This window comes from Euprymna scolopes, chromosome 21 (assembly GCF_053919585.1).
Source record: "Euprymna scolopes isolate OS-2025 chromosome 21, ASM5391958v1, whole genome shotgun sequence".
In the NCBI taxonomy this organism is placed as follows: domain Eukaryota; kingdom Metazoa; phylum Mollusca; class Cephalopoda; order Sepiida; family Sepiolidae; genus Euprymna; species Euprymna scolopes.
Window position 1 is genome coordinate 95,395,158 of NC_136502.1, and position 121,896 is coordinate 95,517,053.

A 121,896-nucleotide genomic window follows, 5' to 3' on the forward strand; every position below is an offset into this window, starting at 1 on the left:
AGTTCTTCCCGTCCCCCACCCACCCCACTGGCGACGTCCTTTCTCATGCATTTGCATCCACGCATCCGTACTATGTGACAAGTGGATGAGGTTGGTTGGGACGAGAGAGTGAGGCTGGCTCTATGCAAACTCACTTCACCTTAAAAACAACTCCCAGCGTGTGTCATCTATCATCTCTAAGATCATACAATGTTCTTTGTCGTTCCAACAGAACAAACTAATTTTACAACTAGACGAGCTTTAATTTTCCGACCCACCTCCTTACATGAATATTTATATGAAGATGAACTGCATTTTCTCTTTCAAATCCTCATAAAGAGTTAGAAACCTCGAAAACTGTATCCAATCACTCTGATTCTAAAAAGCAGGAATTTTCTGCCACATACTTCCTCCCATAACTTCCAATACACGTCAGCCTAATGTCCGACTTCATTTTTAATGGAAAATTCCATTTGGAAATTTTATTTATATCCCACCTCCAGGAATTCTCTTGCTTTTCTGCCACATACTTCCTCCCTTGACATAACTTCCGGCAAATGTGTAGTTTAATGGTGTAAATTATTTGGCAGACAAAAATTTATAAAAATTATTTATTTTTATATAAAACACATTATTAGACCCCAAGGCTGAAATAAAACTTGAAAAAATTTCATTTTTATTATTTTTTCAATATTTTTTATTAGATTAAATGTACGACAATCGAGGCTGTCATATGCCATATTGTTTTTAAAATTTGGCCTTTTTAAGGCCAAATTCGGTCCTTTTAAGGCCAAATTTGGCCTTTTTACGCTCTTTCATGAACTATGTTTTTGGCCACCATATATTTTTGTAATGAAAGGGTGTAACAAAAGGTCAAATTTGTCCTTAAAAAGGCCAATCTGTCAAACCTTAGAAAGGCCAAATTTTAAAAACAATACAGCAGCTTTAAACGTCGTACATTTAGTCTAATAAAAAAATGATGAAAAAAATAATAAAAATGATTTTCTTTTTCTGATTTTATTTCAGCCTTTGGATCTAATAATGTGTTTTATATAAAAATAAATAGTTTTTATAAATTTTTGTTTGTCAAATAATTTACGTCGCTAAACTACACACCTACCTAACTTCCAATACACGTCAGCCTAATGTCCGACTTCATTATTAATGGAAAATTTCATTTTGAAATGTTATTTATACCCCCCTCCCCCACATCTAATCTTGCTACACTGTAATGATAGCATTTACATTTCCTCGCAGTGTCCTGAGACTTTTCCACTATTTTTACTTCTCCTTCAGCTAGCTTCTGTTTGATGCTCATATCTTTTCTTCTTTTTATCAACCGTATTTATGGACACCTATGAAGTGGATACTAGGATCGACCAATTTCGAATCTTGTTGATTCCATAGTATCACTTTCATTGTGGATGTTAATAGCCTTCACGAGTACTCGATTCTCAAAAGAATGGGGGAAACTGTTGCTAGCAACAGAATCAAATGTGTCAAAAGCCGTACCATCATGGGGATTCGTAAGGATTTAAGTTTTACAGATGCCCGTCTCGGCATTAAATGTATATTTTAATTTCAAAGTTTTTAAAATTGTGATGACATCTCTAGAATTTTATGGCTAATGTTTGAGAGAGATGGAGACAAAAAAGTTTGATTTTTATAAATAAATGCTTGTTTGAAGGGAAATGTAATTATGTTTTTGTTGAAATAAGAATTATATCTTCCTCGCTTTTTTTCTTACTCCCCCCTCTCTTTGTCTTATTCTTTTTCTCTCTTTTTTACCCCCTCTCTCTGTTTTATTTGCTTTCTTTCTCTCTTTCTTATCCCCCCTCTCTTTCTTCTCTCTCTTATTTCCTTTCGCTTACTCTCCCTTTCTCTCTCTCTTTCTTATTCCCTTCTTCCCTCCCTCTTACTCCTCCTCTTGCTTTCTTATTCTTTCTCTTTCTTACTCTCCCTATTACTCACTCCCCCCTCTCTTTCTCTCTCTTTCATACTCCCCTTCTCTCTCTATGCCTTAATCTTCTCTTTCTTACTCTCTTTCTCTCTCTTACCCCCTCTCTAGCTGTTTTATTCTCTTTCTTACTTATCTTCTCTCTTTCTGTCTTATTCCCTCTCTTTCTCTTCTATTTTTTTCCTTTTCTCTCTCTTTTATATATTTTTTTGTTTCATTTTTGTAAATGTTTCTATAATACTTACCAATGCAAAATCCTCAAAACGCCAAAATGCAATACAACAGTTTTTTCTGTGTCATTTTTTTCTTTAGGCAATCAAAAAGACACAAAAATATTCCAAATAAAAAATCAAAAAAATTTTTATGGAATAAATGCTTTGGCATTAATCGATTTAAATAAAAAAAAAGGTGTCCATTTATTTAAAATTTAAAGAATTCACATCCCTTCTCTTATGAAGGTGGGGCAGAGGGCATGATTGTTGCTGAATACCTGAATAGACTATGGAATTGGATTTTTCTAATTTTAATACACAAACATTTCATAATTTTGCCCTAATGCTGTTGCAAAAGGTATGAACCCTTAGTTTCCCTATTGTTTTGCATGTTCATTTCATGACACGTCAACCTTTTTGGGGTGATACTTATTCTGCAAACGATTCATTGTATACAATTAGCCGAATGCAAGTTGTAATTTTACTCAAATATGGATCAAGGAAATTATGGGCTTATATTTTTCTTGCTTGGTAAAAGAGTGTTTACAAATGAGCCAAGGAACCGGAGTTCAATCCTCAGTGAAATCATCCCAAAGATCAAAAAATGACATTTGATACCTCTTTTTTAAAAACTCATCATTATCAGGTGGAGATCAAGGGTAAGCTACCTCCCTTACATCTTGGTGTTTTAGCCAATGAAAAGGAAGCCCTTGGATTATTGCCTTTAAGTACGGTGAATCCATTTATTTTTAAAATTTCATCTGGTGTTATTGTTGTATCGAACGCGAAACTTTAACTAAAATACATTTTCTTAACTTGTGTAGTAGCTATTCTGTTGAAATATTGTACAATAATATTGTGGCGTACGCGTTTGCATTGTAGACTGCTCATAGAATTGGCATATAGACAAGGTATTGGAGATAGACCTCCATAAACAGGTATATTCTGAAACTGCATAGTATTTAGACAAGTGTGTTTCAGTTTGTATAAAAGTGGTGCAACTTTAAGAAGCCAAACACAAAATGTGCATAAAATTGCAAGCAAATGTCTGCACTCATGTGTTATGATTGGCATATGCATTTGGGACATCCAGGTGCTGTATGTGCTCTCTGCTTATCTCTGCATTGTTTCCAGTCGTCCTGAACTTCTCCTTGCCACTGGGCTCAAGCAGTGCTGATTCAGGAGAGGTGTGGTTGGTAATTGCACAACCCTTGCCTCACAATTACATGCACAGCTTCCCCCTACAGGAGATGTCATTTGTCTTTCGAAACTGAATGGAGACAGCAGTATAGATACATTAATACTTTTCAGAAAGGTTAAGCCTACGATTTCTCCGATTTAGCTATGGGTTAACTAGCAACTTCCGTTCGGCTAATTGTATATAATGAATCGTTTGCAATAGGTTTTGTGTCTCTGTCTTAAATAACCCCCAAAGAGTTAATATGCCATAAACTGGACAAACTAAAAACACACAAAAAAAAAAAATGGCCAAAATGGAAATATTAACGTCAAAGAGACAATGTTCAAATTGATGATCCGCTCATCTGAAATTGACTTTTTACTTAAATTTTTTTTTCTTCTAATTTTTGTTATTTTAACAAAAATAATATTAAAATCACTGTGTTCAGTGCTCAGGTGCAACTACAATGCATCTAAAAAAATGCATGTGTAGTGCATCGGATAATGCATAATTGTCAAGAAAATAAACCATGCATGAGTGCATGGGTATAGAGATTGCAGGGGGGGGGGGCTCAGATGCAGTTTTGACAAATTTGAGGAAGCATAAAGATTTTAAAGGATGTAGTGTCTCGGCAGATAACAATTGATGCAGAAAGTTTGGGGGGGGGGATTCTTTGCGTGAAAAAAATATTTCCAAAATTTGTAAGAGCTGTGCGTTTTTTGGATTTTGTAGGCAGGTCAATGTGTGTTTGATACAAGGACATCAAAAAAGGGTTCAGGATGGTTGGTGAGATGATTGCAGAAAAGTTGAAATATTAAAAAATATGTTTTTTTTTTTTTCATTTCTGTTATAAACCTCAAAACATTAAAGTAGCATCATCATCATTATCATCATCATCATCATCCTGTATGAATATGGAGATTCTATTGTTGGCATTGGTTTCCCCGATTTTTTTCTAGTCAGAATGGTTTCTAGAAAGACATCTAGTATTTACAGGAGGGGGCCATGAGAAGGTTGCCAACATCCTAAGTGAAAGTGAGTTTTTGTGGAATGAACTGGATTCGAACTTGAGATGCTCAGGTTGTCAATTTATGTCATTAACCACTGAACCAATGTCATCTCCCAGCGTAAACATTGAAGTAACCCTTCCCTGTTTTTTTTATCTGCCCAGATCTTCAATCCACAGAATTAGCCACTTCCCTTCTACCACCTCTTATGTACCCATTTATTTTTTTTTTAAATATTTTCAAATTTTTAAAAACTTCTTTCAAAAATGTTTTAAGTTCGTAATGCAAGTTTCTGTTTTTAGCGAAACAATTCTTAAAAAATAATTTTTTGCTGATACATAAATTTCGCTGCCAGCACTCTGTCCTCCACACCCAGATGAAAGTCTCATTGGCATTAACTTTGGCTATACAGATTAATAAAGAGGTTTTTTTTTTAACGATAGCTTAAAAGAACAGACAGATTTTTATTAATGATAGCAAAAGTATAAAATATTTCTGTGGTTATCTACCTCCTCTCTAGGGGAGGTTTGACACAAGGATCAGTTTAAGTAATGTTTTTAAAATCCAGCACACTAGAAATGTATTCTGGCCAACAAAAATGCCTTGACAGCCTCATTAGCATTCTCTGAAGGGGTGTTTCAGGTGATTAGCAATAAAATAACCCCTTCTCGAGGAGAGAAAGTAAACCCCAGGATTTAATAGAATCATACCTTAGCCTGGGATTGATTATCAAAGACACAGCCTCGATTTGTATAAACAACATAAATTGCTGTGAAGTTTGATCATTGCAATGAAGGAACATCTCTAAAAGGGATGGATACTAAGCGAGATTAGGATGAATATATATATATATATATAAGATTTTTGTGGGTACAAAATTTTATAAAGGATTTTAATAGCACTGGGGGAAATGCCATTATTGAAATTGAGGACTTTTTTTTTTCTTTTTTTTTTTTTGACGTTTAATCGATAAGAAATACTACAAAGTCTGAAAATCTAATCTCCAAAACCAGTATGTAGTTTAAATTATTTGAACTGAATGAAGGGGGGAAAAACGTATGAAAAAGGGGGATAAAAAGAATCAAATTAACAAAGATATCTTTCGGTCGATTCTTTTCAACTGTAACATCGGCGGATTTAAGAGAAAAAAAAAAAAAATATCGAGGTCTAAAGACCAAAATTAACGAATGAGGGGGTGGAATTTATATATTTAGCCAGTAGAGTTTAGTTTCCTAGAAGTACATCCAATGAAACAACATGTGTCTACCAAAGAGTGCTCAATGAGTGAACAGAGCAGGTATATTAAATTTATTTACACAAACATTGATGGCTACATATGTGCATACATGTTTCTGTAATCACCCGCGTTGGGGGATTACGTCTTCAGGCCAAGAATTCTTATATAAATTTAATATATATATATATATATATATATATATTAAAGTTGGCCTGAAGACGTAATCCCCCAACGCGGGTGATTACAGAAACATGTATGCACATATGTAGCCATCAATGTTTGTATAAATAAATTTTATATATATATATATATATATATATATAAGCGATATTAATCCTTGTTTATTTCGCAGTGAATGGAAGATAAAACAGAAAAACCGAAGCGCATAAAAGTAAAATTAAAATATTTTATTTTTCATTTTCTTTCTTGGAAGATTGTAATGCTGGGTATGGGGCAGCCAAAACAGCTGCAAGCATTCCCCTGCTTTTTATTGAAACAAACCGAGAGCTCTTTTTAGTATCCTCGTTGTTCCCTTAAGTGCAATTGTCTGGATCTCTTTTGCACTTGGTTCACCAGAAATATGTTAGGTAGGACTTCAGGTTCTTCTTCATAAGCCCTGTGGCACCTATAATAACTGGTATGGTTGATATCTCCCTAAGGTTCCTATTAAAATATTGAAATGAATGAGGGAATGATCGACGATTTAAATTTCATAATCTCGTGGAGACTACTTTAAAGAAATATTTAAAAAAAAAAAAAAAAAAAAAAAAAAAAAAGACCTCCCCCCTCCCATTTATGAAAACCTGCAAATTTCATGTTCCTGTGTTTAATAACGCAAAAGTAGTTATTAATGGACAGGCAGACAATTTCCATCTTTTGTAGCTACGACTGATATCTTACAAGGTGACCCCCCCCCACACACACATATATACAAAAATGTCACACATGAAATCATTAATACAATTTGGAATCCTTCCATACAAATAAACTTCAGTCTATGCCTGGCTTGTCCACCAACTTTCAGTCATGAATGCCCAACAGTTTTTGTTTTCTTACCGTTCAATAATGAGTATGCCTGGATACGATTCTGACACATCTCTTTCTTGGCACTGATTTTTGCTGCGATGGCTCTCGGAAATAGTTTGGGGATCTTTTTGATAGACATTACCTTTTGAGATAATTTTGCAGATAAAAATTCTGGATGGTTATGGCTTGATAAGTGTGAAACCTATCAAGGATTACTGATGAGACGATCGCCAAAGTGACCCCCCTCACTCCCATATAATTGAAAAGACTAAAACAAGACTATTGGACGATCATGATTTCATCTTGGTGACAAGACAAGCAGAAACTGGAGTTTATTTGCACCAAATATGGTTGGATTGCAAAAAAGATTACGAATTTTATCAACCATTTCAAAGACAGCATTTTATTGTGGAAGAGAGGAGGGGTCACCTTGTAATTATGGGTTCCCCAAATAACATATAGTTTTTATTCACTTCCCTTGTAGACTAGTCTACTAATGCTAAATCAACAGTGACAATAGGTGTATATACCTAGAATATAGCTGTACATATGAGCTGGTAAAACGTTAAATAAAAAAAAAGTAAGAGTTGAGATGAAACCAACAGCAGAATGAACTAAGAAGAAATAAGATTTGATGTTTATTTGTCTGTGTGTGCTGCTACTTTTTTGACCTCAACTCTTGCAAATATAAATATAATCACAAAATGGTGACGTCCTGTTTATTCCAAAAACCTTTTTTTTTTTTGACGAGAAATGCAATGGACACTTGGCTAACTTTTGTTTTTCTCTGGCATTTTTTATTTGTGACATTTTTTTTTTGTGACTTTTTTGTAACAATTTTTTTTTTTTATTCTGACATTTTTGTCACATTATTTTTTTCGGTGACCTTTTTGTAACATTTTTTTTGTCACCTTTTTATTTTATCTGTAACAATTTTTTTATTCCTGACTGTTTCGTCACATTTTTTTTTGTCACAATTTTATCTATAATAATTTTTGTCACATTTTTTATTTTATTTGTAATATTTTTTCGTGACATTTTTTTTAGCGCAGAATTAGTTGATTATTGCTAAGTAGACAACAATAAAAATATAAAAATGTTTGTGCATAATAATAATGAAAGTCACAAAAAAATAAGATAATTTCAAAAAACAAAACGAACGGGACCATTCGTAAGATGCGTCCATTGAATCTGCACTTTTTATAATGAATCAGATTTAATTGTGACGGATGGACGGATAGCATCTTATAAAGATGCGTGTGAATACATCAAGAAAAACAAATTTCCATTGGTAATTTTATCATTGATAATTTATGACTGATAACTTTACCGTTGGTTATTTTATTAGTGGTAATTTTACTGTTGGTAACTTTACCATCTGTAATTTTACCGTTGGTAACTTTACCATCGATAATTTTATCATTGGTAACTTTACCATTGGTAATTTTACCCTTGGTTATTTTATCATTGATAATTTTACCGTTGGTAATTTTATGCTTTGTGATTTTGCCAGTGGTAATTTTACTGTTGTTTTTTTTTTATCATTGGTAATTTTATCATTCATAATTTGACCATTGGTAATTTTATCAGTGGTAAATTTACCATTGATACTTTCATCATTGGTAATTTTACCATTTGTAATTTTATCATTTTTAATTTGGCCATTGGTAACTTTACAAGTGGTAATTTTCCCATTGGTAATTTAGCAGTGTCGTCAAATGTTGACAATTTGTAAACCCTCTTGGGGTTCTCACACTTTCTAATAAAACCATCTTTCTAATATAAACATTTCTAATTTCTCAGCCGGTGTAAAAAGATTTTTTTGAAAGAATAAAGTACAAAAATTTAATCGATGCTAACAATTTATCTTTTGTCTTTTTTTGTTTGCTTGTTTTGTAAAGCAACATTGAGCATGGTCGGTACCAGATGGGTGATCATTTGGGAATACCAGGCGCTGTATGTAGGAGGACGTTGACACCTCCCCGCAAGAACTACAAAAACAGAATGTTGTTATTTCCTCTAACTGAGATATACATGCGATTGGGGACCTAGAAATTTCCTCCTTTGGAGAAAACCTGTTCAACCCTTCTAGGGTAAATGCTGCTGGCATATCATGTATTGATTTCACGCACGCGCAACAACACTTTTTTTGATTACGAGTTACCCTAAAGAGATTCAAAGCAACTGAGAGACGGAACTACGGTAACAGTCGAGGTACTTCAAGTCTGGTAGAGAGTTCATTCCATCTGATGGAAATCACAAATGGTGTGCTGTAGAGTCTTAAGTGACAACAAATTTCTCTAGATTTTCAGCACTCCAGCTCTCTGGATGATTATTACCAGTTACTTTGTATTGTAATGTTATGACCCTTTAGGCTGTGATCATAGCGTAGTATCTGTTAACTGTGGCAAGCGGGGTCAAGGGTCAAAACATTATTATTATTGTTATTGTATTCTTATTAATTGATTTGAGCGACGGATGGTCGCTGGATCAGTTATTATGATTAGAAGAATAAACAATTAAACTGGGCAAGAAATGATTGACGTGTGAATCGCAAAAAGAATGCGAAAATAGATGTAAACATTCTTTTGGATTTGGATAAACAAATAACTAGATGGAAACATTAGGTTGGTCTGAGACACGTAATTAGGTGACATAAGAGAACACATGATGTAGTTAGTTTTTGGAGAGATTCCGAGAGTTGAGGATTGACCACCAGAGCGGACAGACGTCTAGACAGGGGTGGACAGACAGCTAGGGAGTGAGCTGTAAGAATAGAAATTTAGACTAACTGCAGATCCTGTGAAAACCATTTGAGACAACTGTAATAAGTTTATATTATAAAAATATAAAGAGTTATTTTATGGTTTTCACAAAGAAGAACAGATGTCTCAATTGGCTTCATGGTTCGTCACGGGGCAGCGGAAAGATACAGAAGAACTCTTCAAGAAAAAAAGGTATGAAGCATATATTATTCTTCTTATATATGAACTGTAAAAATATCCCGTGTGATAAGTCTGATACATCATGACTTGTTTTACACGTCAATATCATGTCCCCTGACTAAATAACATACATACGATTTATACGTTTATTATCTGTCTGTTAAAAGAACAATATCTTACATCCACTAGATAACACATGACATGTTTTAATATATCATCTCCTCCAATATAAACCAATATACAACAATATTATCGAAACAGCCGTTTCCCACTGATAATGACTATTAGGATTTTTCAGAATATGAGTGTCAATAAGTCTACCCAAGATTCCAATATGCTCTCCACTCCTACTATGATTGTTCCAAGAGTAAGGCCTAGTATTTTTTTAACTTAAAAACTAAAACATTGAAGAGCTACGAAGACGGGAGTTGTAGCATTTAAATGAGCAATCTTTTGTGCTCCAGAATTTATTTTTCTACATAGTCTCCATCATTCTCAATCCACTTCTGCCAGCCTCTTTTGATGCCTTGGTCATAAAAGTCTGGAACACGCTTTGTCACACCTACCTCTGTTGCTACTCTGAAATCGACAAACCCATCTCCTAACAGTGCTGACATCAACTGCATCAGCTTCATAAACGGTGAATGTGGATTGACTCAATTTTCTCTGTATGGAGGAATTCAATGACGATCTGCTCCTGACACACGTCCATGATGTTGGTCTTAGAGGCTCACACTGTCAATATCTGCAACAGAGAGATGAAATTTTCATTTGAGCAGAATAAAAAATAGGAGGAATTACATTTGGAGCATCCCTCATAGATAGTGCTCTCTCTTCACGACTATTTTGTATCATATTAGTGGAGGTTGATGCCATCAATTTTTTTTTTTTTTTAGATGAATGATGCGTTTAAGACAAAGTTATTTAATCACAACATGATTTTATTGAGAAAAAACTTCTGTGTAGGCAATAAAAAAAATTTTCTTTTTGTTGAATATTATTATATAAGGAATCTTTTGGAGTTAAAATCTGTTGAGCACTACACATTTTGTATTGAGTAATACACACTTTAAATATATAAACGTTAGGTAAAGAATAACAAGTTATCCAAAATGGCCATCACATTACCTAATGCTTACATATTAAAAATGTGTATTTCTCATTACAAAATGTGCATTCCTCAATAGATTTTATCACGAAAAGATTCTTCATCTATTATATAAATCTCAAATATGAGTAATCAGGTTTGTATTACTGTACACATAGATTCGAAAAAGTTGTCAAAAAACAAATATATGACAAATAAATGTTATCAAAGGCAAGATAAGTTACTTTTCTACCAAACTGGATATATTTTTCGTGTTTTTATTCAATGTAACATGTTTATTCAGCTCGAAAAGCATACAGTGTTTACCGATGTATTGGAACATTCAAGATGGCGTCTTATTCTCTCTTTAACACGGTAAGTGTGGGAAAAGATGTTATAAATAAAAAACCGGATAAAATACTGTTAAAAACTCGCTCAATATATGCTACCGTGACATAGGTTGACATATATTCGGCGGGTTTTTAATAGTATTTTGTATAGTTTTTTATTTATAACACCTTTTTCCATACTTACGGTGTTAAAGAGGGTGTGAGACGCCATCTTGAATTTTCGGATACATCGGTAAACACTGTATGTTTTTCGAGCTGAATAAATATGTTACATTGAATAAAAACACAAAAAATATATCCAGTTTGGCAGAAAAGTAACTTATCTTGCCTTTGATAACATTTATTTGTTATATATTTGTTCTTTGACAACTTTTTTGAATCTATGTGTACAGTAATACAAACCCTAGGATTATTTTATGCAATCATCAATCACTCGATTTTTATTTTAACTTATTCTAGATATACTACCATAATTGTTTAACTTTTTTTTATTTTCACGTTATTTTCTTTAGAACTAGAAAAGACTATACTTTTACAACTTTATAGCAAGAGATTGGAACACAGCGAGATGGTATGATGTTTTTATAGGTACATGAGCAGAAAGGCTAATTTAACTTTTTTTTTTTTTTTTTTTTTTGTTATTCAGTTGACTGTGCAAACACGCTTGTCCCAGATTCAAACAATTAAGCTGTTTATTCTCTCCCAACCTTCCAACGCACGTCTTCTGTACACAATCCTTACAAATAAAAAGACTTGCACCCGACCTCCTTTCTGCAAACTAAGCTGGGGGAAACTTTCTATTTTTTGGTAGCTTTACAACTACAACCACAGATCATCGCTTTGGTCTTGTTAACATTCACTCTTAAACCTTTAGTTTTCCACAGCATTCCACAACGTCTTTAACTTAACAAGTAGGTCTTCCACTTATTTATTTATGGACTATTATCCTCACCTTCATGCAACACTATGGGCTGGTCAATGGCATGACTGAGCAGCGTGGTCCGTAAATGTACTGGAAACGGTACCCAACTGTGACACAATGGCCCGGTCAATTGGATCTGTCGTTTAGACGTCTTTTTGTCAGAGTTGAGAATAAAGGCATACCTTAGGATTCTGGGAGTGGCTGGTTCCTTCCTTCTCTCAGGATGACATCTCTGGCTGGAATATTCTTCAGGTTGCTGGCACCATCTCGACATTTAAGGCAGACATAACAACGCACAGCACAGGTTGTAATATATATATGAAAGAATCTTATCTACTTTATTTTTTATGAAAATATTACAATATATTACAACAAAAACAATATACAAATCGTAACGATTAGCTCTCTAAAAGCTAACTATCTCGCTACTCTTTAACTAAAATGTTGGGCCCCCATCCTCTTTTACAAAGAGCCAAAAAAGATGTGTCTTTACCCCATGGCTGTCAGATTTAAAAGAGAGAGAGTTATGGTAACAATGCATTATGGTCCACTTGTTATGTATCGTTCCGCGCGGGACTAAATCACCTCCTGCTATGACGGGGAGGGGGAACAACTACAACAACCAGGGGTACTAGCAAATAGTACTATTTTCATAGTTGTTGTTTTACGACACCTCAGGCAATGATTTCTCTGGCCTTCGTCACGTGGTTTATCGCGACAGGAAAGGAATGCCAAGTCTCTTAACTGTATCCTCAGCAATTACTGTGTACAGTAATACAAACCCTAGGATTCTTTTATGCAATCATCAATCACTCGATTTTTATTTTAACTTATTCTAGATATACTACCATAATTGTTTTAACTTATTTTATTTTCACGTTATTTTATTTAGAACTAGAAAAGACTATACTTTTACAACTTTATAGCAAGAGATCGGAACACAGCGAGATGGTATGATGTATTACTGCCTTCCATAGTTGTTGTCTCACCACGTTTTTGGCCAACTAATGTTCTGGATGGCTTTGAGTAGGATTGAAACTGCTATTTTCAGACAATGCTCACCTTGAACTGTAGAGATTCAACACCTTTATTCACTGCACCACAGACCACATGGAAAGCAGTAATTACTGACGATACAGTTTAGAGATTCAGCATTCCTATCCCGTCGCAGTTAACTACCTCAAGAAGGCCAGAGGAATAGTTGGCTGAAATGTCGTGAAACAACAATTATGATGATGAGGATAACAGTCCGCAAATAAATAAACATACAAATTATTAAATAATAAAATAATATAGGTCTTCCATGGTTTCACGAACACTAAATCATTGTATATTTTGTGAATACTTTCAAGAGATTAGATAGGCCTACAAAACTTAATACACTTGGTTTTTATCTGTTCAGGTACTCCCTTATACTAGAAGGATGATTAAAGTTGATCAGATTCTTTCTTCAAGTTCACAAGGATCAGGAAAGGACCTTAACATGTTTCGGCACTTATGCAGAACACGAACCGCGCTGGAACAATGGCATTATGTAGAAATCTATTCTTTACTGTTCTGTATCTTCATCATTAATAAACTAACGCACCGCAAAAATTGGATCCAACTTGAAAAATTAAATTAAAAAAATATGTAGGCTATAACGGGCCAACTTACCAGAGCATAGCTGCCCGGGGGGGGGGGGGGAGGTGCTCTACTAATTTCCAAAACGAACGATTGCTTTCTAGCTATGCTAACAGATGGCAGTTCTTATATTTCTTTTTTTTTATGGCGACTTCAAATAGCCAAAAGTTTTAGACCAATCATAAAAAAAGTTAATTATTCTATTTTTTTTTTTTTTAATTCTTTAAAGTTTATTATCATTTATATATAGATACATTTTTATTTTTAGTTTATATTTAATAAAAAATATCAAAAATACGACACCACATCATCAACATAAATCATCTCTTCAGTATAAAACTCCTTGGACAACGCTTCTAAAATGACAACTCACTACAGAAGTTAATTTAACTTTCTTTTTTTTTTTTTTTGTTTATTCAGCTGACTGTGTAAACACGCTTGTCCCAGATTCAAACAATTAAACTGGTTATTCTCTTTCAACCTTCCAACACATGTCTTCTGTACACAATGCTTACAAATACGACAAAAGTCTAAATTGTATCCGACTCCCTCTGCACAAACTAAGCCGGGAAAACTTTCCATTTTTTGGTAGCTTTACAACTACAACCACAAATCATCTTTTTGGTCTTGTTAACATTCACTCTTAAACCTTCACTTTTCCACAGCATTCAACAAAGTCTTTTACTTAACAAGTAGGTCTTCCATTGTTTCACAAGCACTAAACCATCAACAAAAATCATCTCTCCAATACAAAACTCCCTGCACAACGCTTCTAAGATAACAAATAACTCACTACAGAACTTTAATGTATTCCTACTTTAACATTAAATCTGTCACTAAACGTGCTGTTAACATTAACATGATTTTTGAAATGAAAACATAAACCTCACCAACGTTATTCATTACGATCTGGTCTAAGTCCATAAGCATATCAAAACTTTAAAATTAACGTTGTTAAACGTATAAATGTATATTTGTACATGCATAGAAGATACATGTTTAGTCGACTTACACCTGCCAAGTTCTAATTTTTCAATTTTCACCCCTTAGCAGGTAATGAAAAGCAACTCACCCAGTACAGAACCCTAGTGTACTACTTTAACGTTAAAACTGTCACTGTTAATTCTAACACAACTTTGAACATTATAGTGAAAGGGTGGGATTTTGCTGCTTGTCACATTAGTCAGGGATATTTATGTCCAGGGGGCACAAGTACTAGGAGTTCGTCAGAGCATACTCTATTAAAGTACTTGCACAGGGATGCAACGATGGAACAGAGGTTGTAGTTTGGTTGATAATGCGGGATTTTTTATGTCCATAGATAAGGCTAGCTGTTATCTTGGGTAGTCGAATGGGGATAGGCTGACTAGCTGAGATGTGGGGGGGGGGGAGACATTTGGAAATTCCGGTCAAAAGTATTTAAAATGAAGCTAACAAAGAATATATCTTTAACAAAACAAATTTATCTAGATAAAGAAAGCTTAACACTGTTAAAAGGAGCAATTAAGTTTATCTGTATTTTATTATATTTATATTTTGCATAACGCTGGCCTTGCTCTTCTGATGAGAAGCATTTAGCCTTGAAATGCCATGGTCTAAAGAGGTTTTCTCTCTTATTCTTTCCTTATTGATCTGATATAATAAAGTTATATGTAACTTTTATTCCTCATCAAAAGTATTTCTATTTCAACCCATGAACAAAGAGTTCAGTTCAACGTGCCCCCCCCCCTTGGTGTGACACAGGTAGTTTGGTTTTCTGTTGGTTGTTCTTAAACTGGAATTATGGTTTTGTTTGGAAGAACTCTTTTGCTGTTGCACTGAGAGCAATCACCCAATTGATACTGTAACCAATGTCGGAATCGGACAACTTTCGACCTACACAACAAGCTACTGATCGTGACTTGTGCAGTGGATCTCTTATCCTGTTCATCTGTTGCTAACACTCCGTCATTTTTCTCTTCAATAATATCAATAATATTCCTTTACCAAATTAAGAAAAAAAATTGGAAAAAAATTTATAGTTTCTTTCTCTATGTGCTAAATAGTATTAATACTAGTGGTGATATTCCCTTACATTGTTTATAATGGATTATTGCAATATTACTTTATATCTAGTTATATTACCTGTAATAAACATAAACAGCGATAGACAATTTAATTAAATGAGATCATGGGGGGGGGAAGGGAGGTATGAAATCACATATTTTCCCTCACAGAAGAGAGTTCCACAAGTTTGAAGTTCTTGAAAAGAAGATACCGGAATAAGCAGGTGTATTACAATGAGGTATCAAAAACAGTGAACTGATGGAGACATCTAGATCGACGAGTCAAACAAGCTGGAACAAAAGAAGCAAGGAATAGATAAGACAATTCGGAAGAGCACATGCCCTAATAGCACTTACAGAAAAGACTGAGACTAGCAACATCACGTTTCAGATAAGAAGGGTGGAGTCAATTCAATTACAGATACGTTTCTGCACCTTATTTATCGGGTCAGTTACCCCTCTGATTTTTATAATAGACATTGCATATCATTTTAAATTTTGACTTTAATGATTAACAAAAAACAAAAAAAAAAAAAAGTACTACTTTATAATATAGGAATATGAATTCAAAGTCGCTTTGGACACATATTTTAACAGTCATCTCTGAACGCATTTACCATGTACTGGATAAGGTGTACGAATATATATCCAAGGCCTTTGATAAAGTCTGGCATAAAGGGCTGCTAATGAAAGTTAAATCGTACGGTATAACTGGACGTATACTAAATATAATTAGATCCTTCTTAGACAATAGAAGCATACAGGTTGTTATTGACGGACGTACATCCAAGCAGCATAACATTAATGTGGGACTGCCTCAGGGGTCGATCCTTGGGCCATTATTATTCCTGCTATTTATAAAAGATCTCCCTGATAATATTGTGTCCGAGATGGGTATATTTGCTGATGATACAACGCTCTATAATATGCATGAGGGAAGAACAGATGTACATAAATCAAAGAAAATGGCAGAATCGTTAGAAAATTACCTCCAGGCCATAGTGGAATGGGGCCGCAAATGGATGATAATGTTTAATGCTAGTAAAACTAAGCTGCTCTCTTTTAACAATTACAAGACGCCTCTCCAACCGCCTATATCCATGACAAATAGCACCCTATATGAGAATTCTACCTTCAAACTCCTCGGTCTAACATTTGTGAGCAATATGAACTGGAATAAATACATAGAAGATATTGCAAAGGCTGCTGCAAAAGGTGGGTTCCCTAAGCTTGAAGACTACTCACACCTGAGAGTATTCTGTACCACTACAAAACCACCATTCGCCCATGCATGGAGTATTGTTGCCACATCTGGGCTGGTGCATCTACCATTAGTCTCTCCCTCTTAGATAAAGTCCAAAAAAGAGTTGTCAATCCAATCAGTCCCACTTTATCAACTAAGCTCCAGCCCCTGTCCCATCGCCGCAATGTTGCATTACTGTGCCTGTTTTACAAATATTTTAATGGAATGTGTTCTGATGAACTCGTTTCACTTGTACCCCCCTCGACATACATACCCCCGAAAAATCCGCTTAGCAATAAGATCTCATCCCTTCACTGTTGTTGTCCCAAATGTCAGAAAGCTTTCTATTCTAATAGTTTCTTCCCTTGAACAGCTAGACTTTGGAATTCCCTTCCTGCTGCCTCCTTCCCTGGCTGTACTGGTATGCAGAAGTTTAAATGTAACATAAACAAATATCTTGTTAATCCTTCCTAGGTATGGTCCCAAATAGTAGCCCTTTACGTCCAAGTGGCGATATGCTTTGTAAGGGGTGACCATGAGTAAAAAAACAAACATTTCTTCAAAATAAAATAAAAATTTATTCAAAAGTTAGAAGCATTCACCTTCTTTCCACAGCAAGAAGATGTGACACAAGGTCAAAAGGTCAAGAGACTATCCCTTGAGAAAGCATTCTGGCCTTTTTAAAACCATCAAATGAGACAGATTCACCGGTGCCAAATATGACGACAGTACTCTATACATGATCTAATATTAAATGTGTAGAGATAAGAGAATCGTCTCAAACGTGAAAAAATATTTAGAGTGAAAGAGAGAATATTCTCCAGATAATGAATAAGTAGAAAAAAAAAAAAAAATCTTATAAATTGGCCTTCCTACCAAAAAACCCTTAGTATCTCCCCCCCCCCTCAAATGTGGCTTGTTAAATGTGACACAACACAGACGGACCTCAAAGGCGATTCTTTAAAAATGATAAGCACGAAAGTCTTTTTGATAATTTTATTGTTATTCTTTTTTATGTTTCAAAATTTTTGATAATTCCCACAATGCTTTTGAAATTAAGCCTGTCCATTGAGAAACACCACATTGTATCAAGAATTACTCAAAATGGACAATTAAATTGATTTTTCTTTAGAGCAAGAGAGGGTGAGAGTAATAGATAGAACTTTAATAAGAAATGGGTGAATAAATTGACAATTACGGCTAATTAAAACAATTGATTTTTTTTTTTTTAACACAAAATATTCCTTGGTTTTTGGATTAAGTTAACATTTTTTTTCATGTGATTTAAATGTACATAGGAAAACGTCCTTTATGGAAAACAAATGTCGTCTGCTTTGACTTTAGAACAAGAGATTAATTCATAAAAAATATACAAATTCAAAAAAAAAAAAAAAAAAAAAAAAAAAATTTTTTTAAATTTATCCAAACAAGAGAAAAAAGAAGTTTTAGACATTTTTATTAACAAATACAAAAGAAATAAAAACGGATTTTAAAAAAAGTACAATTTTTTAATTTTATCAAAATGTCGGTTGTAATACTAAAAATGCGATTTTCATAAAATGTTTGCAGGAATTCTGTGATAAGAATCTGAATTGGAAAGCGACAGTGATGAAGTGGAAAACGAAACGCACTGATGACATGGGTGTGCCAAGTTAAAGTCGGTTCAGTTCCTCCTTAATTTTTATAATAAACATTGCATATCATTTTAAATTTTGACTGTAATGATTAGCAAAACAAAATGCTACTTTATTATACAGGAATATGAATTCAAAGTCGCTTTGGACACTTTTCTTCAAAATAAAATAAAAATTTATTCAAAAATTAGCAGCATTCACTTTCTTTCCACAGTAAGATGATGTGATACAAGACAAAACAGCGTCCCTTAAGAAAACATTCTGGTCTTTTAAAAATTGCTTGAACAGTCCCTTCAGCATTCCCCAGTCAGGGCGCCTCAAACAGTAATTAATAAACTAACTCCACCCCAAAGAAAGGAGGCAGGTCCTAGTTGGAGGAGGCTTCCTAGGACTACCCAGGATGAATACCTAAGCTCAATAGATAAAAGGCCACCAAAAATGGTTCAGTTTCTGTCGGACTGATTTTTTAGAGATCAGATCCTTGACTGATAAACTTATGTGATCACAACTGTAATTGGACGGCAAATATATATAATTAATTGACGCAATGTAGAGATATATTGATTCTAAATATTTCTCATGTTATATCTCTCCTCTTTGATTTTCATACATAAAGTAAATTTCAGTGTATAAGGATTATTTGATACTGGAGATATTCATAATCGTATCCTATTTCCAAAAGAGGGGAGATATAATATATGAGAAATATTTGGAATCAAGTCTCCTCTTGCTGTTATTTCAGATTATTTGAAACCATAGCAGTAAGTTTTAGTCTCCTCTCCATCAAAGCCGGAGATTTTGGGGAAATTATATATATATATATATATATATATATATATATATATATATATATATATATATAAAATAAATGAAATTATGTTTCTTATAGAGAACTATAAAACAGCAAATGGAGTTCACAATATAAAAGTGAATTATCTAAAAAATACCATTAAAAAATACCATTAAAATACCATTAAAAATAATTATCAAAATGTTTCAAATGCTTTTTAAACACGTTCTTCAACAAAAAAAAATATTTGTTTAATTTTATTTTATGAAACAGAAAATTTATTTGAAAAATTTAAAAAAAAAACTTTGTTTTTTTATGCTTAAATATATTTAAGCAATTATTTCATGAACCAAACTAATAACTGTTCCTAGTGACCCCAAAATGAAATCTAAGGAAAAGTTTAAATGGTATCTTTAGATTCCTTGAAAAATTTTTTAAACAAATTTAACTTATGACTAGGGTTATGATAACAGAATATTCTTTTTATTGTTTTAACTCTCGAGTGTATACCCGATACAGTTAATCAACCGAGAACCACATCATTCAATATAAAAGCATATAAGATATCAAAGAATACACACTCGAGAGTTAAAACAATGAAAAGAATATACTGTTGTCCTAGTTCTACTTATGTCTGTTCAAACTGTTACTGTATCGATTTCTATAACAGACAAACAAACATTAACTTTTACAGATATAGAAGAAAAATTTTTTAAAGTACTTTTCAAACTTAAACATGAAATAAAATATAGAAATTAACTTTTAATTCATTTCTAGTTATATATTTTTTTTCCTGTTTTGGGAGCACAAATGAACCGGTATACTAGACATCTATAATATAAATCTCACCTGTCTGTTTAAATGTATGTAAGTTTGGAGGTCTATGTCTGCCTAAAACTTTCGACAAAGGCGATGGATTTTCACTACATCAGTATTGTTTTGTAGCTCGACACATCGGACGACAAATATCGAAACATTGGCTAAAAGCATTAGTTCCTTCACCCTCAACTGGGCAGTTTTCTACAAGGAGGGGTCGCTTTTTTTCGCCAATATTTTCGAAAGTCATCCCTTCTTTTCGATTGACTAGCCTTAATTTAAACCTTTGCCACTTCCGGTTTGGCGATGGACACAACGGCAAAGATGTCACGTTTTTTTTTCTTGTTCTTTTCCTCCTTCGCGGTACGGGTTCGAGCCTGCCTGCTTACTACCACTTTTATTTATTTTTTTTTTTTTCTCAACTCACACCTCCGAACACCCGGGCAACGCCAGGCACCTAGGCTAGTTTATCTATAAACTATATTCCATTCTATCCTCCAATTTAACCCTGCGTTAGGCACGTAGGTGTTCCAAACATGGTTAGTCCCATGGAGTATTTATACATAATAAATGATTATAGTGTCATTTTGTAAGATATGATTATCCTGCTGGTTCAGGATATATCTACAATCCCTGCTGAACAGTTTGAATCACTTGTATGCTGTTGATATTAATATAAAATAATATAATAAAATAAATTATAAAACTAAGGAAAAATTAAAACATTACATTAGCTAAGCTCATAGTTACAAGACTGAAAGAGTAATAAATTGTAAATAAAATAATAATCCCATCAAAACTTATGATAAAGAAAATACCAAAACATTAATTCCATATTAAATATTACAGAGTAGCCTAATGATGCATAATATGCGCTTACATCTACAAATTTTCACTCCAACTGAAAAAATACAAAAATATATAAAATCATACCTTTGTTAGTCAGCTGGGGTGGCTGGACACCCCAGAAGGACAAAGTGCGACATCTACCTTCACGGAAAACTGAGATACAACTGCACCATAACACATGCGCTATACACCCTCACTGAGTCAGGAGAGTACTGGGATAGAAGGAAAAAAAAAAATAGGTTGCCAAGTAACAATTATAAACACTTAAGCAAAATTGGGGTGACAAAACACCCAATGGGATTAACACAGGGTTCCTATTTACAATGCCTCCCCACAGGAACAGAGTTAGACACCAGTGTCGTGTTTTAACGTGAAGAGGAACAAAAATAAAAATTGTCTCAGTCGTCAGTCGTGAAGGATTTCTCCTCCACTGAGAGAGAACAAGAAATTAAAGTGCAGCATCTGAAGAACAGATACTACACTTTGAGTTATATATTTTTTTTATTTAATCTGAAAAGTTCAACATGAACAAAAAACTTAGGCACAAGGCCAACTCAAAAGGGAGGAGAGTGGGGGTCGTTGGTCATCCTTGTCACTCCAGAACTAAAAAGTTTCTCTTAACTAGTACCTTCTTCCACCATAATACCACATTCACTCTTTCATACTGGGGGATGTCCTACTAGCACCCAATTGTTTAAAACATTTCTTATTAACGTGCAAAAACAAAAAAGATAACAATGATAATACAATAATTCATTTGTGTCGATAACGGGGGGGGGGGGGGAGAAAAAATACAACAGTTGTCAAGAACATCTGCTCTTATGGTAATCAACACTTTTCTTCTTTATCTCTGATCTCACGTTACAGGATTCACTCCCAAACTAATTAACCAACCATTATATATTTTAGAACACAGCTGATGTGCGTAAGGAGCTCAAATGTGGACTATATTTAATATAATTTAGTTTTATTTATGTAAATGGAATAGAAAAAGGCTGAAAGTTCTTAATTAAATTTTTGCGAAATTTTAACAATAGGTATTAGACATCAATTAACAAATATTCCCCAAATTTGAATCCATTAGAGTATTTCAATGGGTCTTTAGGGAGTATACTATGGGAACAGCTTTGAAAATTTTAAATCCATCAGATTTATATTAAATTTGATTTATAGTGATTAGACACAAATTAAAAAAAATTCTCTAAATTTAATTGTTTTTTAGCTTAAGTCTTAAATTTAAGATATTTTCTAGAATCAAAATCATGTATCAATTCTGATCAAATTTGAAAAGTACCCCTGACTGACCCGACAAGAAGCAAAATCCCACCCTTACACTGTAGAGATCCTTAGATGCTGGAAAACCTTCTACTCAAATAGTTTCTTCCCTCAAACTGCTAGAGTTTGAAATACCCTCCCGGTTCCCTGACTGTACTGACACACAGAAGTTAAAGTGTAATGTGAACAGACAACTCCCTACATAATGTCTCTGTAGATTTGGTCCCAAATACATCCAAATGACACTGTGCCTTGTTTGGGATGAATAAGGGTAAAAACAAAACAAACAAACAAAAAAAAAACATTAGGTTTAGTATCATTATATTTTGATTTTAATTTTTGTAAAAAAGTAGTGCAAAATTGTTCATGGAATTAATTTTACTTGTCCCGAGACAGGTATTCTTCTAGTAACATATAAAATAGCAAATTTTTTTTATGGGAAATTTGAACAAAAGTTTCACACATTGAAAGACATTTCTGGCTTGAACTAAAATTTATAAATAAAAATCGACGGTATTGTAATTTTGGTACTTGTGCATTTAACGAACCAGATGTAACTCAGCATTTGCTCGGCTTTGTCCGGCGCATGACGTCAACAGCCGGATATAACCGAGCATTGCCGATTAAGCAGACGAGAATTTCGCTATCAATTGGAAGAGTGTCACAACTCAAGAAACGCTTATTTGAAGAGAGTTAAAAAAAAATTGTTTTAAAAAGATAAGCGACGAAATAATAATGAATATTACAAACCTTGCGGACCAGCTCCAGACCCCAGAGGCTGCACTAAACTTTTGCCAGCAACGGAAATTGTTGGTAGAAGAGAACAGGTGTTTACATTTTGGCCAGGATTGTGTACTTGCAAAGAGAACAAGCCTTTCCGACGGTTACGCTTGGAGGTGTAGAAGTGTAACATGTCGATGGACCACCATTAGGATTGGAACCTTCTTCTCAAAATCCCGACTAACCATCGCATGTATAAGAAAAATAATATACTTATGGGCGTTCAAGATGGCATCTACAAAAAAATCTCCATCCCGAATGTGGGTTATGTTCTCACCACACAATTGTGGATTGGAAGATTTTCCTGCGTGATATATGCAGGGACTATTTTCTTAGGAATCCCCGGCAGATTGGAGGCCCAGGCCATACGGTAGAAATCGTTTTTAACCGCAGAAAACGCAACGTCGGCAAACTTCTGACACCGGTTTGGGTCTTCGGTGGATATGACCCCGCCGAAAAGGAGGGTTTCTTGGTCACTGTACCAAATAGGAACGCCGAAACCCTCCTTCCACTAATAAATAAATAAAAAAATCCTTGTTTCTGGCAAAAAGGAAAAGTCCTTGTTTCTGGCGAAAAAAAATGTACAAATAATCCTTGTTCCTGCCCCTCCCCCCCAATGCTTTTTATTGCCCTTTTTTAGGCTTTTTCCATTTATTTGACATAAAGAGTTGCAAAAAAAAAAAAAAAAAAAAAAAAAAAAAAAAATTAACTTTTACGTGTTTAAGACATAGACAATATGGTTTTTACGTTAAAAAAATGAAAAAAAACAAACAGTTTAGACAAAAAAAAAGTTTCCTATTACTTAACAAAAAAAACTTGTTTTATATGTATTTATTTTGAAAACGGAAAACAATTTCAAACACTATTAATAAAAAAAACATAAATGAACGGTAGGTTTTTGCTTTTTACTTATTTAATTTTTTTATGTTTCTACATTTTACAATTTCATTGTACAGATATTTTGTTGTAGCGTTGTTTTTATTTTATCGCCAACGCTCGGTTTTATTCGGCCGTTGACGTCATCATGCGCCGGACAAAGTCGAGCAAATGCTGAGTTACGTCTGGTTCGTTAAATGCACAAGAACCGTAATTTTAGATTCAACATCGGTTTCATTGTGTGTTCGTTTTTTTTTGTTATTTTAAAAAAATTTTTTTATTTAGATGATTCGTCAGCATCAGTATCACATGTGTACTTGTAGCAGCTATCACTTGGTCAGTCGGGTTGGCAGACTTCCTTTCAAGCATGTATAGTGTCTCTGACCAACACAGCCCACTTTTGCTGATTCTAAGCTAGGTTACACACCATGACAAGCCAATTCAGATTCTATCTTCAAAAACCAACAACTTATATTTCCAATAGTACTGTTAGGTCGCTTTTGATTGTTGCCGCAAGCATCTTCAGCTGCCCATCTACATGCTTGCATCAATAAGGTAGAGAAGGAAGTTGTGGATGAACTCTCTCTTGAGCAACAAATTGCAGGCCTGAATCCTTTTAAACGACATTGGACATACATAAAAAACGAAGCACGCTAGAATCGTGAATGAAGATTAATAAAGTAGGAGTTAAGGAAAAAAAAAAAAAATGATAAGGATCACAAAACTGATGGACACAAAAGAGCGGTCATTACATGATAAAAGGAAGGTGCAGCAGACAATATCATCGGAACGACATCAGCTCCAGGGATAGGAGTAATAAAGTTCAAAGAGTGCAACATGAAAATTGCTTTGTATGCTGGAAGGAGGGGCATGATTTTGCTTTCCTCAAGAAGAATTCGAATAGACTATGACAGCAAGTTCAATACAACAGGTGAGAGACACCTTTATTAAAATTTAACGAAAATGATTTCAGGTGGGTGGCAGAATGTGAGAATCAAAAGGTTGAGATGTAATGTGTTGAAAGGTATTATTAGGTTCTCATCCAGAATTCCCGCCTATTAAAAAACAAAAATGAAGAAAAAGTCTCTATGATGGATGTATCCGTAACAAAACGAAAATATCATATTCCAAAAACCATGTAAATTGATCAAGTAGTTTTATTTTTATAAAGAGAATCATTTTTATGCGATTTAACAGGAATTTGTAGGTATTACAACATAAATTGAATTATATTGAGTTAGTTCCCTTTGTTTATTTTTAAGATTGCTTTCAAAACGGCAGATAAGAAATCTACTCTTGTGTAACTCATAAAATTTAATTTTCTTATTTATTTTCTTTATTTTTGTTTTTTAATATAGAAGGAGTTCTGGACAAAAACGCATTTTTTGTTTCTTTTATCTAGTTTTTATCGAGAATTATTACATTTTATTGTAATCTAACAGTTTTTGTGAAGGAATCTTTTATTGGGTAAATAAATGAGTTTACATAAACAAAATATTAACAACATGCAACACCGGGGATCATCCCAAGTTGGCTCTACAAGCACATCTCTATTGCTATTATTCGAAGAAATGCTTCGAGCCTGCTCTTGACCTGCCAAACCAGCAGGACATCCGACGAAAGTTTCTGATGTTCTGAAAGTATTCACGCTTTTTTTTTTTTTTTTTTAATTTGTTAGGTGAAAGATTATTTAGAATTGGACGGCAACAAAGTAAATGTTTAATCGTAACTTTTTAATATAAAAAATAAACTTTTAAATTTAAAACGACTAGCAGGCCGCCCGGCATTGCCCGGTCGTAAAAAAATATGCTTGAATATGATATTTTAACTTATGCAGATTTTGTATTTATTGTTATAGAGCAAATCCTCTATTGATTATTATATTGTACCCAATATACATAATTATTTCAAAAGTTAAAAATAAAATGACTTCAGTGCCATCAACTGGAATCAAAATTAAAACATTCACTGCTCCAATCTTAGTCATTACTTAACCCTTCAGCCTACATCATTACTATCTGAGCTATAACCAGATGAATAAAAAAAAAAAAAAAGAGGCTAAAAATTAAGCGACTTCAAGTTAAAAATGTATATGTACGCATGCTCAGAAGTTAGTTTGTTTACTCCTGGCTAGGTCATCTGTTTTTTTAAGTTTTCACACCTTAGCAACTAGTTTTACAGGCTAAAAGCATATATGATACAGATCTAAAAAAGTGATTCCAATAGAGTAGGTGTCAATAAAAAGCCAACAGAAAAAAAAAAAAAAAAAGACACCAAGAGTTAAAATTGCAAGTGAAAAAGAACAGGATATCACATAGAAAATGTGGTCAACAATGTTGTCACTGCGGTTTTGTGTTATTAGTAGGTCTATGACAAGAGAATATTCTTTTCATTATTTTGACTCTCGAGTATATATCAGTTAATATCTTATATGTTTTTAGATAGAGTGATGTGGTTCTCGATTGATTAACTGTGTTGGATATTTACTCGAGAGTCAAAACAACGAAAAGAATATGCTCGTCATAGGCCTAGTTATTAGACTGGGTTAATATTTGAGGGAGATGGAGAAACGTACAGAGTTTTCACGCTGTTAGAGCCTTTAAAAATTAAAAATGTCTAACTTTTACAAATTAAAAATAAAACCAAACATTGTCTTTGCTGCTTACAAGTATTCACAGACCCCCCCTCCCACCCCAAACCGAACAAGAAACTGCAGTATGTATTATAAAAAAATACCAGAATAAATGTTGTTTATTAAGTGTCTACATAAAAAATGGCAAATCTTCTATCTTTTTCTATTATACTAGTGGGGGTGCTCAGCGTTGCCCGGGTGTTTGCAGGCGTGCGTCTTGGGGTGGGAAGTGGGAGTTGGGGTGTGGGGGGGGGTTAGATAAAAAAAGAAGGCTCGAAAACAAATATTAAAAAAAACAAACAAAAAAACAGCGAAAAAAGTTTTGGGAGGGAGGTAGGCTCGAACCCGATGGGGAGGGGGGGTTACCCGGCATTGCCCGGGTGTTTGTAGATATGTGTATTGGGAGGAGGTGGGGTAGATCACAAAAGAAAAAAGTTATAAAAAAAAAAAACTCAAACCCGATGGGGGGGGGACTACTAGGAGGTGTGTGTGTAGATCAAAAAAGAAAGCTCAAATTAAAAAAAAAACAAAAAAGTTTTGGGAAGGAGGTAGGCTCGAACTCGAAGCCTCGGGGTTAATAGTCTGAAGACATACCGCGAGGCCAGAAAGCCAGGGACTTTTGATCATTCGAAAATGAACGTTTAAAAATGAACATCGTTTTTCTAGGTCATAGCAGCAGTAGCAAACGGATTCAAAGCGCAAATTTTTTCATCGTTGTATAAAAGCGGGAGAAATAAAATATTTTTATGACCACGTTTCGTAAGTGCAAGATATTATCATCTATGTAGCATACAAACAGTTATAAGAATGAGCAAGCAAGCCGAGAAGTAGCGAGAAAAAAAGCCTTTGGCAGACCTACAGAAAAAATGCTCACACACACACATTTTCACTTTTATATATATATAGATGTCTGTGTTTGTGTGTTTGTATGTCCAACTTAAAGTCAAAAAATAGAAAATGAACCATCATGAATATGGTATTGTTGGAACCGTCAATCCTTTGGATGTGTAATATCAAAGATTCAGAAAAAAAAAGTAATTTTTTCTATCTTAATGACTGCAAAATTTAATGGAGGGGAGTCATATAAAAGCATCTATTTCTAAACGTTTTTAACATCTGAACATATGAGAACACCATTCATCTCTTGCATGCATTAAATACAAAAATTTGTAACATCATGTCATGATGGTCGCTTTGGCCAAGTGGGTTAGGATGTTGGCTTATAGCTAATAGATTTTAGGTTCAAACCCACCTTACGACGGACGTTTATTTTTCTTTTGCATTTAAACAGGGTTAAGATTTAAAAAATATCATTTTGTTTTGTACTTTGTATTATTTATTTGGCATTTTTTTTTTTTTAATCGATGGTTAATTAAATTAAAACATATTTCGAGGGTTACGTAAATCACACTTTTTTTTTTTTAAACATCATAACTGCTTGAGTTTTTTTTTTCTTTTAATAACACAATAGTCATAAGTAATCATTTTTAAAACATAAAAATGTTTATTTCGGTTAAAAAAAATTCTACTTTGTTATTTTTAAAACTGAATTATTTTCTGTTTGTTTTATTTTTAAGATATTTATAAAAAAAAAATGAAATTGATGGACTGTAATGTAACACACAGCCATTGCAACAGACTAAAGAGAAATCTTTCTAGACTGAGGCAGTATTAAATAAATTCACTTAAATTCGCTGTTTGTTTTATTTTTAATTTTTTTTTATTAAAAAACTGAAATTTACGTACGTAACACAACCGTTGCAAAAAACGTGTACAGAAATCTTTCTAGACTGAGGCAGTATTAAAGAAATTTGCTTAAGCTAGTATATAATCATCAAAAAGTGCTCAATATCTTGAGAATAGCTTCTGTTTGTATCCCTTCTGCCGAAATATCTGGTGGGGAGGTTATCAGGTACTTTTTTTTTTATTTTGCGATTACATTTTCGTGTCTTTATCCGTTTTTAAGTAGGATTGCCGTATCTTTTATTTTTGAAATTGTTGTGGGGGTATCGACGTTGCCCACAATAGAGCCGACATATAATAATGAAAAAGTGCTCATTATCCTTAGTATAGAAGGTGTGTCAAAACGGAACTTCATATGAACCTGGGCAACGTCGAGTATTCCTGTTAGTCTATTATATAAAGGGCAAATGTCTGTCTGTGTTTTGTGTGTTTGTATGTTTGCTAAAAACTTTTGTCATCCGCATCGTACAGGCACGAACATGGCATCATTAGAGAGCACAATCTCTTGGATGAAAATATTTTTAAAAATTGGAAAAAAATTATTGATTATTTTGTGTAGAAATGCAGTTTTGTTTGGGGGGGGGAGGGTCAGATAAAAACCTTGCTTTCGACACAGTTTACAAACCGTGCATATGCTAACCATCGTTATATTCTTTTGTTTTAAATAGCTAAATTTGATACGTTATAACATCTGTGTTCTCGTGGGGCCATCGATAAAAGCGTTCGCTTACTAACTTAAGTTATGCAAGTTCGCCCCCCCCCCCACGCGCCATTTTTTCCTTCTTTTTGCTTACAAAATTTTATCTTTTGGTTTCGGTTTCGCTTTTGGCTGATGGTACCCAAGTTCATTTTTTTTTGTCTCCCACTCCCTCTCAAAAAAATTTTTTTTTTTAACTGGCCAACAACAGGTGCAGCCCCCCACCAGTCTAAAAATAAGTAGCAAACCAAAATAACTTGAAAAAATGGCAACACGCAAAGTGTCCCAGATGATTCAATGAAGCACTTCTGAAGTGACAGAGAAGCATGATGGCCTGGCCAAACAAGCTGTGAATAGTGGCAAAACTCTAGAAAATAGATGTGGCAAGCCTTTTATGATTATCGTTGGAGGAAGACACTCCAACTATTTGGAGACGGATGAGGATCATTGAACGAACCCCAATCCGATTGAAACGCAGTTGAATATGACGTTTATGCACAGAATGTTTTCTACTAATACAAAGCTGAAACTGGTTAAGTGAGCTGAAGCATGCATCAACGTATATGGCAGCATCACGATGATGTACGTGTGTACATTATGGAATGAAGTTCTCATAAGAAAAAAAAAGAAAAGGAAAAAAAAAATCGATAAAGTATTTTTTTTTTCTACAGAGGAAAATCAAATTTTAGTAACAGTAAACATGACGGAACTATGTTGGCAATTCTAGCTACGAAGAGGAGATGGGCGCCAGGGGAGATAACTCCATCTAAATCTTGAAGTTTGTCAAAATTTGACAAGATTATTTTTTAGAGTTTTGAATAAGTTTTAATATTCTTCTTTTCTTTCCGTTTTTATTTAAAAAAAAAAAAAAAGAAAAGATATCGTTTCAAAATTTATTTATAAAATTATTAGAACTTCATGTGTTTTTTGGCAAACTCCAAGAATTAGATGAAGTTGCCAACATTGCTCTGTTGTGATCACTGTCACTAAAAAAAAAACAAAAAAACTATTTGATCAAATCAAGTGATTTTTTTTTTAATGATAACTTCATTCCATAATGGCAATGTACATCATAAAGCTTTTTCTTTACTCTTCGTTTTTTTTTTTAAATGTTTTTGGTAAACTACATAAGCACCAATATTTAAATAAACATTGGCGTTTACAGAGTGTTGGAAGCCCCGTTGGGAAACAGTTTTGGACTTTTTGTACATTGTCTTTGACTAATGTTACAAATATTTTGGCCATTAAAACATTTAACTTGAAGCAAATCTGTCTTTTTTTTTTAACTGGTGTAAAAAAAAAAAATCTGTTTGGAATTGTCAGACATAGCAGAAAAGCTGTTTAATAAAATCATGTTATTTTGTTTTAATGTTTAAAAAAAAAAAAAAAATTTGAAAGAATATTTTTCGACTAATTTTTACGTAATCAATAGCAACACAAGAATTTTTCAATATCTTTTTCTTTCTTTTTTTTTTAAATGAGTGTAATTCTAACTAAGCACCAAAACATGGCAGATTTGTATTTTAGTGCCCCATAGATCGGGGATTTCCAAAAGCGAAAAAAGAACAAATACATCGCCTGACCGGTGTATAGGAAAAATGACTTCTCTAAAAAAGAAAAAAAGAAAAAGAAAACGGTTTTCTCTCAAATTTGTTTCCCCCTAACAGAAACATAAGTCTTTAGATATTTGTTGATCAAAATAATTTAATATATCGTTTTTAGTTCATTGAAAAAATACCTTAAAAAAAAAAAAAAAAAAAGTCATTGAAAAAAAAAAAAGGATTTATTTGTAAAACATGTTTTTTTTAGTTCATTGAAAAAATATATTTATAAAAAAATTTATATTTCTTATTTATTGCTTGTACTTTTATCTTTTGTAAAATAAAAAATTCATTAAAAAAAAGTATACTGTTATATATTGTGTATATCCATTTTTATGATTGCGGACTGTTGTCCGAAACACGGTGAAAACTTTTTATTTTTAGAGAAAACCAATTCAAACAGTGGGCCAAATTTTTGCGCTTTTGGAAATCCCCAATCTATGGGGCACTGAAATACAAATCTGCCCCAAAACATCTAATATGGCCACATAAATCTTTGAAAAAAAAACAAAAAGAAACAAATTTTTTTTTGGTAGCACAGCTAATCATTATTATTATTGTTGAAAGTTTTTTGGAAATTAGAAAATCTTTTTGTCCTGTGTACGATTGATCTGGAAGCAATATTTCACAGTGTGCAGCTAAAAAAAAACTGCACGTTTCAATCAGGAGAAAACTCCATACGTGTATAACATTATCTTGTAAATGAAAATTAATTATAATGGAAGCAATATGTATGAAAGGAAACGAGTTTAAACAATGGATTGCTTAACATCAGAAATATTCTAGAACACTCATTTTTATATACTCCTCAGTAACACAAAAATCGTTCAATATTCTTGTAATATCTCCACCTCTAAAAGCAAAACTCAAGTATTACGGTTCATTTGTGCTTCTAAAACCAAAATCAAAATAAAAAAAAAGAAAAAGGATTTTTTAAATGTGGAAAAATTCTAGAAAAGAACTGATTCCACAATCACTTATAATTACCAACGTGCTAACTAATACACTAAGTTTATATTCTGTAATATGTTGCATTTTATACAGACATTATTGGATGGCTTCCAACTAACGAGTTTCAACATTGTGCTAAATTTACATCACCTCTGAATAAAAAAAAAAATTACAAACATCTATATTCACACGTATCTTTTCGGACAGCTGGTTGTTATTTTCACAACGATTCGAATGATGCAACCTCTGATATTCTCCAGGTGCATTTATCGAACTTTGGAACATATGCAGGATTTTTTTAACTGAACTTTTTATTTAATTCATTAGGGTAGATTATTCTTGTTCTATCATGATTGAGTTAAAAACGGTAGTTAATACGTTACCAGAGTTTTTAGCCCATTAAAAATTGGAAAAAAGTTAGTTTGTTGACTTAGAATGGGTGCTTATGCCAAATGGATGGTTGAATATGATCACATAATTATAAATCCAACATGCTAACTAATGCACTAAATCTGTATTCCATAATATGTTCATTTTGACACAGATATTATTGCATGACTTCCGAGTTTTAAGGCTTAAGCGACTGCAACAAAAGCGTGCTCATTGGAGTGTAATCTTTTAGATTTTTGCATGATGTTGGCTTCAGAAAATTGTTGCGGACAGGCCCGTGCGTTCTCTTGTGGCTATCCAAGTCATCGAGTGTAGTGCAAAATTTGGGACACATGTCACACTGTATTGCTGGCATGGGCTTTGTGTGCGTCGTCTTGTGTATCTCAAGTTCATCTTGCTCTTCAAACTGTAACAAGCAAACGTCACACTTGAAAGGCCGCTCGGTGGAGTTGTGTGCAAATTTTTTGTGTGACTGAAGCTGGACGTTATATAGGAATTGTTCAGGGCATTGGTCGCAGTCGAATGGCTTCTGCCCTGTATGGGTTCGAGTGTGAATTTGAAGCTTGTCTTTCCGAGCGAACAACTTGAGACAAATTTCACATTCAAATGGCTTTTCACCGGTATGAATCCGACGATGGACCTTTAAGTAGCAACGTTGCACGAACTGCTTCGGACAGAGGTCACAACGATAGGGTTTTTCCCCAGTATGGGTTCTCCTGTGAATCTGCAGCCGATCGCTCCGAGCGAATTGCTTGGAACAGACTTCACAGTGGAAGGGTTTCTCTCCAGTGTGAGTCCTTTCATGGATTAGCAACTTGTCTTTCTGCACGAAGCGCTTGGGACAAAACGTGCAGCGGAACGGACGGTCCCCAGTATGGGAGCTCCGGTGGATCTTCAGCTTGTCCTTGCGCGAGAATTGCTTCGGGCAGAACTCACAGTGAAATGGACGCTCCCCTGTATGGATCCGTTCATGGATCTGCAGCTTGTCGCGGTGGACGAACCGTTTCCCACAGAAACCGCAGTGGAACAACTTTTCACCCGTGTGCAGACGCTGGTGCAGTTGCAAAGTGTTCCGACGTGCAAATTGCTTCGGGCACAAGCTGCACTGGAATGGCTTATCAACAACAGTAGGAGACTTTGGTAAACTGGAAATAAATGGTTTGCTCAGGTTGATCACATTGACTTTCTGGTTGTTATCATTATTCTCTGTCGTTTGTTGTTTCTCTGTAGATTGCTCTGGCGTGGGAAAGTACGCCGGAGCAGCAAACTGCTTTCCATATGCGTCTGAAGAGTAGAGTTTGTCATTTGTATGGAGCAGTCCATGTGTCTGGAGGTAATAGTTCTGAGCGTATTGGTTGAGGAACGCTACCTGGCTCTGAAACGGTTTCTCATCGATCGTAGACATTTCATGGGCTGGAAGAGGGCTATCATGTCCGCTACTGTTTGTATTGCAGGATTGCACAGGAAACTGAATTTTTTCAGGGACGGAAGTCGGAGTTTCATTTGAAAATTTATCCATGTCTTTCTTTTTTTTTTTTTAATCTAATTTTATTTATAGGATTAATTTGAGGGATGGGGGAGGGGGACAAAATGAAGCGTTGAATTTTTTTTTCTTTTTGAACAAATCAACCAAGTGATCGTGGAATAACAATTCGAGCACTCATCTCCATACGGTGAAAGATTCCAACTCATTTCAAGACCTGAAAGAAAAAAAAAAAAAGATTCAAATGAAAAAAAAAATGAAACGAAAAGAAAAATGAAAATAAAAATAATTACTAAGGATGAGTCTGGATGATGACATGATGGTTAACAAGACAGACTAAGTAATCACTAGGGCTGGGACAACAGCATATTCATTTATTGTTTTGACTCTCGAATGTGTATCCATTAATATCTTATATGCTTTATATAGAGGTATGTGGTTCTTGGTTAATTAACTGTATTTAACTGTGTCGAATATATACTCAAGAGTCAAAACAATGAAAAGAATATGCTGTTGTCCTAACCCTAGTAATCACTAAGCTATTCTCAAACAAAAATTTTATGTTTATTATATCTTAAAAAAAAATTTTAAAAAAAAAAATCCAGTGTTTTAGAAACAAAAATGCAGACAAATTTTTATGCTGTATGTACCTATCATGGAATGAAGATGTCATATTCCACAAAATCGTATAAATTGATCAAGTAGTTTTATTGTTTAACTAAGAAAACCAAATTTTATGAAAAAGGGAGACAGGATTTTTATTTGCCATGATAAATAAATAAAAGGGAGACAACTCAATTTAAACTATCATAAATCTAATATATAAACGGTTATATGTTTGTCTGTCTGTCTGTCTCTATATTTTCAAACTATCTCTTCCAAAAATAAAAGTCGCAAAGCAGCACTACCTCAAATGACTGGATTTTTTTTATCGATTGTTGTTTTATGAGTCTTTAGCCAGTTAAAATAGGTTTTAAGAGGTAAAAATTTGGTCAAAACTGAAAAAAATCATAATACATTTTGTACATTCACCTTCGTTTATTTTTAGTCAGTTCATATGCAAGTTATATTACTAAAATAGTAACGTCACCAGCTTTGAATGCTAGTTTTGTTTTCAATTTCGATTCTAGCTGATGGCACCCAAATATTTTTTTTTTTTTTTTTTTTTACTTTTGAAATCATGACTATAATAACATATACAAAATCTGGACCAATTAAAATATCATATTTAAACGTATTTTACTACCAGGCAAAGCCAGTGCCCCCCCCCCCCCCACTCACCCACCCGCTAGATAACAGATATATTCTGACACTACATTAACCAGATTACTTCGATAAATACTTTTACAGTTTTAACAAAAGGGCTACAATAATATCGTTGTGTCTCCATTCACACCGAACATCCACAGAATGCCCAGCATGAAAGATGCCATTTTGAAATTTCCACAGGTTCAGCTAGTTTTATTATAAATTTTCTTAGTTAAAAAAAAATATACTTGATCAATTTATATAATTTTTGGAATCTAATATCTTCATTTGATGAGGAGTACGTGAATCAAAGAGTTTTCTGATTTTTTTTTTTTTTTTTTTTTTTCAAATAAGTGTAGCGCCAAGACATCTAAAATGGCCACATAAATCTTTACAAAACAAACAAAGGATACCAAATTTATTTTGGTAGCAAAATTAACCACCAAATTATTACCGTTCAAAGATTGTTGGAGATTAAAAAATTGGTCTAGAAATAAATTCCAGTGTCTAACTAAAAACAAAAACAAAAAAAAAAAAATGCTCGTTTTAAACAAGGGATGATTCCATACGTATATAACACCATCTTGTGGCAGAGAAAATTTATAATGGAAGCAAAAACCTAAACGTAGATTCCATGAACAAAGCTTCTTTCTTAGAACTGCACGCCTGTGGAACTCTCTTCCATTTGCCAGCTTTCCAGCTGACAACAATTGGTTTGTCTTCAAGTCCAATGTAAACAAGTTCTTGATTAACCGTCCCCCTAAGTAATCCAATTTACGAAATTCCCACTACTTATGATTACTATGCTATAATCCCATTGACTAACGTATACCCATTAACCCTTATCCTTGAGTGGCCTCCAGGCCTTGATAAGTGGGGACTCCTTTGTAAAAAACGCAATAAGTATGAAAGGAAATGAGTTTAAACATTGGTTTTCTTTACAGCAAAAATATTCTAGAACACTCATTTTTAGATAATCATCAGTAATAGAGAAATCGTTCGATATCTTTTGTAGTATCGCCACGTCTAAAAACAAAAATAAAAGAATCAAGTATTACGATTCATTTGTGCTTCTAAAGAACAAAATAAAAATTTTAAAAAGAAAGGGATTTTTTTTTTAACTGTGGAAATATTCGAGAAAAAAAACGAACAAAAAACTTAATCCATGATCACATAATTACCAGCCCAATGTGCTAACTAATACGCTAGGTTTGTATTTCGTAATATGTTGTTGTTTGTTTGTTTTTTTATTACAAGAGAGTCACCACTTATCAAGGTCTGAAGGCCACTCGAGAATAAAGGTTAATGAATATAAAGTGGTAGTGTAGTAATTGTTAATGGTGTAAGTTGGGTGGAATTTGATTATTTAAGGGGACGGTTCAACAAGAACTTGTTTACATTGGACTTGAAGACTGCTCAAGATCAGAAGAGAGAGAATCAGAAAGATCTTGGTTATTGGTGACCTTTGAAGTGTTGCCATAGATTGTGGTGTCGTCTGCATAAATGTTCCATTTTATAGAGACATACCATTGCATGGTTTCCGAGTGTCAACCGCAACAAACAAGTTTAAACAGTACGCAAAATTCACATTACCTTTAAATAAAAAAAAAAAAGTTACAACTATATTCGCATGTATCATTCGGACTGTAACGTGGCCGTTACGCTCAAACCTCTCTCGGCACACCCATGCTGTCCAGCACAATCAAAAAGGAACAAACTAAATAAATAACTCCGACTCAGCTTTTCTTTCTGTTTTAGCAAAAGACATTTATTACTAGTGATGGGATGATTCCAATATCCCCCCCCCCGATTCCGATACAATTACCGATTCCGATTCTTTATAAATCTCTAATCATTTAACTATAAGATTCTTATTTCCCCAGATTTTCACAAAAACATATTTTAAATATATAGATATTTTCCTAAACGTCAAAATACACTTATGGCGGATGATCTATCGATTTTAGCTTCACTGGTATTTTAAAATCAATAAACATTTATTATTTTATCATTATTACCAGCAATGCAAGATTTTGGTTTCAACAAAATCAAATAAAAAAGGACAATTAAAAGAATCGTTTTGGCATCGGAAAATAGGTATCAATTTTTCCGATTCCATTACCCCTAAATCATCTGATTTTTCTGATTCTCGATTAATCGTCCCAACACTATTACCATTACTTTCCAAGCAATGCATTCTTGTTTTTCTAACTGTTCACTTCGTCTACCATCTTGACACCAGCTTAAAAGTCTCTTGCTGTTGTTGCAGGGCAACATGTCCCCTCCACCAATGACACGTTGGCCATAGCCAGCCCTTTCTCGACTTCGACTTTATACGCCAATTTTCCTCGGTGCACACTTTTTTCTCTCGCCCGAGCACGTGGAGTCTTTTTTTTTCTTATGCAAGCCCGCTCACACTTCCTAATTTGCATATGTGCTTTTCTGGCTACTGCTGCTAATTTCTTCCAAGCCAGCTATTCTAGAGCCCTTGCTGATATTTTCCCACGCATGATACGCGTTCTGTTACAGGACTACCTGTTATTTTTCATAACAATTTGAATGATGCAACCTCTGACATTGTTCATGGATTTTGGTATACAGCTGCTAGGCATAAGGGTGAGTAATAGGCTATATTTACTTTAATTTAGTTCATGCAAAAAGAGTGAAAAAACACTTTGTAAAAATTCAGATACTTCCGATTTGTGTAAAATTAAAAAAAAAAAAAAAAAAAAAAAAAAAAGAAAAGAAAGAGGTAGTTTTCATAAAATATCCTCCAAATTTCATTTTTAGGGGGTTTTAAGGGCCAAAATATGGACACAACTTCCTGTTTGAAAATGTTTTTAGATTTGCGTTAAATTTGATCCATATTCATTATATTTTGATTTTAATCTTCGTAAAAGACATAAAAATGGTGAAAAACTGTTCTGCCTGGTGAATTAATTATTTTATCTGTTCTGGGATGGGTATATATATATAAATAGTACGTTTATATACTAAGCATTTTTATATAACAGTTTCCAATAATAAGCATAGCAATAGCTTCAATGTGCAAAACATTGGCTGACGTCTGTTATCTTGAACCAAATGATTTAATTTTTTTTTTTAATGCTTATATGTTAACGCTTGTTTAAGGCTCATAAGCTACTTCAGGATAATGGTTGTCATTGTCAGTTGGTGATGAACAACACTACGAGAGGATTTGGAATGATGGGTGAAACGGTCAGAATATTTTTATTTAGGTGGATGGATCGACAATGGACTTTAGAACGACTCTGTTGTAGTCAGTTTAAAAAGCAGCCTTATGGTATTGAATTCCGCAAATGGAAAGTTCTTGAAAGAGACTTTGTTCATGGAAGTTTCGTTTAATTAAGGTAAACAGAAGAAAAGAACATTCTTTACAGTGGTTGTAGCCAGTTACTGTGAACATTTTACATAAATTGGAGCACAGTTAAGCACTTACCATACAGAAAAAAACTGAACTGATCAATATTCACCGGCACCTGTTGAACATTTACAAAGCCGATGCAGTTGATTTCAGCACAGTTGGGAGATGGGTTTGTTGATTTCAGAGTAGCAACAAAGATAGTGACAAAGCGTGCTCCGGACATCCCTACAGAGACACAATCTTATCACTGGCAAAAGTACACTGAGAATGGTGGCGACTGTGTAGAAAAATAGATTCCAGAACACAAACGGTCGCTCGTTTGAATGGTACTACACACGTTTTCATAGCTCTTCAACATTTTTTTTTTTTTTGTTAAAAAATAGGATGCATTATTTTTGGAACGACATTCATAATTTGGTAGACCTAGCAGAGAGAAAGGGTTTGATATTTGCTCTATCGTTATTTTCATGATAGGTGTTCGACTGAGCTTCAATCTATGCCCCACCCCCACCCCCATAAAACATTCGTCCAGTCACAACTGTCAACAATTTAACTCACTATCTGTGCTTAAAACCATAAAAAAATAAAAATAAAAAAATAAAAAATAATTCTATGAGCAAAATTTATTTCCTAGTACTGTCCGTCTGTGGAACACAATACTGTGAGGGTGCTTCTCAGCTGACTATAACATGGTCGTTTTCTAATGTAAATAAGTTCTTATTGAGCCATTCTCTTAAATAATGAAACTACTCAAGTTTCGCCATTACTGATCATCATGTTGTCTCACCGTCTTCTTAACACTCATTAACCCTTATCTTTGAGTGGCCTTTGGGCCTTGATAAACAATGACCTCCAAATAATAATAAAAATCCAATTTTAATGGAATTTAAACCTTATGTATATAAGACACTAATTCAGAGATTTTGTAGCCGCTGTAAAAACATTTTTATCTATAACTTTTTTCTTTTTTCACATGTAAAAATAGTTTTGCTTTAATCTTTCAAACACAATAAAAAAAAAGTAATCTGAAAATTATGATATGTCGGCTTTCATAACCATGGGCCCTATCAGTTGTCACCGATAAATTGCTCATAGAGTAAATAAAAGATGGTAAAAAAATATACACTGTACTGAGAGAGGGGGAGAGGGGGATAGTAAGAGATTTTTCACTTAGTGACTTAAATGCAAATCGTGACTAATTAGACCAATTAAAATAGAAGTTTTTTTAAAATATAACTCAATCCCAGAATTGGGAAGTATTTTAAATATTTTTTGGTGATTAATTATTAGGGAAACAAACGTTCCTTAACTTAGCTTTTGTTTGATGTAATTTAGTGGCAAACCAAAATGGGGGCTGAGGCAGTGTCCGTAGACGTTTCGTTCGAACTCATGTCCAACACCACACTCTTTGCCAAGTGATGATTCTGGCCGTTTCATCAGTGTCCAAAATGGAGAGCAAGGCAGATACTACATGAGAATTTAGAATTACTACCTGTGATGATAATCCCTTTTGTTCATCATGAATCGAAATCGTGAATTTCAAGTAAAGCCGATGGTATCTAGTCACTTGTCATGTCGAATTTAGTAACCTATCCAAAAATTACGGAAAACGATAAGATAGAAAATTAATTATTAATGAAAATAGTTTTTGAAATAACTTTCAATTTTATACATAAGTACCAGATGTATCTGGCATTGTCCGGTATTAAATGTAACATTAAATTCCTTTAAAAAAATGAAGTACAAAAAATGGAAAGAAACTAAGACGTGCATGTGAGTATTACGGTTTTTTTTTCTAAACAGTTCACTTCTTGTAGGTCAATAAAAAAAAATAAAAAAATACTCGAGATCGAAACCAAAACCTAAAGACAGTGAGCCAACTATGATAACGATTAGGCCAGCTTGACACGACTTTAAAAAGCATTTTCAAACCTACTTATTAACATAAGAAAGCTGTCATGTGAACGATTCACTTATGAGCATTTGTGAAGCAGTTGACAAACATATATAAATCCGAGGACACCCTCCCCCCGCCCCCACGAATTTTTCAATTTTGACCTCTTAGCAGTCTTTTTTTTTTTTTTTTCGGATGAAAACTGGTTAAAAAGTTTTCCACGTGTCTGAATACCCTATATACTCAATTTCAAGTCTGTAGATCCAAACTTTGTTGAGTATATAGGTTGAGAAGTCTCCTCAAATGCGCACATATTCTCACTTTTATAGATGCATAGATTAAACAATATCGAGTCAGGGGAAGTAACTCAGTTCGTCTTGTTACAATTAATGGCCGATGTCATGCAATCATCTATTTGTCAAAGTACAGGTTTTATGTAATCATGCAGTAATCATTGCTTTTAGTAGAAATTGACATAAAATATAAGTACATACTATTGGTTTTTAATGAAAACTCAATTTTTCGATTATCGGATTTCGTTATTATAATGAAGAAGAAACCCAATCCTTTTACTATTTCCTTTTGTTATCAGAATTTGGCCGATGTAGGTGGGTTGAGATTCCCAATCAATCTTTTGCCACTCCCCAGTTCAGATTTCTCCAAGAGTAACCAACATTCTGAAGCTACTGTTTTTCTTGACGAGATTGTGATGATAGTAAATATCAAAACAATAAAGACTAGTTAATAATAATACAAAGATATATATTTAAGACTAAATATTAATAAAAAAAATTTACAAAAAAGAAAAAAAAAAGTAAATAATATTGAGTACCAACATATACCCGATATTAATAAATTATCCATATGAAAGAGATAAATTATTTTTCAATTTCTGTGAACCCACCATGCACGTTTGAAAGTCGAACACACGCCTGATGAAGGGAGATATCCTGAAATATAGCATCACAGTCACATAATCTGACCGCCTGATGCAAGTAAGGATATCTTACACGTAAAATCTATAAAAAGACATGTATATGTTAGTGATGGGATGATTCTAATATTTTACTGATTCCGATACAATTACCGATTCCATACTAAATTACGGATTCCGATTCTTTATAAATCTCTGAATATTTAACTATAAAATTGTTATTTTGTCCCGATTACTGTAAAAACACATCTTAAATGTGCATGTATTTTCTCAAACGTAAAAGCACTTGTGAGGGGATGATCTAGAGATTTTAGTTTTACAAGAATTTGAAATCAATAAATATTTATTTTTTTATTATTACTACAAGCAGTGGAAGATTTAAACCAAAATCAAATAAAGATAATTAAAGGAATCGGTTTTGGTATTGGAAAATAAGTGCAAATTTTTCCGATTCCCATATCCCCAAAAGTTCTGATTTTTCTGATTCCCAATACTAGTACACAGTGCTGACAAAAAGAAAGTCCGCACTTGTAATCTTATCAAAAGCTGCAAATTTAAGCTAAATTTAATACAACTGTTTAAACAACCTATACCTCATTTGATTCGCCTTTTATTCTTCTATAATTTTACCTGTCCATATTTGACTTTTAATCAAAATATTAAAAAAAATTTAAATTACAAGTGCGGACTTTCTTTTTGCCGCCTGTGTATGTATGGTTATACATATACACATGCATGTATTAGATCAATAAATGTGAAACATCATAGCCTGTTCCACCTTGATATCTTAAGTTGCTTCAGTGTGAGCCTATCCGTTACATATCTGCATTGTTCTGCTTTCTATAAACCTAAATTTATTTTTATATACGCATTAAACAATGCTTCAAGCAAACTACTTTAACCTATTAATAACTGTTTATTTATTACATTTCCATAATCTATAGCAAACTTTAATTTGCTTGGAAATTGGATAGTTGACTACTTAACTCATCAATTGGATTGAGTTTTTTCTTCTTTCAAACAACCATCACTATTCCAAAGAATTGGGAAACTGTTCTTGTCCCAAATTCACCCATATTAAAAAACAAAAATAAAGAAATTCTGCATGATGTGATGAAACAAAATCATCATATTCCAAAAATTCATGTACCTTGATCAGGGACTTTGCTGTTTGTCGGGGGGGGGGGGGTACAAGTGCTTGACGTTTGTCAGAGCATCTACCATTAAAATACTTGTAAAACAGGTAGAGGGATGCAACATTGCTTGGCACCCTTTTTGTATCATGCTTTTATTGCAGTCCAAGCAGGAACTCGGCAAGGGATGGACTCCAAATCAGCAGCTCCCACATGTGAAGGGAGCTACGTCAATTTCTTCACGTTGTATCACCAAACTGTTGGTGAACAAAGGACCTCATCTCTACAAGCAGAGACAATTTTATATTACTGAAATTATCCTAATTACAGGATGACATTAATGAACATTTCTCCATATTTTATTTACTAAATATTGGATCTTATCTCAATTCAACTCAAATCCCAAGCGACTCGCATTATGCCTAATTATAGGTGCCAACATTCCTGCCGAGTCCAATATGAATATACATGGATCCTTTCGAGGATCCATGTATATTCATATTGGACTACAATATGGTCGTCTTCAAGTCTAACATAAACAAGTTCTTGGTGAGCCGTCCCACTTGTTAACAAATTTACCGAATTTCCATTACTAACGATTACTATATTGTCCAATTTTTACTGTACACTCTTTAACCCTTATCCTCGAGTGGCCTCTTGGCCTTGGTAAGTGGTGATGCCTATGTAAAAAAAAAAAAAGAACCAACACTCTGACAATAGGAGTTCATACTACAGACTCTATGCAACAATACCAGAACCAATAAACTTTCATTGCTGTTACTTTTGAATAAATTTGTGGAGTTTGAAAGGTATGGCTTTTGTATTTGTGGATTCTTTTCCCTCTGCAGGGAGTAAATTGGGATGTGAGAAATAATTTCTTGTCTGCAGGGAGTAAATAGGGATGTGAGAAATAATTTCTTGTCTGCAGGGAGTAAATTGGGATGTGAGAAATAATTTCTTACTGTGAACGTCCTGAAAAATTTGTCCGAAGGAAAAAAAATATTTTTAGAATACAGTGTGGGATCAGTTTCGTATATAAATATAAGGTAAAATGTTTTTCCATTTCTAACTTTTTATGGCAGTTTTTTTTTTTACCACTAACGTTAAGTCCAAGTAGCAAGTCGTAAAGCTACACGTTATCACCTTAAGAATTCAAGACCCACCCTCACCCCACAAAAAAACGCACAGAATTTCTCTCCTATCGGTTAACTACCCTAAAACGCTTCCGATCATTTTTACATTAAATTTATGTGCGAAACTGATCCCCTACTCTAAATTTTGAAATACTTTTCCACTAAGTTTTTTTCAGGGTGCTCACTTGTAATCACTTGAAAATAAATTTGGTGATGGTGGGGAGATTTAGCTGAGAGAACCTGTCAGGATATGTTGAGAAAATACACATTTACCCAACTTTATAAGCAACAGTATTAATAGAAAAAAATCGAAAATATTTCTTTACATTAATTACCGAAAATTTTTTGACAAAGCTGAATGAGTTCAACCGTGGCTACCGTAATATGATGGTCTAGCGATGACTATAATATAGTCTGGTGACGTCATGAACATCGGTCTGTTGAAATTTGGTCACGTGTCTCATGACTAAACCGGAAGTTGGTTTAAAGTTTTGGAGGGTTAAATAAATTTAAACATGCCGTCAAGATGTATAGTTCCAAAATGCAGAGGTAACTACGAAAATGGACTAAAAGTTACTGTGTTTTCATTTCCCCCCCAAAAATCGGAAATAATTTACCAGTGGATTAATGCAATAAAAAGAAAGGATTTTACTCCATCTAAATATAACAGAGTAACTGTTAAAATGTTTGAGATATTTTAAAAAAAAAATAAAAATAAAAAAAAACGCGCCTTTTTTATTTTTATTTATTTTTTTAGAACGTATTTTAAAATAAAAATTAAAGTATGTATATAAAAAAATGAATTTTACATGTAATTTAAGTTATGTGCTGAAATAATAAATTATTTAGAAACTTATTTAAAATGGGGAGTATGGTGAAAATATTATGTACTTTCACCTAACAATTTAATAAAAGCGATATCGTAAAAACGGAATTCCTTGCTTAAATAATTCTAAATAAGAAAAATCATTTATCTTTTTAGTTCAACTATTTTATTGTGCAATATTTATATCAGCGTGAAATAGATTAAACTTTTTTTTATGTTTATGACCGTTTTGTTATCCCAAAAGCTTATTAATAATTATTTGTGGTAAATGTTGTGGCCCTGTAGGTGTCAGAATTTTGGAGAATATACTTCCAAAATAAACTATTAAAATTGTTTAAAAAAATAGAATTATTTTTTATTTTAAAAAAAGTGTTTACAAAATGCTGGCAATAAAAAAAATAATATTTCTATTATTTTTTAAACAATTTTAATAGTTTATTTTGGAAGTATATTCCATAAAGAAAATAAAAAACCCACTTTAAATGGAGAAATTTTGTATATGTTATTCACAGTTTTGTGTTAGGGTTGTCAAAGATTCCCCCAAAATTCTGATACTGCTAGTGGCGCTGTAAACAAAAATAACATTTAAAATTATGGCAAACGAGTAGTTTCCAAGATACGAAGAAATGTTAGTAAAAAAAAAAATGAGGTATCACTTTTCTATAAAAATTTAACGTAAAATGAGCACCCACTTTACGGCCATCGTTTTTTTTTTTTAGGGCACTTTCTTTTTAACAAATAAAAGCGAAGAAAAATGAGTATGGGTTGGGAGTCAACATACAATGAACACAGTTTAACGTAAAATGAGCACCCCCCTTTCAAAAAGTGTAAACAGAATTTTTGTCGGGGAGAGGGGTCAACTGTAGGTGCTCATTTTACGTTTAGTTGTGTTCATTCCTACATCGAAGAGGCACTTCACCTTGCTTGAGGCGAAAATGTAATTTTAAAAAAATTGCTCGTTGCCCATGTAAAAAAAAAAAAAAATTAGCCATAGAGTGGGTGGTTGTTTTACGTTAAATTACCCCCCCCCCCCATTTTTTTTTTTAACTAACATCTCTTTATATCTTGGAAACTACTAGTGTGCCATAATTTTAAACATTATTTTCGTTTTCAGCACTCCCAAAAACCAATAAAAGTGGTAATTTAAAAGGATTTTTTGAAGGTGGACTAATTTTGCACATTTACCTTATTTTTTTATTTTATCGTTTTTTTATCATGTAATTTTCTTTTTTTTTTTTTCGTATTAAGTCAAACATGGTACTATTTTCTTTTAAATTATTTCTTTAGGTATGTGAACTTCATTTTCGACCTGAAGACATACGGTGAGAGGCATCAGCATTTGATGAAAGGAATGGAAAGACAATTAGTGTTAAATTTTAAAAAATCCCTATCTTAAGGATGGTGCTATTCCTCGAATATTACCCAACTGTCCCTCCTATTTATCATCATCAACCACTTTTAGAGAGTCTCCTAACGCAAAAAAAATGCGTTTAGAAAATTCTGCTCTTAAGCGTGCATTATGTGAAAGTGTTGCTGACGAGTTAGAGTTATGGAAACGTAAAACTTTCCATAATATTGATGATTTAAAAAAAATTAACGTTTATAGATAAAAATTATTGGACTTCTATTAGGCAAGACAATACCATCATTATATGCCATATAAAGAGATGGCCATGCCCCAAAATAAAAATGTCTATGGTGATTGAACCGGACTTGGCCGTTAGACTATTCTGTAGTGATGTGGAAATGAGTGCTATAGAGGAGTATAGAATTCCTAAACATGTAACAGAGGAAAACACTCTGCGGATTTTGATAGAAAACATGAAAAAAATGGATATCAAAGAACAGGAAATGAAAACTTCTAATATAAGTTCTTTATTAAAATTAATCTTATCATTTTTGCTATTAGTGCAAGATGAAGCATTTAAATATTTTAATGCCATTAAGTTCATATATGAACAAATTAACATAATGACAATGAATAAGGTTAATTATTCGAGTGAAATGATGGTATTTTCTTCCTTATTATGTATCTGCTCCCCTATAGGGTACAGACTGTTAAGAGACACTAAAAATGTAATTTTACCATGCAATTCAACCATTCGAAGATTAACCTTATCAACTTCTATGAATCCTGTCATTGAACAACACAATAACAATTTTCTCATGTATATTAAAAGTAAGTTCAAGTTACTAATGCAGAATGACATCACAGTATCTTTACTTGTTGATGAAATACATTTCAAACCTTATCTTGATTATAAAGGTGGTAATATTGTTGGCATAGCTAACAACAGCAATGAACCTGCCACAAGTACATTTGCTTTTATGCTTAGCAGTGTATTCTCACAATATAAGAACGTTGTGCATGTTATGCCAACTAAATGTCTTCTAGCTGAGAATTTATTTGACATAATTAAACGTGTAATAATTGGCTTAGAAGATATAGAGTTTAAGGTATTATCTGTTATAACAGATAATAATGCAATAAATAAAAAAGCTATGTCTTTCTTTTGTAGCCCATCAAAGCTTTCAATTGTATATCCTCATCCAGTTAGAACGTCTAGCCCTCTTTTCTTCTTATTCGACTCAGTGCATATATTAAAATGCATTAGAAACAATTGGCTTGGCCAAAAAGATGAACGTAAATGCATGATGTTCCCAAAGTTTTGTTATAATGGAAATCATGAATTAGATAACATCCAAAGTGCTCCATTTTCTAGTTTACATAAACTTTATGCCCTAGAATCTCAATCACTTGTGAAATATTGCTATAAGTTGACTTCAAAAGCTCTTTCTCCGATTACTTTCGAAAGGAAAAATGTTAATTTGGTTTTGCAAATTTTCAACGAATATACTATTCAAGATTTGCTAACCTTAGGAAAACAGGAATGCTTGCCAAATTATACAGAAATCGCAGAATACATTCAAATATTTTATATTTGGTGGACAATACTGAATGTGAAAACACCATATAAAGGTTGTTGACTTCGTAATAAATATGCTAATCCACTTACATTAAATAGTGATAATTATAGTTTCCTAAATGTGTTCTGTGACTGGTTAGAAACTTGGAATAGCATTCCTGGAAGAACTGGTAAGTTAACAAAGGAAACATATACTGCTTTGCACCATACTACTTACGCAATTTTAGAATTGACTAAATATTGTATAAATGTACTGAACATGATGTATATATTACCAGGAAAGTTTCAGACAGATAACCTGAGGCAAGGTTTGGTCAGTATTGACAACTTAGTGGAGATCAGTATAATATATTGATATGTCAGGTGTATGAATGTGAAAAAAAACTCAGAATGTTGTCAGTTTTAAAACTGAGCTTACCAATTAATAATCGAACTATTGAATTGAAAAATGTAAAAGAAACTAACTGGGATGAAACAACAAGGGAGCAAGGGTTACATGTTTATAAATTTAACATAGATGTAACAGATGATGTTAATCAATGCAAGGAAGTACTTCCTGTTATATTATACTTAGCAGGTTATTGCTGTCATGCAGTTTTCAAAAAACTGAAATGCAATAGCTGCAAAAATTTAATATCCAGGAGAGAGGCTGTTGAAGAAATAGCTGAATTAAACAGCTACTTTCAGGGTATTAACAGAGGTTCTCTGCTATACCCAAATGATATAACTAATAATTTTGTCTTATATAATTATATAGTTATAAACAAACTTACAAAATGCGATTCATCAGAGAAAATTAGCCATGTACATAACTTTAAATATTTTGGCTGATCAAAATCGATTATTTCATGTTGACTCTTGTGATGAGGGTCACACTATTTAGCAAATTAAAAAAATGCTGATATGGAGTTTATCGAATTCTCTTATAAAAATTTTTGTCGCAAAGAGAATGACAATATTAGTAAAAAAAAATATCAGAAAAAGAAAAATTAAAACTTTTAATTAAATTCTACAACAGATTTTTGAAAAGTTTTAATATTCAATGTTTGAAATATTTCTGCCTTAGTAACTTTGTTTATACTAACATTTGTTTGAATTTAATTTTTAACTTATTGTTTGTTATTCAGTTAAACCAATTTATTGTTCGTTTTTCAATTAAACCAATTTATTGTTCGTTATTCAATTAAACTAATTTATTGTTCGTTTTTCAGTTAAATAAATTTATTGTTCGTTTTTCAGTTAAATAAATTTATTGTTCGTTTTTCAGTTAAACCAATTTATTGTTAGTTTTTCTGTTAAATTAATTTATCGTTTGTTTTTCAGTTTTGATTTTTAAAATATTGCTTTTTTTTTTATTTAAAAATATTTACTGTTCATTTTTATTTATTTCTATTGAATAAACTTCAGTTTCATACAAATCAAATCGTATTTCTTTTCTTTTTAAACTTTTTAACAACTTTTCTCCCTTTCAATTCGTTTTTTATTATCAATATTTTTATTATTAACATTGGATGTGTTTCAGTACGTATCGAAGTATCATGTTTATCTTTTTTTTATCCAATTTTGAAGTTTTCTAAAGTTTCTGTAAAAAACTGTCTGCTCATTAGCGACAGTCTGTTTCACTTATCTTGCTTGCTAGGACCTATGTCGATGACGTCATTTTTCAGCTGCCAGGCCATCTATGACGATGGTCACGATTCAACCTCACGCCCCGGACCTGAACGAGCTTTCCCCCTGCTGTAAAATTAATTCTTTTTCATGTTTTTAAAATTTTTTTTTTCTGTTGACTCTCGTCAATAATAGACTTAACTTTCATATTAGCAGGATTTTTTTGCTTGTTTTAAGTTTATTTAATGGACTTTTAACGTGGGGGATCACTTTTCAATTATAACGCTCTAATAAATTGATACCCCACTTTGTGGTCAATCAGCACAACTCTCCTTAAGGTTTCACATGTCCGCTGTGTGGTGTAAAATGAAAATAATTCAATTTTTTTTGTAAAAAAATAAAAAGTGTTTATGGATTTTTGGTACCACGCTACTTTTAAATAGTTTTTTTTTTTGTTTTTTGTTCATTCAGGTCCAAGGGACGAAAGCTTGTTCAGGTCCGCCAATTTTTTAAAACGACATAATCGGTGGTTACCTTGGAAAAAGGGTGAACAAAAAGTTGCTAAAAATATAAAATAAATTTAATTCAAATCAAACAATTTTTCTTGTCTCTTCAAGAATACAGAACAATAACAATAATAAAAAAAAGAAGTTTATAATTTCTTTTTTTTAAAAAATAAAGAATATAGATTGTACAAAAAAAATAAACAAATTTATTTTAATTTATGAAATCTATTTTAAATTAAAAATAATTTAAATAATAAAAAAAATAATTGGAAAAAGTTGACGAAAAGAACAAAAACAAAATTCTTGCGAGAAAAAAAAAGTTTTAAAACTTTTTTCTAAAAATCAGGTTTGTTTTTCTTTCTAAATGAGAAAAATATTTAATTTTTCTGTTCATTTTAGGCATAAAGTTACTTTACAAGGCAAAAAGGTAAGTTTTAAAACAATACTTACGATAAATTTTTACAATATTTCATTTGAAGTAAAATTTTGAAGTAAAAATATCTACGCGAATTTAGAAAAAAAAAATAAACAAAAACTTGAAGGAGGGGGGGGGATTTTAAACAATGAAACCGGTGCTACGCAAATTTAGTCCCACATTTTATAATATTCCGAGACGAATAAACATTTTTAAACGGCAGTGGCTTTTTGTTTGATTATTTATCAAGTAGTTTTTTTTTCTTTTTAATTGATTTTTCTTTACAATAATATCTTTATCTAGCCTGCTTCGAGATTAATTGAAGAAATTAAAATTAAACGCACATGGTTTCCTTTTTTTATAATACCGGAAGATGTTTTTCTTTCTCCTAAGTTGATAGGTGAACGCGTACATTGACAACGCCCGAGATAAGATAAATAATTCTGCCCCTCTCCTCCCGACCACTTCAGCACTCCTTCCGGAAGTCCAGTATTTTAACGCCCAACCTAAACATATGTACACTACTTTTTAAAAAAAATATATTAACAAATAAATATTAATGTTAGTATCCAAATTTATTAAAAAAAAAAAAAATAGCTCGTGTTTTTTAATGTAAAAATTTGTAAATAGAAATCTGTTTAACTTATAAAATATTTGGCATTTTGCATCTGTAAGGATTTTCCACCCGAACTAACCGCCAATTTTGAACACTCCTACGCGACGTACCCGAGCTGCCTCCTACTGCGCCAACGGCCAAAGTTTGACACATTTGAGAATCCCACTCCTCTTAAAATATTGCTGAAACGGGCCCCGTTCTGAGGGCGCCTGGAAGCGATTTGTAATACCCCCACATCTCAAAGGAGAAGATACTGCCTAGGAGAGCGGCTAAAAACGAAATCAAATTTGTTCTACATGTCCAACTCCCCTATATATCAAGTTTAAAGTCTGTAGATCAAAACTTGATAGAGTAGTTTGGTAGAGATGGTTTCACACATAGATAGACAAATAAGGTTATTTTTTTTTTTTTACAAAGGAGTCACCACTTATCAAGGCCCAGAGGCCGCTTGAGGATAAGGGTTAATGAGTTTACAGTAGTCAATGGGAAAATGTTGTAGTAATCGTTAGTAGTGGAAATTTGGTAAATCGGATTACTTAAGGAGATGGCTCATCAAAAACTTGTTTACGTTGGACTTGAAGACGGCTAAATTGTAGTCACTTGGAAAGCAGGAAAACGGAACAGAGTTCCACAGGCATGCAGTTCTAAGAAAGTAGCTTTGTTCATGGAATCTACGTTTAGGCTTAGGCACAGATAAAGAGTGGGGGAAATAGTGTTTTTTCATGGGGGGACCATAGATTGGAGCTTTATATATCTATAATATAAAGCTGAATGTCTGTGTGCGTGTGTGTGTGTGTGTGTGTGTGTCTGGTCACGAATAGGCTCCTATATGGTTGACTATTTTAAAAAACTGATTACATATAATGATAGAAGATGTATTGAGACACAGGAATAGGTATGTTTGATCTGGCAGAACAGTGGTTCATTAAAATTGTGGGGTCTGCGTTCGCGCCTGATCCATAAAGTATAGAAATAAAAAATTTAAAAATTAAAAAAAAAACGTTTACAAGTGTTTTTGATATAGATGTACATAATAATACTTTGATAAGTATGTTTTAACTTAAATAGGGATGGTATAATAAAATTGTGGGGTCTGCGTTCGCGCCTGGCCTCCATGGAAAATGGAAATAGGCACAAACTTTAATAAAGACTTTTCATATCTATCTGTGTAAGTATACTTTGATAATTATGTTTCAGTTTAAAAAAATGTGGTATAATAAAATTATAGAGTGTTCGTTCGCGCCTGACCCCCATAGAATGGAAATATGTCACACAGTTTAACAAGGTTTTTTAATATAGATCCACAGAATATTGTGATAAGTGTTTCAGTATGAACAGGTATGGTATAATAAATTCTGGGGTTTATCTATTTTATTTTTACTTTTACCATATTTTGCTTTGGTTTTGATACCCCCAAATTCGAAGCTATCTCTTTACAACCCTTCCTTTTCATAACCTATCATACTTTCATAAATCAGAGTCCATTTTCTGTAGGCTGTTTTTGAACCCAGTCAACGACGGGTACTTTTGCTAGTATGTATGAATACAGATAGATAGATAAATAAATTACATCGAACATAATTTCAAATAAATATTAGTTATTTTGAGATAAATAAATATTATAGAAGATATTTTTAGTGTTGATTAAAACAATATGGATAAGTTATATTTACATGATAAAAAAACGTGAATAGCTTTACTATAAAAATCAAAAATGGATCTAATAGCATAACCCAGAGTGCAAATATTCTTCAGATTTTTTCAGATTTATGTGATCATTTTTTTAATTTTATTTTTAAAGTTCTTACTTTTCTGGGGAGTTTGTGCTGGAAATATTTATAATTACCATAATTATATGATTGTTTCTGTGCTACGAAACAGATACTATCAAGTATTGGACGTTTTGGCACACAGAAAGAATTAAATGGTAAAATGTATATTTTTTATAATACTTAAAACAAATTCAAAACAATAAAACATCAACATTTTATGCAAAAAATAATTAAGTATAATGTGAATTTTTTTTTTTTATCTGACACTGTCGGCGACTTTGAGTCGCCTATTCCTCTGCACAACTGAACATTTCTATGCAATTGAAATGTTTGTTGAGTAATGAGATATGTAAATGTGAGTTGATCAGAGGTAGCAATTTTGCTTTGTTACTGAATTAATTGCATGTGGTGAAAGGTGACGATCAGTTGGATAATGCTGTTTGTTGTTCCTTTTCTGTAACTGGTTCATGTGTGCGATGCTGATGCTTGATGTCTTCTTGACATATATAGCTGATAATATTTTTTCAACAGAGATTCTAGCTACGGTCAAAGTTGCACAAGTTCGTGTGCAGTAAATATGTGAATTGTTTGGACTTGGAAATATGATGCATCAGTTTGATTGTCTTCATTTTTATAAATAACTAGCAGGCCGTTCGGCATTGCCCGGGCATAAAATATGCTTCAATATGGTATTTTAATTTACGCAGATTTAGTATTTACTATTATAGAGCAAATTATTTATTGATTATTATACTGTACCCAATATATAGTTGTCATTTCAAAAGTTAAAATAAACATGACTTAGGTGCCATTAGCTAGAATCCAAACTAAAACGTTTAATGCTCCAGTGTTATTCATTACCATTAACTATTAATGACAGATGGACCTCAAAACTAAAAATTAACTGATTTTAATGTATAAATGTATATTTGCACATGCATACAAGAGCACTTTAAGTTGACTTATACATACCAAGTTCTAATTTTGGAATTTTGACATTTCAGCAGCTATTTTTACCGGCTAAACACCAAATCGAATTTGTTGTTCCACATATTCAAATCCCCTACATATCGAATATCAAGTCTAAACACAAAATTTTGACAGAATAGTTTGGTATAGACTGTTCTACACACACACACACACACACACACACACACACACACACACACACACACACACACAGAGAAAGTTACTTTTATATATATACTAGCAGACTGCCCAGCACTGCCCAGTCATAAAATATGATATTTTAATTTATGCAGATTTCGTATTTATTATTATAGAGCCAATTCTCTATTGATCATTATATTGTACCCAATATATAGTAGTGATTTCAAAAGTTAAAAAAAAAAAATGACTGCATGCTATTAGCTAATATCAAAACCAAAGCATTTAGCACTACAGCGTTATTCGTTACCATCTGAGCAAAGTCTTTATGCATATAAAAACTTAATAAATAATGATAAATGTATATATGTGTATGCACAGAAGGAACACATTTAGTCGACATCTATAAATATAAAAGCGAAAATGTATGTATGTATATATGTGTGTTCGCTTTTTCTGTATGTCTACAAAAGGCTTTTTTCAGAGAAGCGGTCGCTCGCCAAACAACTTTTTAAAACTTTTTATATCACATATAAATCGTAATATCTCACAGTTAACAACGAAGCTCGCCTGTCTATTTAATTTGCTCAATTTCGGGAAGATAAATATTCAACATTTGTCGCTCGCCGCATGTGGGTTAGTCTTTTTCCTATAACATCTTGGGAAGCGTTCCCGCCTTGCAGTCAAACTTGACCTCATTAACTCATTAAAACGGGCACCTGCCAAATCCAAGTAATTAAATAAATTCAAACGTGTTTCCGTTAGCATATCGCGGTGGGGCAATGGTTAATGTCGCCCGTTTTTTTTTTTTTCACACTTTAATTTACAACTTTGCCTCAAGGGTTCGGGTTCGATCCTCATACTTACTTTTTTTTTTAACCCCCCCCCCTCCCCCGGAGTCTTCAAACACCCGGGCAACACCGGGTACCCCTTGCTAGTGTTTAAATATTTCTAAGTTTGGATTCACTCATAAACTAAGTAACCGATCATTATGAATGTTTAGTATGTGTATATGATTGTCTATTTGTATGTTGGATTCACTCCTAAACTAATTAACTGATAATTATGAATTTTATATATTGTATATGTTTGTATATTTGTACAGATGTCATATTCCAAAAATCACAATGATCACTTGTTTTTAATGTATTTATGTGTACAAGAAATTCTATCCAAGTAATATAGTACTTGTACATTGTAGAACTCATATGATAAACTTATGTAAAATCATTGAGTAGTTTCATCTTTATATTAGAAATAAGGTACTTGTGCAGTATAGTACTTCTATGAAAAACAAAGAAAATCTTTCCTGTGACTTACCTACAACTTATTAAAACCAAAAATCGTATTAAATATTCGAGTAGTATGACTTACATATGAGAAATAAGGTGCTTCTCCACTATAGCACCCAGATGAAAAAAAAAACAAACAAATTCTTACCTCTGACATATAGAAAATTTAGCATAACAGGAAATTTCATAAACGTATCGAGCGTACTGTATCCTATTCAGGAAATAAGGTATTTGTACAATATAGTACCCATATAAAAAACAAAGGAAATCTTCTCTATGACGTACATAAAAGTAATCAAAACCGAAAATCATGTAATATATTCAAGTAGTATGATATTTATATAAGAAATAAGGTGCTTCTTTAATATAGTACTCTAATGTAAAATCAAACTCTCACCTGTGACATATGGAAAAGTTCGCACAACAGAAAATTATGTAAAATAATTGAGTAGTTTCATCTATATCTTAGAAATGACATACTTGTACATTATCCTACCCAATAAATAAAGTACTTGTGCAGTATAGTACTCATATGAAAAAACAAAGAAAGTCCTACCTGTGACGTGCATAAAAGTTATTAAAACCGAAAATCACACAATATATTTGAGTAGCATGACTTTTAAATGAGAAATAAGGTGCTTCTTCACTATAGCACCAAGATGAAAAAGCAAACAAATTCTTACTCTAGACGCACAGAAAATTTAGCACAACAGAAAATTACTTGAAAGTATCGAGTTCTGTCATTTTTAAATTAGAAAAAATGTACTTGCACAGTATCCTACCCAGGAAATAAATTGTAAAGTATAATACCCATATGAAAACAAAAGAAGTTCTTAGCTGTGACGTACATAAGTTATCAAAATCGAAAACCATGTAATATATTCGAGTAGTATGACATTTATATAAGAAATCAGGTGCTTCTTTACTATAGCACTCTGATGTAAAAACCATGTAAAAACCTGTGATATACAAAAAATGCAGCACAACAGTAAAATTATGTAAATTATTTTTAAATACGTGTTGTACATTACTCACCCTTGGTAAGGAATTTTTTTTTCCCCATATATGCAGACGCAACTGGTAACAGCACATAGCTTCTCTATATTTCATTCCCTAACACAAACAGTCATGTTCTTGACCAAATTGCAAAGATCAGCAAGCCTCAATTCTAAATCTATTCTTAACCACAGTACTCGAGAATTGTGTAATAAATGCTCAGAGTCCACTCAGGAATGTCGATCACCTTATCATATTGATTGAGATCACCCTAAGTTCTCGAACTAAAGCTGAGGAGTCATTGCTAAAAAAAAAAGAAAAGAAAGAAAAGGAAAAAAAATAAAGAGAAGGCTGATTGAGAAGTCTAGAACACATCGGATTTGACCCATGGATTAATATCTTTTCTCTTCTTGCTGAACTGTTTGCCAATGAGACACCTGAATGTTGCAAAGCAGGTATTATTTTTTATGGAAATCGTTTGAGACAAGGCATAAAGCCACTTGATATAAAGAGCTAACAAGTACGAAAGCTGATTATTGTAAAGACAGGAGATGCCTTAGTCTTGAAAAGACCAAGGCTGTAAGTAGAAGGAAAACAGTGAGCAGGAAGAGAGTTCCGCAACTTGGAAACAAGTTATTGGAATACGAAACTGTATTACAATGAGGTATTAAAACAACGAATTGATGAAGACCAATGAGTCAAACAAGCTGGAACAAAGGAAGCAGGGAATACATCAGACAATTCTTATAAACACATGTCATAATAGTATTTGTAGAAAAGACTGAGACTAGTAACATCACGTCTGTGAAAGAGAGGTTGCCGTGAAGAAGAAAGTATGAGGCCAATCAGATTACAGATATGTTTCTTGGATGCAAGAACCTTCAAATGGGGCACAGCACATTAAAGCACATGTCCCCATATGGAAGTATCATAGCAAGCATCACTCTCCTCAATGGTGCACTTCAACTTATGCAGCTGCCGTTGCATTAAAGAATCATGCATTTTGTTGATTCATCCACCACAAGCCAAATAAAAATAGGCAAAAGTTTATAGAAGCTAAAAATAACGGTAACAAAGAAGGAATACCAATACTGAGTTACAGAAAATATGGATTCGTGATTTTGGAAAATTTCTAATAGTGTGATTAATAATTCACGGTCAACGATTCCTCCACTATCTAACAACCATGAGGTTGGTTGTACAAATAATTATAATAATAACGATAATAATAATAATAATAATAATGGTGATAATGATAATAATTATTATGTTGGGACCATAACAAAAAGCCACCATAAATGGCTTAATCAAATTGACAAGACAATTTCTTTTCCAATTTTACAAAAAGTTTGCCTGTTGGGAACAGCGGAAGTGTTAAGGTATAGCTTGAATGTCTAAACCAAAGCTGAGGGGGGGGAAAAAAATAAATAAATTGTTGAAATTAAGTACGATAACTCTTATCATGGACTCTTTTATGTGTAGTATTGGGAATCCCAGCTTAATTGCTATATAGGTAGTTTTAGAAATAGAAAGATATAAGCATATTTTGATTTCCCATCAGCGAGTTAGCAGGGTCAGAAGGTTAGATTTGACAGCCATCAAACTTTAACGACCTAGATAGAATGTACCGGAAATTGGGGAGGGGGGGGGTGACATGGGATTGTGGTCGAGGCTTTTCCGGTTGATGGCCACATGGACTGAGAGTGATTTTGGGCAGCAGAGAAAGCAGATTGGAAATTTCGGGTTTCCCAACAACCAGGGTCCGAGATATTAGGCTTGCCTTGAATAAAAGATTGAAGCTTCAAATCCCATCTTGTGTTCATCAATGAATCTATCTGTAGTACCACTCCCCACAAGATGGCAGACCAGCAGCGATCAAGAAGGCATCATCCGCTGGCCAAGGCAAGCAGGTATGTTCACATTATTGTTGCACATATACATCTCAGAGACTTTCAAGGCAAAAGAAACAGTGTAAGGATAAGAACACACACACATATAACAGTGAACTGCACGTAACATACGTAAGCGCATACACACCCACACATATATGTAAGAACGGTGATAAACACACAGACTCTTAGTAGTAGTAAACGTATAAGTAACAGTAAGGTAAAACGGTAAAAGAAACGTTTTAATAATAATAGAGAATGATAAGCACGCAAACTCCCTCTTTTACATATGATTACCTCCCTTTTACGTTGTAATCCCATAATCCCTTTTTACTCCCTGCTTCCTCTTCCTCTTCCTGTCCCAATAATAAGATATATTTCTCTTTATACCCGTCACATGCATGTTCGTGTCCACCTTCAAATCTTTGTTCCAGTTCCTTTTCTCTTTTCACTGAAATGCAACTCAGAACAGGTTATGGGCCCAGGAGCAATAATGGAAGCCGATGGAACAGACTTTTATTTGACGGAGATGAAACCAAATACAAAATTTGGGAGACAAAATTTTTATGCCATTTACGCACACTCAGCCTAAAGGACGCCATTTTAGGTATACACCTTAATAGAGACGGAAGCGGCACTGAAAGAAATGAAGATGCTTACACCGAACTTGTACAGTTTCTGGACAACAAAAGTTTATCCTTAATAGTGAGAGAAGCTACAGATAATGAAAGAAAAGCTCTCAAAATATTAAGCAAACACTACGCAAACAAAGGAAAACCAAGGGTAATCTCCTTGTACACCCAACTCACGTCTCTCAAAAAGAAAGGAGACAAAAGCATCACAGAAGACGTCATAAGAACTGAGACAATTTTAACAGCTCTGAGAAATGCCGGGGAAACAGTTGACAATGCCCTAATTATTGCCATGATATTAAAAGGACTACCAAGCTTCTACGACCCTTTTTCGATTTATGTGACACACGCAACAAAAAAATAACATTCCTGGAATTTAAAACAGAACTCCATGGTTTTGACGAAACATTAAAACATAAAATCCAGTCGACCAATGATGAAATTAACATTGTCTTTTTCAGAGAATACGATGGAGAGCCGTCGCCACCATGACGAACGTGAAATATTGTGCTTCACATGCGGCGGAAAAAGACATTTATCGAAAGAATGTCCCAACAACAAACACAAACAGCGAAAACAGTGGTGTAGTTACTGTAAAAGTAACACCCATAAAAGGGAGTTCTGCCATTATAAGCAAAAAGATAAAACTCCTTCACATTGAAAACGAAGGACTACTACTATACCTGGAACTTAATACTGCATACGAACCTACTAATCGACGCAGGGGCCACTTCGCACATTATAACAGACGCTAAGAAATTTAAGGATTTTGACCCAACATTCCGTTCTGAGAACCACTACATAGAGTTGGCAGACAGAACTAAAACCAGTGGCTTAGCCTTAAAAAGAGGAGACGCTGAAGTCTGCCTTTTAGACACTAACGGAAACTCCATCACGACTACTTTAAAAGGGGCACTATTTATACCTTCATATCCACAGGATATATTTTCTGTGAAAACTGCGACCCAAAATGGAGCGACAGTTATTTTTGAAGAAGACGAGAATACACTAAAACATAAAAACAGAACGAAATTCAAGATACACGTGCACAGCAGACTATACTACTTAAAAACTGTGGAGGAAGGAAATGCAGAAAACAGTTGTCATCACTGACACAACATCCACACGTGGCATAAAATACTCAGCCATTGCAATTACAACGACATAACAAAACTAGCCGATGTGGTCGAAGGGTTGAAAATAAAAAATAAAACTGCAAACAACAAAAACTGCAACATCTACATCCAAGGAAAATTTCCCCAGAAAAGAAATAAATCTCCCAACAAAAGAGCGGCAAATATTCTGCATTTAGTACATTCAGACCTAGCCGGCCCCATAGAACTAGCGGATATAAACAGGAACAAATACACCCTCTCATTCACTGATGACTTTTCTGGCCTCGTATTTGTATATTTTATTAAAAACAAAAGTGACGCCACACTTGCCACTGAAAAATTTCTCGCTGATATTTCCCCATACGGCAAAATAAAAATACTGAGGTCGGATAATGGTTTGGAGTTCAAGTCAAATGACTTCGGAAAACTACTCCACTGTAACAACATAAAACACGAGACTTCAGCGCCATATTCGCCTTATCAAAATGGAATGGCTCAAAGAAACTGGCAAACTCAAGCGAACCATTGCGTCTATATGCGACACAACTACAAAGAAAAAATTATCATTGTCTTGTGGGTCGATGATTTAATCATTGCTTTCGATAACATCAACTCACTAAATGACACCAAACAGTCGTTAACATCGGAATTTAAAATGAAAGACCTCGGAAAGCTGCACCTTTCCTCAGAAGAGCCTTCAATATAACCGAAGGTTATATCCAGATGAACCAAGAAAAATATGTGACAAAAATACTGGAAAAGTTTAACATGTCCGAATGCAAACCAAGGACGACCCCATGCAAGCAAAAACTGGATCTAGCTGGCGAAGAGAATGACATGGTTGACCCCAGGAAATACAGCGAGGTCATTGGGAGTCTAATTTACCTGATGATCTGCACCCAACCAGACCTATGCTATATTGTCGGGAAATTGTCACAATATTTGTCCAAGCCACGAGAAAAGCATTGGGTGGCAGCTAAACATGTACTGAGATACGTAAAGCATATGACGCAACACCAACTGTACTATGCGAAAACAAATCACCCAATCCATCTAATCTCATACAGTGACACAGATTGGGCGTCTGATCAAGGAGACAGACGCAGTACATCCGGATATTGCTTTAGCCACCTATTTCCTGGAAGTGCCATCTATTTCCTGGAAGGATGGGCCACCTATTTCCTGAAAGTCAAAAAGGCAACTTACGGTTGTCTGTCCACGTGCAATGCTGAGTACGTAGCGCTGGCAAAAGCCACCCAAGAGGGGCTATACCTTGTGCAACTATTCAAGGAAATGGATCCACACCGAGAACACATCCTCATCAAAATATTCAGAGACAGTCAAAGCACTATAGCAATTTCTAAGGACCCCATTCATCGGCAGAGATGTAAACACATCGACATTAAGTACCATTTTATCAGAGAAGCTCTGAATAATAACAAAATACAAATAATTTACTGTCCCACAATAGACATGATTGCTGACATCATGACAAAACGTCCAACCCGGATGAAGCTGGACAAATTAAAAAAAATTTTATTTGGACCTTAAACTGACACTAATCTGCTCTCACATATCTTTGTTTTTGTAAAAAAAAAATAAAAAAATAATATGCTGAGGGCAAGTGGGGTGTTGAAAGTAAGTACGATAACTCTTATCATGGATCCTTTTATGATTGCCTCCCTTTTACGTTGTAATCCCATAATCCCTTTTTACTCCCCGCTTCCTCTTCCTGTCCCAATAATGAAATATACTTCTCTTTATACCTGTCACGCGCGTGTCCGTGTCCTCCATCAAATCTTTGTTCCAGTTCCTTTTCTCTTTTCACTGAAATGCAACTCGCAACATAAATAAGTAAAATCATCAGAAAGTTTAAACTCCTATAAAACAATAATAATAATGTAAGAAAGTCGAGGTGATTCCTATTGTAATTGAACAGCTTGGGACCTTAACAAAAAGCCACCATAAATGGCTTAATCAGATTGAAAAGACAATTCTTTTCCAATTTTGCAAAAGGCTTAGGAACGGCGATAGTGTTAATACAGCTTCAATGTCTAAAGTCAAAGAAATTGACCCGATGTCCAAGGAAAAAAATCCAACTAAACATCCAAAGTAGAGTAGTAGTAATAGTAGTATTATTATTATTATCATTAGTAGTAGTAGTAGTTATTATTATTATTATTATTAGTAGTAGTAGTAGTTATTATTATTATTATTAGTAGTAGTAGTAGTTATTATTATTATTATTATTATTAGTAGTAGTAGTAGTTATTATTATTATTAGTAGTAGTAGTAATAGTAGTAGTTATTATTATTATTAGTAGTAGTAGTAGTTATTATTATTATTATTATTAGTAGTAGTAGTAGTAGTAGTAGACCTAACCACATTAATGCTAAATTAGATAAAACACAGGAAAACAGTAAATGTAGAAACAAATCTGATTAAAGTAACATCACAAATGCATATATATTATTCCTTAATTGGAATTCGTTTTGAGATGAGCATTATATATATTAATTCATATTTTTTTTTCGGACTATTAGTCTCATCTTTATTAGTTGTTTTTCATCTTTTATTGGTTTGTTTATTCACAACGTTTCGGCCAAGTATTCCTCTGGCCTTCGTCAGGTGGTAACCGCGACGGATAGGAACTTCGAATCTCCTAACTGCATTCTCAGCCATCACTGCCATCCGTAGTTGTTGTCGTCTCACCACATTTTGGCCAAGTAAACCTCTGGCACGCTTTGGGTGGGATTGAAACCGCTATCTTCAGACAATGTTTATCTGGAACTGTAGAGATTCAATGTCTCTATCAACTGCGCCACGGGCCCCGAAGGGCGATCAAGGTTGGATTCTTTGATCTTATAAATCCACGTTTATTTATTATCTGATCTTCTATAGTCGGGTCCGTACCGATTGGTATATATATTAAACCAATAAAAGATGAAAAACAACAACTAATAAAGATGAGACTAATAATCCGAAATAAAAATAAATTAATATCACAGATGCATTTGAGAAGTTTTATCACTACAAAAGGAAAATGGCTCGGCATATAGACAGAGGTGAGTTCGGAATGAATGTTTCTGCTTAGAGCAAAATTTAAGTCATTATATAACAATAATTTCATAAAATAAACGGTAAGTTCTCTATAATGCAAACTAGAATGTATTGTGGGCTAAGTCATTACGAGAAAGCATGTGAAGCTTGCTCCTAATGCGCTGTGGTGAGTCTTCAACTGGAGCAGGCAATTAATTGATTTGATTAAAACTGGTCGATTTCACAGATTTCGATGACAATAAAATATAGGACGGTTAAACATTTGTTGATTTTCATTAATCCCGGTCAACGTCGGGTATATATGTTATATTAGGAATAAGCGTATGGTGGCAAGAAGGAACCAGACAAATAATATAGGTTTAAATTTTAAATGATTGATTTCTCAATTGTTTATTTAAAAAAAAAAAACTTAATGAAAGCAAAAACAAACTAAAGTGTTCAAAGTTTGTAAAGATGTGAGAATGTTCAGGAAAGAAGATTTTTGGCGTAAAGTTAATGTTTGTAACTTCTTAGGAGAAAAAAGTCAGGTGCTAATAGGAAGTGTGATGAAATAAGAAATGTAAATGTTAATTATCGCAGTTGGTGCTTCCATGTGGAGAAGTTGATGAATGATGCACGGGAAAGTGATTTTTTAACGTCAGGAAAAGAAATCTGATGGAGCCGATGATTACCCCATACTGGTCGACTGACTGTGATTCTGGGCTCAACTGACTGGTTTTGGCACGTTCGCCCCCTTTTTATAGTGAACAGACCAGCTCTAGTGAGGGCTGTTAGGGAAAATATTTTTATATTCTCTTTCCTTGCAATGTGATTGGCTGAAAACAAAACATCTCTGTGCTTCCAACCATGTCAGCAAAAACAAGACGAGTTCTAGCTTTTACGATTGTGGAAATTGTTTGGGGGTGTACAGCAACTGTATGTGCCACTGAAATGTTCAACGATGTATTCGCTGCTCCTGCTAATTTTGTTGCCTTCTCGCAAAGAAAACTTCACAAATCAAATTGAGATCTCGTATGCACTTTGTAACAAATATATATATATATATATATATATATATATATATATATATATATATATATATATATATATACATATTTCAGATTAAATATGTTTTTAACTCATTTCAAAGTGTTTTTTAACATATTTTATTAACTGTTTGCTCATATTATAAGCTCTATTTCCTATTTGGTTTTATCGAGCTTTTATATCTGGCTGAGATAATTTTATAAATATTAATTCTTTAATATTTATAATTTACTTTAATTTTACCATCTTGGATCATTTTGGTAATTTCAATTGTAATTTTCATTTTATATATATATATATATATATATATATATATATATATATATATATATATATATATAGCTTATAAAATGGAAAGGGAACAAAACAAACAAAGAAAAAAAAAATGGCAGTGTCAAATCGTCCCCTTGTCAATAAAACACACGCAAGTCTTTTTTTACTTTCTTTCCTCAATTTGCAATAAATCCTCGTGTATTTGATATTATCTTCTACCGTTCATTCTCATTCTAAGCTGTCCAACAAAAAACTCAACTCACCCCCCCCCCCCCAGCTTTAGAATTCGTCCCATTTAACAGTTACCAATTGTGCACATATGCAAATTAATGGCATACGTTCACCAATGAGCGACCAACATTATGCTTGTCTTTTCTTTTCTACTTTTTCTGCTGGCATTTTACAGGCTAATTAAACACGAGGTTGTTTGCGAGAATCATGATTTCTATTACAATATATATATATATATATATATATATATATATATATATTTATATATATATGTATATATATATATATACATAGATGTTACAAAAATATAAAAAATATATATTAAATTTATTTATACAAACATTAATAGCTACATATGTGCATACATGTTTCTGTAATCACCCGCGTTGGGGGATTACGTCTTCAGGCCAAGAATTACCGTCGAAACGTGTGTATATCTATGTGTATATGTATGTATATATGTATGTGTGTTAATGTCAGGTCATGTCATGTGCTACTGGTACCATGTAACCCAGTACTACCTGCCTCATGGTCGGGTCACCGGCGACTAAACTGGTTCCTCCACCAGACTTGTTTGGTGAGGAGGGCGGCTAGTCTCCCTGAAGGATTAAAAACAAGACCTTCCAAAGGGCGAATGAACTCTTTCTCTGGGTCAACGGCCAACTAGCACCGTGTATATTTGTGTGTGTGTATATGTGTATTGGGGTGGAGAGGGCTCCCATAAGCCGTGGTGAGGGCAACCTTTCTAGGAGAAGCAAATCTCTGATTTAAAAAACCATAAAGCGGAAGACCAGTACCCGCATTAAGCTGGTCTGCAGTTTAATTTGTTGCTGGCTATCTTGCTCTTGCTTGTTGCTGGATCTCAACATTTTGAACCGAGAGAGAAACTTAGCTGTCATACAAAGTTAAGACTCTGTAACATCATATTTGTATAGATACTCCCTCAGGCATTTGGGCTCATGGATTTTAAATGTCTGAGGGAGTGGCACTCCTCTGACAAGACGTTGCAATCATCATGTATGTGTGTATATATGTTTGTGTGTGTATGTATATACGTATATATATATAATCTCATTTATTTGTTTTGGGGATAAACTACAATACAACCATAAGTACAATGAGAATCTTCATTATTTTCATCAAAATTGGAAATATATTCAAATTTTCACCGTTATGGAATTCACGTTTCTTTCGCCCAACTCTTTTTAAGAAGAATCATTTAAGGATTCCGCTTTCATTTTGTTACAACCATAATAACAATGAGGATCTCTGTCACCAGCTTTAGGAAAATAGTTGTGGGTGCCTTGGGAGACATAGAAACTAATGATGAAGCACTGTAACATCTTTCCGGCAACTCCTGTAGCTGTGCTGGCTCTGACCATATTGGCTTGCTTTTCCATCAGACTTTGTCTCCAACACCGAGAGAGGAGCCCTGGTAACTGGGCAAATCGAGATCTCCTTATCACCCGCTCAGGCCTGCATTTGGAGAATGAATTCCAGCTTCAAACTGTATAACCCCAGCAGATGCTGCAGTGCACCAAACTCAATGGAGAATGTCATTATCTTATTAAACAAAAGGTTGCCATCAACAATGGGTATGAGAGTAAAACTTTATCTTCTATAATATAAATCTCACCAGTATGTTTAAATGTACGTATGCATGTATGTATGTATGTATGTATGTTTATTTCAGGTCATGTCATATGCTACTGGAACTATGTAACCCAGTACTACCTGCCTCATGGTCGGGTCACCAGCGACTAAACTGGTTCCCCCACCAGACTTGTTTGGTGAAGAGGGTGGCTAGTCTCCCTGACGGATTAAAAACAAGACCTTCCAAAGGGCGAATGAACTTTTTTCTGGATCAACGGCCAACTAGCACCGTGTATATTTGTGTGTGTGTGTGTGTGTGTGTATATATGTGTATTGGGCTAGAGAGGGCTCCCGTAAGCCATGGTGAAGGCAACCTTTCTAGGAGAAGCAAATTTCTGATTTAAAAAACCATAAAGCGGAAGACCAGTATCCGCATTAAGTTGGTCTGCAGTTTAATTTGTTGCTGGCTATCTTGCTCTTGCTTGTTCCTGGATATCAACATTTTGAACCGAGAGAGAGACTTAGCTGTCTTACAAAGCTAAGACTCTGTAACATCATATTTGTATAGATACTCCCTCAGACATTTGGGCTCATGGATTTTAAATGTCTGAGGGAGTGGCACTCGTTTGACAAGACGTTGCAATCATCATGTATGCATGTATGTATTATCATGTACTGCAGAAGTGTGAGTCTAAAACAAACTTTTTATTTAAAAAGAAAAAAAAATCCAAGCATCTTTAATTCATTTCAGTTGGATTGTGTTCTCGTCGATTCGTACGTTGATTTATTTCGAAAATTATGTGTGAATTTGTCAACGTCATTATCATGTACTGCAGAAGTGTGAGTCTAAAACAAACTTTTTATTTAAAAAAAAAAAAGAAGAAAAAGTTCAGGAAGGAAAAGGGACAAAAACGGTCCAGTCGCTGATCACTTACTATTTATGACTTTTGGAATGTTCCTTCATGTGTATTTTACATTTATATGTGTGTGTACGTATGCATATGCATATGTATGTATATGCGTATATGTGTGCCTCTACGTGATTATGGTTGCATGTGTGTGCACATACATACGTATGTTGGCGTACATCTGTATGTACGCATGTGTTTATTTCCATGTGTATGTGTGGTGGAGAGGGCTCCTGTAAGCTGTGGTAAAGGCAACCCCTCTAGGAAGGAGAAGCAAATCTCTGATTTAAAAAAACCATAAAGGAAGAGACCAGTACCCGCATTAAGCTGGTCTGCAGTTTGACTCGTTGCTGGCTATCTTGCTCTTGCTTGTTGCTGGATGTCAACATTTTGAACCGAGAGAGAGATTTAGCTGTTGTACAAAGCTAAAACTCTGTAACATCATTTTTGTATAGATACTCCCTCAGGCATTTGTCTATAAAAAAAATGGTTCTGTTGCGATGGAAAAGTTGTGACGTGTGTAGGCCTGAAATGCTGGAAGCATGTAATAATTGATCTGCCATCATTAAATCTATCTATGTATATCTGTATGTGTAGGTGTATGTATGTTTATGCACATGTGTATGTATATGTGTGTATATCTATGTGTATATGTATGTATATATGTATGTGTGTGTATGTATATACGCATATATATTGTTTTTATGTGTATATATGCATGTGTGTGTGTATGTGTATATATGCATGTATGTATATGTATGCATGTGTGTATGTATGTGTATGTATGCATATGTATGTGTATGTATCTGCATGTATTCGTATGTATATGAATGCATATTTATGTATGTATATGTATATATAGGTAAGTGTATGTATATATATATGTAGAGAAATAAAAAGGAACAAACCATATGATGTGTTCATCAACGTTTCGTCTTTATTTCGAGACTTCCGTACTGTACGCATATGTGTGTATGTATTTGTATATGTGTGTGTATTCATGTATATGTGTATGTATGCATGTGTGTATGTATATTTATGTGTATTATGCATTGTGTATGTATCTATGTATACATATGTGTATGTTTACAGATATGTATGTGTGTATGTGTATATATGTATATTTGCGTTTATATATATATATATATATATATATATATATATATATGTATGCCAATGACCGTCTTGTGTATGTTTATGAATGTATATGTATGTGTATGTATGTGTATTATGTATTGTGTATGTATGTATGCATATATGTGGATTATATGTATGTGTGTATTGTATGTATGCGTGAATGTATATATATGTATGTATGTATACCAGTGACCGTCTTCAGTGTCATGTCTGCTTGAGCGTGTGAATTTCGCCGGCAGGACTAAAGTCATTTTCGGCTCATGTGCTCATGTTGCAATCATCATATTATGTATGTATGTATGTCTGCCTTAAACTTTCAACAGAGGCGACGGATTTTCATGAGATCGGTATTGTTTTGAAGCTGAACCCTTCGGTTGACTAATATCGAAAACTTAGCTAAAACATTAATTCCTGGGCACTTTTCTACAAGGAGGGGGTCACTTTTTTTTTGCCGATATTTTCGAAAGTCAGCCCTCTTTTCGATTGACTAACCTTAATTTAAACCTTTGCCACTTCCGGTTTGGCAATGGACGCAACAGCAAAGACATCACGTTTTTTTTTTTTTCATATTCTTTTCCTCCTTTGCAGTACGGGTTCAAGCCTGCCTGCCTTCTACCATTTTTTTTTTTTTTTTTTTTTTTTTGCTCAACACACACCTCCAAACACGCAGGCAACGCCAGGCACGAAATTACTTCTTTTACGAAATTACTTTTAGAGCAAATACTTTTAAATTGAAAAATGCAACTTGTTTCGGTCCTTGTCCAGAATCTCCTCTTTATTAAAAAGCAAAAATGAAGGAAACTCCGTATTTATGTACCTACTCGTAACGATCTAGTTGTCTTCCTTTGTATTTTTTAGGATCTTTTTTTCAAAATGTCGGACAAGGCAATCCGCAACCGTTCTTCTTCGGTTACTCATAAAATTAGATTTACTTATTTAAAAAATAAAACTAGTTGATCAATTTACGTGTTTTTTGGAATATAATAATTTCGTTTCGTCACATTACTGACCTTTATTTTTAATATATATATATATTTTTTTAATAGGAATTCTGGACAAGAACCAATAAAACTATTTGATCAATTTACGTGTTTTTTTGTTTTTTTTTTTGTTTTTTTTTTCAATATATTCTCGTTTCGTTTTGTTTATTAATACAGGGGAAATTCTGAACAAAACATTTATTTCATTAACAAAATTCATCCTTTATCGAAAATGTCCCTTAGCCAACATATCTATCTCCCCCCCCCCCCCCGAACAAAAAATAATGATGAAGAAGGTAAAAGAAGAAATAAAACCAAAGATAAATATTAAAATTTTGAACAGCGTTAAAAGCAATTTCTTTAAAAAAAAAAAAAAAAAGGGAAAGGGGCGTAATAAATTTAAAATAATCAATTCGGCAACATTTCAAAATGTTTTAATTAAGGCAGTTGCTTAGCAACAACAATACATCATTTGATGACACTTAAGAACCAAATAAACTCACGGAAAGAAAGTTAAACTTCCGGTCTGAAACTTAATCAGGCGGAAGTGCGGAGAAGTGTTTGATGTACTTTTACTTTTTTTTTTTCTTTTTAATTCATTTCTTTCTTTTTTATGTCCATAAAATTAATTAATTAATATTCCCGAATCAAATGCAACACTTGTTATTCGGACTACGACCTTCCGGAAAGGAATTAATTGTAAAATTTTAACTATTTATTAAGTAAATTATAATTATTCAAATATTCTTATATGATTAAATAAAACGACGTATTGTTACATTTTGTTTAATTATTTCCGGTACTTGTACAGTTTAATCAAGATATTAAAAAAATGAAAATATCGAGGTAATCTGGAAGAAAGAGAGAGCCTGTTTCCTCCGTTTAACTATAGGTGGCGTTACTGACTGTCCATCCAGTTATGGAAGCACAAAATGTATATAATGGCACCCTTGAAATAAAAATAAATGTTTTTGCTATATTTTAAATTTAAACATGTTTTTTTTGTTTTTGTTTTGTTTTTTTGCAAACATTTAAGTTTTATTTTTTTTTCCAAATATATTTACGTTTTTTTTTTTTTGTTTTTGCAAACATATTTAAGTTTTATTTTTTCAAACATATTTATGTTTTGTTGCTTGTTTATTTTCAAGCATTTACGTTATTTTTTTCGTTTTTCATATATTTTTTGGGGGGAAACATTTACGTTTCTTTTTTGTTTTTCCAAACACATTTACGTTTTTTCTTTTTTTGCAAACATATTTTTTTTTGTTTTTTGTTATTTATTTTTTCAAATATAGTTTTTTTTAATTTTTTTTTTATTTTGTACACATGCGCAATCTATTACGATCTTTGCCGCCAATTAACCCTTGCCAAACCACGTAATGGATGCAATTGTTGATAACGTTTTACCTCTAAGTGACTTGTGTTTTCTTGAGTATTCCTTAAAGGATGTTCTCTTAGAAACGTAAAAACAACAACAACAAAAAAAAAAACGTAAATGTTTGAAAATAAGCAAGCAACAAAACGTAAATGTTTGGAAAAATAAAACTTAAATATGTTTGCAAAAACAAAAACAAAAAAAAACATAAATATGTTTGAAAAAAAAACAAAACAAAAAACAAACTTAAATATGTTTGCAAAAAAAAAAAAAAAAAAAAAACATGTTTAAAATTAAAATATAACAAAAACATTTATTTTTATTTAAAGGGTGCCATTATATACATTTTGTGCTTCCGTAACTGGGTGAACAGACAGTAACACCACCTATAGTCAAACGGAGGAAACGGGCTCTCTTTCTTCCAGATTACCAATATCGAAAAAAAAGTTATATTACGTATCTGTTTTGACATGAAGATCTTCGAAAAAAAAGAATTTCACTTAATTTGATCGAGTAGGTTTTTTTTACAGCGGAAAAACACGTTTTTATGAGAGCGCGTAGAAGGCAGTCATCTTGTTTTTTTTTGTTTTTTTTTGTTCTTTTTTAATTTTTGTTTGGATTTCATGCACGCCACGGGGAGATAACTCCATGTAAAGCGCCGACACTACCTCCCCACTAGCAGTGTCAGAAATTTCGTGAAAATAGTGAATAATTCCACCCCATCTTTCCAAGCTTATAACTCCTCGAAAAATGTAATTCAAGCCCTAATTTTTTTTTTCAATTAAAGGAGTAAGGACCAAGGTTTTATTTAAAAAAAAAAAACAAAACAAAACAATGTGTTTTTTTTTTTTTAAAAAGGTTTTAAACTTCGGACTTTACAGGTAAATTTCTAAAAAACTGATTTTTTTTTTGTTTTAAATTTGAATATATTATTTATTGACCTTTTCTCTTCAATTTGTGATATATAAACCTATTAAACATAAATTAATTATTTACTTTTTAATAGACATTTCAAAATGAGAGGCGTAAATTATTCGACCCCCTATCTTTCTAAGCTTATAACTCCTCGAAAAATGTAATTCAAGCCCTAATTTTTTTTTCAATTAAAGGAGCAAGGACCAAGGTTTCATTAAAAAAAAAAAAAAAAGACAAAAAGAAAAAATGTGTTCTTATAAAATAAGGTTTTAAACTTCGGACTTTACAGGTAAATTTCTAAAAAACTGATTTTTTTTTTTGTTTTAAATTTGAATATATTATTTATTGACCTTTTCTCTTCAATTTGTGATATATAAACCTATTAAACATAAATTAATTATTTACTTTTTAATAGACATTTCAAAATGTGGGGGGCGTGAAAATGGGGGGGCGTGAAAATGGGGGGGCGTGAATTTAAAAAAAACGTTTGTCTAAAATATTATATTCGGTTTATTGGAAAGAACATAAAATTTCACATTGACCCTGAAAATATCGTAAAAATAGAATCAATAGAAAAATTTTGATAGATTTTTAAAATTTAAAAATTTAAAAATATTGAGTTTAAAAATTGAAAAATATTGAGTTCGGAAAATTCATTACTGTTTTAAAAAAAAAATAAAAATATTTTTATTACTTTTAAAACAACTGTAATAGTTTATTTTGGAAGTATAATCCATAAAGAAAATAAATAACCCACTTTTAACAGAGAAATTACGAGATTTTTATATTGTATTCGCAGTTTCGTGTTAGGGGTGTCAAAAATTCCTACAAAAATTCTGATACTGCTACCTCCCCACCTTAATTAGTTTTTCTTCTTAAAAATCGAACCTTTTGCTCGGTATCATAACAATTGTTTTTTCGCTGTGAAATAAAAACTACCTGATGAAATTAAGTGAAATTTTTTTCAGAGAACTTCATTCCATAACAGATACGTACAATTTAAACTTTTTCTGATATTTTCATTTTTTAATGTCTTGATTAAGCTGTACAAGTACATTTGAGTCATCTAAATTATTTAGTTCATGCGTTTTTTTTTTCGTAGACAAATTATGTTTTGATATTTTTAGATAGCAAAACAGAAAAATACTCGATTCGAAGTCAGCAGCGAACGGCGTTTGGCCAGATTTAGTTCCTGATTGTGTTTATTTCCCTCTCATTGAAGTTGTGACACAAGGGCGGGAAAGGGGGATATGGGCAGGTCCATTGTCATTCTGTGCTGGAGGGGAGAGAACCCCTCAGGTAATTATCAACAAACCGTTTCTTAAGCCTAAGGTGGGGGAGGGGGGCTCCTGGAAGTACACAGGACCATACCTCAGTCAACAGGGAACAAGCCATTTGAACAATGACCTAGACAAGGGGTGGCAATTCATTTGACCCCCACGGGCCAGATCATTTTAATATCATAAGTCGCAGGATGGACAAATGTCATTCATTAAAAATTTAGAAAAATTATATATGCAGATTTCTGTCAACCTTAATATTGAAAATCATAATGAAAATAAGCATTAAGAAATCAGAAAAAACAAAGAAAATATGAAATTAAAAAAAAAAACACCTAACAAAAAATAGTTTTCCTGAAGGAACGTCAAAATCCTTCAAAGTGAAAAAAAAAAATTAACTGAAGTGAAATGGATGAAATTATGACGTCTATGTTTGAAACTATTATTGAAAATTGTACCACAGATCAACTATACACTCACAAACAAAAACGAAACACATGAATCCATACATATGAGTATAAATAATTGCAAACAGATACACTTACGCACATACACATGTCGTATTATCCACACATTCATGAGAGATGTATGTACAGTGCAAAATATCTATCCATTGTTTGATATAAAACATAGGCAATGCAACTTGGTAAAATAAGTCTCATGAATGACAACTGGCAGATAGTCTAATATTTTTAGTGCACTGAGATATGGAGTTAATTCTATGGAAAATAAAGTTGACAATATAGTTAAATTAAGAACTGTTGACATTTGCATATTCACATTTAATCAAAATTATTGAATACACATAAAAATAATTTATATTAACAACAGATGAATATAGTAGTAAAAAATATAATTTATTCAATTGAAAACATTGTTGGAATAATTTGTTTATAAATACATAACAACGGTGTTAAGCCATCACCAAAACCAAAGGATTAACGTGAAACTTTGCTTCAATTTGGAAAAAAGGTTGTTCACATTAATAGGTAATTGCAAACAAAGACGCCATCTTTCTTTCGTGGGTCACTAATTTGAAATATTTTCTACTTGGAAAAATATATTTTGCATAAAAAACATTGATATATCTTTGGAATAAAATTTTGATTAAAACTTATTGCCACACTGCATTTCTATCAATTCTATTTGAAAACATTTCGATACTGTCATTACCTCCATATCAAATGGTGTAGGAAAAATTTGAAATCATTTCTTACGCTGGCAAAGGTCAGTAAAATGTAATACAAATTCGTTTTGCAAATAGCTCCAAATTCTGTGTTTTCTTTGCTTAGAATAATGGGAAATGAGCATATTTTCTATTTCTATTGCTGATGTTCTCACAACACAAGTATTTTTTCAAAGGCAACAATATGATTGTACATTTCATTTATAAACTGATTGAAGCAGCAAAATTAAATGATTCAAATAAGTCACTATATCCACAATCAATGCTAAAAATGAAAGATATGTAGTTATTTGGTGAATTATTTGGCGACACCACAGCCTCTTTTCTCATGAATAAATAATTAAGAGTATAATGCTCCCTTGAATTAAGTTTGGACACACCACAGTCTCTTCTCTCATAAATAAATAATTGAGAGTATAATGATCCCTTGACGTAAGCTTGGACACACCACAGCTTCTTTTCTCATAAATAAATAATTGAGAGTATAATGCTCCCTTGAAGTAAGCTTGGACACACCACAGCCTCTTTTGTCATAAATAAATAATTGAGAGTATAATGCTCCCTTGACGTAAGCTTGGACACACCACAACCTCTTTTGTCATAAATAAATAATTGAGAGTATAATGCTCCCTTGACGTAAGCTTGGACACACCACAGCCTCTTTTGTCATAAATAAATAATTGAGAGTATAATGCTCCCTCTGCAGTAAGCTTGGACACACCACAGCCTCTTTTCTCATAAATAAATAATTGAGAGTATAATGCTCCCTTGAAGTAAGCTTGGACACACCACAGCCTCTTTTGTCATAAATAAATAATTGAGAGTATAATGATCCCTTGACATAAGCTTGGACACACCACAGCCTCTTTTCTCATAAATAAATAATTGAGAGTATAATGCTCCCTTGAAGTAAGCTTGGACACACCACAGCCTCTTTTGTCATAAATAAATAATTGAGAGTATAATGATCCCTTGACATAAGCTTGGACACACCACAGCCTCTTTTGTCATAAATAAATAATTGAGAGTATAATGATCCCTTGACATAAGCTTGGACACACCACAACCTCTTTTCTCATAAATAAATAATTGAGAGTATAATGCTCCCTTGAAGTAAGCTTGGACACACCACAGCCTCTTTTGTCATAAATAATTAATTGAGAGTATAATGATCCCTTGACATAAGCTTGGACACACCACAGCTTCTTTTCTCATAAATAAATAATTGAGAGTATAATGGTCCCTTGAAGTAAGCTTGCACACACCACATCCTCTTTTGTCATAAATAAATAATTGAGAGTATAATGCTCCCTTGAAGTAAGCTTGGACACACCACAGCCTCTTTTGTCATAAATAAATAATTGAGAGTATAATGATCCCTTGACATAAGCTTGGACACACCACAGCCTCTTTTCTCATAAATAAATAATTGAGAGTATAATGCTCCCTTGAAGTAAGCTTGGACACACCACAGCCTCTTTTGTCATAAATAATTAATTGAGAGTATAATGATCCCTTGACATAAGCTTGGACACACCACAGCTTCTTTTCTCATAAATAAATAATTGAGAGTATAATGGTCCCTTGAAGTAAGCTTGCACACACCACATCCTCTTTTGTCATAAATAAATAATTGAGAGTATAATGCTCCCTTGAAGTAAGCTTGGACACACCACAGCCTCTTTTGTCATAAATAAATAATTGAGAGTATAATGCTCCCTTGAAGTAAGCTTGGACACACCACAGCCTCTTTTGTCATAAATAAATAATTGAGAGTATAATGCTCCCTTGCAGTTAGCTTGGACACTCACACTGAATTTATTACTTTTTTGAATAACAAAGAGACATTCATTTTATTTAGGCATTTAAAACATTCTAATTTTATTCAGTTAATTTTCAGAGTAATTAACTTTAAAAAGTGTGATATATAGCCTACGTCAAGCTAGGTGGCATGCTAAAAAAAATAACCATAAGTGAAAGACTCTTACTCGAGAAAAAGGGAGTTAAGATAACATGGCCCATTGAAAGATTCCAGTAACTTACATAGGGTAGGTGGCAGGAGTAAGCAATGGTGGGGTCATTGTTGGAGGGATGAAATAGAAAGCTTACTGAGACAATATTGTCCCTTTGTATCTGTCCCCACCTAATGTCTGTTACCGGTTGACTGGTTGGTCAGTCGGTCAAATCGGCTTTCAGTTTTTTGTTTTATTTTTTTAAATTTTATGCAGAAATGGATGTGATTCGGTTTTGATTGCAGTTTCGTGATTATAATATTCAAATTCAGTTAGGTGGTTTAAAGAAAGATAACGAAATGAATACGAAAGCCTTGTCTCTCATGTTAAAAATAGTTATTTGTAATCAGGCTTGTGGACTAGTCAAAATACCTTCACGGATTGGATCCAACCCATGAACTGTAGGTTGCAGACTCTTGGCTTAAACTCTTGTGGCTTTTTTGGGTGATGGAAAATCCCTCCTGGCCTCTAGTATTAAACTTCATCCATAAGATAACTTTCATCAAGAGTTTCGGTTTCCAAAATTTAATTATTAAATTACTAGGTGAATGTGCACGATACAGAATAGTTAACAAGGTCCCCTCCCCATGTTTAGCATGTCTTACTAAATAATAATGTTATTACTTCAGTACGGTCCATAAACTGCAGATGAAACCCATTCTTAACATGCGAATGACAGGACTTTTTTTTAACTATTCTATACTATCAACTAACAATTTAATAAATAACTTCATAAAAATTAGTATAAATTCTGGCAAAGCAGAAGTGTAAGCGACCCAAACAGAAATACTTTCATATCAGGAACTAAATCCAACCAAACACTGTTTGCTGCCATAGTCGGGTACTCTTCTGGTTTGCCGGGTTGATGTTTATATCATTTAGATTATTTGGACTACTGTTCTCATTTTGGTTGTTATATGCACAAAAATTCTGATTTTTATGATTTTCCGAAATAAATAAAAATAAAGAAATAAAATAAATAATTATCACTAACCACAGAGAAGGGTTTGAAATGGGAGATAATAGAATGCCATTCATGTTGCTGAAACTACAACTTTGACATGTACGTCATTTTTCTACAAGTAAAGAAACGAAACGATAATGTAACGATCTCGCAGCCAACTAGCTATAAATCTCTGTTTTTATTTATTTACTTTTTGTATAACAAAACTAAGTTGTTTGAGGATAATGCAGAAACTAAAAAATTTATATAACTACCATGGTGGTATTTATACTCACTGCCTTGAAATTTACGGCGCACGTCGTTATGGAAGCATTATCCCTTTCTGTCATTTTTTATTTTTCGTCTTTTTTTTATTCTTTGTTTTTTTTAACGAATTATCATCGAATGATCACTAATATACCAGATTATACCCCTCAAAATACAAACAACAAAAAAAAATTCAATATTCAAAATTTTTTAGGGGTGCTCCGTTTCTAATACAACATTCTAGTAAATCGATCCCCCATTTTGGAAGCATCGACTTTTTTGGCCAAATTTTGAGAATTTAGCCTTAAAAAAAATAGAAAAAAAAACTTTTTAAAGGCCAAACATCTTTTTAAAAAGGCTAAATTCGCTAAATTCAGCCGAAAAAGTCGATGATTTCAAAATGGGGGATCGATTTACTAGAACGTTGTATTAGAAGCTAAGAAGCGCCGCAAAAAAAAAAAAAAAAATGTTAAATACTGAATTAAAAACAAATGTTTTTTTTTATTATCAGGTAGATTAGTGACCATTAGATAATAATCCGCTGAAATAAATAAATAAAAAGCGAAAATAAAAAAATGACAGAGAGGGGTCGCGGGTACCGTCTTCGATTTAATACGTGAGCCAAATTTACCGATAAAAAAATCGAATTTGAGAAAAATTCCTTCACACATTAAAATTGGCTACTATCAATACAATTACATCATTTTATTATTTTCTTCGATAAAAATAATGCAATTAAAGTCTATTTTTACTTTTTAATCAAATTAGTGCGATGCATCGAGTGTAAGGACTAAGGAACCTTTTCCGTTTATTTCTTTTCGTCTGGCAAAAAAAAAGAAAAAATGAAAACGACAAAAATAGTTTTTTTTTACTGTATTGTCTCCCTTTTTGTTTACACAATTTTTAATTAATAATGTTTTGTCTGTGTTTTGTCTATGTAGTTTCATTTCACAACCTCAAGCCCAACTTTTTGTTTTATATCTGAAAAGGGGTGGTGCGCGTTACGTTCGGAAAAATGTCGATGACGTTGAATTCAAAAGGTGGGGGGGGGGAGATAGATAAGTAATAATAATAAAAAAAAGAACCTGTTTCGTTCGTCTGTCTGTGTGTCTATTTTCTCCTTATCCCCCCTTGCTTTATTTTCCCCCAAATATATTCTCTCGATAAATGTATTTATTTAGTATACGCTTTTATTTATAGAAAAATGTCTGGCTACACAGATCTCCATGTTTCAACTGTAGCAGAAAATGGCTAACTTTTCGTCAGGCCACAAATATTATCAAGAAAACTACACCTGGAATATCAGATATAAACTATGAACAAATGGGGACTTATGCTATGAATAAGGACATAATGAATGCGTTCACATTGGAAACTAAATATTAATAACAAAACAAAGAAAAAAAAAGAGAGAAATTATTTTTTGCAATGCAAAGGAGTAGATTTTCACGTGGGGTCACCGGACGCGTGTGTGCACGGGAGCGTCATTAAGGGACAGTTGAAATAAACGTACTAGTTTAAAAAAAAAAAATGGACCGTTGTCACTCATAAAAGTTTAACCTTTATTTATTTATTTATTTATTTATTTAAATCAAGTACAACAAAAAAAAAAAAAGGGAAAGGAAGAAAAAGAAAGAGGGCGAAAAGGAGTAAGGACTCTCCGAAAATAGTAACAATTAATTGAATTTCCCGTAGATCTATAATCTTTATTTATCTATTTTTATATGTGAAGAAATACATAATTTTTAGCCGTGAAACACACGTGAAATTACGAAAAGCATACGTGAATTAATCTCGCACAGTATAAATTTTTGTTTGTACAAATATTTGTGGCTACCTATATGCATACACGGTTGAACTAAACCCTAAGACAGACCTAAATTTCGTCACAGCAAAAGATTAAACACACACACACACACACACACACACACACACACATACATACATATATAAATATATTACATCTACATGTATATATGTGTACTACTATAAAGAATAGTATGCCTATATAGATCTATAAAGATTCAGATATATATAATATATGTTGATATCGCACCGTTTCATATATATTTACATACAATTACATATACTCGTACGTACATATATAAAAAAAAATAAATAAATAATAAAAAACAAAGCGGGATCTTAAAAAAGAATTTCAGTTCCGACTCTCTATGAAGCTGAAGCTCTTCTCCTTTGAGGAAGAGTATCAAAAAATGGTCCCTAAATCTTCCTGAATTCTAACTAATTTGACCATTTATCGTTTTGATTTTTTTAATCTCTCTTTTGAGTCTCTCAGCATTTTTTAAAGGCGATTCTTTTGCTACCAACCTTTTTTTTTATTAATTTATTTTTACTTAATGACAATCTTGGCAGACAAATCAACTCTTCATTTGAACATGTTTATTTTATTAGTTTGAAAGACTGGGGATTTTTGGACCCCTTTTACTTAGGGGCTTTTCCGTTTTGCCAACTAAAGGACTTTCAGAAAATATATATAAGTGCGTATTGGTTTAACCAGATTATTATATGGATTCACAAATCGCCAGGTCTGTATAATTTCTTATAATATTGGCGTGTGTATGTGTGTGTGTGTATATATATATATATATATATATATATATATATATATATATATATATATATATATATATATATATATATATATATATATATATATAAATTTCTTTCAGAAAATATAATTTTCCAAGCCAAAATATTCGCTCTATCTAGTATATTGAGCAATTTTATTTGGCTGGAATTGTTTTATATAAAAATACCAAAATATTACTCCCTAAAAATATTTTATAAGACTTGAAACCACAAATCTCTGATCTAATATTCATCTCATTCTGTGTGTGTGTGTGTGTGTGTGTATATATATATATATATATATATATATATATATATATATAAATAATTTTTCTTAAGTTAATTAAAAATTGCAATAGAAAACGAAATTTTAAAAATTCCATTAAAATTATTTAATTACGAACTTAAATCCACCGAAATGCATTTTGTTTTCTCCGCAAACAAGTTATTTGAAATGTTTGTTTACATATGAAAAAAAAAAAGAAATGTATTTTTTTGTAATCCCCCCCCCCCCGCAATTGTAAAAGAATTTGGAAGTATTTAAACTAGCTTTAAAATTTTCATTTAATTAAAAGATATCGAAAAATTACGAAAATTCATCCAGGAGAACAAGTTGTTCTCCTGGATGAATTTTCGTAATTTTTCGATATCTTGTTCTCAGAACAACTGCTATTATGTTTTTAGTAAAAAAATGTTTCTCGTGATGGTCTAAAACAAAAGGTATTACTATACTATCCCCGGCTTAACGTTTACACGAAACATGAGTTGAAACAGATACATCGAGAGTATTGCCAAGGATGCTGCGAAAAAGATGGGCTCTCTCTACCGTGCTAGAAAGTTATTTACGCCTGAAAGTATCATGTATTTCTATAAGGCCACCATTCGCCCATTTATGGAGTATTGTTGTCATATTTGGGCTGGTGCAATCTGCTACTGGTCTCTCACTCATGGACAGGGTTCAAAAGAGAGTCGCTAACATGATAGGTCCTGAACTGTCATCTAGTTTTCAACTTTTTCGAATCTATGTGTACAGTAATACAAACCCAATTCTGTCCCACCCCACCGACGAAATGTTGCAGTTGCACCCCTCTACAAGTATTTTAATGGTGGATGCTCCAGCGGACTACAAGCCCTTGTACCCCCCTCGACGTAAATACCCCCGACAAGCAGCAAAGTCCCACCCCTATACAGTAGAAATTCCTAGATGTAAGAAAGCCTTCTACTCTAATAGTTTCTTTCCCAGAATTGCTAGACTCTGGAATTCCCTTCCGGGTTCCAGCTTCCCCAACTGAACTGACATGCGGAAGTTCAAGTGCAATGTGAACAGACATCTTGCTGCTCAACTCCCTACATAGTATACCTGCAAGTTACATCCCTGATAGTAGCCCCCTACATCAAAGTGGGACTGTGCCTTGTTTGTGGTGAAAATGTAAAAAACAAAAAAACGTTGTCAAAAACCAAAAACGAATACATAGAAATAAATGCTACCAAAGGCAAGATAAGTTGTTTTTCTACCTAACTGGATAAGTTTTTAGTATTTTTATTTACTGTACAATGTTTATTCTGTTCGAAAAACGAGTAATGTTGAACGCTGCCGGAGACCAAGAAAAGTTGGCCGCAATGTCTTTGATGACCCGATAATCACTTCAAAATAAGAAATAAAACAAAATGATGATAGAAACCCACCCAATAAATGTTACTGTGACACTTATTGTTTTTTGTTTTCGGCAGCGTTCATCATTACTCGTTTTTCGAACCGAATAAACATTTTACATTAAATAAAAACACTGAAAACTTATCCAGTTAGATAGAAAAGCAACTTATCTTGCCTTTGGTAACATTTATTTGTTATATATATATATATATATATATATATATATATATATATATATATATATATTTTGTTTTTGGACAATTTTTTCGTACCTCTGTGTGTTATAATACAAACCCCAAATCGTCAGCTATAACATCAAAGTAGCGCAAAAGGGGGATAAGTATGTTCCCTGTATTCTTAATCTTCACGGTGTTTACCGCTAGGAAAATGCACCCACTGCAGTGCATTTCCCATAAAAATTACTTTTAATTGTAAATAATTTTCTACTCTATGAATTTTCGTAATTTTTGGATATATTATTATTTTCAACATAAGTAAGTACTATTGTTTTTGCTTAAAACCACATAGTTAAAAAAAATTGATCTGTTGACTTTTTTTTAATAAGCACCCAATTTGGTTCGATTAATAATATCATGACCAAACGATACTGTAATAATATTAAAGAATTCTATTAAAAAGTAAATAAATGAAAATTTGCTTTAGCTAAACAAAATAGTTGAAATAAAACAAAAGTGAAAATATAAGCAAAACAAAAAGTGAAAATATAAGGACTCCCGGACATCGTCAGATAAGGACACCACTTATCAAGGCCAGGAAGCCACTCAGGGATAAGGGTTATTGCAAGTACATACGTTAGTGTGGAGATTTGATGAAGTGTTTACTTAAGGGGGCGGTTCATTAGGAATTTGTTAACGTTGGACTTGAAGACATCCAAGTTGTAGTTAGGTGGGAAGCAGGCAGACGGAACAGAGTTCCACAGGCGTGCAGTTCTAAGAAAGAAGCTTCGTTCATGGAATCCACGTTTTGATTTAGGCACAGATAAAGAGTGGGGGAAATTTTTCACAGTGGTTTCAGCTAGACGGGTGTTTTTCGTGAAAGATTGGCGAGGGGGGGACCAGAGATTGGAGTTCAGACGAGCACTTGCCATGGAAATAACGATAAAACAAGGACAGGCTCGCAACGTCTCTTCTGTGGGAGAGAGGTTGTAGAGTAGAGAAAAGGGCATCCCCCACTAAGCCACGAAGTCTATTTTGTACTCTGTCAAGGCAGGATAGGCTGTTTTTAGCAGCTCCTGCCCAGATATGGCAACAGTATTCCATCCTTGGACGTATTTGGCTTTTATATAGATAGAGAATTGCATCAGTAGTGAGATATCTTCTGGAGCAGTAGAAGGATCCCACCATCTTTCCAGTGACCCTGGCAACAGACTTGATGTACGTGTTCCATTTCAGATCAGGAGTAAAGATCAAACCCAGAAGCTTATCAAAACACGGGGCCTCATCCAGACAAGAGCCATCCATCCCAATTGATGCCAGATGGGGATCAGAGCGTTGATGATGTAAGGATAGGAGTTTGGTTTTAGATGCATTAAAGGTAACCAGCCACGTCTTCCCCCACTGAACTACGCGCTTGAGATCAGAGGAGAGAGAATCAGAGAGAACTTTGTCATTTACAGCCTTTGATGTGTTGCCGTAGATGGTAGTGTCATCAGCATAGATGTCAACGAATGATTTAAGTATGTGTTTAGGGAGGTCATTGATGTAGATGAGGAAGAGAGTTGGGCCCAGGATTGACCCCTGAGGGACTCCAGCATTAATACTGCAGGCCTCCGATTTTTGTCCATCGACCACTACTCTTATGAGCCTATCGGAGAGAAATGATTTAATGATTGAGAAAACATTTCCAGTTATACTGTAGCTGGAAATCTTGTGAAGTAAACCCTTATGCCATACCTTGTCGAAGGCCTTTGATATGTCAAGAGCAATTGCCCTAGAAGGAAAGAAAACCTTTGTCAAGAGATTCACTAATTCGGTGAGATATAACCGTCAGCACATTTGCGGTAGATCTTGCAGAGCGGAAACCATATTGTGTGTCACTAAGAAGATTGTTTCTGCTGAGGTGGTTTATTATTTCTCTATTTAATATGGATTCCAGCAACTTACTCATAACACACAGGAGACTTATTGGTCTGTACTGAGAGGGAGATGACTTATCACCTGAATTCTTAAATACAGGGCAAACTGATGAGGTCTTCCAGGGAGTCGGAAAGCACTTCTCCTTAAGGCAGCGCTTAAACAGTTTCGTAAGTATGGGAGCAAGTTCTGGTTGAAGCTTTTTTAACACTATAATTGGGATGCCGTCGGGGCCAGATGCTTTACAGGAATCAAGGTTCTTGATTAGCTTGGCGACCTCATGCATGGATATTTGTATGTTACCTAGCGTGTTCTGTGTTATAGGAGGAAATATGCGGAGTTGATGGCCTTCGTCGCATAGGGTAGAATTAGCTGCAAAGTTCTTTGAAAATAGTTTGGCCTTGTCTGACGCTGACGAGATGACCTCTGGTCCATTGATAATGGTTGGGATAGAACGCACACTTTTGTTCAGGATCCTATTTGTTATTTGCCAAAACTGGTGGAAACCAAGCCGCTGATCAGCTACCTTGGATTTAACAGACTGGGCATATAGCTCTCTTGCATTTTTTATTACTCTTTTACAGTGGTTGCTGGCAGTCCTGAAAGCAGCTTTAGTCTCAGTGCATCTATTACGTTGGTAGCTATGAAAAAAGTGATTTCTGTGTGCGATAGCAGCAGCAGCACATTCTGGGGAGAACAATGGCTGGCTGTTAGGTTTTTGTTGGAATTTTTTAGATGGTATGAATTGGTCTATGCCTACAATTAACCATTCGGTCAGATCTGATACTATAGAGGACACTTCCTTTTTAAACATGGAGTGCAGAGGTAAATCAGATATGAATGTACGGAAGCTATCCCAGTCAGCCATAGAGTATCGGTATACAGTACGGTGGAGGGGTACGTCTGGGGACTTATTACATTTCGTTTTTATCTTAACTGATACGACGGAGTGGTCGGAGGATCCTAGAGGAGAATGAACGGAACATGAACATAGCTCAGGGGAAGTTGAGAGAAAAAGGTCTAGGAGGCTTGCATATTGACCAGGTGTATTGGGCACATGGGTGGGTTCGCGAACAATCTGAGTGAGGTCATAAGCAATGGCCAAATCATGACAACCCCCCCCCTCATCGTCTTCTTATTTGAATGGGTCAGCCATTCCACATTATGGACGTTGAAGTCACCACAGATGTGGATGTTAGCCGAGGGATGTGCAGACAGGATGTGGTCTATTTTCTCAGATATACTCTTAAAGATAGTAACTCCGCTGTTGTGGGTCCGATAGAGGGCAAATATAAATGCAGTGGTGTTAGCAAGTGCAACCCTGAAGCACATATAGGGTAAATTAGGATCTTCTCTAGAGATATACCTGCCACATGGGAAGCCATCTTTAATGTAGGCACATATTCCATGCCCATGGCGATCTTGGGGGACAGATTTAGCTGTTAAGTTAGAGTATCCGTTAATTATGAACTCATCTAGGGAAGTGGTCGGCCCTATTCCAGTTTCGCTTAGAAATAATATGTCCGGTTTCATCTCCTGTAATTGGGTTTCAACCTCTGGAAGGTTGGAACGTAGACCCCTGATGTTGGAGAAGGAGACCTGGTAGTAGAGGTCTACGTTGGAAGATGGGGTTCTAGGTTTATTTGAGTTTTTATTCTGGAGATATTTCATGTTGAGGTTTTGGGATTTGTGGAACAGGTCGGCATACTTGCTTAGAGCAGTACAGAGAGGGAAAGTAAGAGAGAAAAAGACAGGAAATATTTTTTTTTTTTTTTGTAGCACACGAAAAGGTAAAGCCGTAACAATTACCCACTAGTATGGCACCGAGAGGCCCCACCAGAGACTACTGCATGGTTCAGATCCACTCACCAAATGGCAATACAGCAGTCCCAGTACTTTGCGCCTGCTGATAGGACAGCCTCCTTAGTGGTTAATCCAAGGTTCGGGTCCCTGACTATCAGGCGGATAACGTCAGCCCAGACAAAACGTTTACCTCCAGCACCCTTACTAGTGACATGGCCACAAGGACAGACATAGAGACAGAAAAATTTCCGACGTCTCAGACTACTGTTCACCAAGTACTACCGACCTTTAAGCAGCTTTTTCTTCACCCTTTAGTCAGAAAAATCACTCATTGAATGAGGACTGAGGGACAAAAAAAGGAGAAGCGAGAGTTACTGGAGCTGCCGATAACACATCCACTGTATTATCTACTCTCCATTTAAAAAAAAAAAAAAAAAAAGGGGAGGAGGGGAATGGGTACAAGTGGCTTATTTATATCTAAGTAGTAAGGCCGGTGCTAAGTTAACAATTCAGGACACTTTTGATGATAATCTCCCCTCCCATATTAATGGGTGGAAGTTTGTCATTATCTATTGTTTGAATCATTGGAGCTTCACCTTATAATTAATTAAAATCCAATAATTAACTTTTATCAATTTGTAAAGTAAACTTTATAATGACGCACTTAAGTCAATTCATTCAAACCCATGATTTTTCCCCCATCCCTATTTTTGTAAAACTTTTTTGCTGCTTATTAGACGAAGATGTCATATTCCCCAAATCATGTAAATCGATCAAGTACTTTTTTAAATTAAGAAAATCAAATTTTATCACTAAGCAAAACAGTGAAACACTGTTTTGATCGGTCATGATTTGCAAATAAAAGAGACAATTCAATTCGAACTATCAAAATCAAAACCAGCTTTATTATAATGGATACGATTTACTATTAAAATCGTTAAAAATCATAAATTTTGATTGCTTTACTTTCAAAATTTTACTTGATCAATTTTATGTGCCAGATTACATTTGTTCATTTATTTTATTTTATTTTATATTTTTTTTGCAAGAGAGTCAGCATTTATCAATGTTCGAGGGCCATTCGAGGATAAGAGTTAATGTAGTTACTGACATAACAGTGCAGTGATCATTAATGGTGGAAATTGGGTAACATTTGATTATCTAAGAGGACGGATTGGACTTTTTTTTTTTTACAAAGAAATCCCCACTTATCAAGGCCAAAAGGCGACTCGAGGATAAGGGTTAAAGAGTGTGCAGTAGTCAATGGGACAATATAGGAATCATTAGTAATGTAAATTTGGTAAATTGGATTACTTAAGAGGAACGGCTCATCAAGAACTTGTTTACATTGGACTTGAAGACGACCATATTATAGTCATCTAGAAAGCAGGAAAATGGAAGACAGTTTCACAGGCGTGCAGTTCTAAGAAAGGAGCTTTGTTCATGAAATCTATCTTCAGGTTTTGGCACAGATAAAAAGTAGGAGAAATTATTGATAGTGCTTTCAGCTAGACGGGTGTTTCTCATGAATGTTTGGCGAGAGAGGACCATAAATTGGAGCTCAGACGAGCACCTGCCATGAAAATAACAATAAAGCAGAGACAGTGTCTCTTCTGTGAGAAAGAGTTTGCAGGGAAGAGAAAACGGCATCTCCTACTAGGCTACGAAGTCTATTTTGAATTCTGTCAAGGCAAACTAAGGTCTTTCTAGCAGCTCCTGCCCAGATGTGGCAACAATAATCCATCGTTGGACGTACCTGGCTCTTATATAGGTAGAGAATCGCATCAACAGGTAGATATCTACTGAATTAATGGAAGGATCTCACCTTTTTTCCAGCAACTTTGGCGACTGATCTTATGTATGTGTTCCAAGTCCAACAACCATGTTACAACAGAAAGCAGTTCAGGGGAACAGAGTTCCACAGGCAGGCAGTTCTAGGAAAGAATCTCTATTCATGGAATTTGCATTTAGAATTTGGTTTCTGCTATAGCAAAGTGTGGCACAAGGAAGGAGGAGGTGAGAAAGACTTGTTTTGGATGATTTGATCGGGTACAAAAGTAGCTGAGAACAACTCGGTATGCCTTCAAAGGAGGAGATAATGCCTGAAAAGGGTACACTTCCTAAGATCGAGCCGGACGGCTCGTCACTCCAACAAAGAAGGATCTCGTGATCCGGTAGTTCAAGTTTGACCCTAATTTTTACCAAGAATATTTTATAAAGATTGTCTCCCTACAAGGTCAGAATTGAACAGTAGACACAGAAATAAAAACAAAATTTTATATAGCAAAAATCCAGCTCCTTAAAAAGGGGTCTTTCTGGGTTGTTGAAACAAAAATAAAAATTTCCAAAGTCTAGAAGGATTTCTCCTCCAATGATCAAAGACAAAAAAAAAAAATGAAGTGTAGTAATAGAACAGATACTACACTTTGCTTGTAGCTAAAATATCAATTTATTCATCAGTACTCATGCACTTATGTAACCGGGCTGGAATAATGTTATTATTTAGAAAGTCATTCTTAACATGGAGAGGGGAGAGTGTTTTGTAACTACTCTGTACTTTCACCTAACAAATTAATAAAAAAAAAACATATAGTAAAAATTGGATTTAACTTGAAAAAACTATTTTAAAAAATAGCTCTTGACATATGAAAGGATTCTGATAGAGTATGGCATAAAGGTTTACTTCACAGGATTACCAACTATTTCATAGCTGGTAATGTCCTCTCAATTATTAAATCCTTTCTCTCTGATAGGCTTTTAAGAGTAGTTGTTAATGGACATAAATCAGAAACTCATAGTATTAATGCTGGCATCCTTCAAGGTTCCATCCTGCGCCCAACTCTCTTCCTGATCTTTATCAATGATCTCCCAAATCACATTTTTAGATCATTCGTAGACATTCATGCAGATAATACCACAATCTATGGCAACACTTCAAATGTCAGCAATGATCAAGGTCTGTCTGATTCTCTCTCTTCTGATCTTGAGCATGTGGTGCAATGAGGGAAAAGGTGGCTGGTTAATTTTAATGCATTGAAAACCAAGCTTCTCTTCTTTCATCATAATCGCTCTGATCGTAATCACACCCCAATTGAAATGAATGGCTCTTGTCTTGGAGAAGTTATACGTCTTAAGCTTCTGGGACTGACCTTCTCTCCTGATCTGAAATGGTATACATACATCAAATCTGTTACCAAGATGGCTAGAAAAATAGTTGGAACATTCTACCACGCCATATCTTTTTTTTTTTTTTATTAATTTGTTAGGTGAAAGTAAAGAATAGTTACAAAACACCCTCCCCTCTCCATGTTAAGAATTACTTTCTAAATAATGACATTATTCCAGCACGGTTACATAAGTGCATGAGTACTGATAAATAAATTGATATTTTAGCTACAAGCAAAGTGTAGTATCTGTTCTGCTACTACACTGTCAATGCAATCCTCTATCTGTATAAGAGCCAGATACGCGCTAAAATAGAGTAATTAGCACATCTGGGTAGGAGCTGCTTGGCGAGCCCTATCCAGTTTTGTTAGAGTTCAAAACTGGCTTCCAAACTTAGTAGTTGATGCCATTTTCTCTTCCCTACAATCTCTTTCCCACTGAAGAGATGTTGCGAGCCTGTCTCTGATCTATTGTTATTTTAATGGCAAGTACTCGACTGAACTCTACTCTATTGTTCCTCCTTGCCAAACTTTCACAAAAAAACACTCGACTAGCTACAACCACTATAAACTATTTCCCCCACTCTCTATCTGTGCCTAAATCAAAGCTCAGATTCCATGAACAAAGCTTCTTTCCGAAAACTGCCTGCTTGTAGAACACTGTTCCACTGTCCTGCTTCCCGGTTGAATACAACATGGTAGCCTTCAAATCCAATGTAAACAAGTTCTTATTGAGCCGTCCCCATAAAGCAAAAAAAAAAAAAAAAGAAATAGTATGGTAATGTACATGCATAACTACGTATTTATCCATGAATAATTTTTACAATGGGTTTTACAAAAATAAATTTTGAAAAAAATACAGACATAAATATGAAATAAATGTGGCACAAGGCCAAGTTCGGTAAGTGGGAGTTGCGTTGTGTGTTATCCTTTTTGTTTATTCTCTTAAATTACTTTCAGTCATCAAGATACCACATTCACACTATGGGTAATCCTACCCATCCTCGGGTTTTGACGTTTTTCTTATTTATAACATATATGTCAAATTCATACGTTGGTGGGAGGGTGGGGGTCTACAGAAAACATTATTGGCAGAAAAACAAAACAAAAACCTGAGTGTTTAGTAAGATCATTTTAAATCGATTTGGATAGAAATGAGCTACTCATTGTTTTCGGGGGGGGGGGGTCTTCTAACCGTCTAAAACAAGTGAATCAGTTTTTGAGTGGGGATTAATGAGGGTGTAAAAAAAAATAAAACTGGTTGGTGTATGTGGGCAAGGGTGATGTCTTTCGAGATGGTTGCGAGGTCAGGGAGAAAGCAAAAGTGAGTATATTGAAGGATCTCTAATAAAACAAAAAAGAATGAGAGACAGAGCCACGACCAATATTTATGTTCATCATGCCAGAGCTCATTTCACCACTAGGTAAGAGACTTTGCTAACAGGAGTATGATAAGACCTTAGGTCTCGGTGTACAACACCATGTCCAGGCAAGGAACACATATTCAAATTTGGTCTGTCCAAGCTGTAGCTAGTGGTGTGCATTCACCTTCTTTAGAGTAATGCAGAATATTTCCTCCTATCACATTTGATTTTAACTTTAAGCTAATGCTTAAAGTTCAAAATCAATCGTAATCAGAAAGTGGTTCACCCCTACTCTCTCTCTCTCTCTCTCTCTCTCTATCTCTCTCTCTCTCTCTCTATCTATCTCTCTCTCTCTAAGCACATGTCTACATTACTAGTCTAACTATGGCTAGGATCGTGAGGAACATCATCTGTTCCTCCTTAGGCCACAAAGACATTACATTGTACACTACAGATGTTACATGTAGGGTATCAACTGATCGGGGATGATGCGAGCCATTACCTCTTTGACATACATCCAGAACTCTCACAGCCTGCTGAACTTAAACAAGACATGTTCAGATGTTTCTTTTTTAACATCTAGCCAGCACAGATAAAATGGATTATTGCAAGTTTTAGTTTTGAAAAGTCTGTCATTAAGAGGTAGCACACCTTGGACCAATTGCTAGGTCCATGAAAACTCAGAGTAATTGTAATGACTCTGGTCTGGTGCACATCTCCACTGAGGGTGGGTTTCGTCCTCCAATAATCTAAGCCACTCCCCGAGCGGATCCAAAGCAGTCCTTGGCACTAGCTCCCAATATAGTATTTTCCTAGACTGTGTGAGTTTGCTGAACCCCAACAGCTCAGCATTTCAGTAAAGAACTCCCTCGGTTTATGCTATTCTTCAATCAAGATATTTGGGATGAAATTGGGAAAAGTTTTCCTAACCCCGGGACCTCACAAAGAATCTTTTGTCAAGGTTTAGCTCAGGAACGTCAGTCTCTCGACATGTCGGTAGTTGTCAAGTCAGGCACCCCAAACCCTCCTCGTTCGGATGTTGAGTTCAAACCTGTCTACAGACTAGCGGCTTTTTCCCTTGCCACAGAAGCAAGTAAGCTCTGCCATGCTATCCACACGCAGAGTTAGCATAGCCAATTCATTTATTTAGGGCATAAACTGACTTTCTCCAGTGATCATGAGACATTGAAACACAGAATCGGGCTGGGTTGAGCAGCTTTCTAAAAATACACCGTTCTAAAATTAAAAAGGGTGCCGATACTGTTAAAACTGTTAAAGTAAAAGTTTATTTATGTCCTCCCTGTAGTTTTATATGGCTTTGATTGTATCACGTGGACTAAACAATTAACCAATCGCATTGAGGTGTTTCAAAATCATGTAATGTGTTTCATTACAGGATATCGCCTGATCGAAAAAACTAAAATATCCACCCACCGTCAAACTTCTTCCCTACCCCTTCTATTTGATATAATCAAACGTAAAAGCCTTAAACGTTTTGGCCATGTCAAACGATCAACCACTAACCTGTAAAAGTTATGCTTTGAGAGTATGTTAGAAGTCAAAAGAGGCAGAGGAAAGCCAAGGTTTGTCTTCCATCAACCAACTGGATCGAAGGAATGGTGAAAAATAAGTCACGTGGGTTCGTACCAAGCGGAAGATGTGACTCATGATGATGCACCTATCGTCATCGAAATCTTTGACATGCCCGTCCGTTTTCTTATGTAATTCCTCTGAGAATTAACAGCAATTGTTAGTTTATTAAATCTTCGATAAATTTATAGATTAACATCCTCATTTATCCCCCCTTCCTCCAACAAAAATGAGATTCTACTTTTTTTTAGGCGATTATATGTGAACATCGTGAAAAACTTTGCAGAAAGAAGAAAACAAGAACAATTATTTTAGAATTTAGAGTGGGAACTCAGTATTGTATATAAATTTGACAGACATACAATGATTCCCCATTTCTGGGTCATTCTAACCTTTTGGAGCAGTTAACTTTTTTTTACCACTAAACCTAAGTTCGAACGGTAAAGTCGTATCGCCTACAAAAGTAAACTCCCCCCCCCCCAAAAAAAATCGTTAACTGTTCTAAAACGCTTGAATGGCGCGGAAATGGAAGATGATTTTATGTAAGATTTATGTACGAAACTGATCTCCCATTCTAAATTTTAAAATAGTTTTTGTGTTTGTTTATTTATGGCAAATTTTTCGGTAAAACTATACAAACACCGTGACAGCGAATTAACCCTACCCCTAACCCTAACCCCTAAACCTAACCCTAACCCTAACCCTAAACCCTAACCCTAACCCTAATCCTAACCCTAACCCTAACGCTGTCACGGTGTTTGTATAATAATACCAATTTTTCAAAGTGTTCACGTCTAATCGCCTAAAAGAAGTAGAATCTCAATTTTTTTTTTTTTTTAGCGGATAGCTGAGGATATTGATACAAGAATAATACCAATTACTTATATTTGAAATTAAGCACAGGGCCAATAAATTTGGGGGGGGGGATAAATGGAATCCCTTCAGCATAATACCGCATTTACTCTTTGGGACTTGACAACTAGGAAACCCCACTTATTTATTTAGATTGAAATTTTGAAACCCTGGAAGTGAAAAAGCAGTTATTTTTATTTCTTTATTTCCATTTAAATTATTAAATAAATTAAAAAAAAAAAAGAAAGACTGTTTTACCTTCTTTGAACCCCTTTATTTTTAGTTTTAAGGCTTTTATTTAAATATATTACAGTGCAAATGCGACCATGAAAGCTGCGGCCGCTCATCTAATAAACACGTTGGTACTTCAAAAATCGCTAATCGCTTGGATTCACCTTGTTTTTAATACGGAAAGAGAAAAAAAAAAAAGGTTTTAAACAAGTCTTACACTAAACGCCATTCCGATTTTTCCATAATCCATAACTTTTATTTTCGGCAGAAATTATCACGGTGCACGGCACGGCGGAATTTATAGCTCATTCGGTGATGACGTTGTCTCTCTGGATATTTCATTTAGTCATTATATGACTAAATATATAAATAAATAAATATATAAATAAATAATATATACATAGATTTTTATTTTTCTCTTTTGCTTTTTAACATAGAAGTATCCGTTGTAAAAAATAAAAAGTGAAATCTTAATTTCGTAATAAACCAAAAGTACTGTTAAAACCGACGATTATTCGGGCCATGTTACAAGAACCTGTCTTTTTTTAGACTACATTTTTTTTTATTTTTATCCAACTGTTTCATATTTTCATTCAATGACGTTTTCCTGGGTGTCGTAGATATTTCAGAAAAGAAGTCATGATCGACGTATTCGAATTTGTACTTTGCTCGCCTCTAGAACAACTATAATGATATTAATTATCGAAACAATAACAATAATAATAATAATTGTTATTATTAGCTCAATAATTAATACCGGACTCTGACTTTTTTGTCAAAGGTTTTAAAAAGGAGAAAAGCGCATTTGGGGAATCTTTACAATATTTTCACATCGATTAAAAATGATTTACACAAATGGACCAAGGAAATATTATGGAGGTTAACTTCGTGTTAAAAAAAAAGAAAAAAAGTGTTGAAAACGTTGGTTTATCAATATATTTACTAAGTAAGTACTTTTGGTGTTTGTATGAAAGGCGACAGATCAAACAAGGGAGATAAATCGTGAAACAAGGAAGATTTTTTTATATAAAATTGTTAGGTGAAAGTACACAATAGTTACAAAACACCCTCCCTCCCCTCCCCATATTCAGAATGGTTTTCTAAATATTAACGTTATTATTTCAGCGCCGTCCAATAAGTACCAATTTAGAAACGGCAAAAAGAGTAGTTTAATTAAATTAATTAATATTTGAATAATTTCCAGTTCTATTTTCGTAAATTTATATCAAAAATATTATTTTTAAATAAAAAATAATTTAATTAAATAACAATAAGCTAAAATTGAAAGTAATCTAAAAATATGCTTTCTAAAATTAGCAATCTGAGTTATGTCCCCTGTTTCTGCAATCTTGTGGGTTTTTTTTTTAATTCGATCTGTCACCTTTCTTTGTACAAGCACCGTGATTTTATTATTATTATTATTATTTTATTTTATTTTTTAATTATTATCTGCATGGAATCTAAATTAAGCTTTATTTACATATTTTTCCCACGAAGAATGGAGGTGACTGATACGAAATTGGCTTAACGTGAAAGAATCTGCCCCCCCCTTCCAAAAAGGGGCTCTTATGATGTCTGCAAGAATTCCGTGGTCGAACTCGTTGGCATTTTTTGGGAGGGACGCCTTGGATCTCCTTCTCGAAGGAGGAGATAATGCTTGGGACAGTGGATTTATGTTTATTTACCTGTCTCCCACTTGAGGTCAGTAGGTACTTATACGGAACAAAATGGACTGTGCTAGTTTTTAAATAGAATTTTCAAGTTAAATTCAATATTTTACGGTATCTTTTGTTTATTAGGTGAAAGTAGTTTTTTAAAAAAGGCCCCTCTCCCCATATGAAGATTAGTTTTCTAAATAACGCTATTATTTCAGCACGGTCGGTATTCTGCATAGGTGCCGGTTGCCGGTCAATGTATAGAGTGGTTGGGGAATGACCCCCCCCCAGCCCCCTAAAAAAAATTTGGCCACTTTGGATGCCTGCATAGTTTGATGTAATTTTGGGGCTCTATCAGCATTTTTCATTAGGGGCATCTCCGACGATCAACAGTAAACCAATAAGTCTTCTGAAGGAGATAATGCATGGGAAGGTACCCTCTGAGAATTTACACCTGAGTAAAGGCAAAAAAAAAAAAAAAAAAAAAAAAAACTACTTTCACTTCGACCCTTTTCTTCAACGTTTTTCGGTTTTTCAGGAATTTGCTTGGAAGAAATGGCTGAAGTAAGAACTACATTCAAGTTTGTTTATTAATTGGCAGGACATTTGTTTAAAAAATCGATAGAGTTTAGTGTTTAACAGTAAAAACATCCGATTCAATTATAGAATTATCTTGCCTTTGGTAACATTTATGTGTTATATATTTGTTTTTTCAACCACTTTTTCACTTTGTTTTCTAAACTGATGTAATTAAATAACTCAAGTGTTATTTATTCTACACTTCAAATCACCAATTTCTCAGTTAAATTCGACACTGTTGTCAAAACTTCCGACTTCCAAACGCAACAATCTTTCCAGCTGACTTCCACACGTCTACTTAAGTAACACGCCTTCTCTCAACTCGCCTCATGCTCGCTTCACGTCCACTTTTATAGACCAGTCTCATTTGCATAAACATTCACAGTCACGTGATTATTCACTATAAAACAAACTCTCTCCCCATGTTTTTCCTTTCTTTCTCTTTCATTTTGTTCTATGACCGACCCTTTGAATCATGTACACGTGTTAGTCAAGTAAGTCACGCGTTTCCCTACACTCCCCCCTGATCTCATGATCACAAACAGGGTAGAAGGGCAGTCATCTTTGTCGGGCACTTCTTTGAAGAATCGGGGCATCACTTCCTTGTTGTCATCTTCCTCATTACCACCGTTATTGCAACCAGTATGTTCCATTATCACCTCTCATGGTTCCATAGGCGGTGTTTCACAATTAGGGCGGGGGGGGCAGTATCCATCTTTGTCTGTTACTTCTTTGAAGAATCGGAGGCATCACCACCTTGTTTCCATCTTCCTCAGTATGTTCCATTATCCTCTCTCGTGGTTTTGTAGGTAGTGTTCTTATGCTCACCTGAAAGGGTAGCAGGCGATCAGGATCATCCCTGAACTGTATGTGATCCTCCACATCGTCCTCAGAATCAGAAGAGGCATGACAGGGGCGAATATCTTTTACATGACGTGGTACACCATCAATCAACATGGTCTGAGGACTTATGATTTTATCTATTTGTCCTTTGCAAAATTTTGCAGTGCACCCAGCATTTGGGGATTTTACCCAAACACGGTCTCCCACTTTATATCGTGTATTGACAACTCTAACCACTGATGGTGTGACGTCTATTCCTTTTATACATTGTTCATAGCAGTAAATCCCATTGGCTGGTGCAGTTGATGGTGTTGCATTGTCCGTGGGTGTCACATTATACCAGTACACAGCTTCTGGAATTGAGCACTGTGTCCTGGCTGCAATTCTTTTGACGGTGCGGTGACACCACTCCGCTATACTATTATCTTCAGGAAAATATGCACATTGGTAACGCGTTCTAATCCCCCATCTGTGTGTGAATTTCTGAAGTTCTTGACATCGAAAATATCAGTCAGGATTTCAAGCAGGGCACCACGTTCAAGAAAAACGGCTCTCAACAGTCGTATAATGCGAGATGCATCCTGTTGTATCAACAATCGCCATATCGCGAAACGTGTAGGGCCACAATCTGTTAAGATCAAAAAATGCTTGCGCTCGGATGCGTAACATCAATCCCTACCTGACACCAGTTGACCTCCACCTTAAGCTTCCCTTTTTGCCATTGGGATGGTGCCAGATCAATTTGCTGACACACTTTGCATAATCATATGGCTGCTTTGTGTGGTCCTCCCGCCCAAGCCAGCAGATGGCTTTTGACCCTGCTGAACTGGTCTGGCCGTTGATCGTCTATCTTTTGAGAGAAATCAACATAAATTCTCAGCGTCTCAGGCTTCGTGTGGATTTCTGCTGAAAATCAAAGTTTCGCATGCATGCCAAAAAGAAAACAGACTCAGAGGTTTTTAACTACTGAAAAGTTAATTCACGAAAAATACAAGTTTTTACATATGTACATCGTTCAGTGCGATTACACCAGAAACATCAAGATTTTCCAAAATCTTATTTTTCTGTTCTCCACGATGGCGGTCAGGATGGATGGAAGGGGTGGTGGCGTTCTTGGGAGCGTGTGTTTTTCTCAAGATTCGGCTTCAATCTGCTAAAATCGGACTGGGCATTTGCTTATATTGGGAGGTGATGGTATGGTTGGGGCAATCTGCTAAACCAGTCAGGGTACAACACGTCTTTTGAGGGATCCCTAAAGTCTTTTGCGTGTATGCACCTCAGCAGGTTGTCCATAGCCTGCTAATCTGGGACCAAAACTAAATTTCTCTTCACACGCCCCAAAAGGTCAATCACTGTCACTTTCCTACTCAGAAAGTCAGAACGTCTGAGCAGGTGTTCCTCAGGCCAAACAAATGTATGATTTCATTCCACCTTATTCTGACATTTCCTGCCGTTTTTTAAACAATAAAATATCTGTCTGTTTTTACAAAACACAATATATTCATCCCTTTTGATAGGTCACCCGCCGCTGTCCGAGATTCAATCAATGTTTAACAAACAATCTCAGCATAATTGCCCGGCCTTACTCAGGGTTTTAGGGGATCTTAATCTCCCCAATGGGGAGCAATATCACTCCTTTAGATGGTCACGTCATACTTGATTGATGCTCTTGTAGTAGCAGGACACACTCTTTGTACAAAATATGTGGTCCTCTGAATTCCGGGATGTCCACTCTGCTGATGTATTATATGGATCTGATCAGGTGTTAATTGATCTGTTATGGTGCACATGTCAGTTGCAGAGAATCAGATCCCTGCCTGATTACATCAATCCACCTCTTTGGTTAATGAGTAAAGCTATCAGCCAAATTCTGCACCGACGAAATCAAGGTAATGTCCACCTGTAAGCTGTATTCGTCAACTAGATGCTTTATTATCGCCAGTCTCCTTTGTACTAACATCTCACTTGCGGCTTTAGTCTTTACTTGAGCCTTCCCAGTCAAGATGTCGGTCAACCAGTGCTAAACACACAATGAGTCAGCATGGAGATGCACAACCTTGGCTTGCCATTGCAATGCAAGATTAAGACCTTTTAGCGTGGCATCAAGTTCTGCCAAATTTATATGCTGGGCATCATTTTTCAGAAAAGCCAACACGCATCTTCTACAAGAGTACTCAATTGTTACAACACGACACCTGTAGCCAATGAACTTGCATCAACCCATGCATTCAGTTCATTTCCAGATACTTATCACTAACCCCGGGCAGGGTCGTTCCTATATACTTTAGTCAACGTTTTGGCCATCATTTGCTGGAGAGAATCATCATCGACCATGTTGTCTCATCATTTGGTTACTGCAGTTACTCGTCTTTTTAATACTCCTGTTGCCGATCGGAGCCTTACACAGACAGGTAGATGTCCTACTAATTTGCTGCAAATAGAAAACACAATGCACTTTGTCAATACACTGGGTAACTCTGTAATTGGGCTCCCTTGCTTCCATCGCAAAATATTGCCCTCCTCCCAGACCTCAAGGCCTAACATGGGCATCCCATCCTTTAGGTGCTTAGGGTTTTTGCTTATTAAACCAAAAGATTCCAGTTTCATTCGAACCACATCTGCAGACATTTTGTCCTCATTAACGCAGATGTCGTCAATGTAAGCTGAAGCAGCTTTTGCTGTGGTCTCATCCTGCATCAAAACAGTTTTAATAATAGTTGTCATTATTAAGGGTGCTACGTTTAGGCCAAAACCTAAACATGTCAAACAGTATCCTTTTCCCTTGATTATCACTGTTTGAAATGGCTATAATGACTCATGGACATGTATCTGCAGGTAGGCTCTCTGCAAATCCAACAGTGCTACATACTTCCTTTCTGATGCCACTCTCTTAGTTTAGCAGAGCACACATCTGCATTTCCGGTGAAAGCATTAACATGTTGATTCAGTTCTCGGTAATCCATTACGGGTCGAATTTTGTGTTTAGTAGATTGTTCAACAGCCATCAGCGGAATTAATTCTTTGGGTGGTCCCAGACATTCCTGTGGGTATGGTATAAACAAACTGTTATCAATCCACATCTGAAGTTCTTCTTCATATGCAGCCTTATTCTTGGTAGAAACTGCATACTCTGGAATAGTGCTGCACAGTTGATCTGGTGCCTGGCTCATGGTCTACTTCCACTTCGCAGTCCACGCCCTTTCATTGTCATCAAACATAGCATAGAAGTCCTTTTCTTCAATAGACATAACTGCACAGACTTCTTTCCCTCCATCTCCAGCCGCTGTGATCATGATGCCTCCTAGTGTATTGCATCAATTCCAATGAACATGTTGTAGCCAAGGGGTTTTTCTTGCATCACCAGAACGTCAACTTCAGCTGTATCACCCTTCTCAGTACAGATCGTGACAGTCCCTACACAACATGTTGGGGATAAGCCATTGATGGTCATAATGCCAACTGGTTGCTTCTCTGACAGCGATGTGCACTAACTATAAACTGGTAACACCCCGTGTCTACGAGTGCCGAACACTGCACATCATCAATTTTGACGACAACGACAGGCAATCCTATGTTTATTCGTTGGCAGGTGGCAAGGGTGGTGATAGTACCTTGTCCCCAACTTCATTTCCCGAACGGTTGCAAGATATGTACCCAAACTTTTTGCAGTGATAGAATTGTACTGTTCTCTGTGCTCGTGAATACACACCCCTCATATCACTTCGACTCCAGCACTCCTTAGCAAAATGATTGGCCTCCCCACATTTGTAGCACACCGGGCTCTCGTACTTATTGTAACCTAGGAGAGAATCTACATTGCCTCCATCCGGTTCGAATGCTGCATGTCGAATACTAGCTGCTGCTGTAATTGGTTCCTGTTCCTTACAGATGTTTTGAGCTCGGGCCAATAACTCGTCTGTTGTCAATTCATCAATTCGTGACAATGCCCACAACAGTTTACTGATCTCCTCAGGTAAGCCTACTAAAAAGACACAGCTTAATATTTTGTTGTTGACCCCACCAAACAGTACAGATAACTTCCGTAAATCGGTTAGGTATACGTCAACCGTTTCCTTGGGGTGAATTCGCCGGCTCATGAACTGTTGCCGTACAAAAATGGATCTGTACCAAATGCTGTATACAGGCTCTGCTTGATTTCACCCGCATCTGGTTCATCCTCGAGTTGCTGATAGACTGCATAGGTTAACCTTAATGGAATGACTGTGGCTGGTTCTTTAATTTTGCAGTTTGCAGATTTTCTCAGCCTTCCCAACCACTTTGACAAAACAGACGGTCCAGTGGTAGATCAATCAAACACGGGTAACAAGCGAAAGTCGAATCTGTCCATATTTTTATTTTTTTATTTTTGAGTTAGCACTTATCAAGGGCCAAAATAGCTTATAATTAAATAACTCAAGTGTTATTTATTCTGCACTTCAAATCACCAATTTCTTGGTTAAGTTCCACACTGTTGTCAAAACTTCTGACTTCCAAACAATCTTTCCAGTAGACTTCCACACATCTGCGTAAAAAACACGCCTGCTTTTATAGACCAGTCTTATTTGCATAAACATTCACAGTCACATGATTATTCACTACAAAACAAACTGTCTCTTCATGTTAGTTTTTCCTTTCTTTCTCTTTCATTTCATTCCACGACCGACCCTTTGAATCATGCACACGTGTTAAAGTAAGTTACATGTTTCCCTACAACTACAAAATGCCCTAGAATAGGGACCTTTGATAAATGATTTATCATAAATTTAGCCTTTTTTTTTTGCACATACTTTTAGGGTAAAATTGTATTTTTAGTCCTGAAATAAAAGTAAAAATTTCCCGAATAAACGTAATTTTAATTTAAAATTAAATCACTCGTAGCCATGTTTTGTTGACGATTCTTGTCGAATATTATCAATTTAAAGAAAAAAAAATAAAGAGATTAAAACTTACTAGTCCGTCCCTATTTACTTACCTCCCCACAAGGGCAGAGCTATACACAAGGTCCATTTTTAATATGGGGAAAGTCCAGCTCCCCATAAACGGCCAATCTGGATTGAAACAAAAATTAAAACAGCTTCAGTTTAGAAGGATTTCTGTTTCATTGACCAAGGATTGAAAAAATGAAATAAGTATCAGAACAGATATTACATTTTGATCTTAGTTCAAACATACTAATCAATTATTTAAGAATAACAAATTATTTTTTTTTTAAAATGATATTGTAAAACCTTTAATAAAGTAGACAAGATTGCCATAAAAGTTCATTTTTAGTTAAAAAAGTTTATGTAAACATTTACTTTGTTTAAATAATTTTTTTCACCTGCTAAATTAAAAAAAAAAAATCTTTATGGATATATCCGGAACATCGGAAAGTTTCATCAGATGTTATACTTGGTTGGCAGGCTGAGAGCAGGCTTGAAGCATGTGTCACAACTTGATGGTTGAAGCAGTCCCGCCAGTAGAAACCAATCATTCTACTTGTGTCGACAGTGATTTGTTAGAATATGAATTTGCGTCAGAATAATTAATCGAAAATCGGAAAAATAAGTTTATTAGGGAGTATTGAAATCGGTATCAGAATCGGAAAAATTTGTGCCTATTTTGCGATCTCAAAAACGATTCTTTTAATTGTCCTTGTTATTTGATTTGGTTTAAAACATTATTTTTTATTGCTGGTAAAAAATAATAAAATAATAAATAAATAAAGTGCATTTTCATGTTTGAGAAAATACCTGCACGTTTAACATGTGTTTTTACGATAATCAGGAAAAAATAACAACTGCCAATCAGAATTGGGAATTTAGTACAGAATCTGTAATTGTATCGGAATCGGGAAAAATATTGGAATCATCCCATCACTAATATGAATCTGTCGAGAAGATCGGCATATTTTAATCACTTGCAGTCTTCGACTGGCACTGCTGTTATATAGTTAGGATATATGGTGAGTGTATCTAAACAAATGGACCATTATCAATGCCTCCGTTCAGTCTCGAAAGACAAGGGATACTCCCTGTAGGGGCAGCTGCGTGTGTAATTGTGAGGCAAGGGTTGCGTAGTCGCCAACTATACCTCTCCTGTGTCGGCACTGTTTGAGTCCAGTGGCAAGGAGAAGTCTAGGACGACTGGAAACAATGCCGAGATAAACGGAAAACACATGCAGCAACTGGAAGTCCAAATAGTCACCCATCTGGCACTGGCCAGACTTATCGTTGCTTAACTTCAGTGATCTGAGGGAATCAATGTGTCAAATGTGATTATGCTGTATGACCATTATGAACTGTATGGACATATGCACATGTTGTATTTTTGTCTAGATAATGTTGCATATATGTGTATGTCTGTTTCATCACTAATGATCGTGGATGTGCACGTGTATTTACTTGGTGAAATTCTGTTGTAAGTTACTTTCTCCTGAAGGTTGAAAGTTCAATCCTCAATGCGGGCAATGGAAAATACAATTGTGAATCACATAAGAACTGTACCCAGTCATGGATGAGGGAACCAGAGCATGCTACCCTCATGGATTAAATAAAGTGTTCTGTTCGAAATTCCGTGCGGAGTCCCGAGTTCGACAAGAAACACCTGAAGAAGTCTGGAGGTTACATTGATCAAAATGTTATAAAAATAGCACCCAAGATGAGAACAGTAGTCCAAAAATTCCAAATAATACGAATAATTAATCCTCATCTCAAAAATTCAGAAACGTACATAAAATGGTTTTCACTTTTAAGTCGATGACGACAATGACAGGATTCTATTAGGTTATTGCATAAGTTGCCCTGTTTTTTTTTTAAAGAAAATCAAAGAATTTTAATGGCAAAAGTAAGTTAGTGTGGGACCCAAGCTCCAAGTTTTTGTGTGGATTCCATTGACTGAAGGTGGCGTGAAATATTTAGCAAAATCACACGTCATCTTTTCACCCAATCCTCTACATGATGACCTTCTTCCTTCAAAAGAATCCTGAGTTAGTCTTGGTCTATCTTGATTGGTCTTCCGGAACGAGGAGCACATTGAGGTCAAAATTACCATGTTTGAATCTGGTAAACCAATCTCAAGCAGTTCTCTCAGCTATAGCGTTTTCTCCATATACGGCACAAATATCCTTGGTCACTGCACTCACTTTTTGACCTCGATTAAAGGCGAAAAGAAGAAGCTGTTGAAAATGTGATTTTTTATCTACTTGACAATCCATTTGACAGTTCTGAAAAACAAGAAAAAAATTATATGAACAAAAAACGATGACCATTATCTTGTAGAACAGAATACGTGCTTTCTAATGATATATAACAGTTTGCCAAATATCAAAACATGTTTTAGAACAAAAATTTTTTATGAAATGGCGGGAACTTATGCAACAACCTAATATTTGTTATGTTATATTCGATTTTGGAACAATTCATTTCAAAATGGATAAAGTTAAAATTTTTTACACGTAACGATACTAGATAATCTGGAATTATATTGCTACATTTAATCTTTGGTGATTGGACGATCTCATTTGTTAAAATGGGAATGGAAAACGATTAACATGTTCAAACGAAGGCTGCCATATATTATTTTACAGATTATTGACTAAATATGTTTTAATTCCATGAACAAAGTTTCTTTCAGAGGACTTCCCATCTGTGGAACACAGTACTACTGCACTACTTTCCTGCTGACTACAACAGTCATCTTCAAGTCTAATGTCAACAAATACTTGTCGAACTACCCTTTTAAGTTAGCAAATTCTTCCCTTTTTCTTCCTAATCATTGTTTTTTTTTTTTTTCTGCTTTGTTTTGTTTAATGGAAATCGCTCCAGACAAGGTATGCAGTCACTTGATGTAAGGAGCAAGCAAGAATGAAGGATGATTATCAAAAAGGCAGGAGATACCTATTGGCCTTGGTCTTAGTAAACAAGTTCTTGATGATCCGTTCTCCTTAAGTAATCCAATTTACCAAATCTGCACTTCTAACGATTACTATATTGTTCTTTTGACTACTGTACAATCTTTAATCCTTATCCTCGAGTGGCCTCAGGGCCTTGAGAAGTAGTGATTCTCTTGTAAAAATTTTTGGTAAATGTTACTTTAACTACAACAGAACACCGACCAATAAAATTTGGTTTTTGTATAGGTTTTTGGGGTCGCTGACAACGAATCTGATATTCAAACCCGTCGCAAATTTACCATTTGCATGGTATTAACCCCTGAACCCTCGCACTATTTTGTGCCAACTCACCGCCATCGTTTATGCTATTCTTACATGATGCGTTCGCGCATGTACGCGCGTAGTAAGGTGACTTGCCACATCGCGGAAGAATTTTTTTTCTGTGTTACGTAGTTTTTGATGCTTTTTAATTGATCTAAAAAAAAAAAATTAAGTTTCCACGGGCGGTTTACAAAAGCATTTTCTTTTTCTTTTTTTTTGCTTTTGGAGGGAGGGTTATTCAATGATAAAACTTGTACAACATTTAAGAGGTGCTTCTGCAGTTTAATTTACTGTTTTTTCCGCCTCTCCCCACCATTTTACCGTAAGTAACACGCCGACATACACCGAGCAGAAGAACTTTTTTCTTTTTTTTTTTTTTACATGGGGTTCACCACTTATCAAGGCCCGAAGGCCACTCAGGGATAAGGGTTATTGCGTGTGCAGTAATCAATGAGATAGTATTGTAGTAATCATTAGTATTGGGTGTTTAGATAGAGTGTCATACTTAAGGGGGCGGTTTGTCAGGAGTTTATTTATGTTGGACTTGAAGACGTCCAAGTTGTAGTCAAGTGGGAAACAGGCAAGCGGTAGAGAGTTCCACAGGCGAGCACTTCTAAGAAAGAAGCTTTGCTCATGGAATCTACGTTTGGATTTAGGCACAGATAAAGAGTGGGGAAAATTATTGACAGTAGTTTCAGCCAGATGAGTGTTTCTCGTGAAAGATTGTTTAATTTTTCACAAAAATTCTGTTTACATTGGCGGGGGGCAGTGAGGGGAAGGGGGGGACGGAGGTGTCATGAAAAATTAAACAGTTCTTCTGCTCAGTGTATGTCGGCGCGTTACGGTAAAACGGTAAATTAAACTGCAGAAGCACCTCTTAAATGTTGTACAAGTTCTATAATTGAATACCCCCCTGCAAAAATAAAAAAACGAAAAATAAAAATGTTTTAGTAAATCGCTTGTGAAAACTTAATTTTTTTTAGATCAATTAAAAAGCATCAAAACCTACGTAACACAGAAAAATTAACCAGATTTTGTTTTTGAAAACTTTCTTGTTATTTAAAATGTCTGCTTAAAAATTCTTCCGCCATGTGACAAGACACCTCACTATGCGCGTACATGCGCGAACGCATCATGTAAGAATAGCATAAACGATGGCGGTGAGTTGGCACAAAATAGTGCAAGGGTTCAGGGGTTAATACCATGCAAACGGTAAATTTGCGACGGGTTTGAATATCAGATTCGTTGTCAGCGACCCCGAAAACCTAGAAAAAACAAATTTTATTGGTCGGTGTTCTGTTGTAGTTAAAGTAAACATTTACCAAATTTTTTTTTAAATTCCAAAGTTTTAATTGATGGCATCCATGTTTCAGAAATTCAGAAACGTAAATAAAACGGTTGTCACTTTGAAAAAAACTAAGGCTATAGGTATGAGGAAAACAGTAAGCAGGAAGAGAGTTCCACAAGCATGCAGCTCTTGGAAAGAAGCTACTGAGATAGAAATCCGCTCATAGTACTGTTCCTTTATCCAATCAGCAATCTCATCAACCTCTATCCTCGAGTGGCTTTTGGCCTTGTTAAGTGATGATTTATTAGGATAAAAAAAAAAAATTAAAAACCTGCCGTTTAAATTTAAGGAATTTAACACATCAAGCTAAAATGACATTTCAAAAAATGGTTAAGACACCAGGTAATAATCAGCGAGAATAGTTATTGAAACGTGGATAGCATCAATTAAAACTTTGGATTTCATTTTTTTTTTTTTTTTTACGAGGGAATCGCCACTTATCAAGGCCCAGAGGCCACTTAAGGATAAGAGTTAAAGAGTGTACAGTGGTGAAAAGGACAATATAGTAATCTTTAGAAGTGTAAATTTGGTAAATTGGATTACCTAAGGGGAATGGATCATCAAGAATTTGTTTACATTGGACTTGAAGACGGTCATGTATGTATGTTTGTATGTCTGCCTAAAACTTTTGACAGAGGTGACGGATTTTCACGAGATTGGTATAGTTTTGAAACACGATCCTTCGGACAACAAATATCGAAAAATTGGCTAAAAACATTGATTTCTTCATCCTCAACTGGCCACTTTTCTACAGGGAGGGGTCACTTTTTCGCGAATATTTGTAAAAGTCATTCCCTCTTTTTGATTTACTAGCCTTAATTTAAACCTTCGTCACTTCCGGTTTGACGATGGACGCAACAGAAAAGATTTCATTTTTTTTTTTTTTTTTTTCTTCACGTTCTTTTCCGCCTTCGCTGTACGAGTTTAATCCTGCCTGCCTACTACCAATTTTTTTTTTTCCCCCAACACACACCTCCAAACACCCTGGCTAGTTCAATATAATAATTATTTATCTATATCTCGATATATAAGTGTAAAAATGTCTGTCTAAACAAAACTAATGGCATATTAAGAATCGGCAGGTTCTTTTGAATATTTTAGCATGTTTTTTTTTAATGTTTCTGGTGTAAAGAGTAAGTACATCCGGATCCTCCCTCCTTACAGGATTATGATTGGCTAAATAAGCCATAATTACTGATTAGTAGAGTCACCTGGACAGACATAAAAAGCCTCACACTGTTCTTTCAGGTTGATGTTCCAGGACTTGCTGCTACACTGGATGTTTAATGTAAAAAATTAAACATCCAGTGTAGCAGCAAGTCCTGGAAACATCAACCTGAAAGAACAGTTGGAAATGACTTATATACCATACATTACGACCATGTAATACCTACAGCCATCTACCTTGAAAATGCTGCTGTTAAACCTGACATAGTTATATGGAATAAGTCAGAGAGAGTGGCAACCTTGGTTGAAGTGAGTGTCCCTAATGATGTGTGAGCAGAGCTGAAAGAGAGAAACAGACAAGGTCTCATGTATGATATGAAAAGAAACTGGAATCTTAGGGAGATATCAATCTTACCAGTTATCATAGGTGCCACAAGGTTTATGAAGAAGAACCTGAAGTCCTACTTAACTAATATTCCTGGTGAATCAAGTGCAAGAGAGAACCAGACAATTACACTTAAGGGAACAACAAGGATACTAAAAAGAGCTCTCAGTTGGTTCACTACAATAACAAAGAAGAACCAGCGAATGCTGATAATATTATTAATTTATTATTGATCGATTTCTTTTTATTCCGGTGTCACCGCTACAGAAATCCAGGGAACACAGAAGAATGTCATTAATGATTAATCAGCCTTTTAAGAAGAAAGAAAAAAAGAAAGTATTGAAATGGGAGCGATTTAACAGGCCACAAAGGAAGTCCTACCTAAGTAATATTCCTGGCAAACCAAGTGCAAAAGAAATCCAGACAATTGCACTTCAGGGAACAATGCGGATACTAATAAATACTCTTGGTTGGTTTCACTAAAAAGCAGGGGAATTTTGGCAACTGGTTAAGCTGCCCCATAGCCAGCATTACAATCTTCCAAGAAATAAAATGAAAAAAAAAAAGGGATATCAACTCCGACTACAAACATCTGTTTAGTACGGTGATCTGTCAAATTATTACTCAAAATGATCAGCTATTTCAAACGATATATATTCCTTTTGCGGAACATATCAGTTTCAATGTTTTCACTTTACTATTATAATGTAAGAAAAACCCCATTATTGTTTTTTTTTAGAAACTCAAATCCTTAGCCAAACACAAATTCCGACATGCGCATAGTTGCTATGACAACTTCTCTGCTTGACATTATGATGAGTGTTGGCCATTAATTAGAGGAAACTTGATTGTTTTATGTGAAAATTGTCATGGATTAAATGAACACTTTTCTTTCATGGTGAGCGATAATGACATTTTTTTTTTATTAATAGCTAGCAAGGTTTTCCCCATTTACTATTGTTTCACAATTTAATTCCTATTCACTACTTGAAATCATCTAAATGAAACTAATCAAAAAGAAAAAGACAAAATTCCTTTCTCTCTCTTTATCAATAAGAAAACAAAACTAACCAACAAGAAAAACTAAATAAAATTAATCGATGAGAAAAAGACAAAACTCTCTTTCTCCATATTAATAAGAAAACACAAAACTAACCGGTCCTGGATATGACCTTAAACTATATCCAATGGTGAGGCCCCAGCTTGCGGGCTTTATGGAGTGTGGAGCCATCCTTTAATTGCCATTGCTCCCAGGTCCACTTTGACCCGGACTGGTAGGTACCTGTTAGGGTCCTAACTATGGGTTAAATAGAAACTGACTTAAAAAAAACAAACAAATATACTCTATTAAAAAATGTTTCTTCAAAATCACTGGATTCTGCATTAAATAACCTGAAAAGGGTTGATATGCCGTGAAACAACCAACCAAAAAAACTAACCAACAAGAAAAACTAAATAAAATTAATCGATGAGAAAAGGACAAAGCTCCCTTTCTCTCTCCATATCAACAAGAAAACACAAAACTAACCAACAAGACAAACTAAATAAAACAAATAAAAACTAAATAAACAAGTTCTTGATGAGCCGTTCCCCTTAAGTAATCCAATTTACTAAATTTCCACTAACAATTATTACAACATTGAACACTATATGCTTATTAACCCTTATCCTCGAGTGACCTCTTGGCCTTGATGTGGTGACTCCTTTGTAAAAAAAAATATCAATAAGAAAACACAAAACTAATCAATGAGAAAAAGAATACAAAACTCCCTTTCTCTCCTTTTATTCGATTTTGATAATAATGGAATATTTTTGTGTATTAAGTGAAAGAAATTCTTTCCCTTCTTTTTTATTACTATCAGATATTATGAAGATTAAGCCTCTATTTCTTTGCTCATAAATTTAAATTTGCATATGTGGTTATTTTCCTTTCTTTTTTATTATTATAAGTTAGTATTAAGATTAAGCATCCCTTTTTTTTTATCATAAAAAAACATTTGTGCACCTGATTATTGAAGTGAGCCATATATGCTCACTTTTATTATATAATTTTTCGTTTTTTTTTTTACATTTTCATTATTTTTTTTTTCAATCATTTTTTGCATAATTTTGTTTTTCTCGTTTTGATAAATTTGTGTTCTTTGATGAGTTCACTTTTTAATACTTTTTATGAATTTAATATTTAAAAAAATTTTTTTTTTGTCTTTTCCAGGTTTCTAATCACATTTTTGGCAAGAATGCTTATCGATCAACAATGTCAGCTGATTTCATGGGACATAATCAAAGACTGTACAACTATTTCTAACTCATTCTTACCATTCCCTTCTTGACCACAGGCGACCAACATAAATTTCACGGATTATTTGGACATTGTCTTCCTTTTTGTTACATTCAAGATTTTATGAACAACACAAGTTAACGAGTCATTCTGTTCCATCAATTGGTAAACAGCAATAGAAATGGCATCAGTTTGTCAAGTGAAAAGCATATACACATGGAGATAGCATCTTTTGTACTGTGGACTAAACAAAAAAACTTATAGGAAGTAGTGAACTATATTTTATGATTTTTATAGGAAGTAATGTACAATATTTAAGAATTTTATTTGAAAGAGTAATTTATATTTAAGAATTTATAGGAAGTAGTGATTTATATTTAAGAATTTTATAGGAGTACTGAGCTATATTTAAAATTTTATAGGGAGCAGTGAACTTTATTTTATAATTTTTATGGATACTAAACTATATTGGAGAATATTATAGGAATTAATGAACTATATTGAAGATTATTATAGGAATTAATGAATTATATTAAAGATTATTATAGGAAGTAGTAAACTGTATTAAAAAATTTTATTGGAAGTAGTGAACTTTATTTTATAATTTTCATGAGAAGTAGTGAACTATATTGAAGGACCTTATTGAATTTATAAGCAAAATAAAAAAATGTTTTCTTGACCAACAAAACGAATCTTTTTCAAACAAAATAATAGATTGGAAGACAAAGCAACAAATTCATTTTCTAGCAAATATTTTCTTCCATTTTCCTGTCTGTGATTACTGATTATTAATTTTTTAATGTCTAATTAATTATTCTTCTGACTATTTTTAAAATTACGTAGTGTTAAAATAAGGCAATTTCCCCCTTTTTTATAAAAAATAGTCTTTTCTTTTAACAGTTTTCTATTATCTATAATTATATTTATTAAAACTATATTTTAGATATTGTAGATGTTTATATTGTTTTTTTAGCATGCAACACAAACCAATAGTCAAATGTGCAAAGAAATGTCAGGATTTGAACTTTGTATTTAAAAGAAAAGGAGGGATTTTTACTAAAGATTGAGGAAAATAACCAAAATATGAATTTTAAAATGGAAAGTCACAAACATTTAAAATTGTTTTATATTTCTTTTCCATATCGTTTGGTATAATATCAAGTGTGCTTGGTTTGATTGACAGTAACTGATGATGGATAAAAAGTTTACATTTATTGAATCATAAAATATTAAAAGATAGGATATAAAATAGATATTATTAATTATTATTTAGTAATGATCTATCTAGCATATTGAGCATCCCTTTCAAGATAGGATTTATATGATAATATACATAATTTCAAATATCTTTTTTTCTTTATATATATATGTATATAAATTTCGTTTGCATCTAAGCTTTTTTAAATTGTAGTGAAAATAGCTTAATATTTAAAAAAAAAAACAATAAAAACAGAGCAATCATAAAAATTCTAATAATATTACTGCTCCAATATGATGTTGCAAATAGTTTCTATACAAATACAAAACTTGAAATGAGTCTTTTTAAAATTTAAGCCGACTAAAATCACACAATCATGACATAATTTATTTCACTGATAATGGCTAATAATCTTGATTAATGTGTAGTTATGATCAGAAAAAATATATTATATTTTATTTTTAAACAAATATATTTAAATTGTATATTTATTATTTTTTAAAAATTGTTATAATAGAAATTTGTTTTTCCAGTAATTAATATTGTATTTTTGCCAATTATTATTTCTAACTTTCTATAAGCAATAGTTAAATTATATAGTTACTATTTTTAAAACGAAAATTTATAATTACATTTTCATTGTATTTATTTTATAATTTATAAGCGATATTAGTTTGAGTTTTCGATGTTAGGAACGTTTTTCAGTTAATATTTTATTATATATGTTTTTTATATAAGAGATTATACAGAAATTATCAATCATGTATCCAGTTCAATCAACTTACCCTAGCATGGGTAACCATTCAAATATGTACGACCAACCCATATATCAGAACCCAAATCGAAACAATGCCATGAAAGGTCCAGATAAAAACTCTGCAAACACTACCACCCCTAGCCACACTACAGGGGGTAAGAATTTCCGACAGCCTGACATTGCCCGGAAGCACTTTTCAAATCCAACAGAGAATGTCTCTCTGGTGGTCAGCAGCAATCACCAGGAAAATGTTGACCCTCCACCATTGAATAACACCTCCAATGTACCCACCACGACATCATCGGTTAACAATATTAGCAGCAACCAGGAGAAAGCATTGTCATGCGCATTTTGCAAAAAGGTTTTCCCAAACTCCTTCATCCTTCGTACGCACGAACGAATCCATATGGGTGTTAGGCCTTTCAATTGCTCGTTTTGCTACAAGGAATTTTTTCAGTTGGTCGACCTGAAAAATCATTATTGCCTTCACAATCATGCAACGAACAATATGGGCATTTCCGAACAGAAGGCGTACAGTTGCACCATCTGCAGCAAGAGTTTTGCCCACCGCGGAAATCTCAAGCTGCATGTAAGAATTCATTCTGGTGACAAGCCGTTTGCCTGCGAGATCTGCGGCAAGACTTTCTCGCAAAAGAACAGCCTCACCGACCACAAGCGGATCCACACAGGCGATCTGTTCTTTTGTCGATTCTGCCAAAAGCCATTCTGCAACGAATTCTTTCTTCACAACCATGAGCGTGCCCATACAGGTGAAAAGCCATTCCAGTGCGACTTTTGCGACAAGCGGTTCGCACAACGGGGTAACTTGAAAACACATCTGCGAACACACACGGGCGAAAAAAACTTTGTGTGTGACGTTTGTGGGAAGGCGTTCTCGCAGAAGAACTGCCTCAATGATCACAAACGTCTGCACACAGGTGACCTGTTCTACTGCACATACTGCAAGAAGGGCTTCTGCAATCAGTTCTTTTTGAAGATCCACGAGAAGGTGCACACTGGCGACCTGTTCTATTGCACATACTGCAAGAAGGGCTTTCCAAATCGGTTCTTCTTGGAGAACCATACACGGTCTCATACTGGGGAGAAGCCGTTTAACTGTCTTTTCTGCAATCAGACATTCGCACAACGAGGCAACCTGAAGACGCATCTCAGAACACACACAGGAGAAAAACCATTTCAGTGCGAAGTATGCGGCAAAGGTTTCGCGCAAAAGACAAACCTGAACGACCACAAACGGCTGCATACAGGTGAGCTATACTACTGCAATTATTGCAAGAAGCCATTTTGTAATAAATTCTTCCTCAAGATACATGAACGCATCCACACAGGTGATCTTTTTTACTGCAGCTATTGCAAGAAAGGCTTCACGAATGAGTTCTTTCTAAAGAATCACCTACGGGTCCATACGGGAGAGAGACCCTTCCAGTGCGAATTCTGTAACCAGACTTTTGCTCAGCGTGGAAACCTGAAGCAGCATCTACGGAAGCACACAGGCGAGCGTCCGTTTGGCTGCGACGTCTGCGGCAAATGTTTCTCGCAGAGGAATAATCTGAATGACCACAAGAGACTCCACACGGGAGAGCTGTTCTACTGCAGCTTCTGCAAGAAGCCGTTCTGCAATGAGTTCTTCCTCAAGAACCATGAACGATCGCATACAGGCGAACGTCCGTTCCAGTGCAGCTATTGCAAGAAAAACTTCTCGCAACGCGGAAACCTCAAACTACATTTGCGAACACACACTGGTGAGAAACCATATACATGCAATTTGTGTGAGAAGTCGTTCTCACAGCGAAACAGCCTCATTGACCATCAGCGTGTGCACAGCGGCGATCTCTATTTCTGTGGTGTTTGTAAAAAAGGCTTCTGCAACCAGTTCTTTCTTCGCACCCATGAGAAGAGTCATGCGACGACGGTCGCTGTAACAGAAAATATAAATATAGGACCGCCGAAACAGATCAGTTGTGAATTTTGCGGCGAGGTCTTTTCTCAGCTGACTGAATTAAAGGAGCATGTTGACTCGCATCCTCCGGAGGAAAGACGCTACAGCTGTCAAATGTGTGGCGAAACATTCCTCCACAAGACAAATTTAACAACTCATAAGTGCCCTGCAGCGACGACGACGACTGGTAGTAATGGAGATGACTGTGAGCTGTTCTCAAAACTGCCTCTAATCTCGAATGCAGGATCCAGCAATATGGTCGCTGATAAGCCATCATATAATTCATCAGTTATGAGCAAAGACATAGCTCCCTCGTCACAAAAATCGTCTAATCTGAAGAACAACAGCAGCAACAACAATGCTAATGGTAACAACAGCAACAACAATGAACGAGACAATTCGTTTGTGCCACAGGAAGCTCGAGATTCACAAGCGCCGCCAATTCGGCCCCAACCTTCAAATGCCTCATCTGGTTCAGCCTCTTCATCCCATTTGAACTCTTCATATATTCACGGTATGCCTCCCATTTGGGAAAATAACTACCTCTGGTCGCGAGGCTATCCTATGCCTCCATTGATTGGATCTGGCTGGCCCAATGTATCCAGCGGAGTCTCTTGCGGGTCTAAACAAAACAAATAGAATTCTCAGATTTGGTGTCTTATCATCTTCATCAAAAGATCAAAGAATTTTAAAGGATCTGAAAACAAAAAAAAAATTTTTAAGAAAACGTTTTTCTATCACAAATTCTAATAAAAGATATATATATATATATATATATATATATATATAATATATAAAAATAAAAGATATATATATATATTAAATATATATATATATCTTTTATTTTTATATATTATTTATATATATATATATATATATATATATATATATATATATAAATAATATATAAAAATAAAAGATATATATATATATATAAATAATATATAAAAATAAAAGATATATATATATATATATATAAATAATATATAAAAAAAAGATATATATATATATATATACATATATATATAAATAATATAAAAATAAAAGATATATATATAATATATAAAAATAAAAGATATATATATATATATATATATATATATATATATATATATATATATCTGTTTTAAGTGTGTAAGAAAGAACCCCAGCAAAGTGCTCGATTATAAAGAAATTATCACTATAAGAGTGTAAATTTATTTATATTTGTGTTAAAGTATATCGGAAAAACATTGATATTGTTGGTTTCAAATCCTACATAAAAGGTGACCAACCTCTGGTCGTCTATTTTGGACTTTCTTCAGCCTCTGTTTGCATCTATCTCCCTGGAAATAGTATCCTGTAGAAATGTTTTTCTGATCTTCTGTTACACAAATATAAATAAATAAATATATCTGTGTACCATAATTGAGAGCGACCCAAAAGCACCCTTTTTATTGGCTACAGCACTTAGATGTAGGGGAGTAACTCCACTTACCCTTGATCGTCATTTTGTAATGTTGAGTTGTTAGCGAAATGGTGTCAAGTATGAGTTTTTGGTATGATTCGATTGAGGATTGAACATTGGTCTCCCGGCCCATTATGCCAAATTGATGTAAAAAATGGTTTTTATATATTTTTTTAAAACAAAGTTTCTAATCATAAACTGTGAGATTTCTAATTGTGTTGAAATTAGAATGCACTTTCTAGACGGAAAGTTTGGATATTCGATTGGGTTTCCACTTTTCTCTGTAGTGCTTCAGTTTCAACAATTAGAGAACAATTGCAATTAATGATCAAAAATTCTGTTTTAAATAAATATTTTGGTATTCATACAAAATAAGGACTGTGCTATCGTCGGAATTTTCCGGGAACTTTACGTAAAACACCTGAACATGCCGAATGAAAGTTTTGTATATTATTTTTTTATTGGAATCCTTTCAGATGAGTAATTTGTATATTTATTTTTTTATGTGCAGACTGTTATCCTCATTTTCATAGTTGTTGTTTCATGACATTTCAATCAATTATTTCTCTGGCCTTCATTAGGTGGTTAACAGCGACGGGATAGGAATACTGAGTCTCTTAACTATATCTTCAGTAATAACTGCCTTACATAGTTATTGTTGTCACACCACATTTTGGCCAACTAATCCTCTGGCTGGCTTTGGGTAGGATTGAAACGGCTATTTTCAGACAATGCTCACCTGAAATCTTAGAGATTCAACGCCTCTGTTCACTGCGCCATGAGCCCCGAAGGGCAATCAATTTTGGATTTTTTGGTCTTATAAATCCAAGTTTTTCATTCTTATTTGGTCTTCCATCATTGGGTCCGTACCAAATGGTATATTATTTTTTATTATTGGAATCCTTTCAGGCAGTAATTACTGAGAATACAATTAAGAGACTCAGCATTCCTATCCTGTCGTGGTTAACCATCTAGCCGAAACGTGAAACAACAACTATGAAGAAAGTTTTGTAATTTCTTTTTTTTTTTTTCATGCAAATGCTAGTCAATTGTTTTTCAATGAAAAATATTATTTCTGTTATTACAGAAGATAATTCAATTAAAAATTAATTGAAAAAAAGCAAAGCAATATTCTTTTCTTTTTTTTTGTGGTTGCTATGAAGAAAGTAGAATGAATTGGACAATTTTTACAAAACTTTTAAGGAAATCAGTCAATTTTTACGAAACTTAAAGAAAATTCAAATTCAAATAAAAATACTCATTGAAAGTTTCATGAATAAATATTTATTTTTTTAATAACAAACAACTGAAAGCAAAAAAAAAAGAAATGATTTAATGATTGTTTTTGTTCAAAACAAGATAACTATTTATTCTTTTTATAATAAACCTATGATTGCAAATTTATGTTTTCTTAAATGTTGTTGGCTGCTGCGATTTCAATGTTTATCATTTTGGCACTTTTCGGCGTTAAACATAAAATGCCTGGAATATTCTGACTATAACACAGTCCTTATTTTGCATAAGTACCAATATTTTATATAGCTACATGTTTGTTCATTGATTGTTGAACTTCAAATCCTTTCTATGTCACATGACTAACCTTAACCAATCAGAACTGTTACTTTATATATGGAGCAATAGTGAAACACAGACTAACTACACTTCACTCTAAAAGCATTTTATTACCTAAACATTCTGAAATAAAAAAATGATATTTTTACATTCATTTACATATATATATATTTACTATAATAATTATTAAATACCTACAGACACTAGTGTTTCATCCTTTCGGGAATCATCAGTGCATAGATTCGAATCCGGCAACAGAAGTCATCTCTGGCTTCATTAGCAAGGACCTAATCCATTCAGCTACCATTAACTGCGAGAAATATTGTTGAAATTTATACATTTATTTTTAAAATGCTTTTTAACGTTTGTCAGAGTGATCTAATCATTATATGATGGTCTGCGCATAAAAGCTAAATTGACTGATTTTTTATTTCAACTGAAAGTGCTCAACGATAAGAAATGAGTTTCCTAAAGGGGCTGGCATACATATATTTATATATATATATATATATATATATATATATATATCGTTTCTTGTCATTGAGCAATTTCAGTTGAAATAAAAGTCGATCAATTTAGCTCATATGTGTAGATCATCATATAATAATTAAATCACTCTGGCAGACGTTAAAAAGCATTTACAAAAATAAATGTTTAAATTTCAACAGAATTTCTCGCAGTTAACGGTAGCCGAATGGATTAGGTCTTTGCTAATGAAGCCATCTATCGACTGGTGTTAATCGTGACATTCATTTCTTATCGTTGAGCACTTTCAGTTGAAATAAAAAGTCATTGAGCACTTTCAATTGAAATAAAAAATCGGTCAGTCGATAAATATTGGTGTACCATAATTGAAAGTGACCCCGAAGCTAACCCTAACCCGACCCCAAAGCTCCCTTATATATATATGTCAGCCCCTTTTTATTGGCTATGACACTTAGATGTAGGGGAGTGACTCTCTCTCTCTCTCTCTCTCTCTATATATATATATATATATATATATATATATATATATATATATATATATATATATATATGTATGTATATGTATGTATATATATAAATGAATGTAAAAATAATCTTAATAATGAAAAGCATTCAACTTTGAAATGCCATAGTCTAAAGAGGCCCTTCCCCCATTTTTCCCCTTACTTTAACCTTTTTTAACCTTATTGACATGACTGCCTGATATTTCAAAATGGTTGCCCATCTGGTATTGGCCAGCCTTAATGTTGCTTAACTTCAATGATTTAACGAAAACTGAGGTATCAATGTAATTAAAAAGTCTATATGATGAATATAAATATCCATTTTCTGCTAAGAGTTTTTGTCTTTCGAGGGAGCACAAGGAATCTAAATGTCTGTAACTATCAGGAACTTATATCACTTGTTTTTTGGGTTTTTTTTTATTACATTTTCACCCCAAACAAGGCACATTGCCACTTTGATGTAGGGGGCTACTATTAGGGACACAGGCTACAGGGGTACTAGGTGGGGAGTTGGGCAGCAAGATTTCGGTTTACGTTACACTTGAACTTCTGCATGTCAGTACAGTTGGGGAAGCAGGAACCTGGCAGGGAGTTCCAAAGTCTAGCGGTTCTGGGAAAGAAACTACTGGAGTAGAAGGCTCTCTTACATCTAGGGATCGCTACTGTGAAGGGGTGGAATTGTACTGTTTGTCAGGTTTGTCGGGGGTATTTACATAGAGGGGGTACAAGTGCTTGCAGCTCGTTGGAACATACACTGTTAAAGTACTTGTAGAACAGGCAGAGGGATGCTACCTCAATAATTCAGACTGCAACTAATTGTTCCACTTCAAATCCCTTCTATGTCACATGACTAAACTACCAAATTAGATCTACTATTATCTTTCACTTGAAGGCATATTATTATTATCAATAATGTATAATAATAAATGTTACCATGTCAAAAGTCTGTCCTTTTAAGGCTAGCATAATTGAAGATGCTGAAGCGATACAAAGTCCAAAAGACCGATTTAAAATTTTGGTTGCAAATTAGTGTTTTGAAGAACTTTTAATGTTTTGTAGATTCCAGTGTAAAATATTACTTGCAATATACGTACATGCCTATATATCTGTATGTATAAGGAGAATATTGTAGTTTGCTTAAAGCATTGTGTGTAGTGTATAAAGGGCTTGTCTTTAAAAGCTATCACAATGCAGTCTGGTAGAAAAACACTGCATACAAGACAAGGTAAAAAAAATAATAATAATAATATTGCAAAATTTCGATCATGTTTAATAAATTCTGGAGCACAAAAGGTCGCTTGTTATAATGGTACTATTCCCATGTTTGTAGCTCTTCAACTTTTTTTGGATAAAAAAAACTAGGAAACTTTGCTTTTGAAACAACCCTCCCCCACACACGTACATATGCACGCACACACACACACACACACATACATATATGTGTGTGTGTGTGTGTGTGTGTGTGCTACTATAAAACATGGAAACATAGAATCGGAAAAACAATAATTGAACTATTCATCATTGGGTGTTTCAATTTGGGGTACCTCAACACTGTTCGTATGAATGTTAATCAATTTGTATAAAATCTGTCGTTTGGAGTAACTTGAAATGGTAGTGAATGATAATTGTATTATATTGAACTATGGAATTGGCTATGTGGAGTTCAAATCTCATCAGCCATTTTGTGTTCCGTTATGAACAAATATATTAGAAAGATATGAATCCACAATGTACATATGCTAAAACGGCCTCAAATGCCATAAAGTAGAAAAAAAAACTTTTTTTTTTTTTTTGTGTAAATAACTAAATTCCGTAGAAATGGAAATTTCTGAAAATCAATTAAAAAAGTTTTGAATTTGTACATTGTATAAAAAATGTTTGTGACAGTATAAATCTGTAAATGCTCTATTGTCGAAAAAGGAACTTAAAAAATATTGATATGCAATTGATACACAAAACAAAACAAAAAAATGAGAGACAGCCATTTTGGTTTGATTAAACTCATTCCTCAAAATCCTGTGTCAATTCTTCATTTTCTTTTTTCTGTTTTATACAAGTAGAGTCAAAAGTAATCGGTCAATCAAAACATAGTTCAGATTTTGGAGTTTTGTCCAGAATTCCCCTCATATTGAAAACAAAAATAAAAAAAATCTATATGTACACATGACAAAACGAAAATATTATATTCCAAAAATTATATAAATCAATCAAGTAGTTTATTTTCATAATGAAAATCATTTTTACGTGATTAATGGAAATTCATAGGCATTATAACATAAATCTTGCAAATGTGAATTGAATTATGTCCCTTTGTTTTTTTTTTAAGTTTATTTTTTTTTCTTCAGAATGGCAGACTAGACATTTCAGAATGGCAGACGAGACCGTTCTTCAGTTACTCATAAAATTTGATTTTCTTATAGAAAAATAAAATTACTTGATCACTTTATATGATTTTTGGAATACAGTAGAACACCGGGATACAGCATAGTACATATTAAAAATTAGTAACAAAATACAATACAGTATATAATACAAATGTATATAATCAAATAACACTATAAATAATACTGTAAGATGGGGCAAATACTGTAACCAGGGGCTGGAAAAACATTGTATTCCACATTGTAACTTGAAAAAAAAAACGAATCCTGGGGTTCTACTGCATGCTCATTTTGTCACAGGTATGTATATCATAGAGATTTTTCTTTATTTTTGTTTGTTAAAATAGGGAGAATTCTGGACGAAAACTAAACTTTTTATATATACGTAATACACTGTGAAATGTGCATGAAACTAGTGCACTATTAGAGTAAGTGCTCGAAATGCTGGATGCACTCTCTGATGCATTTATACCTTCTATCAAGTTGGCATCATCTTCTGTATGAAAAATTTGTAATCCTTTGTGTATGTTGAATATTCCTTGGTTCTTCAGCTTAGAGCACATCCAAAAGGAAAAAATCCAAATGAGCAAGGAGGATACTACATAGAAACACAATGTCCAAGTGATCATGTGTGGACTAGTCATGAAACGAATCATACACCAGTGTGGAAACCAAATCGCTATATATATATATGAGGTGCCTTCAGTAAGTTTCCAGTCTGTTTTTGTACAGACATTTAAAATTGTTGTAGACTTTTGAAAATTCAGTATGTTATTGTTATACATCCTATGAGATGACTGACCAATTTTTATGATTTCAGGTTCAAATGAACAGCTACAGCAGGAATTGGTACACCCTACTAAAATCTGATCGTCACAACTGGTGAATTAAACAAAATGCAATCTGGATGTAAGGACACTTTAGAAGAGCGATATGCAATAAAATTCTGTTTTAAACTTGGAAAAAATTGCCACAGAAACGTATAGAATGCTTCAAACTGCTTTCGGACCATCTTGCATGAATCGAGCATCAGTTTTTGAGTGGCCTAAGAGATTCAAGGAAAGCAGGAAGTCTATGAGGGATAATGAGAGGTGTGAGAGAAGTAATTAAGTCAGAGTTTATTATCTAAATAAAGAATTTCATGAATAAAGACTGTTGTGTGTCTATAGAGACAATAAGTGCATAATTTGATGTCAGTGTGGGAACTGTACATACAGTTATTTGTGAGGAACTGAAGATGCAGAAGATTTGCACAAATGCATCAGTTCTCAACTCCATCCTCGTCACAGACTATTTAACCAAGATAAGCATCAAGGTAGTTTCTCATCCTCCCTATAATCCAGACCTTGCTCCCTGTGACTTTTGGTTATTCCCTAAGCTCAAGGAAAACCTTAAAGACTGTCGTTATGAGACGATTGGGGAGATGAAAGAGGCTGTGACGAGGATCATTGACACACTCACTCAAAAGGACTTCCATGGGGCCTTCCAGAATTTATTGGTTGGTTGGTTGGTTGTTTTTGTTTTACGGCATATCAACCCTTTTCGGGTTATTTAATGCCGAATCCAAAGATTTTGAAGAAAATGTTTTTAATAGAATATATTTGTTGTTTTCAAGTCGATTTCTATTTAATCCATAGTTGGAACCCTAACAGGTACTACTACTCCGGGTCAGAGTGGACCTGGGAGCAATGGTAATTAAAGGGTGGCTCCACACTCCCCAAAGCCTACAAGCTGGGGCCTCACCACTGGATATAGTTTATCCAGGATCCCCATTGAGGGACTTTTACCCTCTGCAGGGAGGCAGTCGGTGTATTCTAATGCCCCACCGACAGGGCCCAGAATTTATTGGAAGGTACAAATGCATTGCAACCAGAGGAGATTACTTTGAAGGGGAGTAGAGTTTCATATGTGTATTATCAATAAAAGTGACCATACGACAAAAAATCTGGAAACTTATTGAAGGCATTTTGAATCAATAAGACAATGACTGCTAGGTTAATTCTGACTCTGTGTATTCTAATCATGGATTTTTAAAAAAAATTTTCTCTTTTATTAATCTCTATGCATATTATTAAATTTTTTAATCTCTATGCATATTATTAATTAATCTTTATAGTATAAGCATGTACATTAATGAGTCTAATGAATGTTATCACAGACTTTTGGTGTTTATATACATTTTTTCGCCTTTTGTTCACCCCAAGCAATGCATATTGCCATTGAGACATAAGGAGCTACTGTGATCCGGAGGGGGCCAGATTTATAAGGGGCATTCTAAGCAGGGAGTTTCTGTGTGTTGATACCATCAGTGGTAGGGGGAGGGGCAGGGAGCAGAGAGGTAGTTCCAAAATCAAGTGGTGGGAGGAAAGAAGCTCTCAGAGTAGGAAATCTTTCAGCATCTGGGATCTCTACACTGAAGGTGCGGGATTTTGCTAGTCGGATGATGGCAGTATTTAGGTTGAGAGAACACGTGCAGTTGTAGTACTCATAAAACAAGCACAATAATGCAACATTGCAGTGATGTGACAGAGATTGAGCTTAGTAGACAGTACGGGACCTATTAGGTTAAAGGCTTTTTTTTTTTTAGCACTCTGAACAAGACAGAAATAGTAGCTAGTGTGTGCAACCACGTACTCCCTCTTGACAACAATCGCTGACCCCATCACAGTTTCCATAGTATTCTTCATCTTCTCTACTTCCAATTCTCTTCATTACAGAAAGTTGCTGAAAGGCGTGTACAGTTGTTCACAATTAAAAAAAATAAACAATGCAGATAAAATACAGAAAATACAAACTCCGACAAATTCAGTATCAGTTGAGATCTAGGTGCATGTGTGACACTATCGTGAGAAACAATTCTAAGCACCAACATCTACATCTTAGTTGTCTGTCAAGACCTCTTTGTTTTTGGTGGATGTCAGCTCATTTCAATGACCTAAAGCTCTCTCGATCAGGTCCAAGCTGCAACCTGGATTCAGCTATCCCAAACTGGCAACTGTCGCAAACTCAACTGTCACAACCTTAAGACAGTTCCTACCTGTTTTAAACTGTCCATAAACTAAATCGAAATATATTGACCTCTATGTTCGGTTCTTTGTCTGAGTCAGCGTCACACCTTAATTAACAACCCTAGGTCAGCTTTCCTTTGTGTAACTTGGTGAATCATTTCCTCACCATTGTCTTGTTACTAACCTCTCTGGTGGGCTCTCTTGACTGTGCTAGAAAGTTACTTATGCCTGAAAGTATCCTGTACCTCTAGATACATGTATCCTCATATATAGAGTGTTGTCACATTTGGGCTGGTACATCTGCTACTAGTCTTTTGCTCCTGGGCAGGGTTCAAAAGATACTTGCTCACCTGATAGGTCCTGAACTGTCATCTAAGCTTCAACCTTTGTCTCCTCAACGAAATGTCACATCCCTCTGCCTGTTCTATAAGTATTTTAATAGATGTTCTGACGAACTACAAGCCCTTGTACCTCCTCAACATAAATATCCCCGACAAACCCAACAAGCAGCAAAATCCCACCCCTTCACAGTAGAAATCCCGAGATGTAAGAAGGCCTTCTACTCCAATAGTTTCTTCCTCAGAACTGCTAGACTTTGGAACTCTCTTCCAAATTCCTGCTTTCCCAACTGTACTGACATGCAGAAGTTCAAGTGTAATGTGAACAGACATCTTGCTGCTCAACTCTCTACATAGTACTCCTGCAAGTTATGTCCCCCGATAGAAGTCCCTACATCAAAGTGGCACTGTGCTTTGGTTAGGGTGAAATTGTAATTAAAAAAAAACTAAAAAACGTCACTTCCCATATAATTGTTTACTGTTTAACAAAGAAAATCGCTTATTGTTTA

General features: G+C 34.2%; 2 protein-coding genes across 5 annotated transcripts; one reads left to right on the top strand and one right to left on the bottom strand.

The window, feature by feature from the left end:
• Positions 1–31,750: 31,750 nt before the first annotated feature.
• Positions 31,751–90,229, bottom strand: LOC145242602 (uncharacterized). 3 transcript variants are annotated; one of them, XM_080105711.1, is made up of 2 exons: positions 90,140–90,229; positions 31,751–33,547 (listed from the first exon to the last, which is right to left on the bottom strand). In XM_080105711.1, exon 2 carries the CDS (start codon positions 33,364–33,366, stop codon positions 32,026–32,028), a length of 1,341 nt encoding a protein of 446 aa, XP_079961837.1. In that variant the 5' UTR covers positions 33,367–33,547; positions 90,140–90,229; the 3' UTR covers positions 31,751–32,025. The 3 variants fall into 3 exon arrangements, with proteins under 3 accessions (XP_079961837.1, XP_079961836.1, XP_079961835.1); XM_080105710.1 differs by lacking the exon at positions 90,140–90,229 and adding an exon at positions 49,684–49,829; XM_080105709.1 differs by lacking the exon at positions 90,140–90,229 and adding an exon at positions 49,375–49,820.
• LOC145242597 (uncharacterized) lies at positions 78,284–112,402 on the top strand. Of its 2 annotated transcripts, none has more exons than XM_080105703.1 (2): positions 78,284–78,494; positions 107,672–112,402. In XM_080105703.1, exon 2 carries the CDS (start codon positions 109,697–109,699, stop codon positions 112,289–112,291), a length of 2,595 nt encoding a protein of 864 aa, XP_079961829.1. In that variant the 5' UTR covers positions 78,284–78,494; positions 107,672–109,696; the 3' UTR covers positions 112,292–112,402. The 2 variants fall into 2 exon arrangements, with proteins under 2 accessions (XP_079961829.1, XP_079961830.1); XM_080105704.1 differs by lacking the exon at positions 78,284–78,494 and adding an exon at positions 90,996–92,234.
• The last annotated feature ends 9,494 nt before the right edge of the window (positions 112,403–121,896 follow it).

Bases quoted from the DNA above. Each gene is read 5' to 3' on its own strand.
- LOC145242602 (XM_080105711.1), bottom strand. From the start codon at position 33,366: ATGGATAAATTTTCAAATGAAACTCCGACTTCCGTCCCTGAAAAAATT.
- LOC145242597 (XM_080105703.1), top strand. From the start codon at position 109,697: ATGTATCCAGTTCAATCAACTTACCCTAGCATGGGTAACCATTCAAAT.